The sequence below is a fragment of the Oncorhynchus keta genome, unplaced genomic scaffold (assembly GCF_023373465.1).
Source record: "Oncorhynchus keta strain PuntledgeMale-10-30-2019 unplaced genomic scaffold, Oket_V2 Un_scaffold_14384_pilon_pilon, whole genome shotgun sequence".
Taxonomy (NCBI): domain Eukaryota; kingdom Metazoa; phylum Chordata; class Actinopteri; order Salmoniformes; family Salmonidae; genus Oncorhynchus; species Oncorhynchus keta.
Window position 1 is genome coordinate 6,211 of NW_026290787.1, and position 144,179 is coordinate 150,389.

Below are 144,179 nucleotides of genomic sequence, written 5' to 3' on the forward strand. Positions count from 1 at the left end.
TCCTGTCCTGTCCTCTGCTTTGCTCTCTTTACTTCTCTTCTTTTCTCCTCCTCTCCTCCCCTCGGTCGGCCTCTATAAAATTCCCTGCAGCCTCCCGTGAGGCCTACTCAAAGTCATCGGGAGAAGTTTGACGACCAGACCATGCTTTAAAACCCAGCAGACGAAGGGAGGATGATGCTCCTGTTGCAATTGAGAAGTGAAATACCACCCTCTTCAGCGAACGTCCTGATAAACGATCTGTCGACACACTGGGATCCTGGAAGCGTGCGGTGGACTGCTTGCCCGGGGGACTATTCCTAAAAACAAACGCATCCTTCCAGTTCCCTCCACCGCCCTCGTAAAATAGGTCTCCTTCTTTCAGACACTCATTGATGGAGAGGTAGCTAGGCCAGTTGCCAGGTAACAGGAGGCCAGTTGCCAGGTAACAGGAAGCCAGTTGCCAGGTAACAGGAAGCCAGTTTCCTGGTAAAGAGTACAAGTGTAACCCAAGAGCCATTGGGACCCCTGGCATAAAAAATAAGATAATATAGGCCCTATTCAAATGTCTAGAAACGGAGAGGTAGAAATGGAACCCGCTCGTAAATCTCCTGAACAGCCTGGAAAATGGCGCAGAACCTCACAGAGAAAGACCTGGAGCAGCGGTGGGAGAGAGTGGTTGAATCAATCCAAACCACCTGTAAACAAGTTCTCCAACTCTCGAGTCACAACAATGGACCGATCCGCTGCCAAACCAGATCTTAAATGAGCCACACAGAAACAAGAGTTATTAGCAAGAGCCTTGGGGAGGTAGAAACAGTGATTCCAAACAGTACTGAAATCATTAAGACTACTCTTGTTCCAAAAGGGTTCATTGGCTGACCCCATAGAATAACCCTTTTTGGTTCCAGGTAGAACTCTTTACACAGAGGGTTCTCGATGGAACCCAAAAGTGTTCTACCTGGAACCAAAAAGGGTTCTTCAAAGGGCTCTCTATGGGGACAGCCGAATAATACTTTTCCCCCTAAGCGTGTATTTTAAACCTCTGAGACATGGTAGGGTCTGTAGTCCAAGTTCTGTAGTCCCAGGTCTGTAGACCTAGGTCTGTAGTCCAAGTTCTGTAGTCCCAGGTCTGTAGACCTAGGTCTGTAGTCCAAGTTCTGTAGTCCAAGTTCTGTAGACCTAGGTCTGTAGTCCAAGTTCTGTAGTCCCAGGTCTGTAGACCTAGGTCTGTAGTCCAAGTTCTGTAGTCCCAGGTCTGTAGACCTAGGTCTGTAGTCCAAGTTCTGTAGTCCCAGGTCTGTAGATCTAGGTCTGTAGTCCAAGTTCTGTAGTCCCAGGTCTGTAGTCCTAGGTCTGTAGTTCAAATTCTGTAGACCTAGGTCTGTAGACCTAGGTCTGTAGTCCCAGGTCTGTAGACCTAGGTCTGTAGTCCAAGTTCTGTAGTCCCAGGTCTGTAGACCTAGGTCTGTAGTCCAAGTTCTGTAGACCTAGGTCTGTAGTCCAAGAGAGGAATACATACAGTACATTCCAGGAACTCTACTTATAAAGTATATCTTAAAGGTTGAGTATATCCTGTGAATATGCCTCAAAGACCCTAAAGATCGATAAAGCTCAAGCTGTAAAACTTTAGAGACTCAATCGCTACTCTGCTCTGAGACTCCAATAAAAATGAATTTTGACATGACTTTCTTACACACTGATAAGAATATATATATATATATATATATATACACACATAATTGTGAGTTGAAGCAATTCCTTGTGAGAGCATAACTTGGCTGGGGTTGAGGCCCCCGGGGGACGCCAGGAAATTAATCACTTGTCAGAATGTTTCCTATTTCTTCGAGGAGAAGAAATCTGTTTCCACAGTCATGTGTGCTGAAGAGGGCTTAACTTCTTGGATATAGGGGGCGCTCTTTTAATTTATGGATAAAAAAAACGTTCCCGTTTTAAACAAGATATTTTGTCACGAAAAGATGCTTGACTATGCATATAATTGACAGCTTTGGAAAGAAAACACTGACGGTTCCAAAACTGCAAAGATATTATCTGTGAGTGCCACAGAACTGATGCTACAGGCAAAACCAAGATGAAATTTCAAACAGGAAATGCCCCAGATTTTGAAAGCGCTGTGTTCCAATGTCTCCTTATATGGCTGTGAATGCGCAAGGAATGAGCCTACACTTTGTCGTTTCCCCAATGTGTCTGCAGCATTTGTAGGCATATCACTGGAAGATTGACCATAAGAGACTACATTTACCAGGTGCTCGCTTGGTGTCCTCCGTTGCAATTATTGCATAATCTCCAGCTGCGTGTATTTTTCCATTTGCATCAGAGGAGAAACCCAACTGCCACAAATGACTTATCATCGAATAGATATGTGAAAAACACCTTGAGGATTGATTCTAAACAACGTTTGTCATGTTTGTCGATATTATGGAGTTCATTTGGAAAAAAGTTTGGCGTTGTAATGACTGAATTTTCAAGTTTTTTTTCTTAGCCAAACGTGATGAACAAAACAGAGCGATTTCTCCTACACAAATAATCTTTTTCGAAAAACTGAACATTTGCTATCTAACTGAGAGTCTCATTGAAAACATCCGAAGTTCTTCGAAGGTAAATTATTTTATTTGAATGCTTTTCTTGTTTTTGTGAAAATGTTGCCTGCTGAATGCTAGGCTTAATGCTATGCTAGCTATCAATACTCTTACACAAATGCTTGTGTAGCTATGGTTTAAAAGCATATTTTGAAAATCTGAGATGACAGTGTTGTTAACAAAAGGCTAAGCTTGTGAGCCAATATATTTATTTCATTTTATTTGCGATTTTCATGAATAGTTAACTTTGAGTTATGGTAATGAGCTTGAGGCTATGATTACGCTCCCGGATACGGGATTGCTCGACGCAAGAAGTTAAGCTCAATGTGATGGACAATCATGGGAATGGCGCATTTCAGGAAACAAACCCACTCAAAGGTTTAATTCACCCAGAGTGAGTAGCAATAGTAAACTACTTAGCAGACACAGGAAGTCACCTAAGTGGAGCAACTGAACAAAAAAAAGTTAACTTAATTACTGCACACTAAGTGCAAGGATCGTAGCAAATTCTTAAATCCATATTTTTTTTAATGTTTGTTCAACTTCAATGGCAGTGATAGAGAGTATAATTGAGTGCAACACCTTTCAGTCTATCTGCTGTTTGTTCGAAAAATGAGTGTGGAAAACCCTTATCTCCTCTCAGCTAGAATGTTCCTTCCGAGCCGGATATCATACAAATAACAGCCTTGTTCGAATTTGATCATTGAGACACTCTGGACCCCTCGTGTGTGTCTCGTCTGAACACAAGACCTAAACCAGTTCAGACAGAAAACCAAAGAGCAGAGCAGTAAAACAGAAACCAGACATAATCCAACCTGTGGTATAATTACAATGATTCTCTGAACGCATCAGAGAGAGACGTCTGTCTGCCGTCATCATGTCACGATGCAGTAACCCCTAAACTATTTCAACCATCGCAGCTGTGAGCAATTATGAAAATTATATTTGATGTTTAGATTATTTCTACAGACAGAGCACTGCTAATCCTCTCCTGGCTGTTCCAAGATCTGCTGCTCCAGTGGTCCGTCACAACCAAAACATGTTTGCTCCAAGAAAAGTCCCTCGACCTCTGACTCCCACGCTAAACAGGTGTATAAATGAACCTCTGCGGATGGAGTAACCTCCTGTTCAACCCAGCGGGCTGGTGCTGACCGCATCTCCAAGAGGAAAAACTGAAGAAAAGATAGTGGGTCTTAGGTTGATAGAGTAGTAAATGAACAACTTGATTCCCACTGTCAAAGAAGACTACCGCATCTGACATTTACAAGGCATCTGAAAGTCTTTACATGGTCTGAAAACAGAATTAGCAGCAGTAATTGCAGTGTTACAGTACCTCAAAACTAGTGTAATATCATTTTGCAGTTACCCCGATGTAACGGCTTTCTTCTGTGGACGAAGGAGAGGACCAAAGCGCAGCATGGTTAGTGTTCATCATGTTTAATATAGACGATAACCGTGAACACTACAAAATAGCAAATGTGGAAAAACCTAAACAGTTCTGTCTGGTGCAGACGCACGAAGACAGAAGACAACCACCCACAAAACCCAACACAAAACAGGCTACCTAAATTTGGTTCCCAATAAGAGACAATGACTAACACCTGCCTCTGATTGAGAACCATATCAGGCCAAACATAGAAACGGGAAAACTAGACTCACAACATAGAATGCCCACTCAGCTCACATCCTGACCAACACTAAAACAAAGAAAACACAAAAGAACTATGGTCAGAACGTGACACCCGGAATAATGTCTATGTAATATGGTTGCATATCTATATGGTTGCATACGGTTCTATGTAATATGGTTGCATACCTTTGCACCCTACTTGCACATTCATCTTCTGCACATCTATCACTCCAGTGTTTAATTGCTATATTGTCATCATTTCGCCACTATGGCCTATTTATTGCCGTACCTCCCTTATCTTACCTCATTTGCACACACTGTATATAGATTTTTCTATTGTGTTATTGACTGTATGTTTGTTTATTCTATGTGTAACTCGGTGTTGTTGTTTGTGTCGCACTGCTTTGCTTTATCTTGGCCAGGTCGCAAATTGTAAATGAGAACTTGTTCTCAACTGGCCTACCTGGTTAAATAAAGGTGAAATAAAAAATAACATTAAAATAAATCTATGAGCGCTTGGCGTCTACATCACAACTATTATAGAGATACTCTAAGACCACATCAGCAGTATAATGGCTATAAAACAAGTCTCAGTTCCAGGCACCATAAACATGGTTATTGGAACCACCAGTGAAGTGTGGCAGAGACCTTACATATGGCTCATGGCTATTAAAAACATTATGCTCTTGATCATGAGTTTAAGGCATTAGACACACAGAGGATAAATAACTAGCAAAAATGCCATAAAGAGTAATTCCACCTGTTGTCTGTCTTTTGGATGGTGGCCAACGACAGACGTTGTGCTTTCAGTGTACATGATCTAAAGCAACAGTTCTAAATGCCAGTCCTGAAGCGTCTGCAGGTTTTGTTGAAGAAATGCGTTCAAATCTGTAGTGCAACAACAATGCTTGTGACTTTGATGGCACCACCAGTAAACCTGGTTACTGTGCAACTGCATAGGCTTCCAGGTTGCATGGGTATTGTGTCAAGAAGCAGTGTGGCTTGGTTGGGCCTCTCCCGAGTCCGTACGGGAGTTGCAGCGATGAGACAAGACTGTAACTACCAATTGGATACCACGAAATTGGGTAGAAAAAATAGGGTAAACAAACATATTTAAAAAATCTGTATAGGACCCTAAAAAGTTGTCAACAGTATATGTTTGTGATGACTCGCACCCCTAAAGGCCTTATCAATGTGTGTGTTTGTGATGATGTCATAGAAATATAGAATTCTGAGAATCAAAGGCATGGATAGTCAGTTCACACTCCCCTAATCACACATGATCACTGCCTTTTCATTCCTCTTCTCACAGTGAAACATTCTAGAGACTCGACACATCCCCTGACATTCAGCTGTATTTAAGGAGAACAAAGCTGAGGGAACCTCCCGCCCCACTCTAAACAAACACCATATGTGTCTGTGGTGCTCACTGCTTTATCCAGCTCTGTAGCATAATGCAGTACCACCACCTCTAACTCACTCACTCACTCACTCACTCACTCACTCACTCACTCACTCACTCACTCACTCACTCACTCACTCACTCACTCACTCATGTTTTGACATCAACACTGTGGTGTAGGGCTATGGTGTATTTTAGAGTGATATTTTGGTGACAACTTAATTATGAGGAATCAATCATCAATGTTCTCCTTAAAATCACACACACAACATTCTGTAAATGTAATCGCTATTCCAGCTGTCTCACTTCAGAGATGATTTCTCTACTCTATTGAGGTGGCTGAAAAAGCTGTTGTGTGTCTGTCCCATGTTTGACTGACAGAAATCCTATACCAGGGGAGCATTCTCATAAAATCCTTTGAATACTAGAGTCCTATGAAACTTGATTACCTTAGACTCTGGAAAGAGAAACACTTCTATTTCAGTTTTATCAGAATGGAGAACACCCCCTTGTCCACTCAAGCAGTTCCAGCTCCTCCACATTCACTAGCTAACTTAAGATATCCTCACTATAGCCCATGCTCTGTTGTAGGAGTGGTTATGTTGTTAGATCACGCACATACTGTATAGTTCAGACCATATCCACCAGTTGAGTGTTTATATGGCTCTGAGGTCAGCATGGAGAGATGGTTGTAGCTGAAAAGGAAAGTCATTAAAGCACAAACCAGTTGTAGAGACCAGAAGTGGTTAACTAACTGAAATGAAGTGTGTCGACGAAACACAAAGATACTGTGTATAGTTTAATGCCGTAGTTCCCAGCCAGCTGATACAGAATGTATAGATCACAGGAGGCTGCTGAGGGGAGAACGGCTCATAATAATGACCGGAACAGAGCAAATGGAATGACATCAAACACATGGAAACCATGGAAACCATGTGTTTGATGTATTTCATACCATTCCACCTATTCCGCTCCCACCATTACCACAAGCCCGTTCTCCCAATTAAGGTGCCACTAACCTCCTGTGGTATAGATTATACTGCTATGTGACAATAGCCTCAGATACTCCCACGATCTACTATCGCTATGGCAACACACTGCTTGCCAGCCTCCCGAATCAAAGGGAAGTCTTTTGCATTGCTGCTTTTGTTGACACATGCCTGAAGTGAAAACACAGGCAAGGAAAAATCAGACTGGCCAGGCAGTCATCCATCTTTGTGATTTAACGCTAGCTGCTTGTTCGCCAAATACCCAGGAATTCCTCTCTTTAAAAGACACAGAGAAGAGAGGAGACCAAATTCACGGGGAGAGAGCTAATTTACGAGTTGAGTCATCATCCGCACAATATCAATCACTTCACAAGGGCTTTTTCTTAAACCCAGTTCAGCTCAGCTCAGCTCAGCATGAGTCCTGCAGGACAATAAAAGGGAGGCATCTTTTCAATTAGCCTTTTCACAGGTAGTTGATGTTGACTGCCGCCAGAGTGGTGACCTGGCATCACAGAGGGTGTGGATGAGAAGAGAACACCTTCCAGAAAGGTACTTGAGTCTGCAGCAGAGTCTAATATAATTTTAGTCATTCAGCATATGCTCTTCTCCAGAGCAACATACAGTAGTGAGTGCATACATTTTCATACTTTTCTGTGTACTGGTCCCCTATGGGAATCAAACCCACAAACCTGGCACTGAAAGCACCACACTCTACCAACTGAGCTACACAGGAGGGCAGAGTGAGACGCAGACCCTCACTGAGTGTTCCGATTCTTTACCAAGAGCCAGTGATGGGAGAGGAGGGGAGGTGGAGGGGGCATGTTTATGAGCTTCAGTTCCTCTGTGAGATTCCACAGGTCTGACTGCTGTTTCCGGGTCTCTCTCTCTCCCCTCAGCAGCATAGCGTGGTCGGGTAACAGGACAGGAGACAGCTTCAATATAGCAGTAAGGATCAGGGGCACATCATGGTCCTATTAGTCTGTGTCTGTGGGGAGCCCCGCACCACTTCCAACACAGCAGGGTCTTCATAGGGGAGAAATCTTATAGCACTCAGACGTATTACAATGACTATGACCACTTTGATGGTAAACCCCAGTTCAGACTGAAAACAGGACATGCTTCCATATGGTCCATAACACCACAGGAATATTCTATCAGCCATTCCGCTGTTCTTTCACATGCTAACTAACACTCAAGTTCTTCCATGTTCGCAAAGAACACACCAGACCAGACTATTCATGTGTCCTCTCCCTTCCCTTTTATTGCAAACTGGTGATGTTGTATGTTAATAAATGGTTGTAAATAGCTGTACACTTTAACCATAAAAGTGTGCACAGGTGCTTGATGAAATATCAATGTATCTCTTGGTACAAACGAGATTTCCAAACCACAACAACAGCAATTAATAATGGCTTAGCTAACACTTAGCATTTTATTTCTTAGCATTTCTTCTTTATTTCTTAAATTTCATGAAACCATGTGTGATGTCATTTCTACTGCTCCTTTCCCAGTCCTTGGCATCTTCAGGTATGAACTGGGAAATGATTACTAATGCAGCACCCATCAATCCTCCTCAATGGCTCACAATTAAACCCCACAATGGCTTTAAATAAAAGCTGACATATGAAAACAGGCAGAGGCCGGGATCCTCATCATCAGAAGCATTATTCTCTAATGTTTCCACCCTAGGCTGGTTTTAAATCATTACAGACCATTTTGTAATGGAGATGATTCTCTATATTGAGAAGGGCAAGAGCAGAACCCCTGTGGCTCTGTTCAGAGGAGTCACCTTTTCCATTAGAGAAAGAGATAGACGTTGCTGATGGGCAGTGGGTCTGGAGCTCAGTGAGATAGGAGGAGAGAGAAAGTGAGACGGGGAGAGAGACAGAGAGAGAAGCTACAAGCTCAGAACTACAATAAGAAACAAGTTGGCATGGTAGATATCACTAATTACATGATCTCTCTTTCTCTACCCTTAAAGCCAGTCATATTTCTTCCACAGATGCTATTCGTCACTGGTCTTGGGATATGTCCAATAGGAACAAATTGACAAAGGCCTGCAACCTGGACTGAGGGGGAGATATAACATAGTCAATGAAAATCCTGGACACTCAAATTAGTATGATATGTTATGTTTGGTATGATTTGTGGATGTCCATTATCCATTTTGTAGGATATGTTACAAATTACAATTTGTATGATATGTTACAAATTACAATTTTTATGCTGTTACAAATTGCAATTGGTTGTGGTTAACGTTAGCTAGGTGGCTAACGTTAGCTAGGCTAGGGGTTAGAATTAGGGGTTATATAATAGGGTTAAGGTTAAGAGTTAGGTTAAAGGGTTAAGGTTAGAGGAAGGGTTAGCTAACAAACTATATAGCTGCAAAGTAGCTAAAAAGTAATAATTAGTTGCAAAGTCGCTAATTAGCTAAAATAAAGTTGTCTGTGATGAGATTCGTACAGGTTTTTGCCATCCAGTCTTATGTAAACATGCCAAACATAACATATATTTCTAATTTGAGTGTCCCATATTTTTGTTTACTATGTTACGTCTAGTCTATGAGAACAGCCTGGACAACGGCATCCTCAGAACACAGGAGGGCATGTCCATCGAATCAGCCCTTAGGGAGTCCAATCTATCTATCTACCTTTAGACAAAATGTTGTTGTTCATGGTACTGCTGTTGATGTGTTATTAGTAGATGCCTGTGTGAATGTGAAAAACAAACTGTGATATAGAAAGCTACGTGACACAAGTTAAAGCCTGTTCACTACTCATTGCCAATATAATGTAAGATGTGCACATTGGCACGGAGTGATTCTGCTGTCAGGTAAAAATGTTGTTTGAGATATAAGATATCTACACTAATGTTACACACTACAGTAGATCACTCCACACATCCTGTTTCTCAGAGGAAGAGCAGACTGCAACCATCAGGAAGAGCCTTGGCCACTCCTTGCCTCCATGCTCACAACACCCATCTCACCGAATGACACTGAACAGATACTATGGAGGGAGAAGAAGCATGAAGGAGCAAGAGCTGTCAGAATGCCGGCATGGCCGGGGAATCACTCAACTACTTCCGGCGCCGACAGAGATGGCTGCCTCGCTTCGCGTTCCTCGGAAACTATGCAGTTTTTTGTTTTTTTACGTGTTATTTCTTACATTAGTACCCCAGGTCATCTTAGGTTTCATATGCCACTTTGTTTACTTTGTCTACATACTCATCTCATATGTATATACTGTACTCGATACCATCTACTGTATGCTGCTCTGTACCATCACTCATTCATATATCCTTATGTACATATTCTTTATCCCCTTACACTGTGTATAAGACAGTAGTTTTGGAATTGTTAGTTAGATTACTTGTTGGTTATCACTGCATTGTCGGAACTAGAAGCACAAGCATTTCGCTACACTCGCATTAACATCTGCTAACCATGTGTATGTGACAAATACAATTGGATTTGATTTGATTTGATTTGACCACTCTCTAATTTCCCTTTTTTTGTGCTCGGGTGTATCCCGTGAAACAGTAGGGGGTGTGGATCCCAAAACCTTCGCCACACATGCCTTAGATCGGCAGGCCCACGTGAGGTCACAGCCCCCGGCACATGGCGAGGTTCCTAGGCACGTCACGAAATGTGCTAAACTTTTGGGTCAGACTGACGAGCCCCCTGAATGAAAAAAAGGCTTATTTTATTTTCCTTTCCTTTGTTGTTTTTCTTCTTCTAATATTAGCTGAAGCTGATACATTCAAGGGCCGTAATGGAGACCAGAGCCAAGCGTTGACAGCACAGGAGAGGAGGGGAGGCGGAAGGGACAGGATTCAGGCTTCTCATCCAGAGGTAGATACAAACAATGTGGTCGATCCAAATCACACAGATTCCACAAACACGTGAAATATATCCTGACAGTTCTACTCATGTGTTCATAGTCAGAGTATAGTTAGTCTCATTGACTACCCTATAACTTGCTGAAAGGTTATTTGAGAAACAGCCGAGGAATCCATAACAGAGACTGAAGGGCAGAACGCCAGTCAACATTTATCTCAGTGGGAGACATTCATTGTTTTCCTTTCAAGGTCAAAATTGTCCTAGATTAATCACCTCACACACACACACATTGAATGGCCGAACGCCAGCCAACATTTATTTATCAACATTCACTCAAAAACACACTCTCTCTGGTTCTCCCAGCAGCTTTAGCAAATCCAACTTAAGGCTGGAAGCTGAGCTCCCACAAAGTTCAGCAAACTAGCTTTGGGATGATTCAGAGCTTGGATCAGGATAGGGGCTGGAGAATCTCGACATCCCCTGTCCACAATCTCTCACCCCCTGGTTGATGACCCTGGTTCCAGTCAGCTTCCAGCTGAGCCGTTGCTGTGGTAACAGACTGTTGCGTTTTCCTACATCCAGAGTATGTATTTTTTATGATTGTGATGTTGTGTTCTCCCGCATGCCTCCCCTGTTGTTTCTGTTTAAATCAGATGGAGGGGAGGCATCTATCTGGCTTGAATGTGTTGTCATGTAGACATGAATCTATAGAACAACTCACATGTGAAAACATGATTTTGATGTGAAAACAAGTGTTTGTGGAACACTTCACATGTGAAAACAAGTGTTTGTGGAACACTTCACATGTGAAATGAATGTGTTTGATTCAACGTTGTTTCCACATTTCAATTAACTTAAAACATAGAATGGTTTCTAGTTTCTAACCGACTCATGCTAAATAGAAGCATTCAGTCTGTCGCTATTTGCAGTCCAGCCAAGGTGCAGGTTCCTAATGAAGGCTCAAAGTCTGAACTGTTTTAAATAATTATAGTGGGCAAAATGTATAGCAGTTCTCTAAGAATGTACCCCTAAATTAGCCTTATGAAACGAATGAACCTTGAATTACTGAAATTAGACATAAATAAGGGAAAGTGAATATGCTAAAAGGCTTTTCATAAACATCTCTATTTATCTGCACATTAATGAGGAAGTTTAGATGGACTGTTCCACTGCCATAAGAGTTTGGCGCCACCGCATGGCAGTTGAAGGTAGACACAGAGGCTCCATCAAAACAAAAATATAATTGTATTTGTCACATGCTTCGTAAACAACAGGTGTAGACTAACAGTGAAATGCTTACTTATCAGTACCGGTACGTGGGTAAAATCACTGGTGAAGCCAAGCCCCCCCAGCAAAAGAAAGCCATATTTCAACATGTGTTGTGATAATTGCTAGTTTGCTCTATAACCTGTTAATTCATTGTCCTTGCGACCGTGATATATAAGCATAAAGGCCGAGACAATAAGAAGACAAAGTGGCAGAATAAATTCAACCACACCTTTGTTTTATCACAAAACCGTATAGCTCTGTCCAATGAAGTGCACAAAGCATATTGCATGTACCACTAGAGATTCTGGGGTTCGAGTCCAGGCTCTGTTGCAGCTGGCTGTGGCGGAGCACAATTTGGCCGGCAGGGATGTCCTTGTGTGGCTGGCCGGGCGCAGTGCACGCTGACACGGTCGCCAGATGTACAGTGTTTCCTCCGACACATTGGTGTGGCTGGCTTCCGGGTTAAGTGGGCATTGTGTCAAGAAGCAGTGCGGCCTGGCTGGGTTGTGTTTCGGAGGAGGCACCGGTCTCGACCTTCGCCTCTCCTAAGTCTGTACAGGAGTTGCAGCGATGAGATAAGACTGTGACTACCACGTAATTGGGGCAAAAAAAGGTCTAAAAATGTAAAACAGGAGCTGCCTCCACTATTCCAGCAAAACTTAAACATTTGAACATCATCAAATCACCTCTGCGGAGTCTAATACAGTGTCAACTAAAATATACCAAAACAATTTAATCCAATCAATGTAAGCTAAATATGTTGTGGCTGCCAATGGTTCTGATTTCTGTGTGAGTAAAAGTAGAAAAACATGTTGACTCACCCTAACTGTTACTTGTAGAGAAATGCCAATTCCATCCTCCTCTCTTTCATGTTGAGAAAACTATCTATCACTCTGTCATACAGTACATGCTTTAATTTTTTGTTGTCCTAGGCTACCTGGTTTCCATTCGTGGGCAACATTAGCGAGTTAAAACATTAGCCTTCTACATCTAACATTACTGTAGCTACATAGTGAACTTCCATCCTCTCAGGCCAGGGCCACAACAATGTATGTATTAATGGTTGGACCAGAATCGCCATTATAATCATTGACTAGTACGGAGAATTAAGTAAAAGCACAAGGCCAAATCCCTATCTCCAAACATGGCTAATTTAGGAAAGGGCATTTGTTTTGTTAGCTAGCCACCGGGGGACAACAACACAACGAGAAGCATCAATTCAAGTTTTTCGTCAATTATGTATGCTCTCAATGGTACTTGATAGGAGAGAACCAAAATCCAATCTGGCCTTGCTTAACACTTTGTTTTGGTGGGCCAGGACCACTCATAGTTGAGCTCGCTTAGCTCAACGCTAATTGTTTTAGACTTTTTTTGTCAAGGGAGGCCAGCGTGCTTCACTTGCCTTCAATGCTACGGGCAGCAACAATGTCGTACTCCTTTGGACCAGACAGAATGAGATAGATGGGCCTACACGTAGAGAGACAGAGGGCGCTCTTTTGCTAGCTAGGATGCTTTCTCCTTTGAGATAAATTATTTTTATTGTGGGGGAAGCCTGGCTTCCCTTGGCATCCATGAATACAAAATAGTGATAGAAGGAATAAATGCATAGTGTCATGCATACTTAAATGATTTGAGACTTACTAATGGTGTGAATGTGCTACATCCCGGGGTACCAGTAAGGAGATATCCTAACTGTCATATACAGTGACAATATCATCCATTGCCTGTTGACAATATCGTTAAATCCAGCCCAGATGCAAACCTTCGCAATGACCTATTCCAAAACAGACTATGGGAGGCGCACATTACTACATAGAGTCATGACTACACGGAACTCTATTCCACATCAGGTAACTGATTCAAGCAATAGAATAAGAAAACCAGATAAAAATAAACCTTATGGAACAGCTGGGACTGTACAGAGACACACACACACAGGTACAGACAAATGGACACACACACAAACTCTAGCTCACGCACTCTACACACACGTACATTGTAATCTTGTTGTACGGTGGTATTATACATTTTGCATTGTAGATATGTAGTGGTGCAATAATGTTAGATGATATACTGTTTTATATGTTGTTTTATGTGTAATGTAAGTGTCTTAATGTGTTAGGATCTCAGGAAGAGGATAATGGGGATCCTTAATAAATACAAAATATATTTATTTTTATCTTCTGGAGAAAAAAAACGACATGGAAATGACTCAAACCAAATCTAAACTGTGTTGAAATGATAATGGACCTACATTTATAGTCTCTTCACTCGGTCCAGCTTGATAAAAGTCAAACAAGAGCTAGACAGTCAGGGAGCCTGGAATATTCAAAAAGCACTGGACAGAGGACTATTTCTAGCAAATGTTGACTACGAGGAAGTATAATATCTAAAATACAATGTGTGTCATCGCTGTCAGCTCACCTGACAGGTACTTTCCACCCTGAGTCTTCTGTGAGCCGGATGGTACCGCAATTGCTACTCCTTCAAGGGACTCAGAATCACTTTTATTCACCAAATACTTGGAATTTGACTGAGTGACATGGTGTTAATAAAACTAACAGAATATACAGACGGACAATAAACAAACATAATACATACGGACAATTTATATACAGTCTTGAAGGAGTTCCCTGTCACAACGTGGCCCTTTGGGGTGTATATCGTGGCTCCCCCCCTCTCTCACTCTCATCACAAACTTCATGACTTTACAACAGGTCATCAATTTCTGTCAGAGATTCTCTTCCCCTATGGAACAAATAGCTTCTCTTTGTTCAGCTCCTAATCCCCAAAATTGGACAACTAAACATTATTTCGATTTTTGAGAATGTGGGAATGGTCCGTGGGTATTTAAAGAAAAATCCTGTCGAAGTTGTTTATTTTGTGACATCTGTCACGATCGTCGTATTGAGGAGACCAAAGCGCAGCGTGGTGTGAATGCATACTTTAATGAATGGACGAAAAACACGAAGTACACTAAAACAAACAAACAAACAAACAAACAAACAAACAAACAAACAAACAAACAAACAAACAAACAAACAAACAAACAAAAAACAAACAAACAAACAAACAAACAAACAAACAAACAAACAAACAAACAAAACAGTGACTGCTAAAGAAACACTGTGCTAACAAGCAACATAACATAGACAATAACCCACGAACCACAATACAAAACAGGCTACCTAAATATGGTTCCCAATCAGAGACAACGACAAACACCTGCCACTGATTGAGAACCATATCAGGCCAAAACACATAGAAACAGACTAACTAGACACACAACATAGAATGCCCACTCATATCACACCCTGACCAAGCAAAACATAGAAACAAACAACTCAAATAATGGTCAGAGTGTCACAACATCAGGAAGTACAGTAGCACAGAATAAAGGTGGCTTTGGAAGTGTACATTTCTCAGTTACTAGTTTTCTACCTGAATATTGTGTAAAATATATGATTGAATATGGAACTATTTGTGAGAAGATGTAATGTCATGTTGGCCTCCTAAACGAGATACTTGTCATTCCCACGGCTGGAAATGGTTCAACTCTGAGACTATCAAATAAGAATTTGAATAATACAGAATAAGAACAAATCTTCTGGTCTGCGGCTAGAAATTCTGTAAATCTAGTACGAGAATACAGACAACAACCGAAACATCTATTCTAAGAACAAGCCTGACGCATCCATTACAACAGACACTATCCAGAGCTACAGAGAAAGCTACAACCACAAAGGACATTGTGACTTCTGGGGAAGTTAACCAGAGACTCTCTGATGAACTGACTCACCAGCAGACAGACAAGCGATTCCAACAGAGAAGACAACAATGACATACGGGCATTAATATATACATTGCAATTATTCTGGAATGAGCGGCCATTCATGTGCAAAGGATTAGCATTTCAATGAATATAATTATCAACTGTGTGTAGTGAATCCATTTAGTCTTTCCCGCTCTTTCTCAGTCGGCTTTGTCCACTAGGGACATGTTCTTTGTATAATGTGGTAACCTAGGTATCTACTGTTTGTTTGTTATGTAATTCTGTGTGATTATTTAGTTAGTTAGTGAATAAATAATTAAGCCAATTTGAATATCGCTGATTCATGATTTAGGCTAAAGTTTGTGCAGATATCCAAGGGTTAGTGACATTCAGTAATGAGAACTGAGGAGGAAATAATAATGAATTTATAGACTGGAATTGATTAGATATTAAAATATAAAAATATCTGAAGAGTTGTATTCAGAAAATGATGACTATAAATCTCAACATTTTCCTTGGTGCCCCGACTTCCTAGTTAATTAATGTTTACATGATTAGTTTAATCACGTAATAAATCAAATCAAATGTTATTTGTCACATGCAGATGTTAATGCGAGTGTAGCGAAATGCTTGTGCTTCTAGTTCTGACAATGCAGTAATAACCAGCGAGCAATCTAACCTAACAATTTCACAACAACTACCTTATACACACAAGTGTAAAGGGATAAAGAATATTTACATAAAGATATATATGAAGTGATGGTACAGAACGGCATAGGCAAGATGCAGTAGATGGTATTGAGTACAGTATATATATATGAGATGAGTAATGTAGGGTATGTAAACATTATATTAAGTGGCATTGTTTAAAGTGGCTAGTGATACAGTTTTACATCAATTTTTCCATTATTAAAGTGGCTGGAGTTGAGTCAGTATGTTGGCAGCAGCCACTCAATGTTGGTGGTGGCGGTTAAACAGTCTGATGGCCTTGCGATAGAAGTTTTTCAGTCTCTCTGTCTCTGCTTTGATGCACCTGTACTGACCTCGCCTTCTGGATGATAGTGGGGTGAACAGGCAGTGGCTCGGGTGGTTGTTGTCCTTGATGATCTTTATGGACTTCCTGTGACATCAGGTGGTGTAGGTGTCTTGGAGGGCAGGTAGTTTGCCCCCGGTGATGCATTGTACAGATCTCACTACCCTCTGGAGAGCCTTATGGTTGTGGGCGGAGCAGTTGCCGTATCAGGCGGTGATACAGGGTTTCTAGCTTGATGACGAGTTTGGAGGGTACTATGGTGTTAAATGCTGAGCTATCGTCGATGAACAGCATTCTCACATAGGTATTCCTCTTGTCCAGATGGGTTAGGGCAGTGTGCAGTGTGGTTGCGATTGCGTTGTCTGTGAACCTATTGGGGCGGTAAGCAAATTGGAGTGGGTCTAGGGTGTCAGGTAGGGTGGAGGTGGTATGGTCCTTGAATAGTCTCTTAAAGCACTTCATGATGACGGAAGTGAGTAATACGGGGCGGTAGTCGTTTAGCTCAGTTACCTTAGCTTTCTTGGGAACAGGAACAATGGTGGCCCTCTTGAAGCATGTGCGGACAGCAGACTGGGATAAGGATTGATTGAATATGTCCATAAACACAACAGCCAGCTGGTCTGCGCATGCTCTGAGGACGCGGCTGGGGATGCTGTCTGGGCCTGCAGCCTTGCGAGGGTTAACACGTTTAAATGTTTTACTCACGCCGGCTGTAGTGAAGGAGAGTCCGCAGGTTTTGGTAGTGGGCCGTGTCAGTGGCACTGTATTGTCCTCAAAGCGAGCAAAGAAGTTGTTTAGTCTGTCTGGGATCAAGCCATCCTGGTCCGCGACGGGGCTGGTTTTCTTTTTGTAATCCGTGATTGACTGACGACCCTGCAACATACCTCTTGTGTCTGAGTCATTGAATTGCGACTCTACTTTGTCTCTATACTGACACTTAGCTTGTTTGATTGCCTTGCGGAGGGAATAGGTACACAGTTTGTATTCGGTCATGATTCAAGTCACCTTGCCCTGGTTAATTAAACCTAGAGAACTGATTTGATATAAATAATAGTTCAGACACGACATCCCACATATGCTGAGCACTTGTCGGTTGCTTTTCCTTCACTCTGTCGTCCAACTCATCCCAAATCATCTCAATCGGGTTGAGGTCGGGAGGCCAGATCATCTAATGCAGCACTCCATCACTCTCCTTAGTCAAATTGTTGTTTGAAAAACAAATGATAATCCCACTAAGCGGAAATCAGATGGGATGGCGTATCGCTGCAGAATGCTGTGGTAGCCATGATGGATAACTGTCTGATAGGTGAGAAGTGTCTGTTAATTGAATGATTAGAATATTCCACCCTGATACATTTAATTGTATGGAATTAATTAGAATGTATGAAATCATAATCAATAAATGTGTAGTCCGAGTCAGAATTAGGGTAAAACAATATGCCTTTATGGTATTTTAAACACAGACTGTCTGAGCTTGGTGACGACCTGACTGGAGATTTGGGAGAGAACGTCTTGGGGAGTACGTCTTAAGGACAAAGTCACTATCTCTGTCGGCTGGGAAGTGAGACAGACAGTGTGTGCGTAGCAGGACATGTGTGTGCGTATGTTTGTGTGTGTGTGCGTATGTTTGTGTGTATGTGTGGGCGTGAGAAGTCAGTATAAAATGAATTGATTTCTATTCTTCACTTCAGAACTTTTTGACCATTTAACTGGGCCTCCATCTGTTTCATTCGACCAGGATCTTACAAATTCTGGTTTGCAGACTGAGAGTAAAATAATTAAATTGGGTGAGGTACCTGGAGAACATAATTCTCTTATGAATTGAATAAGTAAATAACAGACAGTGTCACCAGCAAAGTACGCAAACACCATCACACCGTTCCCCCAACATGTCCAGCATGTCGTCCAGCATGTCCCCCAGCATGTCCAGGATGTCCCCCAGCATGTCCAGCATGTCCAGTATGTCCCCCAGCATGTCCCCCAGCATGTCCAGCATGTCCAACATGTCCCCCAGCATGTCCAGCATGTCCCCCAGCATGTCCCCCAGCATGTCCCTCAGCATGTCCAGCATGTCCAGCATGTCCCCCAGCATGTCCAGCATGTCCCCCAGCATGTCCCCCAGCATGTCCAGCATGTCCCCCAGCATGTCCAGCATGTCCCTCAGCATGTCCAGCATGTCCACCAGCATGACCCCCAGCATGTCCAGCATGTCCCCCAAAATGTCCAGCATATCCCCCAGCATGTCCAGCATGTCCCCGAGCATGTCCCCCAGCATGTCCCTCAGCATGTCCCCCAGCATATCCAGCATGTCCAGCATGTCCCCCAGCATGTCCAGCATGTCCCCGAGCATGTCCAGCATGTCCCTCAGCATGTCCCCCAGCATGTCCAGCATGTCCCTCAGCATGTCCCCCAGCATGTCCAGCATGTCCCTCAGCATGTCCCCCAGCATGTCCAGCATGTCCCTCAGCATGTCCCCCAGCATGTCCAGCATGTCCCTCAGCATGTCCCCGAGCATGTCCCCCAGCATGTCCAGCATGTCCCCCAACATGTCCAGCATGTCGTCCAGCATGTCCCCCAGCATGTCCAGGATGTCCCCCAGCATGTCCAGCATGTCCAGTATGTCCCCCAGCATGTCCCCCAGCATGTCCAACATGTCCCCCAGCATGTCCAGCATGTCCCCCAGCATGTCCCCCAGCATGTCCCTCAGCATGTCCAGCATGTCCAGCATGTCCCCCAGCATGTCCAGCATGTCCCCCAGCATGTCCCCCAGCATGTCCAGCATGTCCCCCAGCATGTCCAGCATGTCCCTCAGCATGTCCAGCATGTTCACCAGCATGACCCCAGCATGTCCAGCATGTCCCCCAAAATGTCCAGCATATCCCCCAGCATGTCCAGCATGTCCCCGAGCATGTCCCCCAGCATGTCCCTCAGCATGTCCCCCAGCATATCCAGCATGTCCAGCATGTCCCCCAGCATGTCCAGCATGTCCCCGAGCATGTCCAGCATGTCCCTCAGCATGTCCCCCAGCATGTCCAGCATGTCCCTCAGCATGTCCCCCAGCATGTCCAGCATGTCCCTCAGCATGTCCCCCAGCATGTCCAGCATGTCCCTCAGCATGTCCCCCAGCATGTCCAGCATGTCCCTCAGCATGTCCCCGAGCATGTCCCCCAGCATGTCCAGCATGTCCCCCAGCATGTCCAGCATGTCCCTCAGCATGTCCCCGAGCATGTCCCCCAGCATGTCCAGCATGTCCCTCAGCATGTCCCCCAGCATGTCCAGCATGTCCCTCAGCATGTCCCCCAGCATGTCCAGCATGTCCCTCAGCATGTCCCCCAGCATGTCCAGCATGTCCCTCAGCATGTCCCCGAGCATGTCCCTCAGCATGTCCAGCATGTCCCCCAGCATGTCCAGCATGTCCCTCAGCATGTCCCCCAGCATGTCCAGCATGTCCCTCAGCATGTCCCCCAGCATGTCCAGCTGCTGTGTTTTTTCACGACTCTGACATGCCTGCTTTCTTCCTCAGTGTTTCATACCTCCCTGTTTTCTTCCTCAGTATTTCATATATCCCTCTTCACCACATCACTCCTTTGGATCTGCTTTCTTCCAGCTTGACCAGGTTGTGCATCCCAGAACCAGTCTATATTGGTTTGCTGTTCCTCCGCCTCCCTGAGTGCTCCGCTGGTTTATCACTTGCGACCACCGACCACAATCTCTGCCTGTCGAACCCTCTCATCCTTGCTGTCCCACAGCATCATAGGCTGACGTGCTTTTGTTGCCTTGTAGTCCTCTACCACAGATGTAACTGGCAGCTGCAGCTTGCTTCCTGTGCTGTACAGGCCGATGGAGTAGAAGCTTCTTAATCAATTTTAAGTGCGTCCCATCTGACCTCGGTAATGACCAAATGTGGCCTGAGGGGAACATTTGTTTGACACCCCTGGGCTACACTGTCTAAATCTATTTTCGGAGATATTGTGTAAAATAGTGTTTTTTCTCACTATGAATAACTACAAACATCCGCTTAAAAGAGAATGATTCAAGATTTAATTAAAACAGTAACATTTTATAAAGAACAAATGTTCAGGATATACGGTATTTATGCAAAAAATATTTGGACAACACAACTTCTGAGGGAATTCGCAGTGAATATACGTTGATACAAAATGTTGTGTGTATTATACTGTATATTATAGGAAAATAGTGGAGGTATATGAGATATTTTACAACAGAGGTTGAACTTACAGCCCATCAGCTAGATGTCTGTGAGGACCAAGGTGGAAATGACAGATCAGTGTCCAGATGTGTGTATGATTCTACTTTATCACTGTGCTCGCCTCGCCATAGACTGAACTTCCTAGTGTGAAGAGGGATCCCAGCACTAGAGACAGATTTCAAAGCACTTGACATCTTTTTCTTGAAAATTGCTGTTCTCGCTGTGAACAGAATGAAAATCTGCAATCCCTGTGGAGACAAAGCAAAAACACAAAGACGTTATCAAGTAATTTCAGAAACACACAAGGACAAACAAAAGGTAGTGTTTCCATAAGGAGCAGCTCCATTTATTTATGTTTAGTTTGTGTCTAATTGTAAATAATGCCTGAATTCGGTGGTACAATAGACACTAGTATTTCTAGTTTACATTTGAGTCATTTAGCAGACGCTCTTATCCAGAGTGACTTACAGTAGTGAGTGCATACATTTACTACCTGAGTGGTGGTGAGAACACAGAAGGAGATGTTGAGTATGGTGTACATGGTCTGGTTCTGTGGAATGAGCAACAGATAGCCCAGGATCCAGGAGAGACCGAGCACCACAGCCAGAGAGAAGCTACTGAGGAACTTCTTCTTCATCGATGTGTGTCTTGTACTGGGAAACATAACCAACATACTTAGACTGCTGTAATAGACTGTTGTAATAGACTGCTGTAATAGACTGCTGTAATGCTGTGGTAGAAGAACATTTTACTTCGAGTGGGTTAGAGCACAGTGCTAATTCAATTTGATGATTTGATTACTAATAACTAATAATAAATAAATCATTTATAATAGGCTTTTCATTGAATTACAATTTAAACTTAACAAGCTTGTTAGTAGGCATTTAAATCAAGACGGATCTTTGTGACTCCAACTTTCTACCTTATGCCCCCATTAATGTTACCTGGTTAAATGTGGGTTGGTCTTGCACGTTGTAACTACAAAACATACCAACACCACTGTGTTGAAGATAAGCATGAATGCCACAGGTATCAGGAACCCCCAAAACATTGGCAGCTTGAAATCAAAGTTCCCCTTTGGATCGAGGGCTGCAAGCCAGCAACTGAGAGGTCAAATGAATGAGTTAGACAGACAAAACATAATGAATGTTATTTGAAGAACGTGGTTTTAATCAAACGTAGCATAAGTAAACAAGAAACTATGAAGAAAAATTGATCATTCATAATATACCCTATCTATATTTTTTACTTTTAATATTGCCAATTATTCACATGCATAATAAACATGTATACAAAAACTGACAGGGATAATCAATTACCCCACTTTAATTCAAAATGAACCTATTATGTAATAACCACAGAGAAAGAAATTTGCTGTACAGCACAAAGCAGTAGTCAGGTGTAGTTGTGGTAGTATAGTACAGTGAAGTAATACAGAAGTAGTATAGTACAGTTCAGTATAGTATAAAACAGTATAGTATAGTACAATCCAGTACAAAGAAGTAGTACAGTAGTATTGTAGTACACTATTGACTCACAATTCCTCCTGCCTGTAACCCAGTGGATCATCCACTCTGTAACTAATTCCTAAGGTGAGAGACACCACAACTGCAGGCAGTCCTAAAAGACAGAATGATGTTGTTATTTCCTGGTAGATTTGCATGCAGCCATATACAGAGTATAGACACTACACATACATCCTCTAAAGACATTACATCACTATACAAGTTGCTTTTAAGTACTATTCCAGGCATATTAGAGCCTGAAAATATCACCTAGCATTAGTTTTGGTTCAAGGAGCCCAGGTCTAATGTCAGCCATAGCTTCTGAAACAACAAAATATTGTATTTTTCTCCATGATGTCCTACCCCATCCGATGGCCACGGTATAGGCTGTGAAGTGTGATGGGCTGGTGGCCAGGCTGTTTCTGATCACCAGGAAGACATGTGTGGCGAACATCGTGTTCCAGGTGAACGTCCCCAACAGGAAGTACTGCAGCAGGACTGCCACTGCAGTACAGGGCCCTCTGTCCTGCTCCGTGTGTGTGTCGGACGGGGGGAGAACGTTGTCCTCAAGTATTTCAGGTTTGTCCAGCTGTTTATGAGGGTTGTCCACTCCCAACATGAAGAGGAGGGTGAAGATCAGGAGACACACACAGACGCTCACTAAGAGGACCGTTGGGTTGGTTTTGCGTGATTTCCTGGGGACAGGTGATAGACAACACTATGTTAGGGAAGTTAGATGTGTAGCTATGGGTGTGTTGGTTCATTAATAGTGAGTTTTATAATGGTTTCACATATCAAGTCCTGTTGGATCAGACAAAGGGCTTCTTTACACTGTTGAGAAGCACCCAATATTTTGAATTGGTTCTGGAACCCTGTAGGATCTTACCGGGTCACGATCTGGAATGTTACTGTATATTTTGAATTGGTTCTGGAACCCTGTAGGATCTTACCTGGTTGCGATCTGGAATGTTACTGTATATTTTGAATTGGTTCTGGAACCCTGTAGGATCTTACCTGGTTGTGATCTGGAATGTTATTGTTAAACTCAACCCTATGATGGACATGGAGCATCCCAATATGGTGATCCAGTTTAGCACTTCAGCATATTTAAAATCCCTCCTGTACGACTGTAGAAAGAACAGAAAAATGCTAATGATGCTAATGATGTATAAGATATGTCAGAGTGTGGTCAGTAAAAGGGAGATGAAGGCAGCTAGCTACTCACCATCAGCACAGCAAAGTTAGTGGTGTGATTACAGAAACATCGCAGGCCGTCTTCTGAGTGGTTGACTTTGGAGCAGCCAAAGGTGCTCCAGTCTTTCAACGTGTAGTTCCATGACACACAGGCAAAGTCATAGAGGGAGGTGTTGGGAACAGTCTGAGAAGTAAGAACAGAAACAAACTCACTGAAAATCCTTCAGCAAAAAACATGCATTCACAGTACTCTTAATTTAAAAAATAATAATCATAAAGGAAATTGTAAAAAAAAATAATAATATATGCCATTTAGCAGACGCTTTTAACCAAAGCGACTTACAGTCATGTGTGCATACATTCTACGTATGGGTGGTCCCGGGAATCGAACCCACTACCCTGGCGTTACAAGCGCCATGCTCTACCAACTGAGCTACAGAAGGACCACAATCTTTGGAGGGAGTTGAAAGTCCATGTTGCCCAGCAACAGCCCCAAAACATCACTGCTGTAGAGGAGATCTGCATGGAGGAATGGGCCAAAATACCAGCAACAGTGGGTGAAAACCTTGTGAAGACTTAGAGAAAATGTTTGACCTCTGTCATTGCCAACAAAGGGTATATAACAAAGTATTGAGATAAACTTTTGTTATTGACCAAATACTTATTTTCCACCATAATTTGCAAATTAATTAATTAAAAATCCTACAATGTGATTTTCTGGATTTTTTTTCTCATTTTGTCTGTCATAGTTGATGTGTACCTATGATGACAATTACAGGCCTCTCTCATCTTTTTAAGTGGGAGAACTTTCACAATTGGTGGCTGACTAAATGCTTTTTTGCCCCACTGTACATGAGTAGCTTGACCTTGCCTTGTAGGCTTATCGTGAAAGCCAAATTACTTATAATTAGTTTACTTATCCATATCTCATCTGACACTGCTTACCTGATTTCGACGACCACAAAGAGCAGTTAAGTTCTCTCAGTGAAACCTAAACAAGGAAATTGAAGCTTGAGTTTATGCACTGTTTGTATACCAACATTGGTTCACCTGGAGGGAATTTGATAACAATCTGGACATCGGTAGAACCTCCTTTGTCAGCTATCAGTTCAGAGGTATTGATGTTGAGATGAATTCTTTTGGCCACAAAATTGCCAGAACTTCCTGGAGAAGGAGATTACTTTGATTTAGCAATTTAAAGCAGAGCAATATATAGTGTTACTTCTGTATTTGTCTGTAATCCATACCAAACCTTACTGACCAACAGAGGAGAAACATTTGAATTGTTGTTTTGTTTGAACCAGTCTGGTATTTTAACACAGATACAAATTATCACTTTAAATTACAGTGTGCAGGTTCACTAGCAGTCTCACTCACCAGTTAGAGCAGTAAACTTGATCCCTACTGAGTCACTTGGTACTTGGACAGACTGGACTGCCAGGTTGGGCTGAACCACCAAGGACACATTATTGTGCTGTTCCAGGGAAAACTTCTCCAGGGTCTCTGTGAGGCTGGGAGAGAAACATAAAAACATTTGTTTACATGCACATGCAGACACGCAGAGGCAAACGTATACACATACAGTGCCTTGCGAAAGTATTCGGCCCCCTTGAACTTTGCGACCTTTTGCCACATTTCAGGCTTCAAACATAAAGATATAAAACTGTATTTTTTTGTGAAGAATCAACAACAAGTGGGACACAATCATGAAGTGGAACGACATTTATTGGATATTTCAAACTTTTTTAACAAATCAAAAACTGAAAAATTGGGCGTGCAAAATTATTCAGCCCCCTTAAGTTAATACTTTGTAGCGCCACCTTTTCAAATCAAATCAAATCAAATTTATTTATATAGCCCTTCGTACATCAGCTGATATCTCAAAGTGCTGTACAGAAACCCAGCCTAAAACCCCAAACAGCAAACAATGCAGGTGTAAAAGCACGGTGGCTAGGAAAAACTCCTAGAAAGGCCAAAACCTAGGAAGAAACCTAGAGAGGAACCGGGCTATGTGGGGTGGCCAGTCCTCTTTTGCTGCGATTACAGCTGTAAGTCACTTGGGGTATGTCTCTATCAGTTTTGCACATCGAGAGACTGAATTTTTTTCCCATTCCTCCTTGCAAAACAGCTCGAGCTCAGTGAGGTTGGATGGAGAGCATTTGTGAACAGCAGTTTTCAGTTCTTTCCACAGATTCTCGAATAGATTCAGGTCTGGACTTTGACTTGGCCATTCTAAGACCTGGATATGTTTATTTTTGAACCATTCCATTGTAGATTTTGCTTTATGTTTTGGATCATTGTCTTGTTGGAAGACAAATCTCCGTCCCAGTCTCAGGTCTTTTGCAGACTCCATCAGGTTTTCTTCCAGAATGGTCCTGTATTTGGCTCCATCCATCTTCCCATCAATTTTAACCATCTTCCCTGTCCCTGCTGAAGAAAAGCAGGCCCAAACCATGATGCTGCCACCACCATGTTTGACAGTGGGGATGGTGTGTTCAGGTGATGAGCTGTGTTGCTTTTACGCCAAACATAACGTTTTGCATTGTTGCCAAAAAGTTCAATTTTGGTTTCATCTGACCAGAGCACCTTCTTCCACATGTTTGGTGTGTCTCCCAGGTGGCTTGTGGCAAACTTTAAACAACACTTTTTATGGATATCTTTAAGAAATGGCTTTCTTCTTGCCACTCTTCCATAAAGGCCAGATTTGTGCAATATACGACTGATTGTTGTCCTATGGACAGAGTCTCCCACCTCAGCTGTAGATCTCTGCAGTTCATCCAGAGTGATCATGGGCCTCTTGGCTGCATCTCTGATCAGTCTTCTCCTTGTATGAGCTGAAAGTTTAGAGGGACGGCCAGGTCTTGGTAGATTTGCAGTGGTCTGATACTCCTTCCATTTCAATATTATCGCTTGCACAGTGCTCCTTGGGATGTTTAAAGCTTGGGAAATCTTTTTGTATCCAAATCCGCCTTTAAACTTCTTCACAACAGTATCTTGGACCTGCCTGGTGTGTTCCTTATTCTTCATGATGCTCTCTGCGCTTTTAATGGACCTCTGAGACTATCACAGTGCAGGTGCATTGATACGGAGACTTGATTACACACAGGTGGATTGTATTTATCATCATTAGTCATTTAGATCCTCACTGAACTTCTGGAGAGTTTGCTGCACTGAAAGTAAAGGGGTTGAATAATTTTGCACGCCCAATTTTTCAGTTTTTGATTTGTTAAAAAAGTTTGAAATATCCAATAAATGTCGTTCCACTTCATGATTGTGTCCCACTTGTTGTTGATTCTTCACAAAAAAATACAGTTTTATATCTTTATGTTTGAAGCCTGAAATGTGTCAAAAGGTCGCAAAGTTCAAGGGGGCCGAATACTTTCGCAAGGCACTGTAAAATCAAACGTATGCAGAAACACAAACACACATACTGTACCTCTGGACAGCGTCTCTCTCCTGTGTACTCTCCTTATTGGCATTCAGCAGCTGACTGATGGTAGTTATAGCTGCCACTGCGATGTCCTGCAACATAATCAAAACCAGGGGATGACCCTCAAGTGTTCAAATCACTGCAGTAACAACCTCACGTTTCTCTCCAGAACATGTCATGGTTCACGACTTGATTTCAAAACATGTTATACCTCTGTGATATTTGCAGACAGAAGCAGTGTGTTAGTGATCTGAGCTGCTATGGTGATGTTGTCAGCTGACAGCTGATGTTTTTGGTTGGTCAGGATCTGAGTACTGAAGGCTAACTGTAGTAAATCACCTGAACTGCTAGAGATCTGAATAGGAACAGAGAAGCATTTTTATTCATTTGATTTTACTAGAGCAAGGCACTTGCAATGCCAGGGTTAAGGGTTCAATTCCAAACAGGGGACAGTACAAAAAAAGTTAAAAAATATATGCAAATGCATGCAAATTCAATGTAATGTAAAACACAGGAAATAAAACAATTATGTTCATCATCAACTGTTAAGCAGAGTAAAAGAACAGAATACATGAGTTGAAGGTGAAAGCCAGGTGTTCAAACTGTAAGATGTACTCCTCATGATAATAACTGTAAATCAAATTGGATTTGTCTGTGAAATGCTCACTTACGACCCAATAATGCAGAGGTAAAAAGTATCAAAATTAGCACCTGAGGAAATAGTAAAACAATACAATAACAAAAACGAAGCTATATACAGGGAGTACCAGTATCGAGTCAATGCATTGAGGTATGAGGTAGTTGAGTTGGTTTAGGTAATTGATCCAAAGAAAGAAGAACACTAAATCAAGACTGGTCATAAATCAGGATCATAAAAAAATATGCCTATTGACGTACATTTCCTTGAATGTCACTGAGGGTAAATTCACACTGCAGAATGTGAGGAGGACCAAACATTGGAGAGCCGGTGTCATTCAAACATCTTGCTGAGGCTTCTGGTAAACCGGCTGGAGGAAACAAGACAAAAAGAGAGTCATGGTTTTGTTTTGCCTAATACAACATTAATTAGGATTGTAACAAAATAATAAAATGGTTTCATTTTAGGTGAATAAAAGTTACATACCACTGGTTGTCTTCTCATCACATGACTCTTCTGAATAAGCAGACCAGCCAACCGGTGTTCTTGGGAAGGAGAATCCATCCTTGCTGGTGGAATTGCAGAAATTCCCTATTGACATAAAATGCATCTCAACATGCAAACATGAAATATACATTCTGAATGTGAGATCCAGGGTTAGGTATAGTAGTGTAGTGGTGTAGTGGTGTGTACTGTGAATGTACCATCTGAACAGGTCTCTCCAGTCCACTCATCAGGACAGATACAAACTTGACTCTTTAGCTTACCACCGTTGATACAGACCAGAGGAGGGGTGGTGGTCGAGGTGGTGGTGGGAGAGGTGGTGGTGGGAGAGATGGTGGTCGGGATTGTAGGAAAGGTTGTGGTGGGAGAGGTGGTGGTGGGGATTGTAGGAGAGGTGGTGGTGGGGATTGTAGGAGAGATGGTGGTCGGGATTGTAGGAAAGGTTGTGGTGGGAGAGGTGGTGGTGGGGATTGTAGGAGAGGTGGTGGTCGGGATTGTAGGAAAGGTTGTGGTGGGAGAGGTGGTGGTGGGGATTGTAGGAGAGGTGGTGGTGGGGATTGTAGGAGAGATGGTGGTGGGGATTGTGGGAAAGGTTGTGGTGGGAGAGGTGGTGGTGGGGATTGTGGGAAAGGTTGTGGTGGGAGAGGTGGTGGTGGTGATTGTAGGAGAGATGGTGGTGGGGATTGTAGGAGAGGTGGTGGTGGTGATTGTAGGAGAGGTGGTGGTCGGGATTGTAGGAAAGGTTGTGGTGGGAGAGGTGGTGGTGGGGATTGTAGGAGAGGTGGTGGTCGGGATTGTAGGAAAGGTTGTGGTGGGAGAGGTGGTGGTGGGGATTGTAGGAGAGGTGGTGGTGGGGATTGTAGGAGAGATGGTGGTCGGGATTGTAGGAAAGGTTGTGGTGGGAGAGGTGGTGGTGGGGATTGTAGGAGAGGTGGTGGTCGGGATTGTAGGAAAGGTTGTGGTGGGAGAGGTGGTGGTGGGGATTGTAGGAGAGGTGGTGGTGGGGATTGTAGGAGAGATGGTGGTGGGGATTGTGGGAAAGGTTGTGGTGGGAGAGGTGGTGGTGGGGATTGTGGGAAAGGTTGTGGTGGGAGAGGTGGTGGTGGTGATTGTAGGAGAGATGGTGGTGGGGATTGTAGGAGAGGTGGTGGTGGTGATTGTAGGAGAGGTGGTGGTGGGGATTGTGGGAAAGGTTGTGGTGGGAGAGGTGGTGGTGGGGATTGTAGGAGAGATGGTGGTGGGGATTGTGGGAAAGGTTGTGGTGGGAGAGATGGTGGTGGGGATTGTAGGAGAGATGGTGGTGGGAGAGGTGATGGTGGTGGGAGAGATGGTGGTGGGAGAGATGGTGGTGGGGATTGTGGGAAAGGTTGTGGTGGGAGAGATGGTGGTGGGGATTGTAGGAGAGATGGTGGTGGGAGAGGTGATGGTGGGGATTGTAGGAGAGATGGTGGTGGGGATTGTGGGAAAGGTTGTGGTGGGAGAGGTGGTGGTGGGGATTGTGGGAAAGGTTGTGGTGGGAGAGGTGGTGGTGGGGATTGTGGGAAAGGTTGTGGTGGGAGAGATGGTGGTGGGAGAGATTGTAGGAGAGATGGTGGTGGGAGAGATGGTGGTGGGGATTGTAGGAGAGATGGTGGTGGGGATTGTGGGAAAGGTTGTGGTGGGAGAGGTGGTGGTGGGGATTGTAGGAGAGGTGGTGGTGGGGATTGTGGGAAAGGTTGTGGTGGGAGAGGTGGTGGTGGGGATTGTAGGAAAGGTTGTGGTGGGAGAGGTGGTGGTGGGGATTGTAGGAGAGGTGGTGGTGGGGATTGTGGGAAAGGTTGTGGTGGGAGAGGTGGTGGTGGGGATTGTAGGAGAGGTGGTGGTGGGGATTGTGGGAAAGGTTGTGGTGGGAGAGGTGGTGGTGGTGATTGTAGGAGAGGTGGTGGTGGGGATTGTAGGAGAGGTGGTGGTGGGGATTGTGGGAAAGGTTGTGGTGGGAGAGGTGGTGGTGGGGATTGTGGGAAAGGTTGTGGTGGGAGAGGTGGTGGTGGGGATTGTAGGAGAGGTGGTGGTGGGGATTGTAGGAGAGGTGGTGGTGGGGATTGTGGGAAAGGTTGTGGTGGGAGAGGTGGTGGTGGGGATTGTAGGAGAGGTGGTGGTGGGGATTGTGGGAAAGGTTGTGGTGGGAGAGGTGGTGGTGGGGATTGTAGGAGAGATGGTGGTGGGGATTGTGGGAAAGGTTGTGGTGGGAGAGGTGGTGGTGGGGATTGTAGGAGAGATGGTGGTGGGGATTGTGGGAAAGGTTGTGGTGGGAGAGGTGGTGGTGGGGATTGTAGGAGAGGTGGTGGTGGGGATTGTGGGAAAGGTTGTGGTGGGAGAGGTGGTGGTGGTGATTGTAGGAGAGGTGGTGGTGGGGATTGTAGGAGAGGTGGTGGTGGGGATTGTGGGAAAGGTTGTGGTGGGAGAGGTGGTGGTGGGGATTGTGGGAAAGGTTGTGGTGGGAGAGGTGGTGGTTGGGATTGTGGGAAAGGTTGTGGTGGGAGAGGTGGTGGTGGTGATTGTAGGAGAGGTGGTGGTGGGGATTGTAGGAGAGATGGTGGTGGGGATTGTAGGAGAGATGGTGGTGGGGATTGTAGGAGAGATGGTGGTGGGGATTGTAGGAGAGATGGTGGTGGGGATTGTAGGAGAGGTGGTGGTGGGGATTGTAGGAGAGATGGTGGTGGGGATTGTAGGAGAGGTGGTGGTGGGGATTGTAGGAGAGGTGGTGGTGGGGATTGTAGGAGAGATGGTGGTGGGGATTGTAGGAGAGGTGGTGGTGGGGATTGTAGGAGAGATGGTGGTGGGGATTGTAGGAGAGATGGTGGTGGGGATTGTGGGAAAGGTTGTGGTGGGAGAGATGGTGGTGGGGATTGTGGGAAAGGTTGTGGTGGGAGAGGTGGTGGTGGTGATTGTAGGAGAGGTGGTGGTGGGGATTGTAGGAGAGATGGTGGTGGGGATTGTGGGAAAGGTTGTGGTGGGAGAGATGGTGGTGGGGATTGTAGGAGAGATGGTGGTGGGGATTGTAGGAGAGATGGTGGTGGGGATTGTGGGAAAGGTTGTGGTGGGAGAGATGGTGGTGGGGATTGTAGGAGAGGTGGTGGTGGGGATTGTAGGAGAGATGGTGGTGGGGATTGTGGGAAAGGTTGTGGTGGGAGAGATGGTGGTGGGGATTGTAGGAGAAGTGGTGGTGGGGATTGTAGGAGAGATGGTGGTGGGGATTGTGGGAAAGGTTGTGGTGGGAGAGATGGTGGTGGGGATTGTAGGAGAGGTGGTGGTGGGGATTGTAGGAGAGATGGTGGTGGGGATTGTGGGAAAGGTTGTGGTGGGAGAGGTGGTGGTGGGGATTGTGGGAAAGGTTGTGGTGGGAGAGGTGGTGGTGGTGATTGTAGGAGAGGTGGTGGTGGGGATTGTAGGAGAGGTGGTGGTGGGGATTGTGGGAAAGGTTGTGGTGGGAGAGGTGGTGGTGGGGATTGTAGGAGAGGTGGTGGTGGGGATTGTAGGAGAGATGGTGGTGGGGATTGTGGGAAAGGTTATGGTGGGAGAGGTGGTGGTGGTGATTGTGGGAAAGGTTGTGGTGGGAGAGGTGGTGGTGGGGATTGTGGGAAAGGTTGTGGTGGGAGAGGTGGTGGTGGTGATTGTAGGAGAGGTGGTGGTGGGGATTGTGGGAAAGGTTGTGGTGGGAGAGGTGGTGGTGGGGATTGTAGGAGAGGTGGTGGTGGGGATTGTGGGAAAGGTTGTGGTGGGAGAGATGGTGGTGGGGATTGTGGGAGAGGTGGTGGTGGGAGAGATGATGTTGGGGGTGGTGGTAGAGGTGGTGGGAGAGTTGGTGGTGGGAATTGTGGGAGAGGTGGAGGTGGGAGAGATGATGTTGGGGGTGGTGGTAGAGGTGGTGGGAGAGTTGGTGGTGGGAATTGTGGGAGAGGTGGTGGTGGGAGAGGTTGTGGGAGAGTGTGTGGTAGAGGTGGTGGTGGGAGAGCTGGTGGTGGGGGTGGTGGGAGAGCTGGTGGTGGGAGAGGGTCTGGTGGGAGAGGTGATGGTGGGGGTGGTGGTAGAGGTTGTGGTGGGGGTGGTGGTGGTGATGGTGGGGGTGGTGGTAGAAGTTGTGGGAGAGTTGGTGGTGGGAAAGGTGGTGGTGGGAGAGGTGATTGGTCCACACACTATTGTGTATGGAAGTGAATTATGTTCAGTAGTTGAAATGTCGGTAGTTGGAATGTCAGTTGTTGGCGTCTCGGTTGTTGGCATGTCGGTTATTAGCGTGTCAGATGTCGGTGTGCCGGTTGATAGCGTGCCGGTATTTGGAGTGTCGGTAGTTGTGAAGTCGGTAGTTGGACAGCCAGTCGATGGAGTGTCAGTAGTTGGAACGTCGGTAGTTGGAATGCCCGTTGCTGGAGTGTTGGTTGCTGGAGTGTTGGTAGCTGTAGTGTCAGATGTTGACGTGTCGGTTGTTGGCGTGCCGGTTGATAGCGTGCCTGTTGTTGGAATGTCGGTAATTGGAGTGTCTGTAGTTGGAGTGTTGGTAGTTGGACAGTCGGTAGTTGGACAGTTGATAGTTTTAGTGACTGTAGTTGGAGTGTCGGTAGTTGGCGTGTCGGTAGTTGCAGTGTCGGTAGTTGCAGTGTCGGTAGTTGCAGTGTCGGTAGTTGGACCATCGGTAGTTGGACAGTCGGTAGATGGACAGTCGGTAGTTGGAGAGTTGATAGTTTTAGTGACTGTAGTTGGACTGTCAGTAGTTGGAGCGTCGGTAGTTGGAGTGTCCGTTGCTGGAGTGTTGGTAGCTGTAGTGTCAGATGTTGATGTGTCGTTTGTTGGCGTGCTGGTTGATAGCGTGCTGGTTGTTGGAGTGTCGGTTGTTGGAGAGTCGGTAGTTGGAGAGTCGGTAGTTGGAGTATCGATAGTTGGAGTGTTGGTAGTTGGAAAGTCGGTAATTGGAGTGTCAGTAGTTGGACATTCCGTAGTTGGAGTGTTGGCAGTTGGCGTTTTGGTAGTTGGAGTGTCGGTTGCTTGTGTGTCGGTTGCTGGAGTGTCAGTTGTTGGAAAGTTGGTAGTTGGACAATCGGTAGTTGGACAGTTGGTAGTTTTAGTGACTGTAGCTGGAGTGTCGGTGGTTGGAGAGTCGGTAATTGGAGTGTCAGTAGGTGGACATTCAGTAGTTGGAGTGTCGGTAGTTGGCGTGTCGGTAGTTGCAGTGTCGGTAGTTGCAGTGTCGGTAGTTGCAGTGTCGGTAGTTGGACCATCGGTAGTTGGACAGTCGGTAGATGGACAGTCGGTAGTTGGAGAGTTGATAGTTTTAGTGACTGTAGTTGGACTGTCAGTAGTTGGAGCGTCGGTAGTTGGAGTGTCCGTTGCTGGAGTGTTGGTAGCTGTAGTGTCAGATGTTGATGTGTCGTTTGTTGGCGTGCTGGTTGATAGCGTGCTGGTTGTTGGAGTGTCGGTTGTTGGAGAGTCGGTAGTTGGAGAGTCGGTAGTTGGAGTATCGATAGTTGGAGTGTTGGTAGTTGGAAAGTCGGTAATTGGAGTGTCAGTAGTTGGACATTCCGTAGTTGGAGTGTTGGCAGTTGGCGTTTTGGTAGTTGGAGTGTCGGTTGCTTGTGTGTCGGTTGCTGGAGTGTCAGTTGTTGGAAAGTTGGTAGTTGGACAATCGGTAGTTGGACAGTTGGTAGTTTTAGTGACTGTAGCTGGAGTGTCGGTGGTTGGAGAGTCGGTAATTGGAGTGTCAGTAGGTGGACATTCAGTAGTTGGAGTGTCGATAGTGGCCGTTTCGGTAGTTGGAGTGTCGGTTGCTGGAGTGTCGGTTGCTGGAGTGTCGGCTGCTGGAGTGTTGGTAGCTGTAGTATCGGAAGTTGGAAAGTCTGTTGCTGGAAGGTCGGTTGCTTGTAGGTCGGTTGCTGGAGTGTCGGTTTCTGGAGTGTCCGTTGTTGGAAAGTCGGTAGTTGGGTAGTGGGTAGTTGGTAAGTTGGTATTTGGAGTGTAGTTCAATGATATTTCAGTAGCGTGAAGGTCGGTAGTTGGAAGGTTGGTAGTTGGAGGATCAGTAGTTTTAGTGTCGGTTGCTGGAGTTTCAGTAGCTGTAGTGTCAGATGTTGATGTGTAGGTTGTTGGACAGTCAGTAGTTGGACAGTCGGTAGTTTTAGTGACTGTAGCTTGAGTGTTGGTCGTTGGTGTGCCGGTAGTTGGTGTGTCGGTTGTTGGAGAGTCGGTAGTTGGAAAGTCGGAAGTTGGAGTATCAGTAGTTGGACATTCGGTAGTTGAAGAGTCTGTAGTTGGAAGATCAGTAGTTTTACGGTCGGTTGGTGGAGTGTCGGTTGCTGGAGTGTCAGTAGTTGGATTCTCGGTAGTTGGAGGGTATGTAATTGGAGTGCCGGTTGCTGTACTGTCGGTTGCTGGATTGTCGGCTGCTGGAGTGTCGGTAGCTGGAGAGTCAGTAGTTGGAGGGTCAGGTGTTAAAGGGGCAGCAGTAGTTGGAGTGTAAGTAGTTGGCGTGTCGGAAGTTGGAGTGTAGGTAGTTCGTGGGGGACTAGCTGGAGGGTCAGGGTTTAAAAGGACATCAGTAGTTGAGGTAGTTATGTCAATGGTGGTTAGAATGGCAGATGATGTGGTGAGATTCCCCTGTGATAAAGAGACTTTAAAAAAGAGAATTAACTCAGTTAACCACATAAACAAGGGAACATAGTGTCAGTTCCTATAATCATAGGAGATGATCCATGCTGTTCCAGTTTCATTGTGTCTGCATCAGTGTAGAAATGTTTCCTACTGTACTTTATGAGAGAAAGAAGTCATTATCACTGCCAATAAACGGTTGATAGCAAAGGCTACTCTGTTATCAACTGTATCTGAGACCTGACAGTAGTCTATCCACAGTCTGTAAACAATGGCATAGCGATACATCTAAATAGTGTTTGGATAAAAATAAAGTCTGAAACAATGTCTTTATTGATGCTATTGTATCCCTCGCATAAAACAGGCAAAACATCAATCAATCATTGATTACAAAACAAACTTTAACATTCATTAACCACCACGTAAAAACAGTAAGGTCATATATTGGTAATAATCCATTGACAAGTTAAATTAATCATACATTTTTGAACATCTGAACAGTGACAGCAATTTTGTTACGCAATTCTCAATCATACAACAAACTTAACAGCATCATACATCTGAACATCTTAAACCACCCTGAATAAATCAAATATAGAGCAAGTCTTACCTGTAGCAAAGACAACCATAACCCATAGCTCCTTCATCTCTGCTGTTTCCAGTCATCCAGTGTCAGCAGACTGCACATTATTAGGACGTCTGTTGGTTTTATGCTGCGCTCCACCTATTACAGAGTCCGTATTGACGTACAGGTACCAGTTAATGATTTATTGTTGAAATTAAGGGAAAAATACTGTACATTGGCTCCAACACAATCAATGTTGTCAACAGGATCAGTAAAGACAATGACACAAATTCTTTGAAAATAGATCAGACATGACTGGATGAATAAATTAGATACACATGGATGAATACTGTGAGGACCAGTCAACCAATAGCATAACCCTTCTCTGCAAAACATTATTTGTTGCAGCAGGGAAGGTACAGTTCATGTTTTGGTAAACAGAACAACTTTTTTTCCACTAGAGCAGGTGTAATTAGATCTCCTGATTAGAGGGGAAGAATAAAACAAAGTAATGGAAGTGTCATGGAGGTCTGGATTATAATGTGAGGACATTAGAAGTTATACTTCTTTAGAACACGGTTTCCCAAACTCAGTCCTGCCCCTCAGTTCTGGATGGCTCCTCTCATTAGGCCACATCATGCCCTGACCTAGTCATGGGTATGTCCCAAAAATATCTCCTTCGTCCTGAAGTGTACACTCGTTCACAATTTCATCCACAAATCTAAAAACAGAGATGGGCAACTGCTGGCCCAGTGTAGACCCGCGGATACATTTAAAAAATGAAAGAAAAAAATGTGGGTTTCAACTTACTTTTGAGAGTTAGAATAGTAGAAAACACAAGGTGCAATTTCAATATTTGGTTGGTTTTTCTCTTGTTATGTTAGTCTCTGATAGTCACTCACTTAGCTAACACTTGTTGTCAGCTAACACTTGTTTAGATTGGTAAGATAGTCTAGCCAGCGATCTAAACTTGTAGTAATCGTGGTCGCCACTCTCACTCAGATATCATTTAAAAAACTGCAAACATTTCTCTCCATCCAATAGTAAAGCATAAAATTTCAGGAAATTAGCTGGAAAACTGTAAATTTCTCTCCGCCCCATGTCAAAATGTGTAGAACATCAGGGACACACACACAAACTTCCACTTAGGGCCCCAAAAGGCTCGGGCCGGCTCTGACTGCATGTGTGGGTATGGATGAGGTTACGTAGACCCGCGAGGCACTGCAGCCCCCTCATGATGAGTTCAGATGTTTTGTGGTCCCCACCCCATCAATGCTGCATGTCCCTGGTCTAGTGGGAGTTTCTACCATATTTATTATTCCTTTCAAATCACTGAACAAGTGTGTTCAGTAATTTTGTAATCAATGTTCATAAATTCCAATGATCTTTATCTGAGGTTGTTCTTAGTAACGTGGCGGTACAGCTGCTGGACCACCGGGAACATCTCCATGCCCACGTAGATGAGCGGTGCTATGCAGAGGAGGCCAGCACTGATCATGGAGATCACCAGGTAGATTATGTTGTTTTTGGGCAGGGTCATGAAGCTGAAGAGGGAGGGGGTGATACTGAGCAGGTAGGGGTACTCCCACTGGTAGGGAGCAGCCACCACACTGTGGGACACTAGGTTCAGCTGGTTCACCGTCACCTGGGCAGCTAAGAGGAGCCAGATCATGTGCACATAAAAAATGGCTGATGCGCCATGCCACTGTTACCAGTCAGTGTACATCCTAAGAACCCTCCGCTAATGCCAAACATGAGGGATGGTTTGCACACAGCAGCTCACTGAGATGTGATGGCTTACTCTGACTCTAACCGACATGCAAAATAGAAGTATACAGTCTGTTGCTGTTTGCATTCCAACCAACGGTGCATGGCCCTAATGAAGGCTCAAAGGCTGAACTCATTGTTTTTAATAATAAAGAAACACTTTTTATTGAACTGTCACATTTTTCCCTAAAATAGTGGGCAAAATGTATAGTAGTTCTTATAGCCGTTCTACCTCTGGGTAGAATGTACCCCTAAATGAACCTTGTGAAACAAATGAACCTTGAATTATTGAAATTAGACATAAATAAGTGACAGTGAATATGCTCAAAGTGTTTTCATAAACATCTCTATTTATCTGCAAAATAATGAGAAGACTGGTGAACAGTTTGGATGGAACGTTCCACAGCCATTATAAATCCCCCTTTAGAGGAAGAGTTTGGCGCCGCCACATGGCAGTTGAAGGTAGAAACAGAGATGTTGGTGTCAAAATCAAATATAATGTTCAATTACCACATGCTTTGTAAACAACAGGTGACTAACAGTGAAATGCTTACTTATGGGTCCTTCTCCAACAATGCAGAGTTAAAGATCAATAATATAAATAACGACAGATTGAATAAATACACAGTGACATGCATACTTCAATGCATTGAGACTTACTAACGGTGTGAATGTGCTACACCACTGGGTACCTAAGGAGTAGGGATGCAAAATTCTGGGAACTTTCAATAAATTCCCTGTTTTTCCAGATATCCTGGTTTGAGGATTCTGGATTTCCTGCTTATTCCTTCCTCATTCCTCCAACCAGGATTTCGAGAAAACAATGTCATTTATTGAAAGTTCCTGGGATTTTGCAACGCTACCAAGGAGATATCCTAACTGTCATATATAGTGACAATATCAGTGCCTGTTGAGGTAGAGAAAAACCAAATCATATGTAAATAAGAATTACTGTAAACTGCACATCAGACTTTGTTGGAGGAGCACAACACAGATATACAGTACAGTTTGAGCATCATAATTCCTGGTGACATCAACATCATCCCTTTAGCTCACAGCTACATTACCATCAGCATCAACTCTCCATTATATAATACCACAGTCATCCTTTATGCAAAATATATTGAAATACATCTATTGTAATCTTATTTTTCCCTTGTCTAGTTTAGGCCAATATCGATTGGATACATCACGACCCAGTGAGCCCATTCAATCTGGCCCAGATGCATACTCCCCAATGCCACCAAAGGTCTCTTCATAATCACCTATTCCAAAACAGTCTATGGGAGGGATGCGCACAGTACTACATAGAGCCACGACTATGGAACTCGATTCCACAACAGGTAACTGATTGCCAGCTGTAGGGACCGATGCTGGAGGCGAGAAGCAGGAACGGGAGTTGACATTTAATTATGAACAGACAAAGAGCAAGACAAAAATACATTTAAAAAAATCATCAGCACACGGATACACAATGACAAACAACAATCAATGCAGCAGTGGGGAACATCGATAGGGAACTGACAAAAATAGGGGAGGTAATAAACAGGTGATCGAGTCACGGTGAGTCCAATAATACGCTGATGTGCTGATGGTGGCAGGAGTGGGTATTGCTGGGGAGCCTGGTGCCTTCGAGCGCCAGTGAAGGGGAGCGGGAGCAGGCGTGACAGCAAGCAATAGAATACGATTTTAAAAAACACATACAAATAAACCTTATGGAACAGCTGGGACTGTGCAGAGACACACACACACAGGTACAGGCAAACGGGCACACACAAACTCTAGCTCACGCACTCTACACACACAAGTATATTGTAATATTGTTGTATGGTGGTATTATACATTTTGCATTGTAGATATGTAGTGGTATAATAATGTTATATGATGTACTGTTTTATGTTGTTTTATGCGTACTGTAAGTGTCTTAATGTGTTAGGATCTCAGGAAGAGGATAATGGGGATCCCTAATAAATACAAATATATTTATTTTTATCTTCTGGAGAAAAACAACAACATTGAAATGACTCAAACCAAATCTAAACTGCGTTGAAATGATAATGGACATACGTTTATAGTCTCTTCACTCTGTCCAGCTTGATAAAAGTCAAACAAGAGCTAGACATTGAAAATTCCAAAAGTGCTGAACAGAAGGCCATTTTTAGCAAATTTTGACTGCAAGGAAGTATAATATCTAAAATACAATGGGGGTCATCACTGTTGGCTCACCTGACAGGTACTTTCCACCCTGAGTCTTCTGTGAGCCAGATGGCTCCGCAATCGCTACTCCTTCTTCCTCCTTCAAGGAACTCAGAACCATGTCAGGAACCTCAGAGTTTAAACGTATTTGGCCAAGGTGTATGTAAACTTCCGACCTCAACTGTATACAGACAATATATTTTAATCCTAGTAAAAATTCCCTGTCTTAGGTCAGTTAGGATCACCACTTAATTTTAAGAATGTGAAATTTCAGAATAATATTAGAGCAAACTTTTTATTTCAGCTTTTATTTCTTTCATCACCTTCCCAGTGTGCATACACCCAATAAGTATTTGGTAGCATTGCCTTTAAATTGTTTAACTTGGGTCAAACATTTCTGGTATCCTTCCACAAGGTTCTCACAATAAGTTGGGTGAATTTTGGTCCATTCCTCTTGACAGAGCTGGTGTAACTGAATCAGTTTTGTAGGCCTCCTTGCTTGCACACGCTTTTTCAGTTCTGCCCACAAATGTTCTATAGGATTGAGGTCAGGGCTTTGTGATGGCCACTCAAATCCGTTGACTTTGTTGTCCTTAAGCCATTTTGCCACAAATTTGGAAGTATGCTTGGGGTCATTGTCCTTTTGGAAGACCCATTTGTGACCAAGCTTTAACTTCCTGACTGATGTCTTGAGATGTTGCTTCAATATATCCAAATCATTTTCCTGCCTCATTATGCCATTCATTTTGGGAAGTGCACCAGTCCCTCCTGCAGCAAAGCACACCCACAACATGATGCTGCCACCCCCGTGCTTCACGGTTGGAATGGTGTTCTTCGGCTTGCAAGCCTCCCCCTTTTTCCTCTAAACATAACGATGGTCATTAGGGCCAAACAGTTCTATTTTTGTTTCATCAGACCAGAGGACATTTCTCCAAAAAGTACAATATTTGTCCCCATGTGCAGTTGCAAACCGTAGTCTTGCTTTTTTTATGTAAGGTTTGGAGCAGTGGATTCTTCCTTGCTGAGCGGCCTTTCAGGTTGTATCGTTATAGGACTCGTTTTACTGTAGATAAAGATACTTTTGTACCGGTTTCTTCCAGCATCTTCACAAGGTCCATTGCAGTTGTTCTGGGATTGATTTGCCCCTTTCGCACCAAAGTACGTTCATCTCTTGGAGACAGAATGCTTCTCCTTCCTGAGGGGATGTTTGTTTGTAGTTTGTAGTTTGTACAGATGGCGTGGTACCTTCAGGCGTTTGGAAATTGCTCCCAAGGATGAACCAGACTTGTGGAGGTCTCCATTTTTTTTCTCTGAGGTCTTGGCCTATTTCTTTTGATTTTCCCATGATGTCAAGCAAAGAGGTACTGAGTTTGAAGGTAGGCCTTGAATTGCACCCACAGGTACATCTCAAATAGACTAAAATTATGTCAATTAGCCTATCATAAGCATCTAAAGTTGTGACATAACAACTTAGTGTATGTAAAATATGTGAAATATGAGTGAAATAATCTGTCTGAAAACAATTGTTGGAAAAATTACTTGTGTCAAGCACAAAGTAGATGTCCTAACAGACTTGCCAAAACTATAGTTTGTTAAAACTTCTTAAGGCTAGGGGGCAGTATTTTGACGTCCGGATGAAAAGCGTGCCCAAAGTAAACTGCCTGTTACTTAGGCCCAGAAGCTAAGATATGCATATAATTAGTTGATTTCAATAGAAAACACTCTAAAGTGTGTTGGGGAATAATCATAATTAGTTGGTAACATAGGTAAGATGTTTTATATTCATCATATGTTTGTAAGTTACTTCTCATCAGAATGTTTATACTGTGGCCGGGGTTGCAGTTATCTGTTCTATGTCAAGACTAAGTTACTTGGGCCGGAGAGAGGGGAGAGGTCAAGCGTGTATCTCTTGGCTCCACAATGTCTGTGTGCCAGTCAATGTGTCTCTGTGATCTTGTCAAGATAGGATGGATTTGATATATGCCTGTTGATATGGAGGATTGGTTTATGCTTCTGAGTTTGAGAAAAGAACATAGTTTAGGAGACAAAGCTGAACGATAAATTATGCCGATGATGTCTGGCTATGTGTGTCTTTGCTATAAAGGATCTCAGTTGCAATGTGTAAGGGACTCTCAGAGAATTCATTTATAGACACTGAATTGATCTGAAAGTCACAGGGTTGTGATGGAGCTCATATAATTAAAGATGGACTTTGTGATAACTAACTCTGACTTGTGTGTGGTTTGCTCTCATGATTTGGTAAATACAGTACATTTCCATAACAAGTTTCTAAAACTGTTAAAATAAGTAGAATAAGTATAACAAAACTGATTTGGCAGGCGAAACCCAGAGGACAAACCATCCAGGGGAAAAAATGAGTTCATAGGATTTTCCAATGGATTTCTATGAGAAACCCTATTTATGGGAAACCCTATTTATTAGTAACCTGGTTGCAGTTCATATGGCTTCCACTAGATGTCAACAGACTTTAGAAATTGGTAGATGTTTTTCTTTTGAGAAATTAAGAAGTAGTGCTGTTCTTTGTACGTGTCACTCTGAAGGTCCCTAGTCTTTTGTTGCACGTGAACAGGAGCGCGCTCCATGTTATTTTTCTTCGGTATTGGAAACAGATTATCCCGTCTTAAATTTGATCAATTATTTACATTTTAGGAACGTTGTTTGAAATGTTTGGACCAAGTTTACAGGTAACTTATTAGATACTTTGTAGTTATGTTGGGCGAGTTGGAACCGGTGTATTTCTGAATCAAACGCGCCAAATAAATTGACATTTTGGGGATATAAAGACGGAATTTATCGAACAAAACGATCATTCATTGTGTCACTGAGACATTTTGGATTGCAAAAAATAGAAGATCTTCAAAGGTAAGGCATTTATTATATTGTTATTTCTGACCTTTGTGTCGCACCTGCCTGGTTGTTTGTATGCGGGGTGCTGTCCTCAGATAATCGTATGGTGTGCTTTCGCCGTAAAGCCTTTTTGAAATCTGACACAGTGGCTGGATTAACAAGAAGTTAAGCTTTGTTTTGATGTATTACACCTATATTTTCGTGAATGTTGAATATTGATATTTCTGTAGTTTCAATTTGGAGCTCTGCAATTTCATCGGATGTTGTCAAATCTATGCCGTTAACGGGATTGGCGCGTTAAGGAATCACTAAGAGTTTATTAACAAGAAATTTGTGGAGTGTTTGAAAAATTTGTTTTAATGACTCCAACCTAAGTGTATTTAAACTTCTGATTTCAACTGTATATACAGTACTCATTAACTATTGTAACGTAACTCCTGATTTGAAATATATTATATACAGCATCAGTGAAAGGTTTTCTACATTGTAGAATAATTGTGAAGACATCAGAATTATGAAACATATATTGGATCATGTAGTAACCAAAAAAAGTGTTAAACAAATATAAAATAGATTTTAGATTTTAGATTCTTCAAAGTAGCCACCCTTTGCTTTGTTGACAGCTTTGCACACTCTTGGTCTTCTCTCAACCAGCTTCACCTGGAGTGCTTTTCCAACAGTCTTGAAGGAGTTCCCTGTCACAACGTGGCCCTTTGGGGTGTATATCATGGCTCTCCCTCTCTCTCACTCTCATCACAAATTGTATGACTTTACAACAGGCCATACATTCCTGGCAGAGACGCTCTCCCCCTGGTCACGCAGAAATAGATGGGAAATAAACCTATGGAACAAAGAGCTTCTCCCAAAATTGGATGATTAAACAATATTTCTATATTTGAGAATGTGGGAATGGTCCATGGGTATTTAAAGAACATTCCTGTCAAAGTTGTTTTATTTTGTGACATCAGGAAGGACGGTAGCACAGAATAACAGTAGCTTTGGAAGTGTACATTTTTCAGTTATATGTTTTCTACCTGAACGTTGTATAAAATATTTGATTGAATATGAAACTATTTGTGATAAGATGTAACATCATGTTGTCCTTCTAAACGAGATACTTGTTTAGTTATAACTGTTTAACTCGTCAGTGACCACACACAAGTGAGCCCAGACATTACGTAGGCGTCATCAAATCAAATCAAATGTATTTATATAGCCCTTCGTACATCAGCTGATATCTCAAAGTGCTGTACAGAAACCCAGCCTAAAACCCCAAACAGCAAGCAATGCAGGTGTAGAAGCACGGTGGCTAGGAAAAACTCCCTAGAAAGGCCAAAACCTAGGAAGAAACCTAGAGAGCAACCAGGCTATGTGGGGTGGCCAGTCCTCTTCTGGCTGTGCCGGGTGGAGATTATAACAGAACATGCCCAAGATGTTGAAATGTTCATAAATGACCAGCATGGTCGTATAATAATAAGGCAGAACAGTTGAAACTGGAGCAGCAGCACGGTCAGATGGACTGGGGACAGCAAGGAGTCATCATGTCAGGTAGTCCTGGGGCGTGGTCCTAGGGCTCAGGTCAGTTGAAACTGGAGCAGCAGCACAGCCAGGTGGACTGGGGACAGCAAGGAGTCATCATGTCAGGTAGTCCTGGGGCATGGTCCTAGGGCTCAGGTCCTCCGAGAGAGAGAAAGAAAGAGAGGAGAGAATTAGAGAACGCACACTTAGATTCACACAGGACACCGAATAGGACTGGAGAAGTACTCCAGATATAACAAACTGACCCTAGCCCCCCGACACAAACTACTGCAGCATAAATACTGGAGGCTGAGACAGGAGGGGTCAGGAGACACTGTGGCCCCATCCGAGGACAACCCCGGACAGGGCCAAACAGGAAGGATATAACCCCACCCACTTTGCCAAATCACAGCCCCCACACCACCCCACACCACCATCATAGAACCGCATCTTCTTCCACAGACTATAAATCCCACTTCCTACAAAATATACATTAAGTCAGAGAACGCCGGGACATAGTCCCCATGTTGGAATTGCTACAGTTCTATAGGCAATGGGACCATACAGCTGAGGTTTGGCTACACGGCTGGAAATGGTTAAACTCTGAAACTATTGATCACTACAGAATAAGAGCAAATCATAGACGTATAATTACTAGTCCGTAGCTAGAAATTCTGTAAATCTAGTATGAGAATACCGACAACAACCGAAACATCTATTCTAAGAACAAGCCTGACGCATCCATTACAACAGACACTATCCAGAGCTACAGAGAAAGCTACAACCACAAAGGACATTGTGACTTCTGGGGAAGTTAACCAGAGACTCTCTGATGAACTGACTCACCAGCAGACAGACAGGCAATTCCAACAGAGAATATAACAACGACATAAGGGCATTAAAATATACATTGCAATTATTCTCGAATGAGCGGCCATTCATGTGCAAAGGATTAGCATTTCAATGAATATAATTATCAACTGTGTGTAGTGAATCCATTTTTTCTTTCCTGCTCTCTCAGTCCCTACCCCTTTCCTTTGTCTTTGAAGGCGTCATATTGGCTTCGTCCACTAGGGACATTTTCTTTGTATCATATAATAACCCAAATATCTACTGGTTGTTATGTAATTCTGTGATTTTTTTTTGTTAGTTAAAAAATAATTTAGGCTAGGGTTCGTGCAGACGTTCAGTAATGAGAACTGATGAGGTAATAATAATTCTTTAACTTCTTAAGGTATAGGGGGCCGCATTTTCACTTTTGGATAAATAGCATGCCCAATTTCAACTTCCTGTTACTCATGCCAAGAATATAAGATATGCATATTATTAGTATATTTGGATAGAAAACACTCTGAAGTTTCTAAAACTGTTTGAATCATGTCTGTAGGTGTATCCGAACTTATGTAGCAGGCAAAACCCCAAGACTAACATTTCAGATTTATTTTCTTTTTTTACGTCTCTGTCTGTTCAGTGGGTTCTCATTGGGAAACAATATTTCTTAGGAACTTGTTTTCAGTTCCTTCCGTTTCCACTGGATGTCACCAGTCTTTGGAATTTGGTTGAGGTTATTAATTTGTGCAATGAAGAAGTACGGCCATCTAGGAACTGCGTAACACTGTTGAGAGTTGCGCAAGACGTGAAATGTACCTTGGTTTGTTGTGTTCCTGTACTGAACACAGATAGACCCGTCTTCAATTTGATCAATTATTAACGTTTAAAAATACCTAAAGTTGTATTACAAAAGAAGTTTGAAATATTTTGGCGAAGTTTATAGGCAACTTTTGAAATATTTTGTAGTGACGTTGCGCATTTTGGAAGCTGTTTTGTTTTCTGGATCAAATGCGCCAAACTAAAGAAGCTTGTCAAAGGTAAGGCATGTTTTATATTTTATTTCTGCGTTTTGTGTAGCGCCTGCAGGGTTGAAATATGCTACCCTCTTTGTTTACTGTTGTGCTATCATCAGATAATAGCTTCTTATGCTTTCGCCGAAAAATCCTTTTGAAAATCTGACATGTTGGCTGGACGAGTGTAGCTTTAATTGAGTATCTTACATGTGTGATTTAATAAAAGTTAGATTTTTATATAATTGTTTTGAATTTGCCGCACTGCATTTACCCTGTTTTTTTTTGCCCAAGAGGGACGCAACCGTCTCCTATACCATAAGAAGTTAAGAAGCCCTCCTGTTCTCCACTCATTACCTGTATTAACTGCACCTGTTTGAACTCGTTACCTGTATAAAAGACACCTGTCCACACACTCAATGAAACAGACTCCAACCTCTCCACAATGGCCAAGACCAGATAACTGTGTAAGGACATCAGGGATAAAATTGTAGACCTGCACAAGGCTGGGATGGGCTACAGGACAATAGGCAAGCAGCTTGGTGAGAAGGCAACAACTGTTGGCGCAATTATTAGATAATGGAAAAAGTTCAAGATGACGGTCAATCACCCTTGGTCTGGGGCTCCATGCAAGATCTCACCTCGTGGGGCATCAATGATCATGAGGAAGGTGAGGGATCAGCCCAGAACTACACGGCAGGACCTGGTCAATGACCTGAAGAGAGCTGGAACCACAGTCTCAAAGAAAACCATTCGTAACACATTAGACCGTCATGGATTAAAATCCTGCAGTGCACACAAGGTCCCCCTGCTCAAGCCAGCGCATGTCCAGGCCCGTTTTAAGTTTGCCATTGACCATCTGGATGATCCAGAGGAGGAATGGGAGAAGGTCATGTGGTCTGATGAGACGAAAATAGAGCTTTTTGGTCTAAACTCCACTTGCCGTGTTTGGAGAAAGAAGAAGGATGAGTACAACCCCAAGAACACCATCCCAACCGTGAAGCATGGAGGTGGAAACATCATTCTTTGGGGATGCTTTTCTGCAAAGGGGACAGGACGACTGCACCGTATTGAGGGGAGGATGGATGGGGCCATGTATCGCGAGACCTTGGCCAACAACCTCCTTCACTCAGTAAGAGCATTGAAGATGGGTCGTGGCTGGGTCTTCCAGCATGACAACGACCCGAAACACACAGCCAGGGCAACTAAGGAGTGGCTCTGTAAGAAGCATCTCAAGGTCCTAGAGTGGCCTAGCCAGTCTCCAGACCTAAACCCAATAGAAAATCTTTAGAGGGAGTTGAAAGTCCGTATTGCCAAGCGATAGCCCCGAAACCTGAAGGATCTGGAGAAGGTCTGTATGGAGGATTGGGCCAAAATCCCTGGAAACGTACGATCTCTGTAATTGCAAACAAAGGTTTCTGTACCAAATATTAAGTTCTGCTTTTCTGATGTATCAAATACTTATGTCATGCAATAAAATGCAAATTAATTACTTAAAAACCATACAATGTGATTTTCTGGATTTTTGTTTTACATTCCGTCTCTCACAGTTGAAGTGTACCTATGATAAAATGACAGACCTCTACATGCTTTGTAAGTAGGAAAACCTGCAAAATTGGCAGTGTATGAAATACTTGTTCTCCCCACTGTACAATACAACATGTGCTTCCTTGTTCACTGGACAAATATGCTACCTTGTTCCCTATGGCTGATAAGAGTCAATGAATAACTTTGATCAGGGTCAGTCAACCCTGGTCTTGGAGGGCCACAGGCACATCATGTTTTTGATTTAACCGACCAGGAAGTGACCAATTAGCAGATGAAGTGCCTAGTTGGAACAAAATCCTGTAATACCTGCGGCACTCCAGGAACTGTGCTGCCTACCCCTAACTAGATAATGGATAACCTCACATTGTGTTTCCAAGAGAATTTGGACCACTATGTGATTACTGATTCCAAGATAAATCTTACTGTGGGCTTGAAGAGCATCTCAACATGTAACCCAGACACTTGTCCCAGGTTAGCAGAGATGACCCTTCTGCTGGTCCCTGAAGAAGCTCTGAAAGGACCTGAAGAACGCGTCGTTTTGGTAGAGCACAAAACCAAGTGTTTTTACTACGTAAAACTGAGTGTAGTGAAAGAGAAAGAGAGAAAGGAGAGGAAGAGAGAGAGACACATCGTTATAACACTGTACATAGCCATAATATGACATATGAAATGCCTCTATTCCTTTGAAACTTTGTGGGAGTAATGTTTACTGTTCATTTTTGGACAATCAATCAATTTTTGTCACTGCTGACCACGGAGACCACAAACAGCAGTTAAGCTCTCTCAGTGAAAGCAGAACAGGGGATTTGAAGCTTGAGTTTATACACTATGTTTGCATACCAACATTGACTCACCTGGAGGGAATTTCATGACAATCTGGACATCGGTATAACCTCCTTTGTCAGCTATCAGTTCAGAGGTACTGGTGTTGAGATTAATTCCGTTTGCCACAAAATTACCAGAAGGAGATTCATTTGATTTAGCCATTTAAAGCAGAGCAGTGAGGCTGGGAGAGAAACAGATTTGCTTACATTCACCCATGAAAACATGCACAAAGACGCAATTACACACATAAACGCAAACGTATGCAGAAACACAAACACACACACCTCGGGACAGCATCTCTCGCCTGTGTACTCTCCTCACTGGCATTCAGCAGCTGACTGATGGTAGTTACAGCTGCCACTGCGATGTCCTGCATCATGATCAAAACCAGGGGATGAACCTCAAGTGTTCAAATCACTGCAGTAACAACTTCTAACAGAACTAGGGGAACAGAGGACAGTTCCTGTATGGGAGAAGAAACCTGTACCGGAGGAGCCACTCTGTGGATGGACGCGTCATATAACAAAGGGAGAAGCTGTTTGGGACCCCAAAGGATGTGACCTGACATTAACCAAATATGTGGAAGGCTGGGAGTTTATCATGAACAAGATAACACCAGCAGAAGGTGAAGAATTTGAAAATGAAATAGCAAGAACAGGACTGAGTGAAGGAAACAGTTACAAATATGTTGAATTGGGTCCTATGCCAGCACCTGAACAAGAACAGCTGGTGACAACCAAAGTAATGACAACAATGGTGGCGGCTGCTGTAACGACCACAGCAACTACCACTGAGATGACACCAACTGCTCTTACCAAGTAGACCACGGCAATCACAAAGACACCTGACACATCAGAGCCAAAAGGATTCTTTAATGAGATTTGGAATTCTTTTTCAAACTCAAATGATCTACCTCATGACAAGAATATTGCCAAGATGACAGATATAGATGTATCAGACTCAGAATCGTTCAAAGACACCACACAGGAAGAAGAGGTGAAAAACAAATGGTACAGATGGGCTGAGTATACACCAAACAAGCACAGAATGGACAATTGTATATTGTGTAGTAAATCACCTTTGTCGGATCTTATAATAGTTCCTGAACCAGCATCATTTAAAGACGGTACAATGATCATTTTTCCAATTTGCACAAACAGAAAGTATTCTATTCCCTTGTGTGACATAGAATGTAGGATTTCTCGAGGGAGCACTAGAGGAAGTACTGTGTTGAACAACATTGGTTTGGGTGACAAGGATTGTGCTGTCTATAACATTTGAACTGAATTAAATGGACCTTTGTTAGATGGAAACACTATGATTAAAGGAATATATGAATGTTTTACAGCCATAACACCGAAGGTATTATTTTCCATAGTAAATACAGAGGTACTATGTATGATTTTAATATTTCTATTTTTGCTTATGGTCTCGTGTTTGTAGTATGTTTTGTTGAATGTTTTTGATAGGTATATCAATGACTGTTTCTTTTAATTAAAAGTTAGTTTTGCCTTCTGAATATGAGGTTAAATTAAAAAACTTGAAGGTAACAGTGGGATATCCTGGTTATAAGTGTCTATGGACCATGTCCTTAATCTTTTAACAGAGGTTGGTATCATGTTTGTTGGAGAGGTGTCTGAGAGGGAGGATCATGTTGATAGCTTAAATTTAGAATGATGTTGTGTCAATTTTATTTTGTAACTACATGACGGCCTAGTGTGTTCTCTTATTCATTTTTATACTTATTGCTTTATTATGTATTTTTCCTTTTTACACATGACTGAGATAACCTCAGGTGAGGCTTTGTACCTACATGCTCATGCTTCAACAAAATGTTATGTATTTCTTTTATTGTTTCTAACTAGATCTTTTACTCTTATGAAATATTAGAGATGTTTGGTCTAGTTAATTAGGAAGCTTTATTTTTGTTAATCAACTGTTGATATTATGTTCCGTATATGTCCTTAATTTTTTTGGTGCTTATTAAAGCACCAGAGGGAGGTTATGTGGGAGAGATTATATACATGATTTGATAACAAAAGAGAAAGGTACACTTATGGGTTCATTCCTGTTCTGGTAAAATGCATTTTCTATTGTATAGGGCAGGAAGCAGTTAAAGGCCATGGGGGTAGGGGACACTAAAAATGCAGACACACAGACGCCTAGTCCAGCTGGACATACAAAGGTCAGAGGTTGTCTAAGGACGGGGTCAGCCAAATGACCAACTGATGGATTGCAGGCATCAATCACATCACAGGGGAAACATAAGTCTGTTTGATCTTAGACAACCATATGAAAAGAAGGCGGCCAGAACAGCTGGGCACCCTAAAGCTAAAGGAGATGAAGACACACAAAAGGGACACAGAGTTAATTACAGAGCCAAAGCATAGGGCTGTAAAATAGAGGAATGTAAACTATTTTTAGTATAGCTGGACACGCTAGAAACTGAGGAGACACAGTCTGCTGATCCTAGATAATACACAAACAAAAGAATGCATTTAGCTAAGGGTCTTGTCATCATATAATCTGGCCGAAAGCAGATGTGGGCATTACTGGGCTGAACAAGCAGGACGAACAGATTGGGATGTAACTGTATTTGCATTGGGGGATGAACTATGGATGGAGATAAAAGGGAGAGCGAGAGCTCTGGAGGTCGTGGGTCCCGCGGGGCTCTCCGGCTTATGATACGGGTGTATTAAAAGTCTATCATTGAATTCAAAGTTCTTGGTCGTGTCATGTTTGAACCGATTGGCCACTACAAGACTCTTGTATAATCAGAGTTATGGTAATGTCGCTCCATTGTCTCATGAGTTTCACAAAATTATACAAAATGGATTCTGGATTCTTCCCAGACCGTGTACACATTCTCCAAAACATGGACATTGTCAAGCTCTTTGGTGTGGAAGGGGTTCCTTTGTTCTCCTGTGAAACTCACTCCCTCTCTACTCTGGCCATGAGGAGAAACTCCTCTAGGAAGTTATGACCTGCCTAACAGAGCCTGGGTGTAGGGGGAAGAGAGAGAGGTGGTAAGAGAGAGAGAGTGGGATGGTGCTCGCTATACCCAAAGAGGTCCATGTCATGACACTGCCAATCCCTACGTGTGAAGGTTTGTTGAAGTGGAAAAAACATTGCTCTGTAAACAATGCAGAAGCTTAATCCGCTGCCCTTCCATGACGCAGATGTCTTGCCAGGTGAGTGCCCTCGCTCTCAAGCTGCCCCAGAATATCCAGATGCCCTGTTTTTTCATGGTTATGACATGCCCGTTTTCTTCCTCATTCTATCATAACTGTAATTGTCAGCTGCAGCCTGTGCTGTACAGGCAGTTGGAGCAGAAGCTTCTTAATCAATTTTAAGTGCGTCCCATCTGACCTCGCTAATGACCAAATGTGGCCCGAGGGGAAAATTTGTTTGACACCCCTGGGCTAAACTGTCTTAAGCTATTTTCTGAGATTGTGTAAAATAGTGTTTTTTCTCACTATAAAAAAACTTAAAAGACAATCACATAATTATTGAACACTTTTATTCAAAAAATAAATCATTGGACAACAACTTCTGAGGGACTAGTCTTCACAGTAAATATACTCTACGTGGATACAAAATTGTGTGCAGTATATTATATATTGTAGTACAAGAGAAGTTTTACAAACTAGGTTTGAACTTGCAGCCCATCAGTTAGATGTCTGTGAGGAACAAGTTGGAAATAACACAGTGTCCTGCTGTGTGTATGATTCTACTTTATCACTGTGCTCGCCTCGCCATAGACTGAACTTCCTAGTGTGAAGAGGGATCCCAGCACTAGAGACAGAATTCAAAGTACTTGACATCTTTTTCTTGACAATTGCTGTTCTTGCTGTGAACAGAATGAAAATCTGCAAGCCCTGTGGAGCAAAAACAAGGACATTAAGTATTTTCAGGAACACACAAGGACAAAGAAAAGGTAGTGTTTCGATAAAGAGCAGCTCCATTTATTTATGTTTAGTAGGTGTCTAATTTTCAAATCATGTCTGGATTCTGTCGAATAATAGTATTCATAGTTTACATTTGAGTCATTTAGCAGACGCTCTTATCCAGAGGGACTTACAGTAGTGAGTGCATACATTTACTACCTGAGTGGTGGTGAGAACACAGAAGGAGATGTTGAGTATGGTGTACATGGTCTGGTTCTGTGGAATGAGCAACAGATAGCCCAGGATCCAGGAGAGACCGAGCACCACAGCCAGAGAGAAGCTACTGAGGAACTTCTTCTTCATCGATGTGTGTCTTGTACTGGGAAACATAACCAACATACTTAGACTGCTGTAATAGACCGCTGTAATAGACTGCTGTAATAGACTGCTGTAAATAGACTGCTGTAAATAGACTGCTGTAATAGACTGCTGTAATAGACTGCTGTAATAGACTGCTGTAATAGACTGCTGTAATAGACTGCTGTAATGCTGTGGTAGAAGAACATGTGACTTCCAGTGGGTGAGAGCACAGTGCTAATTCAATTTGATGATTTGCTTACTAATGACTGAATTAATAATAATAAAATACATTGGATTTATAACAAGCTTTTCATTGAAAGACAATTAACAATTAAGCTTGTTAGTAAGCATTTAAAATCAAGACTGATTAATGTTACCTAGTTAAATGTGGGTTGGTCTTGCACGTTGTAACTGCAAAATATACCAACATCACTGTGTTGAACATAAGCATGAATGCCACAGGGACCAGGAACCCCCAAAACATTGGCAGCTTGAAGTCAAAGTTCCCCTTTGGATCGAGGGCAGCAAGCCAGCAACTGAGAGGTCAAATTAATGAGTTTGAGAGTGGGACTAAGTGACAGACAAAACAGGCAGTGATTTGTATAACGTGGTATAAAGTAAACATGGTGGGTGGCATAAGTTAACAAGAAACCTTTCAACACAATGGATCGTTCTTTTAGTTTTTTTACAACTTTTAAAATTGCTCTTTACCATCGTTAAAAGCATGTAATACGATCATTGATAGGGAAAAGCGTTTACAGTATTAGTTATATTGATAGTACAGTACAATACAGTTCACATGAGAACTTCAGCCAATCACTGTCCCCATGCACCCTACACTCTGCCAATACTCTGACCATGCATCCTGTGACTGGTCAGATGCTCCTAGCTAGCCCGTCAGGTCCATTGCATGCTCTCTCAAGTGTGTCGGTATTAGCAGGTCCTGAACTGTGTTGTTTCCAGTGTCAGAGCCTGGGTAAACATATACGTATGGGATGAGTGACTACAAAAAAAATCATCCCCATGTACATCCCTATGTGAAACTTCTCCTGTGTGTGAATAAAGTTCCTGTGTGTGTTAACTCTTGGACTCCCTAACCGGGGGCGGTGTCAGTGGGTCATAGACCAGTAAATATGTTGAGGCCGGTCGCTCTCAGTACAGTATAGAGAAGTAGTATAGTACAATTCAGTACAGTAGTAGTAGTAGTAGTATAGTACAGTAATAACTCACAATTCTTCCTGCCTGTAACCCAGTGGATCATCCACTCTGTAACTAATTCCTAAGGTGAGGGCCACCACAACCGCAGGCAGTCCTAAAGGACAGAGAATGATGTTATTTCCTGGTAGTTTTGCATGCAGCCATATATAGATTATTCTAAAAAGTATTCAGACCCCTTGACTTTTTCCACATTTTGTTACAGCCTTATTCTGAAATAGATTAAATAAATGTTGTTTTCCTCATCACTCTACACACAGTACCCCATAATGACATACCGAAAACAGATTGAGAAATTGTTGCAAATTTATTGAAAACAAAAAACAGAAATACCTTATACATTAGCAAAAACCAAGCCATGAGGTCGAAATAATTGTCCGTAGCGCTCCGAGACAGGATTGTGTCGAGGCACAGCTCTTCGGAAGGGTACAAAAACAATGCAGCATTGAATGTCCAAGAACACAGTGGCTTCCACCATTCTTAAACGGAATAAGTTCGGAGCCACCAAGACTCTTCCTAGAGCTGGCCTCCTGGCCAAATTGAGCAATCGGTGGAGAAGGGCCTTGGTCAGGGAGGTGACCAAGAACCCGATGGTCACTCTGACAGAGCTCCAGAGTTCCTCTTTGGAGATGGGAGAACCTTCTAGAAGGACAACGGTCTCTGCAGCACTCCAACAATCAGGCCTTTATAGTTGAGTGGCCAGACGTAAGTCACTCTTCAGTAAAAGGCACATTACAGCCCGCTTAGAGTTTGCCAAAATTAAACCAAAATTGAACTATTTGGCCTGAATGCCAAGTGTCACGTCTGGAGGAAACCTGGCACAATCTCTACGGTGAAGCATGGTGGTGGCAGCATCATGCTGTGGAGATGTTTTTCAGCGTCAGAGATTGGGAGACTAGTCAGTAACAAGGGAGAGAGGAACGGAGCAAAGTACAGAGAGATGTTTGATGAAAACCTGCTCCAGAGTGCTCAGGATCCCTCCAACAGGACAACAACCCTAAGCACAGAAGTGGCTTGGGAACAATCTCTGAATGTCCTTGAGTAGCCCAGCCGGACTTGGAGAATAAACTGGACGAGCTCCGTTCAAGACTATCCTACCAATGAGACATTAAACTGTATTATTTTATGCTTCACCGCGTCGTGGCTGAACAACGACATGGATAATATACAGTTGGCCGGTTTTTCCGTGCATCGGCAAGACAGAACAGCTGTCTACAGTAAGACAAGGGTGGTAGTCTATCTAACAGCTGGTGTGAGAAATCAAATATTAAGGAAGTCTTGAGGTTTTGCCCCCCCCTGACATTGAGTATCTCATGATAAGCTGCAGACCACACTATTTACCTAGAGAATTTATCTATACTTTTCGTAGCTGTCTATTTACACCACAAACCGATGCTGGCACTTAAGACCGCACTCAATGAGCTGTATAAAGCCATAAGTAAACAAGAAATTGCCCTCCTAGTGGCCAGAGACCTTAATGCTGGGAAATTTCAAACCCGTTTACCTATTTTCTACCAGCATGCTACATGTGCAACCAGAGGAATGGGGGAAAAAAATAAAAGACAACCTTTACTCCACACACAGAGATGCGTACAAAGCTCTCCCTCACCCTCCATTTGGCAAATCTGACCATAATTCTAATCAAATTTGTCACATACACATGGTTAGCAGATGTTAATGCGAGTGTAGCGAAATGCTTGTGCTTCTAGTTCCGACAATGCAGTAATAAACCAACGAATAATCTAACCTAACAATTCCACAACTACTACCTTATACACACACACAAGTGTAAAGGGATAAAGAATATGTACATAAAGATATATGAACGAGTGATGGTACAGAACGGCATAGGCAAGATGCAGTAGATGGTATCGAGTACAGTATATACACATATGAGATGAGTAATGTAGGATATGTAACAAGTATATTAAGTGGCATTGTTTAAAGTGGCTAGTGATACATGTTTTACATCAATTTCCATTATTAAAGTGGCTGGAGTTGAGTCAGTATGTTGGCAGCAGCCACTCAATGTTAGTGGTGGCTGTTTAACCTGTTAGTCCACTAGGGGCATTATTTCATTTTTGGATAAAAAGACATGCCCGTTTTAAGCGCAATATTTTGTCACGAAAAGATGCTCGACTATGCTTGGAATTGATAGTTTTGGAAAGAAGACACTCTGACGTTTCCAGAACTGCAAAGATTTTCACTGTGAGTGCCATTGAACAAAAGCTTCAGGCAAAACCAAGATGTTTGAGCGCCCAGGAAATGAACAGGATTTCTGAAGCTACGTTTTCCATGATCGCCTTATATGGCTGTGAATGCGACAGGAATGAACGGACACTTTCTATCGTTTCCCCAAGGTGTCTGCAGCATTGTGACGTATTTGTAGGCATATCATTGGAAGATTGACCATAAGAGACTACAATTGCCAAGTGTCCCGCACGGTGTCTGCGTGGAAATTGGTGCGCAAAAGTCAGCTACCAGTATTTTTCCATCCGAATCAGAGAAGAATGCAGGCTTCCAGGGACGGCATTTCAATGAAGAGATATATGACAAAACACCTTGAGGATTGATTCAAACAACGTTTTCCATGTTTCAGTCGATATTATGGAGTTAATTCGGAAAAAAGTTCTACGTGTAGGTGACTGAATTTTCGGTTAGTTTCGGTAGCCAAATGCATAGTAACAAAACGGAACGTTGTGTCCTACACAATAATCTTTCAGGAAAAACTGGACATCTGCTATGTAACTGAGAGTCTCCTCATTGAAACATCTGAAGTTCTTCAAAGGTAAATTATTTTATTTGATCCCTTTGCTGGTTTTTGTGAATATGTTGCGTGCTAAATGCTAACGCTAAATGCTAAGCTAGCTATCACCACTCTTACACAAATTATTGATTTTCTCTGGTTCTAAAGCATATTTTGAAAATCTGAGACAGGATTGTTAAGAAAAGGATAAGCTTGAGAGCAGGCATATTTATTTCATTTCATTTGCGATTTTTAGAAATCGCTAACGTTGCGTTATGGTAATGAGCTTGAGGCTGTAGTAACGCGACCGCATGCGGGATGGGGCGGACTATGAGGTTAACAGTCTGATGGCCTTGAGATAGAAGCTGTTTTTCAGTATCTCGGTCCCTGCTTTGATGCACCTGTACTGACCTCGCCTTCTGGATGATAGCGGGGTGAACAGGCAGTGGCTCGGGTGGTTGTTGTCCTTGATGATCTTTATGGCCGTCCTGTGACGTCGGGTGGTGTAGGTGTCCTGGAGGGCAGATAGTTTGCCCCCGGTGATGTGTTGTGCAGACCTTACTACCCTCTGGAGAGCCTTACGGTTGTGGGTGGAGCAATTGCTGTACCAGGTGGCGATACAGCCCGACAGGATGCTCTCGATTGTGCGTCTGTAAAAGTTTATATGAGTGCTTTTGGTGACAAGCTGAAGATCTTCAGCCTCCTGAGGTTGAAGAGGCGCTGCTGCGCCTTCTTCACGATGCTGTCTGTGTGGGTGGACCAATTCAGTTTGTCCGTGATGTGTACTTACTACCCTCTCCACTACTGTCCCGTCGATGTGGACAGGAGGGTGCTCCCTCTGCTGTTTCCTGAAGTCCACGATCATCTCCTTTGTTTTGTTGACATTGAGCGTGAGGTTATTTTCCTGACACCACACTCCAAGGGCCCTCACCTCCTCCCCGTAGGCCGTCTCATCGTTGTTGGTAATCAAGCCTACCACTGTAGTGTCGTCCTCAAACTTGATGATTGAGTTGGAGGTGTGCATGGCCACGCAGTCGTGGGTGAACAGGGAGTACAGGAGAGGGCTCAGAACGCACCCTTGTGGGGCCCCAGTGTTGAGGATAAGCGGGGTGGAGATGTTGTTACCTACCCTCACCACCTGGGGGCGGCCCGTCAGGAAGTCCAGTACCCAGTTGCATAGGGCGGGGTCGAGACCCTAGGGTCTCGAGCTTGATAACGAGTTTGGAGGGTACTATGGTGAGCTGTAGTCGATGAACAGCATTCTCACATAGGTATTCCTCTTGTCCAGATGGTTTAGGGCAGTGTGGTTGTGTCCTCTGTGGACCTATTGGGGCGGTAAGCAAATTGGAGTGAGTCTAGGGTGTCAGGTAGGGTGGTGATATGGTCCTTGACGAGTCTCTCAAAGCACTTCATGATGACGAAAGTGAGTGCTACGGGGCGGTAGTCGTTTAGCTCAGTTACCTTAGCTTCCTTGGGAACAGGAACAATGGTGGCCCTATTGAAGCATGTGGGGATAGCAGACTGGGATAAGGATTGATTTAATATGTCCGTAAACACACCAGCCAGCTGATCTGCGCATGCTCTGAGGACGCGGCTGGGGATGCTGTCTGGGCCTGCAGCCTTGCGAAGGTTAACACGTTTAAATGTTTTACTCACGTCAGCTGTAGTGAAGGAGAGTCCACAGGTTTTGGTAGTGGGCCGTGTCAGTGGCACTGTATTGTCCTCAAAGCGAGCAAAGAAGTTATTTAGTCTGTCTGGGAGCAAGACATCCTGGTCCGCGATGGGGCTGTATGTTGTTATGATCACACCACGCCTTGTTAATTATAAGACATACCCCCCCCGCCCCTCTTCTTACCAGAAAGATGCTTGTTTCTGTTGGCACGATGTGTGAAGAAACCAGCTGGCTGCACCGACTCCGATAGCGTGTCTCGAGTGAGCCATGTTTCCGTGAAGCAAAGAACGTTACAGTCTCTGACGTCTCTCTGGAATGCTACCCATGCTCGGATTTCATCAACCTTGTTGTCAAGAGACTGGACATTAGCGAGTAGTATGCTAAGGAGTGGTGCGCGATGTGCCCGTCTCCAGAGCCTGACCAGAAGACCGCTTCGTTTGCCCCTTTTACGGCGACGTTATTTAGGTTCACCGGCTGGGATCCGATCCATTGTATAGGGTGGTGGGCAAAACACAGGATCTGCTTCAGGAAAGTCGTATTCCTGGTCGTAATAATGGTGAGTTGACGTTGCTCTTATATTCAGTAGTTCCTCCCGACTGTATGTAATGAAACCTAAGATTACCTGGGCAATGTAAGAAATAAAAACAAAATACTGCATAGTTTCCTAGGAACGCGAAGCGAGTCATTCTATTCTCCTGATTCCTACTTACAAACATAAACTAAAGCAGGAAGTACCAGTGACTCACTCATATGGAAGTGGTCAGATGACGCATATGCTAAGCTACAGGACTGTTTTGCTAGCACAGACTGGAATATGTTACGAGACTCATCCGATGGCATTAAGGAGTACACCACATCAGTCAACAGTTTTATCAATAAGTGCAACGAGGACGTTGTCCCCACAGTGACCGTTTGTACATACCCCAACCAGAAGCCATGGATTACAGGCAACATCCGCACTGAGCTAAAGGCTAGAGCTGCCGCTTTCAAGGAGCGGGACACTAACCAGGACGTAAGAAATCCCGCTATAACCTCAGACGAACCATCACACAGGCAAAGAGTAAATACAGGTCTAAGATTGAATCCTGCTACACCGGCTTCGACGCTTGTCGGATGTGGCAGGGCTTGCAAACTATTACGGAATACAAAAGGAAACCCAGCCAGGAACAGCCCAGTGACAGATATATTACCAGGACATACACTCCAAGCATGCGCTGACCAACTGGCAAGTGCCTTCACTGACATTTTCAACCTGTGTAAATGTGATAACTTTTATTTTTAATAAATGTTCCAAATAAAAATGGAAAAACTGTTTTTGCCTTGTCATTTTGGGGTAGTGTGTGTAGATTGAGGGGGAACAATTGAATCCATTTTAGAATAAGGCTGTAACGTAACAAAACGTTGAAAGGTCAAGGGGTCTGAATACTTTCCGAATACACTGTACAGAGTAATATACTACACATACATAATCTAAAGACATAACATCACATACAAGTAGCTTTTATGTTATAGTTCAGGCTTATTAGAGCCTGAAAATATCACCTAGCATTAGTTTTGGTTCAAGAGCCTAGGTATAATGCAAGCCAAAGCCTCTGAAACAACAAAATAGTTTATTTTTCTCCATGCTGTCCTACCCCATCCGATGGCCACGGTATAGGCTGTGAAGTGTGATGGGCTGGTGGCCAGGCTGTTTCTGATCATCAGGAAGACATTTGTGGCGTACAGCGTGTTCCAGGTGAACGTCCCCAACAGGAAGTACTGCAGCAGGACTGCCACTGCAGTACAGAGCCCTCTGTCCTGCGCCGTGTGTGTGTCGGACGGGGGGAGAACGTTGTCCTCAAGTATTTCAGGTTTGTCCAGCTGTTTATGAGGGTTGTCCACTCCCAACATGAAGAGGAGGGTGAAGATCAGGAGACACACACAGACGCTCACTAAGAGGACCGTTGGGTTGGTTTTGCGTGATTTCCTAGGGACAGGTGATAGACAACACTATGTTAGGGAAGTTATATGTGTAGCTATGGGTGTGTTGGTTCATTAATAGTGGGTTTTATAATGGTTTCACATATCAAGTCCTGTTGGATCAGACAAAGGGCTTCTTTACACTGTTGAGAAGCACCCAATATTTTGAATTGGTTCTGGAACCCTGTAGGATCTTACCTGGTTGCGATCTGAAATGTTACTGTATATTTTGAATTGGTTCTGGAACCCTGTAGGATCTTACCTGGTTGTGATCTGGAATGTTATTGTTAAACTCAACCCTATGATGGACATGGAGCATCCCAATATGGTGATCCAGTTTAGTGCTTCAGCGTATTTAAAATCCCTCCTGAACGACTGTAGAAAGAAAAGAAAAAGACATTTCAACACTAAGTTTCTGTCACAGTCATACTGTATAAAGTCATCACCCTCATCTGACATGGATATGCTGTGGTAAACCATAGGTTCCCAAAATAGTGGTCACGACCCAATGTGCGGTCGACTGATATGAAAATGGAATCGCAGGAGAATTTCCTAAATCCTGCTAAAGATTTAAATAGTTTTATTATTAAGTTGTATAAAATATTATATTATAGTCTTTGTATCTCAAAATCATTGTAATGTGGTTAACCTTAAAAAAGCTAAATTAAAATGATTCAAATATAAAATTCAACCAGAAAGCGCCCTTAGACAGTGGGAAACGGTCGCACTTGACCGTTGCACTTGAATAATTTCCACTTAAATGCGGTACAACAGAAGGATTTACGGGACAGTGTTACCTACCCTGTACCTAACTTCAAAATAGGCCAATGCATCATCACTGTCAATTTGTGAACGATAATTGACATTTTATTTTGCTGAATTTTATTTTTTTGTGCCTGTGCTACAAACGGCTATATCAGTCTGCTAATACAGGACTAGTAAAAGCCCAAGGCACTACTTTTGTGAAAATATGAATTAATATTATTTTGTATTTTACATTTTTCAGGGGGTGCAGCACCCTACTTCCCACTGCTATGCTTATATCTTTCAGTCTAATATGGCTATTTACTTACTTTTCTAGCTCTTCATCAGAAGCATGTTTTTTGTAAGTAGTAAGGAGGCCTGACGATCCTCTCCAAGTTTAGCAGAAATTTAGGCAAATTTAAGGATTTGAGAAGTATTTGTTGACGAAAGGCCTATGTCTCGTCTTGAGCTGCAAAAATATCAGATATCAATAACGATAGTCTCAATAGTCTCAATGTCAACAGTGAATAAGTGACTCCAGGATGCTGGCCTTCTAGGCAGAGTTGCAAAGAAAAAGCTGTATCTCTGTCCATTGTGTGTTCTTTTGTCAATCTTAATCTTCTCTTTTTATTGGCCAGTCTGACATATGGCCTTCTCTTTGCAGCATCCCGGAGTCACCTCTTCACTGTTGATATTGAGACTGGTGTTTTGCGGGTATCATTTAATGAAGCTGCCAGTTGAGGACGGGTGAGGCGTCTGTTTCTCAAACTAGACACTAATGTACTTGTCCTCTTGCTCAGTTGTCCAGTTTGCGCTGTTCAGTTTTCAGCTGTGCTAACATAATTGCAAAAGGGTTTTCTAATGATCAATTAGCCTTTTATAATGATTAGCTAACTCAATGTGCCATTGGAACACAGGAGTGATGGTTGCTGATAATGGGCCTCTGTATGCCTATGATCAATTTGATGATGTATTCATTGACAATAAAAGGTGCTTTTCTTTCAAAAACAAGGAAATTGGAAGTGACCCCAAACTTCTGAATGGTAGTGTATATTCTTACATAAGTGCAACATGACTGCAAGAGACAGGTTGGAATGCAGGACATGACTGGTTGGTTAAGGAGTAAAGGGCCAAAAATCAGGATTGTCCAGATAACATCCGGGACTTATGGTCACTCTATTCTCAGGTGAATGGCAAGGCCCACTACTGCATGAAACCACACACTATTTCAGATATATTACCGCAACAATAGATATGGTGAAAACAAGGTGTGGGGAGGCTGAGGCACAGAAACTCACATTAATACCTTTGTCAGGTAACACAGCAAAAATAAGAATTAATTGGCCTCCCGAGTGGCGTAGCGGTTAAAGACCCGGGTTCGATCCCAGGCTGTGTCGCAGTGGCCAGAGGCGGGAGACCCATGAGGCGGCGCACAATTGGCCCAGCGTCGTCTATGGGTTAGGGGAGGGTTTGGCCGGCTGGGATGTCCTTGTCCCATCGTGCCCGGCCCTCCTTATGGTGGGCCGGGTGCACGCACGCTGACTTTGGTCGCCAGCTGTACAGTGTTTCCTCCGACACATTGGTGCGGCTGGCTTCGGGTTAAGCAAGCAGTGTGTCAAGAAGCAGTAAGCAGTGCGGCTTGGCGGGGTCGTGTTTCAGGGGAGGTATGGCTCTTGACCTTCTCCTCTCCCGAGTCCGTACGGAAGTTGCAGCGATGGGACAAGACAGTAACTACCAATTGGGGAGAAAAAGGGGTAAAAAAATACACAAAATAATAACAAAATCAAATTAAGCATTTATGCTATAGCTAGTGATCAATAGGAAACTGACTGAAACTCTCAAACTCCCCAGCTTTCAAAATGGGCGTTAGCAGTGAGGTCCAAGATGCCCATTAATTTACTTTTTTTGTTCGCTACATGTCGGGGATGTTATTCACAAAGACAAATTGTTCTGTCTCACAATTCTCGAGCATGAAACTGCACAAAGGATGCGCTGCGTGACTAGATTGACCAAAAACAGAATCCATGGGATCGAATAGCGTGCAAAAAACAAAAACTTTGTTGACTTTCTTTGTAATGAAAAGAAAATACGTCTCGTTGCCTATGTAAATTATATATTTGGGAAACTGAATGAACTGAACGCAAGCATGCAGGGGAAATACAAAAACATTCTACAGATGAGTGACCGATTCAGTGGATTCAGAGACAATATTTATTACTGGAGAGAAATCTGTTTGACTGTGATCCTGCCTCTGTTGACATGCCGGTAAGTGAAATCGAAAACAGATTGTGCCGTCATATGACCGAATGCTGCAGACAACGCATTTTGGTTCCTGACCCAAAGGGAATAAATACCCTGCCGTCTCCCTAGGAGTATTAAAACCCATGGTAACTCTTGACAGCTCATCTCTGTGTGAGGCTGGATTTTGTGGATTTACTGCATTAAAACCAAATATAGATCCAGGTTGGAAGTGACAGCAGAGATGAGGTGCGCATTGTCAACCACACCCCCTGACTTTGAGAACCACCGACACAACATGAATCCTGTCTCCTATCTCACTATCTCAGTAGTGGTGGTGAGATAGTAGCAAATTGGTCAGACATAATGTCCCCTGACTATCATAGCCCCACATTAAAATTATGTGATGGTGAGTTGAGAAGACAATCAAAAATACTGTTAGAATGTTTTGCAACTGACTGCCATAGCCCATCTTAATTACTACTCTACATGTTTGGGGTCACGAGAATGATCAGATATCAAAATGGGGTCATGGGCCAGAAAAGTTTGGGAACCCCTCCATAGGTCAGAGTGTGGTCAGTAAAAGGGAGATGAAGGCAGCTAGCTACTCACCATCAGCACAGCAAAGTTAGTGGTGTGATTACAGAAACATTGCAGGCCGTCTTCTGAGTGGTTGACTTTGGAGCAGCCAAAGGTGCTCCAGTCTTTCAACGTGTAGTTCCACCACACGCAGGCAAAGTCATGGAGGGAGGCGTTGGGGACAGTCTGAGAAGTAAGAACAGAAACAAACTCACTGAAAATCCTTCAGCAAAAAACATGCATTCACAGTATGCAAGTCAAATATGAAGCATAACAGGTCATTAAGTACATGTGGGAAAGAAGTAGTTACAATTATACAGTGGGGCAAAAAAGTATTTAGTCAGCCACCAATTGTGCAAGATCTCCCACTTAAAAAGATGAGAGGCCTGTAATTTCCATCATAGGTACACTTCAACTATGACAGACAAAATTAGAAAAAAAAAAGAAAGAAAAGAAAGAGAAAATCACATTGTAGGATTTATGGATTTATTTGCTAATTATGGTGGAAAATAAGTATTTGGTCACCTACAAACAAGCAAGATTTCTGGCTCTCACAGGCCTGTAACTTCTTTAAGAGGCTCCTCTGTCCTCCACTCGTTACCTGTATTAATGGCACCTGTTTGAACTTGTTATTAGTATAAAAGACACCCGTCCACAACCTCAAACAGTCACACTCCAAACTCCACTATGGCCAAGACCAAAGAGCTGTCAAAGGACACCAGAAACAAAATTGTAGACCTGCACCCGGCTGGTGCTAAATACTTTTTTGCCCCACTGTATATCATATTATATACCAAATACAACATATGCTTTCTTGTTCCTTGTGGCACATAAGCGTCAATGGATAACTTAGATTAGGAGTGTCAAACTCATTCCACGCAGGGCCTAGTGTCTGCTGGTTTTAGTTTTTTCCTTTCAAGACAATCAGATGAGGGGAGTTCCATACTAATCAGTGACCTTAATTATCAATCACATACATGGGAGAAACAAAAACCCACAGCCACTCGACCCTCCATGGAATGAGTTTGACACATGCGACTTAGATAATGAATAACTTCCCAACACGTTTCCCAGAGAATTTGGACCACTTTGTGTTTATTGATTCCAAGAGAAATCTTACTGTGGGCTTGAAGAGCATCTCAACATGTAACCCAGACACTTGTCCCAGGTTAGCAGAGATGACCGTTCTGCTGGTCCCTGAAGAAGCACTGAAAGCACTGGACCTGAAGAACCGGTCGTTTTGGTAGAGCACAAAACCAATGGAGTGGTTTGTGTTTTTACTACGTAAAACTGAGTGGAGTAAAATTGAAAGAGAGAGGAGAGGGAGAGCGAAGGGGTGAAGAGAAAGAGAGCGGGAGGGAGAGAAAGCAAGAGAGAGATTGTTGTTCATATACGTGAGTAGCTTGACATTACCTTGTAGGCTTATCGTGGAAGCCAAATTACTTCTCATTAGTTTACTTATCCATATTGAATGGAATTTATTTTGGGTAACAGACGTACACCAAAATGTACAATGTGGACCCAGAGGATATTAATTGTATTAATTAAAAGGTTTGTTTCCAAAGTGGTCCTCGATGGTAAAAACAATAACATGGGGCGGCAGGTAGCCTAGTGGTTAGAGCGTTGGGTCAGTAACCGAAAGGTTGGTGGATCGAATCCCCGAGCTGTCGTTCTGCCCCTGAACAAGGCAGTTAACCCACTGTTCCGAGGCCATCATTGTAAATAAGAATGTTCTTAACTGACTTGCCTAGTTAAATAAAATAAATATAATGATTAAAAAGGCAAAACTAAATTACAAACAACCATGTAACTCAACTTAATTGAAAGATCTACATTTAGTCACTGCTGACCTGATTTCTGAGACCACAAAGAGCAGGTAAGCTCTCTGTGATATCAATTTAAGGAAATTGAAGCTTGAGTTCATACATTATGTTTGCATAAAACATTGGCTCACCTGGTGGGAATTTGATAACAATCTGGACATCGGTAGAACCTCCTTTGTCAGCTATCAGTTCAGAGGTATTGATGTTGAGATTTATTCCGTTTGCCACAAAATTGCCAGAACTTCCTGGAGAAGGAGATTCATTTGATTTAGCAATTTAAAGCAGAGCAATATAGTGTTACTTCTGTATTTGTCTGTAATCCATACCAAACCTTACTGACCAACATTGAGAAGTTTTACCCAGTCTGTCAATACAGATATAAACCATCACTTTAAATGCCAGTGTGTAGGTTCACTAGCAGTCCTACCCACCAGTCAGAGCAGTAAACTGGATCCCTACTGAGTCACTTGGTACTTGGACAGACTGGACTGCCAGGTTGGGCTGAACCACCAATGACACATTATTGTACTGGTCCAGGGAAAACATCTCCAGGGTCTCTGTGAGGCTGGGAGAGAAACACAGAAAAACATTAGTGTACATGCACCCCTACAGACACACACTGAGGCACACTGAGGCACACGTACACACATAAACTCAAATATATGCAGAAACACACACCACCACACGCTCACACACACACACACACACACACACACACACACACACGCTCACACACACACACACACACACACACACACACACACACACACTCCAGTACTTTTGGACAGCGTCTCTCTCCTGTGTACTCTCCTCACTGGCATTCAGCAGCTGACTGATGGTAGTTACAGCTGCCACTGCAATGTCCTGCAACATGATCAAATCCAGGGGATGAACCTCAAGTGTTCAAATCACTGCAGTGACAACCTCACGTTTCTCTCCAGAACATGTCATAGTTCACGACTTGATTTCAAAACATGTTATACCTCTGTGATATTTGCAGACAGAAGCAGTGTGTTAGCGATCTGAGCTGCTGTGGTGATGTTGTCAGCTGACAGCTGCTCTGGTTGAGAGGTCAGGATCTGAGTACTGAAGGCCAACTGTAGTAAATCACCTGAACTGCTGGAGATCTGAATAGAGACAGAATTATTTTTATTAATTTTTCAACAGAACATTGTATAAGTGACAGCAACATGCTGAACTGGGAGTGCATTTGGATATTAAATTCCCAGTATTAACTACGTGATTCAGTTGGTAGAGAACGGCTCTTGCAACATCAGGGTTGTGGGTTTGATTCCCACAGGGCAACAGTATGAAAATGTATGCACTCACTGTGGATAAGAGCATCTGCTGAATGACTCAATAAAAAGTCATGTAAAACACCAATAAAAAAAGAATGTTCCTCATCAACTGTTAAGCAGAATAAAGGAACAGAATACATGATCTGAAGGTAAAAGCCAGTTGTTACTGATCTTCAAACTGTAAGATCCACTCCTCATAATGATGACCTAAGTAACTGACCTGAAGAAAGAAGAAAGCTAAGTTGAGACTGGTCATAAATCAAGATATTTAAAAAATATACCTATTGACGTACATTTCCTTGAATGTCACTGAGGGTAAATTCACACTGCAGAATGTGAGGAGGACCAAACATTGGAGAGCCGGTGTCATTCAAACATCTTGCTGAGGCTTCTGGTAAACCGGCTGGAGGAAACAAGACAAAAAGAGAGTCAGGGCCTCCAGAGTGGTGCAGTGGTCTAAGGCACTGCATCGCAGTGCTAGCTGTGCCACTAGTGATCCTGGTTTGAGTCCAGGCTCTGTCACTGCGACCGGGAGACCCATGGGGCAGCGCACAATTGGCCCAGTGTCGCCTGGGTTAGGGGAGGGTGTGCCCGGCAGGGAGGTTCTTGTCCAATCGCATACTGGCGGCCCGGGCACAGTCCGCGCTGGCACGGTGTTTCCTCCGACACATTGGTGTGGCTGGCTTCCGGGTTAAGAGGGCATTGTGTCAAGAAGCAGTGCAGCTTGGCTGAGTTGTGTTTCGGAGGACGCACGGCTCTCGAACTTCGCATCTCCCATATGGGAGTTGCAGCGGTATCCAACTACCAATTGGATAACACAAAATTGGATGAGAAAATAAATATGATTAAATAAAAAATATAATCAAGATTTGTGTTACCTAATACAGCATTCATTAGGATTGTAACAAATAAAAAAATGGTTTCATTTTAGGTGAATAAAAGTAACATACTACTGGTTGTCTTCTCATCACACAACTCTTCTGAATAAGCAGACCAGCCAACCGTTGTTCTTGGGAAGGAGAATCCATCCTTGCTGGTGGAATTGCAGAAATTCTCTATCGAAATAAAATATATTTCAACATGGACCAAATGTGTGACTGCAAACATGAAATATACATTCTGAATGTGAGATCCAAGGAATAATGTTAGATCAGTGAACGTGAGACCCAGGGTTATGTAAAGTCGTGGCCAAAAGTTGAGAATGACACAAATATTCATTTTCACAAAGTCTGCTGCCTCAGTTTGTATGATGGCAATTTGCATATACTCCAGAATGTTATGAAGAGTGATCAGATGAATTGCAAAGTCCCTCTTTGCCATACAAATTAACGGAATTCCCCAAAAAACATTTCCACTGCATTTCAGCCCTGCCACAAAAGGACAAGCTGACATGTCAGTGATTCTCTCGTTAACACAGGTGTGAGTGTTGACGAGGACAAGGCTGGAGATCACTCTGTCATGCTGATAGAGTTTGAATAACAGACTGGAAGCTTCAAAAGGAGGGTGGTGCTTGGAATGATTGTTCTTCCTCTGTCAACCATGGATACTTGTAAGGAAACACGTTCCGTTATCATTGCTTTGCACAAAAAGGGCTTCACAGGCAAGGATATTGCTGCCAGTAAGATTGCACCTAAATCAACCATTTATCGGATCATCAAGAACTTCAAGGAGAGCGGTTCAATTGTTGTGAAGAAGGCTTCAGGGCGCCAAAGAAAGTCCAGCAAGAGCCAGGACCGCCTCCTAAAGTTGATTCAGCTGAGGGATCGGGGCACCACCAGTACAGAGCTTGCTCAGAAATGGCAGCAGGCAGGTGTGAGTGCATCTGCACGCACAGTGAGGCTAAGACTTTTGGAAGATGGCCTGGTGTCAAGGGCAGCAAAGAAGCCACTTCTCTCCAGGAAAAACATCAGGGACAGACTGATATTCTGCAAAAGGTACAGGGATTGGACTGCTGAGGACTGGGGTAAAGTCATTTTCTCTGATGAATCCCCTTTCCGATTGTTTGGGGCATCCGGAAAAAAGCTTGTCCGGAGAAGACAAGGTGAGCGCTACCATCAGTCCTGTGTTATGCCAACAGTAAAGCATCCTGAGACCATTCATGTGTGGGGTTGCTTCTCAGCCAAGGGAGTGGGCTCACTCACAATTTTACCTAAGAACACAGCGATGAATAAAGAATGGTACCAACAAATCCTCCAAGAGCAACTCCACCCAACCATCCAGGAACAGTTTGGTGACGAACAATGCATTTTCCAGCTTGCCATAAGGCAAAAATGATAACTAAGAGGCTCGGGGAACAAAACATTGATATTTTGGGTCCATGGCCAGGAAACTTCCCAGACCTTAATCCCATTGAGAACTTGTGGTCAACCCTCAAGAGGCTGGTGGACAAACAAAACCCCACAAATTCTGACAAACTCCAAGCATTGATTATGCAAGAATGGGATGCCATCAGTCAGGATGTGGCCCAGAAGTTAATTGACAGCATGCCAGGGCAGATTGCAGAAGTCTTGAAAAAGAAGGGTCCACACTGCAAATATTGACTCTTTGCATCAACTGACACTTATGAAATTCTTGTAATTATACTTCAGTATTCTATAGTAACATCTGACAAAAATATCTAAAGACAATGAAGCAGCAAACTTTGTGGAAATTAATATTTGTGTCATTCTCAAAACTTTTAGCCATGACTGTATAGTATAGTAGTGTTGTGGTGTTGAGTGGAGTCAATGGTAGATCCAGGGTTAGGTATTAGAGGTCGTCCGATTATGATTTTTCAACGCCGATACCGATTATTGGAGGGGGAAAGCAGGTAACGATTAATTGGCCGATTTTTTAAATATATATATTTGGAATAATGACAATTATAACAATACTGAATGAACACATATTTTAACTTAATATAATACATAAATCAATTTAGTCTCAAATAAATCATGAAACATGTTCAATTTGGTTTAAATAATGCAAAAACAAAGTGTTGGAGAAGAAAGTAAAAGTGCAATATTTGCTATGTAAGAAAGCTAACGTTTCAGTTCCTTGCTCAGAACATGAGAACATATGAAAGCTGGTGGTTCCTTTTAACAGGAGTCAATATTCCCAAGTAAGACGTTTTAGATTGTAGTTACTATAGGAATTATAGGACTATTTCTCTCTATACCATTTGTATTTCATATACCTTTGACTATTGGATGTTCTTATAGGCACTTTAGTATTGCCAGCCTAATCTCGGGAGTTGATAGGCTTGAAGTCATAAACAGCGCAGTGCTTGAAGCACAGTGAAGACCTGCTGGCAAATGCAGGAAAGTGCTGTTTGAATGAATGCTAACAAACCTGCTGCTGCCTGCCACCGCCCAGTCAGACTGCTCTATCAAATAATAGACTTAATTATAATATAATAAACACACAGGAATACGAGCCTTACGTCATTAATATGGTCAAATCCGTAAACTATCATTTCGAAAACAAAACATATATTTTTTTCAGTGAAATACGGAACTGTTCCGTATTTTATCTAATGGGTGGCATCCCTAAGTCTAAAGATTGCTGTTACATTGCACAACCTTCAATGTTATGTCATAATTATGTACAATTCTGGCAAATTAATTACGGTCTTTGTTAGGAAGAAATGGTCTTCACACAGTTCGCAACGAGCCAGGCGGCCCAAACTGCTGCATATACCCTGACTCTGCTTGCACGGAACGCAAGAGGAGTGACAAAATTACCATAGTTAAAAGAAATTCATGTTAGCAGGCAATATTAACTAAATATTCAGGTTAAAAAAGATATACTTGTGTTTTGATTTTAAGAAAGGCATTGGTGTTTATGGTTAGGTACATTGGTGCAACGACAGTGCTTTTTTTGCGAATGCGCTTGTTAAATCATCACCTGTTTGGTGAAGTAGGCTGTGATTCAATGATGAATTAACAGGCACTGCATTGATTATATGCAACGCAGGACAAGCTAGATAGACTAGTAATATCATTAACCATGTGTAGTTAACTAGTGATTATGTTGATTGATTGTCTTTTATAAGATAAGTTTAATGCTAGCTAGCAACTTACCTTGGCTCCTTGCTGCACTTGCGTAACAGGTAGTCAGCCTGCCACGCAGTCTCCTTGTGGAATGCAATGTAATCGGCCATGATCGGAGTCCAAAAATGCCGGTTACTGATTGTTATGAAAACTTGAAATCGGCCCTAATTAATTGGCCATTACGATTAATTGGTAGACCTCTATTAGGTATAGTAGTGTAGTATTGTGGAGGAGTCTGAATGGTAGATCCAGGGTTAGGTATAGTAGTGTAGTATTGTGGAGGAGTCTGAATGGTAGATCCAGGGTTAGGTATAGTAGTGTAGTATTGTGGAGGAGTCTGAATGGTAGATCCAGGGTTAGGTATAGTAGTGTAGTATTGTGGAGGAGTCTGAATGGTAGACCCAGGGTTAGGTATAGTAGTGTAGTATTGTGGAGGAGTCTGAATGGTAGACCCAGGGTTAGGTATAGTAGTGTAATATTGTGGAGGAGTCTGAATGGTAGATCCAGGGTTAGGTATAGTAGTGTAGTATTGTGGAGGAGTCTGAATGGTAGACCCAGGGTTAGGTATAGTAGTGTAGTATTGTGGAGGAGTCTGAATGGTAGATCCAGGGTTAGGTATAGTAGTGTAGTATTGTGGAGGAGTCTGAATGGTAGACCCAGGGTTAGGTATAGTAGTGTAGTATTGTGGAGGAGTCTGAATGGTAGATCCAGGGTTAGGTATGGTAGTGTAGTATTGTGGAGGAGTCTGAATGGTAGATCCAGGGTTAGGTATAGTAGTGTAGTATTGTGGAGGAGTCTGAATGGTAGATCGAGGGTTAGGTATAGTGTACGTGTGTGGATGTACCCTCTGAACAGGTGTCTCCAGTCCACTCATCAGGACAGATACAGACTCCACTCTGCAGCTCACCACCGTTGATACAGTCCAGAGGGGTTGTGGTGGGAGAGGAGAGACTGATACTGGTAACAGGGATAGAGGTAGGGTAACCAGTAGTTGGAAGACCAGTAGTATTTAGGTAGCCAGTAATTGGAGTGTCAGTAGTTGGAGTGTCAGGGGTTATAGGAGCAGTAGTAGTTGGAGGGTCAGGGGTTATAGGAGCAGTAGTAGTTGAGGTAGTTATGTCAATGGTGGTTAGAATGGCAGATGATGTGGTGAGATTCCCCTGTGGAAAAGAGACTTTAAAAAAGAGAATTAACTCAGTTAACCACATAAACAAGGGAACATAGTGTCAGTTCCTATAATCAGAGCAGATGATTCATGCTGTTCCAGTTTCATTGTGTCTGCATCAGTGTAGAAATGTTTCCTACTGTACTTTATGAGAGAAAGAAGTCATTATCACTGCCAATAAACGGTTGACAGCAAAGGCTACTCTGTTATCAACTGAATCTAAGACCTGCCAGTAGTCGATTTACAGTCAGTGTCTGCATTAAAAAATACATCTGAAACAATTTCTTCATAGACACTAATACATTTGAAGTCGGAAGTTTACATACACTTAGGTTGGAGTCATTAAAAAACTAATTTTTCAACCACTCCACAAATTTCTTGTTAACAAACTATAGATTTGGCAAGTCGGTTAGGACATCTACTTTGTGCAATACACAGGTAATTTTTCCAACAATTATTTACAGGCAGATTATTTCACTGTATCACAATTCCAGTGGGCCGGAAGTTTACATACACTAAGTTGACTGTGCCTTTAAACAGCTTAGAAAATTCCAGAAAATTATGTCATGGCTTCAGAAGCTTCTGATAGGCTAAATCACATAATTTCAGTTAATTTGGAGGTGTTTCTGTGGATGAATTTCAAGGCCTACCTTCAAACGCAGTGCCTCTTTGCTTGACATCATGAGAAAATCAAAAGAAATCAGCCAAGACTGCAGCAAAAAATGGTAGACCACAAGTCTGGTTTATCCTTGGGAGCAATTTCCAAACGCCTGAAGGTACCACGTTCATCTGTACAAACAATAGGACGCAAGTTTAAACACCATGGAAACACGCAGCCGTCTTACCGCTCAGGAAGGAGACGCATTCTGTCTCCTAGAAATGAACATACTTTTTTTGCAAAAAGTACAAATCAATCCCAGAACAACAGCACAGGACCTGAAGATGCTGGAGGAAATGTGTACAAAAGTATCTATATCCACAGTAAAACGAGTCCTATAACGACATAACATGAAAGGCCGCTCAGCAAGGAAAAAGCCACCGCTCCAAAACCGCCATTAAAAAGCCAGACTACGGTTTGCAACTGCACATGGGGGCAAAGATTGTACTTTTTGGAGAAATGTCCTCTGGTCTGATGAAACAAAAATAGAACTGTTTGGCCTTCCTCCCGGGAAGGATTGCCCGTTCCATGATCTCGCCATCACGGTTGACAACTCCATTGTGTCCTCCTCCCAGAGCGCTAAGAACCTTGGCGTGATCCTGGACAACACCCTGTCGTTCTCAACTAACATCAAGGCGGTGTCCCGTTCCTGTAGGTTCATGCTCTACAACATCCGCAGAGTATGACCCTGCCTCACACAGGAAGCGGCGCAGGTCCTAATCCAGGCACTTGTCATCTCCCGTCTTGATTACTGCAACTCGCTGTTGGATGGGCTCCCTGCCTGTGCCATTAAACCCCTACAACTCATCCAGAACGCCGCAGCCCGTCTGGTGTTCAACCTTCCCAAGTTCTCTCACGTCACCCCGCTCCTCCGCTCTCTCCACTGGCTTCCAGTTGAAGCTCGCATCCGCTACAAGACCATGGTGCTTGCCTACGGAGCTGTGAGGGGAACGGCACCTCAGTACCTCCAGGCTCTGATCAGGCCCTACACCCAAACAAGGGCACTGCGTTCATCCACCTCTGGCCTGCTCGCCTCCCTACCACTGAGGAAGTACAGTTCCCGCTCAGCCCAGTCAAAACTGTTCGCTGCTCTGGCCCCCAATGGTGGAACAAACTCCCTCACGACGCCAGGACAGCGGAGTCAATCACCACCTTCCGGAGACACCTGAAACCCCACCTCTTCAAGGAATACCTAGGATAGGGTAAGTAATCCTTCTCACCCCCCTAAAAGATTTAGATGCACTATTGTAAGTGGCTGTTCCACTGGATGTCATAAGGTGTATGCACCAATTTGTAAGTCGCTCTGGATAAGAGCGTCTGCTAAATGACTTAAATGTAAATGTAAATAATGACCATCGTTATGCTAGGAGGAAAAAGGGGGACGCTTGCAAGCCGAAGAACAACATCCCAACTGTGAAGCACGGGAGTAGAAGCATCATGTTGTGGGGGCGCTTTGCTGCAGGAGGGACTGGTGCACTTCACAAAATAGATGGCACCATTAGGAAGGAAAATTATGTGGATATATTGAAGCAACATCTCAAGACATCAATCAGGAAGTTAAAGGTTGGTCGCAAATGGGTCTTCCAATGGACAATGACCCCAAGCATACTTCCAAAGTTGTGGCAAAATGGCTTAAGAACAACAAAGTCAAGGTATTGTAGTGGCCATCACAAAGCCCTGACCTCAATCCCATAGAACATTTGTGGGCAGAACTGAAAAAGCGTGTGCGAGCAAGGAGGCCCACAAACCTGACTCAGTTACACCAGCTCTGTCAGGAGGAATGGGCTAAAATTCACCTAACTTATTGTAGGAAGCTTGTGGAAGGCTACCCGAAACGTTTGACCCAAGTTAAACAATGTAAAGGCAATGCTACCAAATACTAATTGAGTGTATATAAACTTCTAACCCACTGGGAATGTGATGAAAGAAATAAAATAAATAATTATCTCTACTATTATTCTAACATTTCACATTCTTAAAATAAAGTGGTGATACTAACTGACCTAAGACAGGAAATATTTTCTAGGATTAAATGTCAGGAATTGTGAAAAACTGAGTTTAAATGTATTTGGCCAAGGTGTATGTAAACTGCCGACTTCAACTGTATATCCTTCGGTTATAATCAATTGATAAGTTAAATGTATCATACATCTTTGCACATCAGAAGGGAAAGCAACTTTCCAATACAGCTCTGCATCATACAAGAAACTTAACAACATCATCATACACTGAGTATACCAAACATTAGGAACCCCCCCCCCCCACCCCCTCTTAGCCCTCAGAATAGCCTCAGCTCATCAGGGCATGGACAATACAAGGTGTCAAAAGTATTCCACAAGAATGCTGGCCCATGTTGACTCCAATGCTTCCCACAGTTGTGTCAAGTTGGCTGGACGTCCTTTGAGTGGTGGATCATTTCTGATACACACAGAAATAGTTGAGCGTGAAAAACACAGCAGCGTTGCAGTTCTTGACACAAACTGGTGCGCTTGGCACCTACTACCATACCCTGTTCAAAGGCACTTACATCTTTTGTCTTGCCCATTCACCCTCTAAACAGCACACAAACACAACCCATGTCTCAATTGTCTCAAGGCTTAAAAATCCTTCGTTAACCTGTCTCCTCCTCTTCATCTACACTGATTGGAGTGGAGTTAACAAGAGACATCAATAAGGGAAAAAAGAGCAGGTGTTCTTCATGTTTTGTACAGTCAGTGTATGTCTGAACATCTTAAACCACCCTGAATGAATCAAATATATAGCAAGTCTTACCTGTAGCAAAGACAACCATAATCCATAGCTCCTTCATCTCTGCTGTTTCCAGTCATCCAGTGTAAGCAGACTGCACATTATTAGGACGTCTGTTGGTCTTATGCTGCGCTCCACCTATTACAGAGTCTGCATTGACGTACAGGTACCAGTTAATGATTTAGTGTTGAAATTAAGGGAAAAGTACTGTACATTGGCTCCAACACAATCAATGTTGTCAACAGGATCAGTAAAGACAATGACACAAATTCTTTGAAAATAGATCAGACATGACTGGATAAATAAATTAGATACACATGGATGAATACTGTGAGGACCAGTCAACCAATAGCATAACCCTTCTCTATGCAAAACATCCTTAGTGGCAGCTGGGAAGGTACAGCACATGTTTTGGTAAACAGACCTTTTTTGAACTAGAGCATGTCTATAAGAAATGATGAAACTGTCTTGGAGGTCTGGATTAGAATGTCAGGACACTAGAGGGTGTACTTCTCTAGAACAGGGTTTCCCAAACTCGTTCCAGAAGAAAGTAGTGAGTTTCCCAAACTGGGTGGGGGTAGAAAATTCCACTTAAGGCCCCCAAAAGGTTAGGGCTGGCTCTGACTGCATGTGTGTGGGCCACTTCCCTCCTGATTCAGATTTTTTGTTGTGGTCCCCACCCCCATCAAAGTTGTCCATCACTGTTTTAGTGTGAATTTCTACCATATTTATTATTCCAGTCATTTCCTTTCAAATCAGTGAACAAGTGCAAACTTGTGGAGGAAGGACCGGTAATTAGAATGTATGTCTAAGACTGGAGGTACAGTAACTAGCGTACTATCCCTTGCCGGACAGATTATGGCAGCCAGCTCCATAGATCAGGATGAGATATAAGAGGATGGGTTTCTAAAGGCAGCAGGACAGGTCAGCATTAAACCCTGGAGTCTCAGATAGACAACTCAAGTCTTAATCTGTCCACAGGCTCCAGAGCCAGGAGATGAGATAATGGAGGTGAGGGTTTACCAGGTAGATGACAGGACAACCTATTGATCCTAATGGAGGCTCAAAGGCTGAACTCATTGTTTTTTTTGTAAACAACACTTTATTGAACTGTCACTTTGTTCCCTAAAATAGTGGGCAAAATGTATAGCAGTTCTCTAAGAATGTACCCCTAAATGAACCTTATGAAACAAATTAACCTTGAAATTAGACATAAATAAGTGACAGTGAGTATGCTCAAAGTGTTTTCATAAACATCTCTATTTATCTGCAAAATAATGAGAAGACTGGTGAACAGTTTGGATGGAACGTTCCACAGCCATTATAAATCCCCCTTTAGAGGAAGAGTTTGGCGCCGCCACATGGCAGTTGAAGGTAGAAACAGAGGCTGCGTCAAAATCAAATTAAATTGTCCTTTGTCACATTTTTCGTAATCAACAGGTGTGGACTATCAGCAGCAGTGCCTGGGTAAAGCCAAGCCCCCCAACAACAACAAAGCCATATTACAACCTGTGTTGTGATAATTGTGCTATAACCTAATCCATATGCTTTACGACCGTGATATATAGGTCGAAAGGCCGAGACAATAAGAATAAATTCAACCACACCTTTGTTTTATCACAAAACCAGATAGCTCTGTCCAATGAAGTCCACAAAGCATATTGCGTGTACAGTAACAGACAGTTAGTTACATGACCTACAGCGTTGTCAAGTAAGTTAATGTTAAAGTGTTAAGTTAAAGTTCTTTTCGACATTTTATGACCACTAAACGACTATTGAATTAGAACCAGTGTTACCGCAAGTCGCAAAGAAAACAGGAGCTGCTTCCACTAATTCCAGCACCATTTCAACTTCAACATGTGATCATTAAATCACATCTGCTTTGTCTAATACAGTCAAAACAAAAAGATACCAAAAACAATAATGGCTAATCAATGTACGCTAAATATGAGGTGGCTGTCCTGGTTCTGATTTCTGTGTGCAAGTAGAAAAACATGTTGACTCACCCTACTTGTAGAGAAACGCCAATGCCATCCTCCTCTCTTTCATGTTGAGGACACGGTCTTATCACTCTGTCATACAGCAGTCCACGCTTTTTATTTGTTTGTTGTCCTAGGCTACCTGGCTAAATGCTTGTTCGCTACCCTAACTTCAATTCGAGGCAACATTAGCGAGTTAAAACAGTAGCCTTCTACATCTAACGTTACTGTAGCTACATATTGGACTTCCATCCTCAGGCAAGAGGCACAGCAATGTAAGAATTAGTGGTTGGATCAGAATCGCCATTATCATTGGCCATTACGGAGGATAAATAAAATCACAAGTCCAAATCACTATCTCCAAACATGGCTAATTTAGGAAAGGGCATTTGTTTTGTTAGCTAGCCACCGGGGGACAACAACACAACGAGAAGCAACAATTCAAGTTAATCTGTCAATTATGTATGCTCTCAATGAATTTTGAAAGGAGTGACGCCAAAATCCAAGTTTACTTTCCTTGACACTTTTTTTTGTGTGAGCCAGCATGGAGACAGATAGCTGCCAAAAGGTTTAACGTACACATCGTTACGCTTCGAACACACCGACTGTGTCAATGCGTTTCGAAACACCAGAAGTACATTCATTTCCAATGGAACGCTGCATCAAGTTGTATGCGTAGACTTGACAGAAAGTAGCAAAATATGAATGTAGATTTTTTTTTGCACACATATTCAGTAAAAAAAAGTGGGATTACATAATAAAAACAGTTTGACTGGAGAATTTCTTTACATTTGTTTATTAATTAATTTGCCAAGTATATTATTTATTCGATGACATCCACAAATTAATTGTGAGAGCCTATAATATAATTTCCCTCAAATGCAGTTTTGGAAAGAAATGCAATAATAAATAGTCAAGATAGCAGAGTAGGCTCTTTCAACAATGAGACCAACGTTGAGGAAGGTGGTCTTGGTCGCACTGTTGGGCCGGGACCAGCCCACCCGAAAGCGCACGTCTGTGTGGTTCCAGAGATGGTTAAAGTCCCGAAAACAGGCAGGGGAGTTCCACCGTCTAATTCAACAGCTTTGAATGTTTGGAGAGGAATTCCGAAGTTACTTTCGTCTGGACCGAAGCCAGTTCGATCACCTGCTCCAGATGGTTGGAGCCAGGATCACACGGATGTATACCAACTACCTGGAGTCCATCAGCTCAGTTGAACGCCTGGCGATTTGTAGCCGGTAAACTACATTATAGTAAATTTTTAAAGCCTTTGATACCATAATTGATTGATACATTGTTTTTATGTGCAACCTAGCGAGCTAAAGGGCTCTCTGGTTAATAGTCCCTATTTGATATCAGATGTATTTTTACAGAATGTTCATTGGGACTATAACTTTTCCCAAATTTGGTTTATAATCCTTTTTTAATTATGCAATGTTACCAAATGAAAAGAAAGTTGAGGTTGCCTTCTGCCCTGATGAAGGTAGGCTCGTCTTCTCCAGGACCCATTGTTGTTCAAGACAGTTACATTCATTCATTACATTCTTATTGGACTCACATACACTCTTAGAGAAAAAGGTTCCAAAAGTGTCCTGCTTTCCCCATAGGATAACCATTTTTGGTTCCAGGTATAACCCTTTGGGGAAAATGTTATACATGGAACCCAATAGGGTTCTACTTGGAACCAAAAGGGGTACTACCTGGAACCAAAAAGGGATCTCCTATGGGGATAGCCGGAGAACCGTTTTAAGTAGACAGTACTATTCTTTCTAAGAGTACAGTTGGCCTGGCCTACAGTTTATTGATATAGTCATAGACTGAATTGTACTGTTTCAAGGCATTGTTAATGATGGTTGATGAGTATTACAATATAATTAGTAAAGCATAATAAACAGTAATGAGGTAGCTATATTAGTAGATATAATATGTGGGTGGAATTCAAGTTATACACAATATTGATCATTATTTTTAATTATATTTTAGATTCTTGGCGACAGGGGACTCCTACAGGACCATTGGATTTAGCTTCCGAGTTGGACGGTCCATGATAGCAGGCATTGTCCCCTCTGTGGCACAAGCCATTTGGGACTGTGTGGTTGGTGAATACATGCCTGTCCCCAAGGAGGAAGACTGGAGGGCCATCGTTGCCGAGTTCCTGGAGAGGTGGAATTTCCCCAACTGTCTTGGCTCCATTGACGGGAAACATGTAGTAATCTATTCCTGGCTACCGGGAGGCATCTAAAAGATCTCTCTTTACCTATTGACAGAAATGATTTTGCAGAGGGTTACACATTCTATGCGTTCAATTTATCACCGGATGATGACACCTCAGGAAATCTGTCTGTGGTGACCCAAGGTCACCTCAGGCAAGAAATGCATTTCCATACACCTTTAGCTTGTTCAGTAAGTATGATTGTTTATGCATTCTCTGATTCAATCTTGGAAGTGAATGCGCAAAGACAAGTCTTAGTGGATTATTATTAAGATATTAAGGACCGTTGAGCAAAACATGAATTCCCAATAGCTAGAAGGTCAAATGAGCCGCTTGATTGTAAAAAAAAAAGTGGAGTATGGGCTTGTGATAACTACCTATTGAGAAATGGAAGGAGCGACCGGCCATGTTTATTGTCAATACCCATCCTAAACACATGCCGGGTGAACATTGGTTAGCTGTGACATTAGAAGATGAAGGAGGATTTGATTTTTTATTGTAAAATAAACTTTTTTTTTTTGAAAGAAGATGGAGGATGTTTTTTTTTTTTTTACTTTTTTTGATTCCTACGGCTTTACCCCCGGATTTTCATATTTCCCCCCATCTATTAAAACGTTTTGACCAAAAATGGATCAAAGATCTACTACAGCATCAAACAAGTACAAGATAACCTTTCCACTACATGTGGTCAACACTGTGTATTGTACCTATGCCAAAGAGCTCGTGGAGTTTCTTTTGAAGATGTTATTTCTCTTTATAATGATGATTTAAGAAGTAATGATAGAACTGTAGAGTGTTTTGTTAAAAAATATCAAGTGTTCAAGTCTGTGTCCTTTAAGACCCTGTAATCAAGCCGTATGCTCACGTCAAATGTTTAAAGAATGTCACAAATGTTAAATTGTATCATTTTTTCAAATAAAATTGATTTCATTCAAAAGTCAAACCACCTTGAGAGATCAGGATTAGAAAAAGGTGCAGAGGCGTTCAGGGTTGAGGACTGAACCATAAATTAGTTATCATCAGCACGTTCAAAAGGGGGAGGGGTTGCTAGAACATCTTTAGGGGTCCTGTAGCTCTTTGAAGGGTTTTGTTTTAAAGTTTGAATCTGTTGACAAAGCTTATAGTTTGGTAGACCCGAGAGTGGAATGTTGAGGACTGCCAGGGATTTAAGAAACTGACGCCACCCAGGAGTGTAAGGATTTTCCTCGGATCGGACCAAGATGTGGAGTGTTAAGTGTCTATGGTTGTTTATTTAAAAACATTAACTGAACATTCAATGAATACAAAACAATAAACAAAACAATAAACGTGAACAAAACAGTGCCGTGTGGCGAACAGACACGGACACAATCACCCACAAAACAACAGTGAAACCCAGGCTACCTAAGTATGATTCTCAATCAGAGACAACTAACAACACCTGCCTCTGATTGAGAACCATACTAGGCCGAACACAGAAAACCAACCTAGAAACACAAAACATAGAATGCCCACCCAACTCACGTCCTGACCAACTAAAACAAACAAATAACACAAGAACTAGGGTCAGAGTGTGACAAGGAGGTTTTCTGTCATCAGCAATCTTGTGGGCTGCTGTGGTACTTTTAAGCAAGTCCATCACATGAGAACCCTTGACAACATCCCCCTGAAAGATACACTCTCCTTTGTCATTCCAAGTAGCGGCCCCCTTTGAGTCTTTTATCTTGTTCATAATGTATCTAACATTTCCTGTTATGTTCCGGAACATGTGTCAACATGTCATGCATAATATTTTTTTAATCGGGTCAGCGTCAGTGGAATGTGTCCTTAAAGTAGGATTTCCTTCCAGGGTACATCTGCTGAGCTAGTGTTTATTTGTAGTTTGTCTCTGGGGTTTTTGAACAATACTATGTAATTGGCGTTCAAACTAATGGTACGGCTATTTTTACCTTGGTGACACACATTTTGTACCAAGTAAAGCATGAACAGGTTTCGATGATGAGTATATTGTGTAAAAGTTTGTGCAATTTCAGGATGTTCGCTACCGGCAAATAGCATATCGTCCAAAACCAGCAGATTGTTTTAATGAGGTAAAAGTTCATCATCAGACAGGGATGCGGGTATTCCTTCAACTAACCTGATTTTTATTTTCTTCAACTTATACAAAGGTTGATAACATGAATAACACCACACAATGTTGTCAGGTTTCTGAGATAATACATGTTCAGAATTCTCTAAAATACTTTTTACAAAACAAGTTTTACCGCTATTGGATGGGCCTGCGATTAAGGCCGATAATGGTAGTTGCGACCTGGGATCAAAACCTTCTACAGCAGCCATTATATCTTAAGCTTTAAGACACACGGGGCTTGTAACATAAGTCAGTAGCCGAAGGGCAAGGTGGTCCCGGGTAGTCTCTTGTCATAGACTACCCGGAATATTTTAGTAAGTGGGGCATTACGTAGATGGAACCCCTTTTTATCCCTAACAATCTTTTTTTGAGTTAAACATTTCCAATTCACTATTACGGTCGTTTATGAACCCCTCGACCAAGCGTGTGATTGATTCCAAGTTTACACGCAGGGCATTTTCATAGTTTTGAGTCATGCCTTTGGCTTTCAACACCACGTGATTGTCTTTAGTCCTAAAATCATAGCTTTTGGGACCACAGGATGACCACTCTATGATATGGTCACCATCTTCGAGTTCACTCGTTAAACCACCCAGATAGTTGCTAAGAGGGGGATTCCAATCACTTGGTTTGCTTACAGAGTCTGTGTCATGATACATAACTTGCCTCTGCAACTGTTCCATGAGTGTGTACAGTTCAAGTCGACCATAGGCCATGGTAAATGCTGCAAGATTGTTTGTAAACTTGTGTAGTCAAATTAATCTATGATCGTATGCTATCCATTTGTTGTTTGTATGCTGTTGTTTGTATGACATTTTAATATTTGATAATTAACCAATGATATTAGGCCACTCTTGGCCATGATTACAGACACCTATGTTTTGACACTATATAAATAAGTCATCCCTCAGTGTTTGTGATTGTACCCTGATGAACGTTGGTATTACATTTTTGCATCTGAGCTCCTCGAGTGTGCGGCTCTCTTTTATTTTCAAGTTTCTATTCCGCTAGCCAGCACCTCGTCTTAATAGGTGTGAGTTTCTTGTTCTTATAGATCGTTCTGTTACCCAGTAAACATCACCCTACCGACAAAAAACCTCTTAAACGATGCCGAATGATAATTATTTTCCTGACACTGGTCATAGACCCATACAAGATTACTTTGAATATAGCCAAAGGGAGCGTGATAAGATCATTATTTCGGAGTCCCTTTTTGACATACCGGGAGGTAATTCTGACCTCTCGAAATAACTGTTACATTTATCTAAGCGCCAGACGAGAACGCATCTACATATAGTCACTCTTAGTGATTATGTGCGTCAAGGCATTATTCCACGGGGACCATCATTGGGACAGCGCACAGATGATTACTGTGAGCGCTGGTGTGCCATCCTGAATAAATGCTCTATTGATTTAATGACATGAATTGTTGACCAGTTGAAGAAGGATCTTATTGAAATGGATAGCACGGTTAAAGACAAACGCACAGATCTACGAACAGTTGTTAATGATGATGGCATATTCAATGAACTGATGAAAACTAACCAAGCGCTCCAGGACAAGTTGTCTACAGAAATAAAGGAATTTAAAATCAAGAAATTCAACCAAGACACAAAAGACAAGGCTGATGGTAAAGTCTACTTCTGGAGAAACCCTGACAAAAGAGGTCCCGCTCCCCTTCTCCATGACATACGCAGGAGGGATGCCGCGTCTGACCAACGCTCTACAACCAGCGCCTCATCGGCTTCCAGTGGTAGTTTTTTTTATTCAACGAGAGACTGGATGGACGGAAGGGCGGAGGGGGCCGCGGGCACGCGCATCGACGAGATGTCGCACCCGACGGGGTAAGAAGAAACGACTATCAGAGGCAGAGGAGACCGTTCACACGGTACCAGAACCCACGGGACTGAGTGTCTTTAATGTATCAAGCAAGATATTGAGCCCTGCCCATGTCTCTTTGCTTAATAAAGGGTTATCTTTTGTGCCTACAACCCAGTGCAACGATTTTGATGTTAAGGTAGACATGTTTAAGTTTTTTAGAAACATCCGTTTAAGGGAATCATTTATCTCTCCTAATTCTGACACTTCTATTGAACCAGTAGGTTGCTCTCCTGCACATACTCCGACTCCTTTTAAAAGCAAGAGTTATTTTATACCTCCAACCAATCGCAATCACTCTATCGAGACATACTGCAGACTTGTGGGAAATGATGTTGGACTTCTCCTTAAGAATAAACAGTGATCCAAATCTTTCCATAATTTACCCAAGACTGAAAAACAAGCTTTGCTTGATTTACAATCTGATACGTCAGTCCTTATTCGTCCCGCTGATAAGGGTGGGTCGGTTATACTCATGGATAGGACAGCTTATGTACATGAGTGTCATAGCTGCTTGACAACACCTTTTACAAGAAACTCAGAAGTGACCCCACTTCCCAATTTCAGAATATTATCTTGACTGTCCTAGATGGGTATTTAAGTTCTGGTCAGATGTATGTGGATGGGCTATTCAACACCCTAAAATTGACACTTTCTATACTTTGCTGAAATTACACAAGAATGTTACACAGCCTCGAGGGCGCCCTATTGTAGCGGGCATTGATGCAGTAACGGCCCCTCTATCTACTTTTGTTGACTTTTTTATTAGACCACTCACAGAACAGCTCCTTTGTAAAGGACACCAGCAGTATGATCTCTATCATTGAATCTCTTGATCTTTTCCCTGAAAATACCATGTTAGTTACTTTTGATGTTGAGTCATTATACACTAATATTCCACACGAGGGCGGTATTGAAGCTAATGGAACATTTTCTTCTGCAACGTGACCTTAATGAACTACCTTCCAGTGCCTGCATTGTAACATTGGCTGAAATAGTACTCACACATAACTATTTCATGTTTTTGAATGATTTCTTTATTCAGACGAAAGGTACTGCGATGGGATCTCTCATGGCTCCAAACTATGCTAATTTGTATGTGGGTTACATGGAGAAACCGTCTATTTTCAATCCTCTCAAAAATGTTTTCTTGCCTCACATCATTATGTGGAAACGGTATATTGATGATATTTTTGTTCTGTGGAGGGGTGATGAAAAACAGCTCCAGGTGTTCCATGCTTTTCTTAACTCCTGTTCTGAGCATCTGAGATTTACTATGCAATCTGATACACGTCTAATCAGTTTTCTTGATCATCTGATCTTGTGTGAAGATAATGTTCTATACACTCTTCTTCTTTACAGGAAGCCTACTGATCATAACAGTTTGTTGAGGGCTGATAGTTGTCACCCACTTCCCTTGAAAAATAGTTTGCCCTACAGCCAATTCTGTCAATCAAAAGAATTTGCAAAAAACAATCCGATTTCGACAGAAATATGGCTGAGACACTAAGAAAGTTCAAGGAGAGGGGCTACAAGAATGATCAGATTAATATTGCCATTGAGAAAATTCAAAACAAAACGAGACATGACCTTTTTCAATGTCAGTCTTGCAAAAAGATGCATTCTAACTACCCGCTATTCAAAGTGCTCTGAACAAATTATATATATGCCATTTAGCATACGCTTTTATCCAAAGCGACTTACAGTCATGTGTGCATACATTCTACGTACGGGTGGTCCCGGGAATCGAACCCACTACCCTGGCGTTACAAGCGCCATGCTCTACCAACTGAGCTACAGAAGGACCATAAATTAAGGGAATTGTTCACAAACATTGGCACATCCGCAGAAATCTCAGAGACCAATTGGTAAACTCTGATTTACCACCCCAAGATATTCCTGAACAACGTCTATTTGCACCCCTACTGGATGGAAATGACAAATGTAATGGCTGTGCTCAATGCAATGGCACTTAGAAATGTAGATCCTTCAAACACCCACAAACAGGGAAGTCGATCCCAATAAAAGGTGTTATTACATGCTCCACTAAGGCAGTTATTTATCTTATAATTTTTACCACAAGGACAAGTTATGTAGGTAAAACAAAGCGCAAAGTAAAAGTACGTATTGTTAGTGTTTCATACTAGAGAGGGAATGCAGATCAACGACGCTGGACAGAGTGGAATCAGGTGTATCAAAAGGCGGTTTATTGAGTCAAAGATATCTTGTTCTACATCGTGCACGGATCTAGTTCATATAACCCGATAAGGAGTCAGGTGAAAAAGAGAACTTATACAAAGGTTACATTCCTTTTTATACATAGAATAAAGTAGGTAGAGAGAGTCTTGTCGTGACGCCTTCTGAATGGTCCCGTAGGGTTGGAGGCGGACCCGCTCTAGCCAGAGTGGTGCACAGCAGTCTTCTGTTCTGGGCACCCGACCAGTAGAAGGGGCGAAGAGTGTTTATTCTAGGAGATGTTTGTGTCAGGGGTTCGTGAGGTAGAGGGGCAGTTTTTATGGCTGGGTGTATGTGTTCATGCAATGGAATGTCTTTGTTTCCTGGGGTCGGGAGACAACAAAGCTGAGGAGATAGTGTTAGGGGGGTAGTTTTATTGCTGGCTGTGTGAGCTAGTTCCTGTTTTAACAGGGGTACATAAGATGACTTGAGTCAGGCGGATTAGCTTAGCGCTGTATAATATATGAGCTATGTGTATGAATATTTATATAACAGTACCTCAGAGCATCATAGCACCATTAGGTGTAAAAACTTTACTTATCCAGTTGCGGCCCACTTCTTTGAGGCAGGCCACTCGATTTCGTCTCTGCGTTATATTGGCATCGAACATGTCACCCTCCCTAGGAGAGGGGGTGACCTTGATCATTTATTGTTAAAACGAGAGGCTGCCTGGATCTTTAGTTTATAGACCCTTGCGCCCTTCGGTCTAAACGTAGACTTTGATCTTAAGCCATTCTTGTGATTATGGTGACTTTGCCATTGTAGTGTTTTGTAAACTTGTGTAGTCAAATTAATCTATGATCGTATGCTATCCATTTGTTGTTTGTATGCTGTTCTTTGTATGACATTTTCATATTTGATTATTAACCAATGATATTAGGCCACTCTTGGCCATGATTACAGACACCTGTGTCTTTTGACACTATATAAATAAGTCATCACTCAGTGTTCGTGATTGTACCCTGATGAACGTTGGTATTACATTTTTGCATCTGAGCTCCTAGAGTGTGCGGCTCTCTTTTATTTTCAAAATGCTGCAAGAAACACATTTACATTACCCGGGGGTAGAACCCAGTTCTTGTTACGTCTCCATTGCACCAGGGCAATGTCTTGACTCAAGAATGAAAAATGTGAAATTTCGTATTGGTCTAAAAAAACAAATTCCATAAATTCTTCAGGATCTTTAATGATCGATGTTTTTAGCATATTGCTTCTCTGGGATAGTTTACCCCAAAGCGAGTTTAAATACAATTTCAACAGATTACGACAGGTTTTGTTGACCTCTATTCTGTCAGGGTCAAGACCTTGTCTGTCGTGATAGTCCTGTATGTACTTGTCTTTGCTCTCTTGATCTGTGACAGATGCAGGATACCCTAAAGCCATTTGCTTGCATCTCAAGAAGGTCTTGATGTACTCTTTAAAAAGAGTGTCTGATTTCCTGGAAATGTTCCACACTTCAAAGATTTTGGCCACCCCTTCTCTTGAGCCTTCGAGAATTCAATGGTGACCCATATACCTGTCAGGGCTCTTTTTTGATCACAAGGTTTTTCCTGGTTGTTGTTTTCACTGCAGGTGCGAGAAAGGGGAAGGAAAAGTTTTCCTTGAGGTCCCTTGTAAAGCAACACTGGCAGAAACAAACCCCGGGGAGGGTAAACAGTTGCTTTGATCAGACCAAACTAGTTTTGTGGTAAGTCAAAGTTACAGTGAATAATTTCAGGATGACCCATAGGATAACAAGAGGAACTTCATTGCATGAGGATAAAGGGATGTAAAATCTACATATCCAATTGTCTCATCGGGTTGCGCTACATACCGTAATGTCAAAGCATTGGTACAACCTCCATGCTAGGCCTGTCGGGGTTTCAAGGGTTCTGGTATGTCAAAGCATTGGTACAACCTCCATGCTAGGCCTGTCGGGGTTTCAAGGGTTCTGGTATGTCAAAGGTGGAAAGAAGAGCTCGAACATGAGCATCAGACTTTTTGAGTTCAGTCCACTCGTGCTCCCACATCACATTCACTTTCAACCCATAAGTAGCCTGTAAAGATTCCAATTTGTCTTGGAACTCCTGGTACATATTCCCAGAAGTCCTTTGGGTTAAGACACACATGGCCTGGGGCACAAACAAAGATTTACAACCGTGGAAGAAACAACCGTTGTGCTCAAACACTGTCTCAACACCGTCAATCTCTGTGTAGCCATCTCCGTGAAACGGCCCAATAGCCATCTCCCCTCTACTCAAAGCATGTTGAATAAAAATGTTTTTATCCTGGGCCAAGTACTTCAACCATTGAATGGACCCCCTAGAGTATAACGTGAATTGTCAGCGGTAGTTGTCATGCGATGGAATGGCTATAGAGATGGGGGTAAAAAGTGTGTACGATAGGTTTTCATGCATGCTGATGCAATAGTTGTACAACTCCAGGGGTCAATGCCGGCATCTTTGATTACCTCTTCTCTGAATCTGAGGCTTCCGTCACGCAGTATAACCACATCATTGTCACAGTATGACTCCATCTCTTTATAGAAATCCAAGGTAATATGACGTACTGTCTCATACCATGTCATAAATCTCTCTCGCTCTTTGGGAGACATTTTATCACACCTGTACATTTCGGGGCTGGGATAAGATCCAATATAATGTAGATTCACAGAGTTTTCAAAACCAAGGCCTCAGGCATTTGAGCCAATCTCATGGGTAAGAAACTTGAACTGTCAATGTATCTCTGGTTGGAGGCGGGGTCTACAAAACACAACATTTTACTACCTTGCGCTATGACCCTGGGTGCAACGCCTTGTTGTATCAAGGGGTTCAACAGAAGATAGGAATCATAGGCTCTAGAAGTGTGAGCTACAAACGTGAAGTTTCTGTACTGGGGTTTTCTGAAGTGTTTTAGAACGAGTAGTGCACAATTGGTTCCCTCTGCCGACCACTTTTCGACCTTGAAAGTCATGGTAGATACAAAAATAGGCAAATGAACCCCGGATTGCTGATTAGTCTCAAAGTCATAAAACACATATTTCTCTGAATGTTCATCTTCAGCCAAGGGCTGAATATAGCACTCGTGTGGCACTTCTTGAACCACTTCAAGAGGCCCTTTACAGATTGGGCAATGTATGATCGCACACACGTGAGGTTTGGTGTTGACTATTTTAAGGTTGTAATTGCAATGGCATTTAGGATATTTTTTGTTAATGTCACAACTGCTTACAGATTAACATGCCTTGTAGTGCCATGTTTCAATTTTGTGTTTTTCGTAGCAGTGGGCCGAACGACATGTGCATTGACAATCCGCACAGGGTGTTAGGGTTAAGGGTTGTATCGGACATTTTTCATCCTGACATACTGAACAGTTATAAAGACAAGAGTCCCCCCTTTCGGGTGTAGCCTATATGACATGATGGACACACATATGGTGCTCCTAAAAAAGCTCTGATGTTGGTAATAGCATAATAATTGGCATTTTGCACATAAAAGTACAGAATCTGAGGATGAGGTTGTGGGTTGTTCTGGAATTTCAAAAGAGCTGAATTAGCGAATGCACACACACACACAAAACACATACTAACACACCTTTTGAGGTACACAGACAGAGAGAGAGCCTGATATTAAACGTCCTCGAAGGTAAATGAGATGCTCGGGAAAAATGTTTTGTTTTAAGAACCCTATGTGCAAATGACCCCCTAATGTCGAATTGCTTCAAACACAATTGCACACACACACACACACACACACACACACACACACACACACACACACACACACACACACACACACACACACACACACACACACACACACACACACACCTCTTTCCCAGAAGGCTTTCTCTGAGACACACACACACCTCTTTCCCAGAAGGCTTTCTCTGAGGCACACACACATACCTTTTAACACGTACAGACCTTTTAAACATGTTATAATTAGTTAAACAATTTGACTATCCTTTCTTACAGAAAAAGGTGAGGCTCTATGGTCAACCAACACATCAGGGAGGATCAGGGGTTATAGGGTCTGTAGTGGTTGGAGTGTCAGGGGTTATAGGAGCAGTAGTGGTTGGAGTGTCAGGGGTTATAGGGGCAGTAGTGGTTGGAGTGTCAGGGGTTATAGGGGCAGTAGTGGTTGGAGGGTCAGGGGTTATAGGAGCAGTAGTGGTTGGAGTGTCAGGGGTTATAGGGGCAGTAGTGGTTGGAGTGTCAGGGGTTATAGGGGCAGTAGTGGTTGGAGTGTCAGGGGTTATAGGGGCAGTAGTGGTTGGAGGGTCAGGGGTTGGAGGGTCAGGGGTTATAGGGGCAGTAGTGGTTGGAGGGTCAGGGGTTATAGGGGCAGTAGTGGTTGGAGTGTCAGGGGTTATAGGAGCAGTAGTGGTTGGAGTGTCAGGGGTTATAGGGGCAGTAGTGGTTGGAGTGTCAGGGGTTATAGGGGCAGTAGTGGTTGGAGGGTCAGGGGTTATAGGAGCAGTAGTGGTTGGAGTGTCAGGGGTTATAGGGGCAGTAGTGGTTGGAGTGTCAGGGGTTATAGGGGCAGTAGTGGTTGGAGTGTCAGGGGTTATAGGGGCAGTAGTGGTTGGAGGGTCAGGGGTTATAGGAGCAGTAGTAGTTGGAGTGTCAGGGGTTATAGGAGCAGTAGTGGTTGGAGTGTCAGGGGTTATAGGGGCAGTAGTGGTTGGAGTATCAGGGGTTAAAGGGGCAGTAGTAGTTGGAGTGTCAGGGGTTATAGGGGCAGTAGTGGTTGGAGTGTCAGGGGTTATAGGGGCAGTAGTGGTTGGAGTGTCAGGGGTTATAGGGGCAGTAGTGGTTGGAGTGTCAGGGGTTAAAGGGGCAGTAGTAGTTGGAGTGTCAGGGTTAAAGGGGCAGTAGTAGTTGGAGTGTCAGGGGTTAAAGGGGCAGTAGTGGTTGGAGGGTCAGAGGTTATAGGGGCAGTAGTGGTTGGAGGGTCAGGGGTTATAGGGGCAGTAGTGGTTGGAGTGTCAGGGGTTAAAGGGGCAGTAGTAGTTGGAGTGTCAGGGGTTATAGGGGCAGTAGTGGTTGGAGGGTGAGGGGTTATAGGGGCAGTAGTGGTTGGAGGGTGAGGGGTTATAGGGGCAGTAGTGGTTGGAGTGTCAGGGGTTATAGGGGCAGTAGTGGTTGGAGTGTCAGGGGTTATAGGGGCAGTAGTGGTTGGAGGGTCAGAGGTTATAGGGGCAGTAGTGGTTGGAGGGTCAGGGGTTATAGGGGCAGTAGTGGTTGGAGTGTCAGGGGTTATAGGGGCAGTAGTGGTTGGAGTGTCAGGGGTTATAGGGGCAGTAGTGGTTGGAGTGTCAGGGGTTATAGGGGCAGTAGTGGTTGGAGTGTCAGGGGTTATAGGGGCAGTAGTGGTTGGAGTGTCAGGGGTTATAGGGGCAGTAGTGGTTGGAGGGTCAGGGGTTATAGGAGCAGTAGTAGTTGGAGTGTCAGGGGTTATAGGAGCAGTAGTGGTTGGAGTGTCAGGGGTTATAGGGGCAGTAGTGGTTGGAGTATCAGGGGTTAAAGGGGCAGTAGTAGTTGGAGTGTCAGGGGTTATAGGGGCAGTAGTGGTTGGAGTGTCAGGGGTTATAGGGGCAGTAGTGGTTGGAGTGTCAGGGGTTATAGGGGCAGTAGTGGTTGGAGTGTCAGGGGTTAAAGGGGCAGTAGTAGTTGGAGTGTCAGGGGTTAAAGGGGCAGTAGTAGTTGGAGTGTCAGGGGTTAAAGGGGCAGTAGTGGTTGGAGGGTCAGAGGTTATAGGGGCAGTAGTGGTTGGAGGGTCAGGGGTTATAGGGGCAGTAGTGGTTGGAGTGTCAGGGGTTAAAGGGGCAGTAGTAGTTGGAGTGTCAGGGGTTATAGGGGCAGTAGTGGTTGGAGGGTGAGGGGTTATAGGGGCAGTAGTGGTTGGAGGGTGAGGGGTTATAGGGGCAGTAGTGGTTGGAGGGTCAGGGGTTATAGGGGCAGTAGTGGTTGGAGTGTCAGGGGTTATAGGGGCAGTAGTGGTTGGAGGGTCAGAGGTTATAGGGGCAGTAGTGGTTGGAGGGTCAGGGGTTATAGGGGCAGTAGTGGTTGGAGGGTCAGGGGTTATAGGAGCAGTAGTAGTTGGGGTAGTTATGTCAATGGTGGTTGGAATGGCAGAGGATGTGGTGAGATTCCCCTGTGATAAAGAGACTTTAAAAAAGAGAATTAACTCAGTTAACCACATAAACAAGGGAACATAGGAGATGATTCATGCTGTTCCAGTTTCATGGTGTCTGCATCAGTGTAGAAATGTTTTCTACTGTAGTTTATGAGAGAAAGAAGTCATTATCACTGCCAATAAACGGTTGATAGCAAAGGCTACTCTGTTATCAACTGTATCTGAGACCTGACAGTAGTCTCTTCACAGTATGTAAACAATGGCTTAACAGTAAATCGAACGTGTTTGGATAAAAGTCTGAAACAATGTCTTCATTGATGCTATTTTATCCCTCGCAGCAAAAATAGAAAACATCAGTCAATCATTGACTATAAACCAAACTAAAAAAGTAAGGTCATATATTGGTAATAATCATTTGATAAGTTAAATGCATCATACATTTTTGCACATCTTCATTGAAAGCAATTTTCCAACATAATTCTCAATCACAGAAGACTCTTAACAACAGCATCATACACTGAGTTTACCAAACAGTAGGAACACCTTCCTGATGTTGAGTTGCACCTCCACACACTTCTGCCCTCAGAACAGCCTCAACTCGTCAGGGCATGGACTCTACAAGGTGTCGAAAGGGATGCTGGCCCATGTTGACTCCAATGCTGTGTGGTGAACCATTCTTTACCCACAGGAAACCGTTGAGCATGAAAACCCAGCAGCATTGCAGTTCTCGCCTGGCACCTATAACCATACCCCGTTCAAATGTACAGTGGGGCATAAAAGTATTTAGTCAGCCACCAATTATGCAAGGTCTCCCACTTAAAAAGATGAGAGAATGTAATTTTCATCATAGGTACACTTCAACTATGACAGACAAAATGAAAAAAAAAATCCAGAAAATCACGTTGTAGGATTTTTAATTAATTTATTTGCAAATTATGGTGGAAAATATGTATTTGGTCAATAGCAAAAGTTTATCTCAATACTTTTTTATATACCCTTTGTTGGCAATGACAGAGGTCAAACATTTTCTGTAAGTCTTCACAAGGTTTTCACACACTGTTGCTGGTATTTTGGCCCATTCCTCCATGCAGATCTCCTCTAGAGCAGTGATGTTTTGGGGCTGTTGCTGGGCAACACAGACTTTCAACTCCCTCCAAAGATTGTCTATGGGATTGAGATCTGGAGACTGGCTCGGCCACTCCAGGACCGTGAAATGCTTCTTACGAAGCCACTCCTTCATTGCCCGGGCGGTGTGTTTGGGATCATTGTCATGCCAGCCACGTTTCATCTTCAATGCCCTTGCTGATGGAAGGTTTTCACTCAAAATCTCACGATACATGGCCCCATTCATTCTTTCCTTTACACGGATCAGACGTCCTGGTCCCTTTGCAGAAAAACAGCCCCAAAGCATGATTTTTCCACCCCCATGCTTCACAGTAGGTATGGTGTTCTTTGGATGCAACTCAGCATTCTTTGTCCTCCAAACACGACGAGGAGACCTGGGTCAGATGTTTCAGCTTTCTCCTTGCTTGCTTCAGTCCCGTGGCCAGTTGTCAGTATTTGGTCATGCCGCCACCTGCATATGCTTCAGATCGGCTGGTTGTCCACATATCGTGCAGCTGTCTGGGCTGTCTGCCAACCCCCACGTGTGAAGGTTTGTTGGTGTGGGAAAAACATTGTACACAGAGCAAAGCAGAAACTTAATCTGCTGCCCTTCCATGTTCCAGGTGAGTGACCACTCTCTCACGCTCCCCCAGCATGTTCAGCTGCTGTGTTTTTTTTATGGCTATAACCTTGACATGCCTGCTTTCTTCCTCAGCCTTTCATACATCCCTCTGACATGCCTGCTTTCTTCCTCAGCCTTTCATACCTCCCTCTGACATGCCTGCTTTCTTCCTCAGCCTTTCATACCTCCCTCTGACATGCCTGCTTTCTTCCTCAGCCTTTCATACCTCCCTCTGACATGCCTGCTTTCTTCCTCAGCCTTTCATACCTCCCTCTGACAAGCTTGCTTTCCTCCTCAGTGTTTCATACCTCCCTCTGACACGCTTGCTTTCCTCCTCAGTGTTTCATACCTCCCTCCGACACGCTTGCTTTCCTCCTCAGTGTTTCATACCTCCCTGCTTTCTTCCTCAGCCTTTCATCCCTCCCTCTGACATGCCTGCTTTCCTCCTTAGCCTCAGTGTTTCATACCTCCCTCTGACACGCTTGCTTTCTTCAGTGTTTCATACCTCCCTGCTTTCTTCCTCAGCCATTCATATCTCCCTCTGACACGCTTGCTTTCTTCCTCAGTGTTTCATACCTCCCTGCTTTCTTCCTCAGCCATTCATACCTCCCTCTGACACGCTTGCTTTCTTCTTCAGTGTTTCATACCTCCCTGTTTTCTTCCTCAGTGTTTCATACCTTCCTGTTTTCTTCCTCAGTGTTTCATACCTTCCTGTTTTCTTCCTCAGTATTTCATATCTCCCTCTGCACCACATCACTCCTTTGGATCTGCTTTCTTCCAGCTTGACCTGGTTGTGCATCCCAGACTCAGCCTGTCTTGGTTTACCAACCCAACAATGTCAATTTACCAACATGGACATAGCCAAAACATTATTGGGCAATAACACTTTTGATATATATAAATGGTGTGTGTATTACTATAGGCAATAATGGAAGTCTATGAGACATTGACAAAGGTTGAACTTGCTGCCAATCAATCTGTGAGTAACAAGTTGGAAATGAACCCTTTAAGCGGCCGCTCAACTGAGTGGCTGACAACCAACTGTAAATTCAAATAAATATAACTTTTGTTTACCATATTTTGTCATGCCATTTAGTAAAATGATCATGTGGTTTTCATTATTGGACTCCTCTATATTTTTACACAAACATTCAAAGATGGTTAAAAGACATGAACGTGAGCAAAACTGAACCTGATTAATCACACATTTCCAGTACTAATTGTGTATAAAATGGTATATATTGTCACGACTTCCGCCGAGGTCGGTCCCTCTCCTTGTTCGGGCGGCGTTCGGCGGTCGACGTCACTGGTCTTCTAGCCATCGCCGATCCACCTTTCATTTTCCATTTGTTTTGTCTTGTTTTCCCGCACACCTGGTTTGCATTCCCTCATCACTCATATTGCATATAACCCTCTGTTTCCCCCCATGTCTGTGTGTGGAGTTGTTATATGTACATTTATGTGTACTCCAGGCTGGTTTGCGCCGGGTTATTGTAAACCGTGTGTGTATAGTTTTCTGAGTCCCGTGTTTTGTTTGCCTCAATAAAGGGCTCCGTTTGCTAACCATCTGCTCTCCTGCGCCTGACTTCCCTGCAGCCAGTTACACACTCCTTTACATATTACATGACTGTACAATGTTGTTGAACTCAAAAATATCATTTTTAGTATCATAAAATTACTAATATTTGATGTTATTTATTAGAGGAACTCTTGAAAAATATGCTCTACCAGGAGGTTGAGTTGCCCATTAAAGGAATGCTATTTAGACAACGCTAGCTATTATGGAGAAATATTGTTGTGGGATTTTTTTGTCTGTGCAAATATAAATATATTTTCATATTCATATCAGTATTTACAATCTGCCTGTTCAATTTGTTTCACAAATGTTTTCAGGACATGTAATTTTACAGGTATTATGAACATATAAACAGTAAATATGAATGTATATATATATTTGAATACTCATATTGACACATATATCATATTGTATTCATATTTGATATCAGTCATCATTTATCTTGGCCTGTCTTCCATTATAAGTAACTGAAGCAGACATGACGTTAATTAATGTACCATTTTTCAGATGATTTAAAAAGCATATGTAAAATCCAATACATAACTAGTTTAACATAATTGGGCAACTGAACAGGCTGGTTGAGATGTTAGCAATCAAAAACAAATGATTTATGGCCTATATTAAGGATAAATACACATATTTTTCAGAAAAATTATGTGGCAATTAAAGGGTTAATGTGTTGACAGATCAGTGTCCAGCTGTGTGTATGATTCTACCTTTTCTCTGCGCTCGTCTCGCCATAGACTGAACCTCTTGGTGTGAAGTTGGATCTCAACACTAGAGGCAGATTTCAAAGCATCTGCCATCATTTTCTTGACAATTGATGTTCTTGCTGTGAACAGAATGAAAATCTGCAAGCCCTGTGAAGCGAAAGCACAAACACAAAGACATTAACAAGTATTTTCAGGAACACACAAGGACAAACAAAAGGTAGTGTTTCCATAAGGAGCAGCTCAATTTATTTATGTTTAGTTTGTGTCTAATTTTCAAATCACGCCTGGATTCTGTGGTACAATAGACACTAGTATTTCTAGTTTACATTTGAGTCATTTAGTAGACGCTCTTATCCAGAGGGACTTACAGTAGTGAGTGCATACATTTACTACCTGAGTGGTGGTGAGAACACAGAAGGAGATGTTGAGTATGGTGTACATGGTCTGGTTCTGTGGAATGAGCAACAGATAGCCCAGGATCCAGGAGAGACCGAGCACCACAGCCAGAGAGAAGCTACTGAGGAACTTCTTCTTCATCGATGTGTGTCTTGTACTGGGAAACATAACCAACATACTTAGACTGCTGTAATGCTGTGGTATAATAACAGTATGCTTCCATTGACTGAGTGGGTTAGAGCCGTGGTGACCACTACAATTAATGATTTGCTTACTAACGACAATTAATAATAAAGAATAATAATACATTTGATTTATTACAAGCTTTTAATGGAAAGACAAAAAAACATCAATAGGCTCATTAGTAGGCATTTAAATCAAGACATCTTAATGAATACAACGTTGTACTTTGTACTTTAATGTTACCTGGTTAAATGTGGGTTGGTCTTGGTTGTTGTAACTGCAAAACATATCAACACCACTGTGTTGAACATAAGCATGAATGCCACAGGGACCAGGAACCCCCAAAACATTGGCAGCTTGAAGTCAAAGTTCCCCTTTGGATCGAGGGCAGCAAGCCAGCAACTGAGAGGTCAAATGAATGAGTTAGAGAGTGGGACTGTGGGACAGGCAAAACAGAATGCCTGTTATTTGAGTAACATGGTATAAAGTAAACACGAAACCTTTGAACGAAATAGAACATTCTTTTAATAACTTATGTTTGAACTTTTTATATTGCTATTGGCCAATTATTAGCATGCATTACAAACATGCATACGAACATTGAATGGGATAACCTTTTACAGCATGAGTTATAAAATGTTATAAAGCAATTGCCCCACTTTAATTTAAATTGAACCTATTATACAATAACCACTGAAGAGGAAGTAAATTGCAGTACAGCACAGCACAGTACTCAGGTGTAATACTGGTAGTATAGTACAGTAAGGTATAGTATAGAACAGTACAGCACAGTACACAACAGTGCAGTATAATATAGTACAGCATAGTATAGTACAATACAGTACAGAGAAGTAGTACAGTAGTAGTATTGACTCACAATTCCTCCTGCCTGTATCCCAGTGGATCATCCACTCTGTAACTAATTCCTAAGGTGAGGGCCACCACAACTGCAGGCAGTCCTAAAGGAGAGAATGATGTTGTTATTTCCTGGTAGATTTGCATGCAGCCATATACATAGTATATATATACATATATATATACCACACATACATCCTCTAAAGACATTACATCACTATACAAGTTGCTTTTAAGTACTATTCCAGGCATATTAGAGCCTGAAAATATCACCTAGTATTAGTTTTGGTTCAAGGAGCCCAGGGCTAATGTCAGCCAAAGCTTCTGAAACAACAAAATATTGTATTTTTCTCCATGCTGTCCTACCCCATCCAATGGCCACGGTATAGGCTGTGAAGTGTGACGGGCTGGTGGCCAGGCTGTTTCTGATCATCAGGAAGACGTGTGTGGCGAACAGCGTGTTCCAGGTGAACGTCCCCAACAGGAAGTACTGCAGCAGGACTGCCACTGCAGTACAAGGCCCCCTGTCCCGCTCTGTGTGTTTGTCGGACGGGGGGAGAATGTTGTCCTTATGTATTTCAGGTTTGTCCAGCTGTTTATGGGGGTTGTCCACTCCCAACATGAAGAGCAGGGTGAAGATCAGAAGACACATGCAGATGCTCACTAAGAGAACCGTTGGGTTGGTTTTGCGTGTTTTCCTGGGGACAGGAGACAGACAACAATATGTTAGGTAAGTTACAGTATATGTGGATGTGTTGGTTCATTAATAGTGGGTTTTATAATGGTTTCACCTATCAAGTCCTGTTGGATCAGACAAAGGGCTTCTTTACACTGTTGAGAAGCACCGAATATTTTGAATTGGTTCTGGAACCCTGTAGGATCTTACCTGGTTGCGATCTGGAATGTTATTGTTAAACTCAACCCTATGATGGACATGGAGCATCCCAATATGGTGATCCAGTTTAGCGCTTCAGCGTATTTAAAATCCCTCCTGAACGACTGTAGAAAGAAAAGAAAAATACATTTCAACACTAAGTTTCTGTCACAGTCATACTGTATAAAGTCATCACCCTCATCTGACCTGGATATGCTGTGGTAAACCATAGGTCAGCAGTTCCAACACTAGGGGTCACAACCCCATGTGGGGTCGCCTAATGAAAATGGGGTCACAGGAGAATATCCTGCAAAAAATATATATATATATTTAAAAATGAGTGTCTTTGTTTCTCAAAATCACTGTCATGTGGATAACCTTACAAATCAAAATGAAAATTATTCAAATCTAAAACATAAAATTCAACCAGAAAGCGCCCTTAGATCGCCCTTAGATCGCTGCACTTGAATCATTCCCACTTAAGGTGACCACATTTAAAATACAAAAATGCAGGCCAACAGAAGGATTTGCGGGACAGTGTTACCTACCCTGTAACTAACTTCAAAATGATAATTCTTCATGTTTTGCCAGTGAAATGTCCAAACTGTGTCTGATTGCCAATCGTTTGATCTCAATCAGATTCATGAGAATATGCATTTAGATCTTATTGAGTTACTGTTTCATGCACAAATTAGAGCAGATGGTGTTAAACTATATAGCCTTCCTGAATTTTGTGTGCTGTTGAGGTTTGGCTGCATGATCATTTTGGGGGACTATTCAGCTAACTATCCTAAATCTCATGAGGTGGTGTTATAGTAACGTTATAGTAACGTTATAGTAACGTTATACTATGCTATTATATTTGATTCTGTTATGTAGAACACAAAATAATATGTGATCTTCCAAGACATTGATTCAGCTTTTTTATACAATGGATGCTGATTGGTTAAAATTGCCTTCCAGTCGGTGTCTATTCCACAAGTTATCACCAACTAAATCTATGACGTTAAAATGCCTATTTACTCTGTTCCATCTGACTGCGCAATCAACTATCTCATCAGCCCAGCCAGTCAATGTATTAACTTGATCTCCACTATAAAAAGCATCTAGATTTTATCTCACATTTCTTTTATGGTAACATTTTGTTTTCTACATTGTAGATTAAACAGGGAGGCGACGTTTCTCAGCCAGTTGAAATCATGAATCAGCTGACATCATTTTTATGGATATATACCAAGAAATGTCAATTGGTAAAAGGTCAAACAAAACAAAGGGCAGCTAATTTGAAGTCTTTCCAGCTTCAGTTTGAAGTGATTGTGTTAGCTGTGTTGTTGTTGGCTAGCTCCTCTAAACAACAGTGTCCTGACTAGTGAGCACATTTTCTATCCCAGGTGAAATTGCATCCAAATAAATATCACTAGAAAACAGCTTAAACAAATGCAAATGCAGCTACTTTTCTGTTGTTTTGGCTGCAATTTTTGACGTGACTGTAAGTTACTAATACAAGACTAGTAAAGGCCCAATGCACTATTGTTGTGAAAATATGTATTATTATTCTCAAATTTTTCAGCGGGTGCTGCACCCTCAGCACCCTACTTCCCACTGCTATGCTTATATCTTTCAGTCTAATATGGCTATTTACTTACTTTTATAGCTCTTCATCAGAAACTTGTTGAAGTTGTTAAGAGGCCTAAATGTCCTCTCCAAGTTTGCTGGAATTTAGTCCAAAAGATTTTGAGAAATATTGTTTGATGATAGGCTAGGTCTCATCTTGTGCTGAGCAGATTATCAGATCTCAACACTGATTGGAGAAAAGTCTTTGACATCACCATGGCTGTAGGCTAGCACATCCTTATGATATACAGGTATATCATAGCACAACGGGACTGCAAGAGACAGGTTGGAATGTCTGACTGAAATACGGGACAAAGACGGGGGTTTTTCTAAATTGGTGGTGGTGTTTGAATTTGTTGATAAAATGTGGGACGTGATAGTTTGGTTGGTCCAAAATGCAGGACTGTCCCGCACAATCTGGGACATGTGGTCAACCTATTCCCATGGTGAATGGCAAGGCCCACTACTGTATGAAACCATACACTATTTCAGATATATTACCGCAACAATAGATATGGTGAAAACAAGGTGTGGGGAGGCACAGAAACTCACATCAATACCTTTGTCAGATAACACTGTAAAACTAGGAATTGATGCTATAGCTCACAATCAATAGGAAACTGACTGAACCACTAAAAAACTCCTCAGCATTCCTAATGGACATTTGTTGGGAGGGCCAAGGTGCCCATTCATTTACTTTTGTTTGCTACATGTCGGGGATGCTATTCACAAGGACATATTGTTCTGTCTTACAATTCTCGAGCATGAAACAGCACAAAGGATGCTCAGCGTGCTGCGTGACTATACTGACGAAAACAGATTCCATTGGATTGAATGGTGGGCAGAAAAACAGACTTAGTTGACTTTCTGTGTAATGAAAATAAATGTGTCTCACTGCCTATGTAACTGTCATATTAGGGAAACTGAACGAACTGAACGCAAGCATGCAGGAGAAATACAAAAACATTTGAACATTCTGCAGATGAGTGACCGGATCTGTAGATTCAGAGGAAACAATGTCTTACTGGAGAGAAATCCATTTGAGTGTGATTCTGACTTAGTTGACATGCCTGGAAGTGACATTGAAAAGCTGATCGAGCCGCCATATGACCGAATGCTGCAGAAAACACATTTTGGTTCCTGACCCAAAGGGAATAAATACCCAGCCGTCTCCCTCTGAGTACTAAAACTCATGGTACCCCTTGACAGCTCATATTGTGTGAGGCTGGATTTAGTGCACTCCTCTGCATTAAAACCAAATATCGATCCAGGTTGGAAGTGACAGCAGAGATGAGGTGAACACTGGCAACCACACCACCTGATTTTGAGTAGCTCCAAAGCAACACGCATCAAGTATAGTATGTCTCTGATCTCATAGCCCCACATCAAATGAATGTGATGGTGAGTTGAGAAGACAAGCAGAAAGACTGTTAGAATGTTTTGCAATTGACTGCCATAGCTCCAAATAAAAAAGTCAACATTGGCTCTTACTTTTACTAAAAAACATTAATGTGTTATGTTCTGCTAATTACTGATGTCCCCTTTAAGAACGGAGCACCCTTGGTCATGCGCAGTGTTGCTCTATGTTATTCTTGTAAATAAACGTCAGTTATTGCTAAACACGGCTGCTAGAATCTTGACTAGAACCAAAAAATGTGCTTATATTACGGCAGCGCTAGCCTCTATACTGGCTTCTTTTTAATGCTCGGGCTGATTTCAAGGTTTTACTGCTAACCTACAAAGCATTACATGGGCTTGTTTGTCACGTCTGCTGATGTAAAAAGGGCTTTATATATAAATGTGATTGATACTTGTACTAACTAGCTTTAGTAAATGTGAAGCTCCAGTTCACTTCCATGTTTTCAGTCTTTCTTATTATATTCATTAGTAATAAGAGCTAAGACACTACAATGGCCCGCAGAGCCGGAGGTAAAGGGAATAAATAGCATCGAGTTTGATGACACGCAAGAAAAGGAGGCAACTTACATTGAACGTCTGGAACAGTACTTCATTGCAAACAACATTGTACCAGTGCTGTTGAGTTTTATTGGCCCCAAAACATACAGTTTGCTAAGAGATCTGACTGCCTCTCTGAAGCCCTCCAAAAAAACAATCACAGAGATTGTGGAGATATAGCAAAATCACTCCTGATCGCAGAACGTTTTCATTTCCTCAAGAGACACCCCAGAATGAGGGGAGTGTGTTAGTACATATGTTAGCAGAGTTGAAGAAACTGTCTGAGCATTGCCAGTTTGGAGAGAACCTAAATTACACATTAAGGGAAAGATTTGTTTATGGACTGAAACAAGAAACGCATTCAGAAACATTTGCTCACAGAATCAGATCTCACTTTTGCAAAGGCTGTTGAAATTGCTGTAGCTATGGAAATCGCGACCAAAGATGCAATTGAGTTGCATAAATACTGACCTCCTCTGTTGAACAATTCATTGGTAAAATTGCAGTAGCGCAATATCGGTGACACCAGAAATCGAAGGCAAACCCCTCAAAATGGAACTGGATACAGGATCTGCAGTGTCTATAATTTCCACAACTGGCTACAATGAACACTTAAAGGATATCAAGCTGTAGAAAACAAATGTGTTGTTGAAACCCTACTCAGGAGAGACATTGAGCCCAATGGGGGTGTTGCAGGACAGAGTGAATTATGGGGAGCAAACATAGCAGTTACAGCTGTATGTGGAGCCTGGAACTGACCCCCTATTTGTTCGCAGGGAACGGCTGTCTAAAATAAAGCTGAACTGGTGTGACTTGAATATGCTCCACACATACCAGCCTAAAAATAAAGGCACAGACCAAACACTGGAACACTTGCTGAAGAAATACGTCACCATTTTCAGTGATCAGATGGGAACAGTAAAAGGCTTCACAGCCAAACTCGTACTGAGGGATGACGCAACCCAAAATTCTGCAAAGCCAGATCTGTTCCATACTCCCTGAGACCAAAGGTGGAAGCGGAAATGGAAAGCTTGAAAGATACAGGAATCCTGACGAAAGTGGACAGAAGCGAATGGGCCACACCCATTGTTCCTGTATTGTAGCAGGACGCACAGACTACGAGCACCTGGCTAAACTGGAAGAGGTCCTGAGAAGACAAACTTACAGAGGTGTGAGTTCTTCAAAGACAAGATTGTCTTCTGTCGACATGAAATTGACCGGAATGGATTGCACAACACACAGGACAAATATCAATGCAGTGGTACAGGCACCACGACCGCAAAATGTGACTGAAGTGACATCTTTCACTGGACTGATCAATTACTACAGAAGATTCCTCACAAACCTTTCAGCAGTACTCCAGACCCTCTCAATCAGCTCCTGGAAAATAATAGGACATGTCAGTGGACAGCAGTGTGAAACTGTGTTTAAAACGGCTCATCACAGCTGAACATGTCCAGATGCATTGCGACCCCAAACTGCCAGTGAAGTTGGTTTGTGATGCGTCCCCTTATGGCTTAGTGGCCATCCTTCACACACACTGAAAGATGGGTCAGAGAGGCTAGTGGCTTTTGCGTCATGAATGTTGAATGATGCAGAGAAAAACTACTCAAAAATCGACAAAGAAGCACTGTCGATAGTGTGGGGCATCAAGAAATTCCACTCCTATATGGCAAGCGTTTCACAATGGTTACGGATCACCAGCCGTTGATTTTCAGTCAAAAGAAAGGCATTCCGGCAATGACAGCATCCAGATTAGAGCGATCTGCCTTGTTCCTTGCTGGTCATATGTAATGTCACTGAGTTTATGCAGTCATCCCTCCACACAAATGTAGATGGATTACACAGACCGTGCTGTACAAGAGAAAGACACAGGAGTGTGGATGCAGTGAACATTTTTCATACCTCTCAGCTTGAGGCAGTACCTGTCAAATCAAATCAAATTGTATTTGTTGCATGCGGCAAATACAACAGCTTGGGGGTAGAAGCTGTTAAGGAGCCTTTTGGTCCTAGACGTGGCGCTCCGGTACCGCTTGCCATGCGGTAGCAGAGAGAATAGTCTATGACTTGGTGACTGGAGGCTTTGACATTTTTTAGGGCCTTCCTCTAACACAGCCTAGTATATAGGTCCTGGATATCAGGAAGCTTGGCCCCAGTGATGTACCCGGGCCGGATTGACAGATTTACCTCCGTGAACAACTGTGTCATGGCTGGGGTCCGCCCCTATATATAGACCCCAAGGCTGTGACACACGTTCTCTTTCATTTTTTCGGCGGATGTCCGTATGGTTTGAGGTACAACCTTTATGAAGTTCACTTGGTAAGTCACTGGTTAGTGTACTGTAATATCTTGCGTTGAAGTGTACTCATTGGCTGTTTGCAGCCTGGAGCAGCTGTGGCCAGCCTCTCCTCATAAGTGCTCCACTTGCTGCGCGCGGTTGATCAGTATCTTCCGCCCATGGTTTGTTGTACTTGCTTGTGTTTCGTTAGCGTTACACTACGACTCCGTATGCATCCATTAGTGTGGTGGCTCTTGCCAAAAACTGTAATTTACCTTACACAACTTGTCGACTGGCTTGTTCTATGTGTGTGTTGTGAATTGCTTTAACACGCTGCTCCAATACCTGCAGTCTCGCTTAGATGAGGGCTTGGCAGCCTCTACACTGAGAGGATATTTGGCTTCCATATCTGCCTGCCATGTTGGGTGGATGGACAGGCCAGTGGGGCGCCATCCCTTGGTCTCCAGGTTTATGAAGAAGGTTTGTCGCCTGCGTCTAGCTAGGACCCACTCAATGGCGAGCTGGGATCTGGATGTAGTCTTGGCAGCTTTGGCAAAGCCACCATTCAAACTGTTGGAGTTTTCCTCCCTGAAACACCTCTCTATGAAGGTGGCTTTCTTGGTAGCTATTACTTCCATGAAGAGGGTGGGTGAGCACCATGCTCTTTCGGTAAGATCTAAGTGCTACTGGATGGACCTCGGTGGGGTCCCCCCCAACCCTTCATTCCTCCCGAAGGTTCTGTCAGACAGGCATGCGAACATCCCTTTTATCCTGACTGCTTACAACCCCCCGGCAGTGAGGGGAAGTCTGGGCCTCCCTCTGGGCATGCTGTACCCTGTGAGGGCACTGGCTGCCTATGTGGAGCAGACACAGTCAGTGAGAACAACAGACCAGCTCTTTTTCTGCTATGGTGAGAGAGTCCTGAGTGCTGGGCTATCAAAGCAAAGGCTCTCTCATTGGATCATGGACACGACTAAGACAGCATACCTGCCTGGCTGGCAGGCCAGTGCTGGGATCTGTGGGGGCACATTCAACACGAGGTGTGGCTGCGCCCTGGGCTCTACTGAGAGCCGACTGGCACGGCCCCTCACTGATATCTGTGCTGCGGCTAGCTAGGCTTCCTCTTGCTCCTTTGCTAGATACTATCGGATAAATGTGGCACTTCCCTCTGCGGTTGGTTCAGCGGCCTTTGGCATCGCTGGGACCCCTTCCTCATTGACGGACCCAGCATCTCGGTCCCGCGCTGGGACTTCGCCGCTGGCTGACCAGGTCCCTCTAGCACCGACTAAATCTGGTACGGGTAAACCAAAATATTGGAGTGATCCAATATAGTGAAACACAACAAAGGTTACGTATGTGAGCTATATGGATCACTACAATTCTCTACGGTGCTAGAGGCTCCTCAAAAATGATGTAGAGAACGACAGGTGTACACGGGAGTAAATCTGTAAATCCTCACCTCAGATGTGTCCCTCTGCCACGGAGTGACACCAATATATTGGAGTGAACCATATAGCTCACATAACTGTGGTTTCGTATGTAACTTTCAATGTTTGATGTGGGGATTGAGAGTCATCATACCCCAGAAATACAAATATCAGCTTTTGCAGCAACTACATGAAAGGCATGTTGTAATTGTCCAAATAAATCTGCTCACGAGGAGCCACTTCTGGTGGCCCAGGCTGGATCGACAGATAGAAAACATGGCAAAGAACTGTAGCGGATGTTTGGAAACCTTTCACATGCCTGCTCCTACCCCAGTCCACTTATGGGAATGGCCCATTGCAGAGAATTCATGTGGATGCCGTCCCCTTTGAAAAGCACATGTTTCTGGTTATAGTTGATGCCAATTCAAATGGACGGAGATGTTTTGCACTGACTCCTCCACCTCAGCTCAGACTATAGTGTCTCAGAACAACTTTTACACCCTTCGGATTGACTCTTCAGCTAGTAAACTACAAAGCGCAAGCTTTTGTAAGTGATGAGTTTTGAAGATTCATGTCGGCTGGGAGCGCCATCTCCGAATAGTACAGGAAGTGATGGTGCGAGATTACAGGAGAAGGAAATGTACACGCACAAATGGGATCCAGAACTTACCAGGTTCAAGTGAGCCCAGACATAATTTGGCGGCATCACATTAACCAAATGCATTCCACAGAAAACAGCACAACAATCGAGAGAGAACTGGCACATAGAGCACCTGGGAGAGACACACAGGAAACTGTAGAGGACGGTGGGACAGTACAGACACCCCAGGCTGAAAGAAGGGAACGTGTGGATGAAGTTGCTGCTATAGCAGAAACTATTATGGACCAAGCACACACTGCAGATGTGCAGGAGCCTCCAGACAATCCAAGGCGCTACCCAGAACGAAGGCACCAGACAATCCAAGGCGCTACCCAGAACGAAGGCACCAGACAATCCAAGGCGCTACCCAGAACGAAGACACCAGACAATCCAAGGCGCTACCCAGAACGAAGGCACCAGACAATCCAAGGCGCTACCCAGAACGAAGGCACCAGACAATCCAAGGCGCTACCCAGAACGAAGGCACCAGACAATCCAAGGCGCTACCCAGAACGAAGGCACCAGACAATCCAAGGCGCTACCCAGAACGAAGGCACCAGACAATCCAAGGCGCTACCCAGAACGAAGGCACCAGACAATCCAAGGCACTACCCAGAACGAAGGCACCAGACAATCCAAGGCGCTACCCAGAACGAAGGCACCAGACAATCCAAGGCGCTACCCAGAACGAAGGCACCAGACAATCCAAGGCGCTACCCAGAACGAAGGCACCAGACAATCCAAGGCCCTACCCAGAACGAAGGCACCAGACAATCCAAGGCGCTACCCAGAACGAAGACACCAGACAATCCAAGGCGCTACCCAGAACGAAGGCACCAGACAATCCAAGGCGCTACCCAGAACGAAGACACCAGACAGACTGGACTTATAAACAAACAAACACAAACACAAATGAACTGTTCAAGTTCAAATGAAAAGACTACAACAAGTTCTGGGAAATGTATCAGTTGTGGTTTGGTAGAAGTAACTCTGATTGTATAAGAGAAGGAATGTCATGTTCTGTTAATTACTGATGTCTCCTTTAAGAACGGAGCACCGTACTTGTACTAACTAGCTTTAGCAAATGTGAAGCTCCAGTTCACTTCCTTGTATTGGAGACTTTCTTATTATATCCATTAGTAATAAGAGGTAAGACACTACAAAATGGTTGGGTCACAAGAATCTTCAGTTATCAAAATGGGGTCATGTTTCAAAAAAGTCTAGGAACCCCTCCATAGGTCAGAGTGTGGTCAGTAAAAGGGAGATGAAGGCAGCTAGCTTACTCACCATCAGCACAGCAAAGTTAGTGGTGTGATTACAGAAACATCGCAGGCCGTCTTCTGAGTGGTTGACTTTGGAGCAGCCAAAGGTGCTCCAGTCTTTCAACGTGTAGTTCCATGACACACAGGCAAAGTCATAGAGGGAGGTGTTGGGAACAGCCTGAGAAGTAAGAACAGAAACAAACTCACTGAAAATCCTTCAGCAAAAGACATGCATTCACAGTACTCATCTTTTATTTATGTTTTATCTAAGTCAATTGTGAAGACTAACAGGTTTAAGTAAATGTGGTAAAGAAGAAATACCAATTATAATAGATTGTATTATGTACAAGACAACATATGTTCCCTGTAGCGGATAAGCATCAATGGAGAACTTCGATCAGGGGTGTAAAAACATGTGACTTAGATCATGAATAACTTCCCAATACGTTTCCCAGAGAATTTGGACCACTTTGTGTCTATTGATTCCAAGATAAATCTTACTGTGGGCTTGAAGAGCATCTCAACATGTAACCCAGACACTTGTCCCAGGTTAGCAGAGATGACCCTTCTTCTGGTTCCTGAAGAAGCTCTGAAAGCCCTGGACCTGAAGAACCGGTCGTTTTGGTAGAGCACAAAACCAATGGAGTAGTTTGTGTTTTTACTACGTAAAACTGAGTGGAGTGGGAAAGAGGGGAGATTGTTGTTCATATCAGGACTTCATATACATGAGTAGCTTGACCTTGCCTTGAGGGCTTATCTCGATAGTGACTCTAAATCTAAACATTTGGAGACCACAAACAGCAGTTAAGTTCTCTCAGTGAAAGCAGTACAAGGAAATTGAAGCTTGAGTTTATACACTATGTTTGCATACCAACATTGGCTCACCTGGTGGGAATTTCATGACAATCTGGACATCGGTAGAACCTCCTTTGTCAGCTATCAGTTCAGAGGTATTGGTGTTGAGATGAATTCTGTTGGCCACAAAATTACCAGATCTTCCTGGAGAAGGATATTACATTTAAAGCAGAACAATATGGTGTTACTTCTGTACCACAGTAGGTGGGTGGCACATTCATTTGGGAGGACGGGCTCATGGTAACGGCTGAAGCAGAATAAGTGGAATTGTATCAAATACATCCATGTGTTTTATGCCATTCCATTCGCTCCGTTCCAGCCATTAATACAACAAATCAAATCCATACCAAACCTTATTGACCATCAGAGGAAAAACATTTGAAAATTGAGAAGTTTTACCCAGTCAACAGAGATTTAAACTATCACTTTAAATGCCAGTGTGTAGGTTCACTAGCAGTCCTACCCACCAGTCAGAGCAGTAAACTGGATCCCTACTGAGTCACTTGGTACTTGGACAGACTGGACTGCCAGGTTGGGCTGAACCACCAAGGACACATTATTGTGCTGGTCCAGGGAAAACATCTCCAGGGTCTCTGTGAGGCTGGGAGAGAAACACAGAAAAACATTAGTTTACATGCACATGCAGACACACACAGAGGCACACACACACATTCAGTGGGGCAAAAAAAAGTATTTAGTCAGCCACCAATTGTGCAAGTTCACCCACTTAAAAAGATGAGAGAGGCCTGTAAATCTAATTTTGTCTGTCATAGTTGAAGTGTACCTATGATGAAAATTACAGGCCTCTCTCATCTTTTTAAGTGGGAGAACTTGCACAATTGGTGGCTGACTAAATACTTTTTTGCCCCACTGTATACTCCAACATATGTAGAAATACACACCGTTCACGCTCACACACACACACAGACAAACACACACACTCCAGTACTTTTGGACAGCGTCTCTCTCCTGTGTACTCTCCTCACTGGCATTGAGCAGCTGACTGATGGTAGTTACAGCTGCCACTGCGATGTCCTGCAACATAATCAAAACCAGGGGATGACCCTCAAGTGTTCAAATCACTGCAGTAACAACCTCACGTTTCTCTCCAGAACATGTCATGGTTCACGACTTGATTTCAAAACATGTTATACCTCTGTGATATTTGCAGACAGAAGCAGTGTGTTAGCGATCTGAGCTGCTGTGGTGATGTTGTCAGCTGACAGCCGCTCTGGTTGAGAGGTCAGGATCTGAGTACTGAAGGCCAACTGTAGTAAATCACCTGAACTGCTGGAGATCTGAACAGGGAGAGACAAGGATTTTTATTTATTATATTTTAGTAATGTTTTTCAACAGAACATTGTATAAGTTGCAGCAACATGCTGAACTGTGAGTACATTTGGATATTAAATTGCCAGTACTAAATAAACTCAGCAAAAAAAGAAACATCCTCTCACTGTCAACTGCGTTTATTTTCAGTAAACTTAACATGTGTAAATATTTGTATGAACATAACAAGATTCATCAACTGAGACATGTGACTAACAGAAATTGAATAATGTGTCCCTAGACAAAGGGGATGTCAAAATCAAAAGCAACAGTCAGTATCTGGTGTGGCAACCAGCTGCATTAAGTACTGAAGTGCATCTCCTCCTCATGGACTTGCTGTGAGATGTTACCCCAGTCTTCCACCAAGGCACCTGCAATTTCCCGAACATTTCTGGGGGGAATGGCCCTAGCCCTCACCCTCCAATCTAATAGGCCCCAGACGTGCTCAATGGGATTGAGATCCGAGCTCTTCGCTGGTCATGGCAGAACACTGACATTCCTTTCTTGCAGGAAATCCCTCACAGAACGAGCAGTATGGCTGGTGGCATTGTCATGCTGGAGAGTCATGTCAGGATGAGCCTGCAGGAAGGGTACCACATGTGGGAGGAGGATGTCTTCCCTGTAACGCACAGCATTGAGATTGCCTGCAATGACAACAAGCTCTGTCCGATGATGCTGTGACACACCGCCCCAGACCATGATGGACCCTCCACCTCCAAATCGATCCCACTCCAGAGTACAGGCCTCGGTGTAACGCTCATTCCTTCGACGATAAACGCAAATCCCACCATCACCCCTGGTGAGACAAAACCGCGACTCGTCAGTGAAGAACACTTTTTGCCAGTCCTGTATGGTCCAGCGACGGTGGGTTTGTGCCTATAGGCGACGTTGTTGCCGGTGATGCCTTACAACAGGCCTACAAGCCCTCAGTCCAGCCTCTCTCAGCCTATTGCGGACAGTCTGAGCACTGTTGGAGGGATTGTGCATTCCTGGTGTAACTCGGGCAGTTGTTGTTGACATCCTGTACCTGTCCCGCAGGTGTGATGTTCGGATATACCGATCCTGTGCAGGTGTTGTTACACGTGGTCTGCCATTGCGAGGACGATCAGCTGTCCGTCCTGTCTCCCTGTAGCGCTGTCTTAGGTGTCTCACAGTACAGACATTGCAATTTATTGCCCTGGCCACATCTGCAGGTCTCATGCCTCCTTGCAGCATGCCTAAGGCACGTTCACGCAGATGAGCAGGGACCCTGGGCATCTTTCTTTTGTTTTTTTTCAGAATCAGTAGAAAGGCCTCTTTAGTGTCCTAAGTTTTTATAACTGTGACCTTAATTTCCTACTGTCTGTAAGCTGTTAGTGTCTTAACGACCATTCCACAGGTGCTGTTCATTAATTGTTTATGGTTCACTGAACAAGCATGGAAACAGTGTTTTAAACCCTTTACAATGAAGATCTGTGAAGTTATTTGGATTTTCACGAATTATCTTTGGAAGACAGGATCCTGAAAAAGGGACGTTTCTTTTTTTGCTGAGTTCATGTGGCTCAGTTGGTAGAGAATGGCACTTGCAATGACAGGGTTGTGGGTTCGATTCCCACAGGGGACAAGTATGAAAATGTAAGCACTCACTCTGGATAAGAGCGTCTACTAAATGTAAAAATAAAATGTTACGTAAAACACAAGAAATAAAAAAATGGAATGTTCCTCATCAACTGTTAAGCAGAATAAAGGAACAGAATACATGATCTGAAGGTAAAAGCCAGTTGTTACTGATCTTCAAACTGTAAGATCCACTCCTCATAATGATGACTGTAACTGATACAAAGAAAGAATAACGCTAAATCAAGACTTCAATCAGGATAATAAAAAATATGCATATTGACTTACATTTCCTTGAATGTCACTGAGGGTTAATTCACACTGCAGTTCATGAGGAGGACCAAACATCAGAGAGCCAGTGTCATTCAAACATCTTGCTGAGGCTTTTGGTAAACCAGCTGGAGGAACCAAGATGAACAGATACTCAAGGCTTTGTGTTACCTAATACAACATTAATTAGGACTGTAACAGACAAATACATTTTTCTCATTTTAGGTGAATAAAGGTAATACCACTGGTTGTATTCTCATCACACAACTCTTCTGAATAAGCAGACCAGCCAACCGTTGTTCTTGGGTAGGAGAAATCACCAATGATGGTGGAATTGCAGAAATACCCTATAGAAGTAAAATGCATTTCAACATGGAGCAAATGTAAACATGAAATATACATTGTAGTGGTGTGTACTGTGAATGTGAGATCCAGGGTTAGGTATAGTAGTGTAGTGGTGTGTACTGTGAATGTGAGATCCAGGGTTAGGTATAGTAGTGTAGTGGTGTGTACTGTGAATGTGAGATCCAGGGTTAGGTATAGTAGTGTAGTGGTGTGTACTGTGAATGTGAGATCCAGGGTTAGGTATAGTAGTGTAGTGGTGTGTACTGTGAATGTGAGATCCAGGGTTAGGTATAGTAGTGTAGTGGTGTGTACTGTGAATGTGATATCCAGGGTTAGGTATAGTAGTGTAGTGGTGTGTACTGTGAATGTGAGATCCAGGGTTAGGTATAGTAGTGTAGTGGTGTGTACTGTGAATTTGAAATCCAGGGTAAGCTATAGTATTGTAATGGAGTGTACTGTGAATGTGAGATCCAGGGTTAGGTATAGTAGTGTAGTGGTGTGTACTGTGAATGTGAGATCCAGGGTTAGGTATAGTAGTGTAGTGGTGTGTACTGTGAATGTGATATCCAGGGTTAGGTATAGTAGTGTAGTGGTGTGTACTGTGAATGTGATATCCAGGGTTAGGTATAGTATTGTAATGGTGTGTACTGTAAATAGTAGATCCAGGGTTAGGTATAGTAGTGTAGTATTGTGGAGGAGTCTGAATGGTAGACCCAGGGTTAGGTATAGTAGTGTAGTATTATGGAGTGGAGTCTGAATGGTAGACCCAGGGTTAGGTATAGTAGTGTAGTATTGTGGAGGAGTCTGAATTGTAGATCCAGGGTTAGGTATAGTAGTGTAGTATTGTGGAGTGGAGTCTGAACGGTAGATCCAGGGTTAGGTATAGTAGTGTAGTATTGTGGAGGAGTCTGAATGGTAGATCCAGGGATAGGTATAGTAGTGTAGTATTGTGGAGGAGTCTGAATGGTAGATCCAGGGTTAGGTATAGTAGTGTAGTATTGTGGAGGAGTCTGAATGGTAGATCCAGGGTTAGGTATAGTAGTGTAGTATTGTGGAGGAGTCTGAATGGTAGACCCAGGGTTAGGTATAGTAGTGTAGTATTATGGAGTGGAGTCTGAATGGTAGACCCAGGGTTAGGTATAGTAGTGTAGTATTGTGGAGGAGTCTGAATTGTAGATCCAGGGTTAGGTATAGTAGTGTAGTATTGTGGAGTGGAGTCTGAACGGTAGATCCAGGGTTAGGTATAGTAGTGTAGTATTGTGGAGGAGTCTGAATGGTAGATCCAGGGATAGGTATAGTAGTGTAGTATTGTGGAGGAGTCTGAATGGTAGATCCAGGGTTAGGTATAGTAGTGTAGTATTGTGGAGGAGTCTGAATGGTAGATCGAGGGTTAGGTATAGTGTGCGTGTGTGGATGTACCCTCTGAACAGGTCTCTCCAGTCCACTCATCAGGACAGATACAGACTCCACTCTGCAGCTCACCACCGTTGAAACAGTCCAGATGAGGGATTGTGGTGGTAGAGGTGGTGGTGGAGACGGTAGTGGTAGAGGTGGTGTTAGACATGGTGGTGGAGTTGGTGGTGGAAGTGGTGTTAGACGTGGTGGGAGAGGTGGTGTTAGACATGGTGGGAGAGGTGGTGGTGGAGGTGGTGTTAGACGTGGTGGGAGAGGTGGTAGGAGAGGTGGTGGTGGTGTTAGAGATGGTAGGATAGGTGTTGGTAAAGGTTGTGGAAAAGGTGTTGGTGGTGTTGGTAGAGATGGTGGGGAGACTGATACTGGTGATAGGGATAGAGGTAGGGTAACCAGTAGTTGGAAGACCAGTAGTATTTATGTAACCAGTAGCTGGAGGATCAGTAGTAGTTAGGTAACCAGTAGTTGGATGACCAGTAGTAGCTGCAGAGTATTCAGTAGTTGGAGTGTCGGTAGTTGGAGTGTCAGTAGTTAGATTATCAGTATTTGGCGTGTCGGTAGTTGAACTGTTAGTAGTTAGATTATCAGTAGTTGGCGTGTCGGTAGTTGGACTGTCGGTAGTTGGAGTGTCAGTAGTTGGAATGTCATTAGTTGGAGGGGCACTAGTTGGAGTGTCAGGGGTTATAGGGGCAGTAGTGGTTGGAGGGTCAGGGGTTATAGGAGCAGTAGTAGTTGGAGTGTCAGGGGTTATAGGGGCAGTAGTGGTTGGAGGGTCAGGGGTTATAGGAGCAGTAGTAGTTGGAGTGTCAGGGGTTATAGGGGCAGTAGTGGTTGGAGGGTCAGGGGTTATAGGAGCAGTAGTAGTTGGAGGGTCAGGGGTTATAGGAGCAGTAGTGGTTGGAGGGTCAGGGGTTATAGGAGCAGTAGTAGTTGGAGGGTCAGAGGTTATAGGAGCAGTAGTAGTTGGAGGGTCAGGGGTTATAGGAGCAGTAGTAGTTGGAGGGTCAGGGGTTATAGGAGCAGTAGTAGTTGGAGGGTCAGAGGTTATAGGAGCAGTAGTAGTTGGAGGGTCAGGGGTTATAGGAGCAGTAGTAGTTGGAGGGTCAGGGGTTATAGGGGCAGTAGTAGTTGGAGGGTCAGGGGTTATAGGAGCAGTAGTAGTTGGAGGGTCAGAGGTTATAGGAGCAGTAGTAGTTGGAGGGTCAGGGGTTATAGGAGCAGTAGTAGTTGGAGGGTCAGGGGTTATAGGAGCAGTAGTAGTTGGAGGGTCAGGGGTTATAGGAGCAGTAGTAGTTGGAGGGTCAGAGGTTATAGGAGCAGTAGTAGTTGGAGGGTCAGGGGTTATAGGGGCAGTAGTGGTTGGAGGGTCAGGGGTTATAGGAGCAGTAGTAGTTGGAGGGTCAGAGGTTATAGGAGCAGTAGTAGTTGGAGGGTCAGGGGTTATAGGAGCAGTAGTAGTTGGAGGGTCAGAGGTTATAGGAGCAGTAGTAGTTGGAGTGTCAGGGGTTATAGGAGCAGTAGTAGTTGGAGGGTCAGAGGTTATAGGAGCAGTAGTAGTTGGAGGGTCAGGGGTTATAGGAGCAGTAGTAGTTGGAGGGTCAGAGGTTATAGGAGCAGTAGTAGTTGGAGTGTCAGGGGTTATAGGGGCAGTAGTGGTTGGAGGGTCAGGGGTTATAGGGGCAGTAGTAGTTGGAGGGTCAGGGGTTATAGGAGCAGTAGTAGTTGAGGTAGTTGTGTCAATGGTGGTTGGAATGTCAGATGATGTGGTGAGATTCCCCTGTGATAAAGAGACTTTAAAAAAGAGAATTAACTCAGTTAACCACATAAACAAGGGAACATAGTGTCAGTTGCTATAAATATAGGAGATGATTCATGCTGTTCCAGTTTCATTGTGTCTGCATCAGTGTAGAAATGTTTTCTACTGTAGTTTAAGATAGAAAGAAGTCATTATCAGTGCCAATAAACGGCTGATAGCAAAGGCTACTCTGTTATCAACTGTATCTGAGACCTGACAGTAGTCTATTCACAGTATGTAAACAATGTCTTAACAGTAAAATCTGAAACAATGTCTTCACTGATGTTACTGTATCCCTTGCAGCAAACAGAGAAAACATCAATCAATCATTGCCTATAAATCAAACTTTAAAATGAAATAAACCACACTGTAAAAACAGTGAGGTTATATATGGGTAATAATCAATTGATAAGTTAAATGCATCATACATTTTTGCACATCTTCATTGAAAGCAATTTTCCAACATAATTCTCAATCACAGAAGACTCTTAACAACAGCATCATACACTGAGTTTACCAAACAGTAGGAACACCTTCCTGATGTTGAATTGCACCTCCACACACTTCTGCCCTCAGAACAGCCTCAACTCGTCAGGGCATGGACTCTACAAGGTGTCGAAAGAGATGCTGTCCCATTTTGACTCCAATGCTTCCCACAGCTATGTTAAGTTGGCTGGATGTCCTTTGGGTGGTGAACCATTCTTGATACACACAAGAAACTGTTGAGCATGAAAAACCCAGCAGCGTTGCAGTTCTTGAACAAAAACGGTGGGCCTGGCACCTATTCCCATACCTGTTCAAAGGCACTTAAATCTTTTGTCTTGCCCATTCACCCACTGAATGGAACACATACACAATCCATTTCTCAATTATCTCAAGGCTTAAAAATCCTTCTTTAAACTGTCCCCCCTTCATCTAAATTGATTAAAATAAATTTAACAAGTGACATTAATAAAGCATCATAGCTTTCACCTGGAATAACCTGGCCAGTCTATGTCATGGAAAGAGCAGGTGATCTTAATGTTTTGTACAGTCAGTGTAGTCTGAACATCTTAAATCACCCTGAATGAATCAAATATATAGCAAGTCTTACCTGTAGCAAAGACAGCTATAACCCATAGCTCCTTCATCTCTGCTGTTTCCAGTCATCCAGTGTCAGCAGACTGCACATTATTAGGACGTCTGTTGGTCTTATGCTGCGGGCTCTCCACCTGTCACAGAGACTGTAGTAACGTTCAGGTACCAATTAATGATTTACTATTGAAATTAAGGGGGCAGTACTGTACAGGATCAGTAAAGACACACACAAATAAGTCAGCTATGTTACAGGATGAATAAAATGGACCAGTCAACCAATAGCATAACCCTTTTCTATGCAAAACATTCTTGGTTGCAGCAGGGAAGGTACAGTTCATGTTTTGGTAAACAGAACAACTTTTTTTCCACTAGAGCAGGTGTAATTAGATCTCCAGATTAGAGTTGAAGAATTAAACAGAGTAATGGAAGTGTCTTGGAGGTCTGGATTAGAATGTGAGGACACTAGAAGGTATACTTCTTTAGAACAGGGTTTCCCAAACTCAGTCCTGGGGCCCTCCTGGGTGCAGGTTTTGTTTTTCGCCCTAGCACTACACAGTTGTCACGCCTTGGTCATAGTATTTTGTGTTTTCGTTATATTTTTGGTCAGGCCAGGGTGTGACATGGGTTTATTTTGTTGTTTTCGTATTGGGGTTATGTAGGCATTGGGATTGCTGCTGAGTAGGGGTGTAGCATAGGTTTGGCTGCCTGAGGCGGTTCTCAATCAGAGTCAGGTGATTCTCGTTGTCTCTGATTGGGAACCATATTTAGGTAGCCGGGGTTTCACTGTGTATTTTGTGGGTGATTGTTCCTGTCTCTGTGTAGTTGTTCACCAGACAGGCTGTATAGGTTTTCACGTTCCGTTTGTTGTTTTTTGTTTATTTAAGTTATTTCATGTATCGCGATCCTTCATTAAAGAACATGAGTAACCACCACGCTGCATTTTGGTCCGACTCTCCTTCAACAGACGAACGCCGTTACAGAATCACCCACCACACACGGACCAAGCGGCGTGGTAACAGGCAGCGACAGCAGGAGCAGCGAAGGGAGGACGTTATGGACAGCAGAAGTATGGAGTATACGACGTGGGAGGAAATAGACAGGTGGGCGGTCGACCCAGAGAGAGTGCCAGAGCCCGCCTGGGATTCGCTGGAGCAGTGCGAAGAGGGCTATAGGAGAATGGAGTCGAAGAGAAAGACACGGCGGCGCAGATAGAAACCCGAAAGTCAGCCCCAAAAATGTATTGGGGGAGGGCTCAGGGAGAGAGTGGCAGAGTCAGGAGTCAGACCTGAGCCAACTCTCCCTGTTAATCGTGAGGAGCAGCGTTCAAAGGACTTCTGGACTTGGGAGGAGATATTGGACGGAAAAGGACCCTGGGCTCAGCCTGGAGAATATCGCCGTCCCAAGGAAGAACTGGAGGCGGAAAAAAGTGGAGAGGCGCTGGTATGAGGAGGCAGCACGGCGACGCGGATGGAAGCCTGAGAGTCAGCCCCAAAAATGTATTGGGGGGGGGGGCCTTACAAGGAGTATGGCTATGCCAGGTAGGAGACCTGCGCAAACTCCCTGTGCTTACCGGGGGTCTAGAGAGACCGGGCAGGCACCATGTTATGCTATGGAGCGCACAGTGTTTCCAGTGAGGGTGCATAGCCCGGTGCGGTTTATACCAGCTCTTCCTATTGGCCGGGCAAGAGTGGGCATCGAGCCAGGTAAGGTTGGGCAGGCTCGGTGCTCAAGAGCTCCAGTGTGCCTGCACGGTCCGGTCCATCCAGAGCCACCTCCACACACCAGTCCTCCGGTAGCAGCTCCCCGCACCAGGCTTCCTGTGCGTGTCCTCGATCCAGTACCACCAGTTCCAGCACCACGCACCAGGCCTTCAGTGCGCCTCGCCTGTTCAGCGCAGCCAGCGTTTTCCTCCTCTCCTGCGCTGTCGGAGTCTCACGCCTGTTCAGCGCTTCCAGAGCCTTCCTCCTCTACAGCGCTGCCGGAGCCTCCTGCCTGTTCAACGCAGCCAGAGATGCCAGTCTGCATGAAGCAGCCAGAGCTGCCAGTCTACATGGAGCAGCCAGAGCTGCCAGCCTGCATGGAGCAGCCAGAGCTGCCAGACTGCATGGAGCAGCCAGAGCTGTCAGTCTGTATGGAGCAGCCAGAGCTGTCAGTCTGCATGAAGCAGCCAGAGCTGTCAGTCTGCATGGAGCAGCCTGAGCTGTCAGTCTGCATGGAGCAGCCAGAGCTGCCAGTCTGCATGGAGCAGCCAGGGCTGTCAGTCTGCATGGAGCAGCCAGAGCTGTCAGTCTGCATGGAGCAGCCAGAGCTGCCAATCTGCATGGAGCAGCCAGAGCTGCCAATCTGCATGGAGCAGCCAGAGCTGCCAGTCTACATGGAGCAGCCAGAGCAGCTAGATCAGTCAGCCAGCCAGGATCTACCGGAGCCAACTACCTGCCTGAGCTTCATCTCAGTACTGGGCTTCCTCTCAGTCCCGGGCTTCCCCTCAGTCCCGAGCTTCCCCTCAGTCCCAAGCTTCCCCTCAGTCACGAGCTGCCCCTCTGTCCAGTGGGGTTCTGGGTGAGGACTATTAGGCCATGGTCGGCGGCGAAGGTGGATTATCCCAGGACGCGAAGGGGAGGAACTATGACATTAATGGAGTGGTGTCCACGTCCCGAGCCGGGGCCGCCACCATGGACAGACGCCCACCCGGACCCTCCCTATGGTTTTGAGGTGCGTCCGGGAGTCCGCACCTTAGGGGGTGGGGGGGGTTCTGTCACGCCTTGGTCATAGTATTTTGTGTTTTCGTTATATATTTGGTCAGGCCAGGGTGTGACATGGGTTTATTTTGTTGTGTTTCGTATTGGGGTTTTGTAGGCATTGGGATTGTGGCTGAGTAGGGTTGTAGCATAGGTTTGGCTGCCTGAGGAGGTTCTCAATCAGAGTCAGGTGATTCTCGTTGTCTCTGATTGGGAACCATATTTAGGTAGCCGGGGTTTCACTGTGTATTTTGTGGGTGATTGTTCCTGTCTCTGTGTAGTTGTTCACCAGACAGGCTGTATAGGTTTTCACGTTCCGTTTGTTGTTTTTTGTTTATTTAAGTTATTTCATGTATCGCGATCCTTCATTAAAGAACATGAGTGACCACCACGCTGCATTTTGGTCCGACTCTCCTTCAACAGACGAACGCCGTTACAGAATCACCCAAATACTTATTTTCCACCATAATTTGCAAATAAATTCATTAAAAATCCTACAATGTGATTTTCTGGATTTTTTTTTTCATTTTGTCTGTCATAGTTGAAGTGTACCTATGATCAAAATTATAGGCCTCTCTCATCTTTTTAAGTGGGAGAACTTGCACAATTAGTGGTTGACTAAATACTTTTTTGCCTCACTGTATATACATATACACACAGTACCAGTCAAATAAACATATATACTGTATATAGACAGATAATTAATTTAGCCTATAGACCAGGCTAAAAAACTACAAACTACACTATAAACACCAGGCTAAAAACTACAGACTACACTATAAACACCAAGCAAAAAACTACAGACTGCACTATAAAGACCAGGCTAAAAACTACAGACTACACAATAACCACCAGACTAAAAAACTACAGACTACACTATAAACACCAGGCTAAAAACTACAGACTACACTATAAACACTAGGCTAAAAACTATAGACGGCACTATAAACACCAGGCTAAAAACTACAGACTACACTATAAACACCAAGATAAAAAGTACAGACTGCACTATAAACTAAGACTAAGGAGATGATTGTGGACTACAGGAAAAGGAGGACCTGAGCATGCCCCCATTTTCATCGACAGGGCTGTAATGGAGCAGGTTGAGAGCTTAAAGTTCCTTGGTGTCCACATCACCAACAAACTAACATGGTCCAAACACACCAAGACAGTCGTGAAGAGGGCACGACAAAGCCTATTCCCCCTCAGGAAGCTAAAAAGATTTGGCATGGGTCCTCAGATCCTCAAAAGGTTCTACAGCTGCAACATTGAGAGTATCCTGACTGGTTGCATCACTGCCTGGTACGGCAATTGCTCGGCCTCCGACCACAAGGCACTACAGAGTGGAATGCGTACGGCCCAGTACATCACTGGGGAATAAGCTGCCTGCCATCCTGGACTTCTACAACAGGCGGTGTCAGAAGAAGGCCCTAAAAATTGTCAAAGGCCCCAGCCACCCCAGTCATAGACTGTTCTCTCTACTACCGCATGGCAAGCGGTACCGGAGTGCCAAGTCTAGGACAAAAAGACTTCTCAACAGTTTTACCCCCAAGCCATAAGACTCCAGAACAGGTTAACAAATGGCTACCCGGACTATTTGCATTGTGTGTCCCCCTCTTTTACGCTGCTGCTACTCTCTGTTTATCATATATGCATAGTCACTTTAACTATACATTCATGTACATACTACCTAAATTGGCCCGACCAACCAGTGCTCCTACACATTGGCTAACCGGGCTACCTGCATTGTGTCCCACCACCCACCAACCCCTCTTTTACGCTACTGCTACTCTCTGTTCATCATATCTGCATAGTCACTTCAACCATATCTACATGTATATACTACCTCAATCAGCCCCACTAACTGTCTGCATGTAGCCTTGCTATTTTTATAGCCTTGCTACCGTATATAGCCTTGCTACCGTATATAGCCTTGCTACCGTATATAGCCTTGCTACCGTATATAGCCTCGCTACCGTATATAGCCTCGCTACCGTATATAGCCTTGCTACCGTATATAGCCTTGCTACAGTATATAGCCTTGCTACCGTATATAGCCTTGCTACCATATATAGCCTTGCTACCGTATATAGCCTTGCCACCGTATATAGCCTTGCTACCGTATATAGCCTTGCCACCGTATATAGCCTTGCTACCGTATATAGCCTTGCTACCGTATATAGCCTCGCTACCGTATATAGCCTTGCTACCGTATATAGCCTCGCTACCGTATATAGCCTCGCTACCGTATATAGCCTTGCTACCGTATATAGCCTCGCTACCGTATATAGCCTTGCTACCGTATATAGCCTCGCTACCGTATATAGCCTCGCTACCGTATATAGCCTCGCTACCGTATATAGCCTTGCTACCGTATATAGCCTCGCTACCGTATATAGCCTCGCTACCGTATATAGCCTTGCTACCGTATATAGCCTCGCTACCGTATATAGCCTTGCTACCGTATATAGCCTTGCTACCGTATATAGCCTCGATACTGTTATTTTTCACTGTTTTTTTCCTGTTGTTTTATTTCTTTACTTACCTATTGTTCACCTAATACCTTTTTTGCACTATTGGATAGAGCCCGTAAGTAAGTGTTTCACTGTAAAGTACACCTGTTGTATTTGGCACACATGACAAATAAACTTTGATTTGATTTGAAAAACCAGGCTGGCAGCAAGCACGCAACTGAGAGGTCAAATGAATGAGTTAGAGAGTGGGACTATGTGACAGACAAAACAGGCAGTGATTTGTATAACGTGGTATAAAGTAAACATGGTGGGTGGCATAAGTAAACAAGAAACCTTTCAACACAATGGATCATTCTTTTCGTTTTTTACAACTTTTAAAATTGCTCTTTGCCATCTTTAAAAGCATGCAATACAAATAGATAGGGAAAAGCTTTTACAGTATTAGTTATAACGTGAGGGGAACGGCACCTCAGTACCTCCAGGCTCTGATCAGGCCCTACACCCAAACAAGGGCACTGCGTTCATCCACCTCTGGCCTGCTCGCCTCCCTACCACTGAGGAAGTACAGTTCCCGCTCAGCCCAGTCAAAACTGTTCGCTGCTCTGGCCCCCCAATGGTGGAACAAACTCCCTCACGACGCCAGGACAGCGGAGTCAATCACCACCTTCCGGAGACACCTGAAACCCCACCTCTTTAAGGAATACCTAGGATAGGATAAAGTAATCTTTCTCACCCCCTTAAAAGATTTAGATGCACTATTGTAAAGTGGCTGTTCCACTGGATGTCATAAGGTGAATGCACCAACTTGTAAGTCGCTCTGGATAAGAGCGTCTGCTAAATGACTTAAATGTAAATATAAATTTCATACAGCAATTGCCACACATTGATACTGGTAACACAGTACAGTTCATGTGAGAGATATCATCAGCTCCAGCTCGTGGCTTCAGCCAATCAGATTGTCCACATGCACCCCACACTCTGCCCATGCACTGACCATGCATCCTGTGATTGGTCAGATGCTCCTAGCTAGCCCCAACACTGGCCAGTCAGTTCCGTTGCATGCTCTCTCAAGTGTATCAGTATTAACTGTAAGATAACACACACAGACTTGAAAAAAGCAAATTAGATGTTTATGCAAATATGTTTCTAGTACAAGAGGGTTCTAATATAAAACATAGGAAGTGGAATAAGAATATATAATTTACTTAAATATTGTTCATCCGTCGTGCTGTCCTAATGAAGCGGGTGTGTTCTGTCCTGATGGGGCGGGTGTGTCCTGTCCTGATGGGGCGGGTGTGTTCTGTCCTGATGGGGCGGGTGTGTTCTGTCCTGATGGGGCGGGTGTGTTCTGTCCTGATGGTGCAGGTGTATTCTGTCCTGATGGGGCAGGTGTATTCTGTCCTGATGGGGCGGGTGTGTTCTGTCCTGATGGGGCGGGTGTGTCCTGTCCTGATGGGACGGGTGTGTCCTGTCCTGATGGTCCTTCTGTAGCTCAGTTGGTAGAGCATTGCGCTTGTAACGCCAGGGTAGTGGGTTCGATTCCCGGGACCACCCATACGTAGAATGTATGCACACATGACTGTAAGTCGGGCAGGTGTGTTCTGTCCTGATGGGGCAGGTGTGTTCTGTCCTGATGGGGCAGGTGTGTTCTGTCCTGATGGGGCGGGTGTGTTCTGTCCTGATGGGGCGGGTGTGTTCTGTCCTGAGGGTGCAGGTGTGTTCTGTCCTGATGGGGCGGGTGTGTTCTGTCCTGATGGGGCGGGTGTGTTCTGTCCTGATGGGGCGGGTGTGTTCTGTCCTGATGGGGCGGGTGTGTTCTGTCCTGATGGGGCGGGTGTGTTCTGTCCTGATGGGGCGGGTGTGTTCTGTCCTGATGGGGCGGGTGTGTTCTGTCCTGATGGGGCGGGTGTGTTCTGTCCTGATGGGGCGGGTGTGTTCTGTCCTGATGGGGCGGGTGTGTTCTGTGCTGATGGGGCGGGTGTGTTCTGTCCTGATGGGGCGGGTGTGTTCTGTCCTGATGGGGCGGGTGTGTTCTGTCCTGATGGGGCGGGTGTGTTCTGTCCTGATGGGGCGGGTGTGTTCTGTGCTGATGGGGCGGGTGTGTTCTGTCCTGATGGGGCGGGTGTGTTCTGTCCTGATGGGGCGGGTGTGTTCTGTCCTGATGGGGCGGGTGTGTTCTGTCCTGATGGGGCGGGTGTGTTCTGTCCTGATGGGGCGGGTGTGTTCTGTCCTGATGGGGCGGGTGTGTTCTGTCCTGATGGGGCGGGTGTGTTCTGTCCTGATGGGGCGGGTGTGTTCTGTCCTGATGGGGAGGGTGTGTTCTGTCCTGATGGGGCGGGTGTGTTCTGTCCTGATGGGGCGGGTGTGTTCTGTCCTGATGGGGCGGGTGTGTTCTGTCCTGATGGGGCGGGTGTGTTCTGTCCTGATGGGACGGGTGTGTTCTGTCCTGATGGGGCGGGTGTGTTCTGTCCTGATGGGGCGGGTGTGTTCTGTCCTGATGGGGCGGGTGTGTTCTGTCCTGATGGGGCGGGTGTGTTCTGTCCTGATGGGGCCGGTGGGTTCTGTCCTGATGGTGCAGGTGTGTTCTGTCCTGATGGGACAGGTGTATTCTGTCCTGATGGGGCGGGTGTGTTCTGTCCTGATGGGGCGGGTGTGTTCTGTCCTGATGGGGCAGGTGTATTCTGTCCTGATGGGGCGGGTGTGTTCTGTCCTGATGGGGCGGGTGTGTTCTGTCCTGATGGGGCCGGTGGGTTCTGTCCTGATGGTGCAGGTGTATTCTGTCCTGATGGGGCAGGTGTATTCTGTACTGATGGTGCAGGTGGTGCGTTGATCCATCCTGACAGGGTGCTTGCATTCCATTCATGCGGGTGTCTGCTATTCTAAAATATGGCTGCGCAATGCCACGCCACTCACCAAATGTGTAGTCCGTCTTGGTCGTTTAAGTGGCCCAGAATTTTCTTTATTCATCTTTCTTCTCCATCTGCTTCCAGGCTCTGGTCTTGTCATTTTGAGTCTCCAATATTATTCAAATGAGATACAATTAATTATGGCTAGCTCAGTGCCACAACTCACAAAATATCATCAAGATACGTAGGTCTCATACATCTTATAAAGATTCAAGATGCAACACTAATATGCATTACCAAATAAAATTGTTAGGAATTTTGTCCCTTATATACAGTACACACATATGCTGAAATGCTAAGGCTACCAGCTAGGCAAACATTATATTGTAATTCAATATGCATGGGGGTCTCGACTGAAGTATATTATGTGATAAACTTGCATTACTAATACAAAAAGATAACTATATTTTAGCTCTTGCAAACCCTGACACAACTTTTCCCTGTGAGTTTGTACAAGCTCCCTGGCAAAACCATATAACAATATTTCATATTTCAATGAAACATGGTGAAGCCCCAAAATTGCCCTCGCTCGAAGCCTGTGTTTCAGACATAAGGAAGTGGATGGCTGCAAACTTTCTACTTTTAAACTCGGACAAAACAGAGATGCTTGTCCTAGGTCCCAAGAAACAAAGATCTTCTGTTGAATCTGACAATTCATTTTGATGGTTGTACAGTTGTCTCAAATAAAACTGTGAAGGACCTCGGCATTACACTGGACCCTGATCTCTCTTTTGACGAACATATCAAGACTGTTTCAAGGACAGCTTTTTTCCATCTACGTAACATTGCAAAAATCAGAAACTTTCTGTCCCAAAATTATGCAGAAAAATTAATCCATGCTTTTGTTACTTCTAGGTTAGACTACTGCAATGCTCTACTTTCCGGCTACCCGGATAAAGCACTAAATAAACTTCAGTTAGTGCTAAATACGGCTGCTAGAATCCTGACTAGAACCAAAAAATGTGATCATATTACTCCAGTGCTAGCCTCCCCACACTGGCTTCCTGTTAAGGCAAGGGCTGATTTCAAGGTTTTACTGCTAACCTACAAAGCATTACATGGGCTTGCTCCTACCTATTTTTCCAATTTGGTCCTGCCGTACATACCTACACGTACGCTACTGTCACAAGACGCAGGCCTACTTATTGTCCCTAGAATTTCTAAGCAAACAGCTGGAGGCAGGGCTTTCTCCTATAGAGCTCCACTTTAATGGAATGGTCTGCCTACCCATGTGAGAGACGCAGACTCATCGCTTCAGTGGGTCATATGATTGAGTGTAGGCCCAGGAGTGTGAAGGTGAACGGAAAGTCTCTGGAGCAACGAACCGCCCTTGCTGTCTCTGCCTGGCCGGTTCCCCTCTCTCCACTGGGCTTCTCTGCCTCTAACCCTATTACAGGGGCTGAGTCACTGGCTTACTGGTGCTCTTCCATGCCATCCCTGGGAGGGGTGCGTCACTTGAGTGGGTTGAGTCACTGACGTGATCTTCCTGTCTGGGTTGGCGCCCCCCCTTGGGTTGTGCCGTGGCGGAGATCTTTGAGGGCTATACTCGGCCTTGTCTCAGGATGGTAAATTGGTGGTTGAAGATATCCCTCTAGTGGTGTGGGGGCTGTGGCAAAGTGGGTGGGGTTATATCCTTCTTGTTTGGCCATGTCCGGGTAGTATCATCGGTGTCCTGACCCCTCCTGTCTCAGCCTCCAGTATTTATGCTGCAGTAGTTTATGTGTCGGGGGGCTAGGGTCAGTTTGATATATCTGGAGTACTTCTCCTGTCTTATCCGGAGTCCTGTGTGAATTTAAGTTTGCTCTCTCTAATTCTCTCTTTCTTTCTCTCTCTCGGAAGACCTGAGCCCTAGGACCATGCCTCAGGACTACCTGGCATGATGACTCCTTGCTATCCCCAGTTCACCTGGCAGTGCTGCTGCTCCAGTTTCAACTGTTCTGCCTGCGGCTATGGAACCCTGACCTTTTTCACCGGACGTGCTACCTCTCCAAGACCTGCTGTTTTCAACTCTCTAGACAGCAGGAGCGGTAGAGATACTCTTAACGATCGGCTTTGAAAAGCCAACTGACATTTTCTCCTGACGTGCCGACTTGCTGCACCCTCAACAACTACTGTGATTATTATTATTTGACCATGCTGGTCATTTATGAATATTTGAACATCTTGGCCATGTTCTGTTATAATCTCCACCCGGCACAGCCAGAAGAGGACTGGCCACCCCTCATAGCCTGGTTCCTCTCTAGGTTTCTTCCTAGGTTTTGGCCTTTCTAGGGAGATTTTCCTAGCCACCATGCTTCTACACCTGCATTGCTTGCTGTTTTTTTTGTTTTTTTTGATATAACGTGTATTTGCTCCCTGGCAACTACCTAATCAACCCTGTTTCGCGTTTATTTCAAAGAACATAACTCATTGGATGACTTTACTTGAAATGTGATTGGACGCCAGTCAAAGAACCACGTGAAAGACGGTTGGAATTAAGATTGAGGTCATTGTTTTGCTGATGCTGACGATGATTGATCCACGGATCCACGCAGATCCTTGCCACAGATAGTTTGAATTTGCTAAGTAAAGAAGGTAAGAATCATAATCAACTGAATACACTGTGCACGATTAAATGTTCGTACCCCAAGGTGAAATAATAACATATGTAATATATCATTTTCAGGGCTATATCAAAATGGAAAATGATAACGTGCTGTTGTATTTCTGAGCAGCCAGCTGCATGTAGCTACAGTAATATAGCTACAACCGGGTTAGCAGCTAAGAAGAATTTTCCTCCATAGAGACAAAGGTTTTCCACAAAGAAAGTGCAGGATATGTCTCCAGAATTGGACCCAAATGAGCATTCTGGTACGTACTGCACTAATCTGAAATCATATGAATGTCTGCTACCTGTAGGATAAGCTCCAGGAGAATATGATGTGCAATTATGTGTCTCTTTTCACGTGATCTTTTGAGTAACATAGGGCTTTAACCTTTTCTCTCCTATTTAATTTCTCTTTCAGGACATTTTGCTTTTGTGAGGTGTAAGAATGGATGCACTGCAAAAATCTTCCAAACATTTGATATTCTACATGAAGAGGCAGTTCCTATCAGACAGCTGCAAGATCTTAGGTCAGGAGTAACCATTCTAGCCAAGTGGTCAGACGGCACATTCTATAAGGCCACTGTTGAATACACTGGGCAGCCAGACCAGATTGAAAAAAAGGTTTGAAAGAAAAACAATGACATATTCTTAGATATGGACAAGCAAGAGAAGGGCTTCCCACCTAAACCAACAGTACATCAGTCACCCACATCTGAACATTTAAGCTCAGTGTTCAAGTGACACTGTAATAATTGAGGAGCCCACTGTCTGAACACGGTGAAGATGTCAGATCAATACCTACTCTCTGCAGACAAAACACAGCCTGTCCATCTCTATGGTGGCAATGCACTCGCCCTGGTGAGACAGCATCAACCAGCCCCAATTGAACAACATGCACCAACCCCAGTTGGACAGCATTCCCCAACCCCTATGGGACAGGACACACCCACCCTGGTGAGACAGCATCCACCAGTAGAGCAGGGACATCTTCCCCTAGCCCCAGTGGGACAGCACTCACCAGCCCCCAATGGATGGAATTCACCAGCCCCTGTGGGACAGCACGCACCAGCCCTCACTGGATGGAAAGCACCAGCCTCAGTGGGACAGCACGCACCAGCCCCTGTGGGACAGCACGCACCAGCCCTCACTGGATGGAAAGCACCAGCCTCAGTGAGACAGCACGCACCAGCCCCTGTGGGACAGCACGCACCAGCCCTCACTGGATGGAAAGCACCAGCCTCAGTGGGACAACACGCACCAGCTCCAGTGTGACAGCACGCACCAGCCGCACAGCAGCTATGTGATGGTTGCAGGGATGAGGAGGAAGTCATTTTGAGAATAGGTAAGTAATTAATATCATGTCACCTATCAAACTTTATTTTGTGAAGTTGAATTGTAAATGAAAAAAAATGATCCAACCCCATTTCTGGTGTTTTTTTTTTTTTACATTTGGAAGAGTGATTGGGCCTTGAACACATAATAATGAATGTACTGTATGTGCTATTGTCTCATCTCAGACCCAGTCCAGATCCGAGAGCTGCACGCTCTCATTGACATCGTTGGAGAGCAACACTGTGAGCTACAGGAGAGAAAGCCATCGGTGCCGTCCGGCGAGCAAGAGTTGTTTCCTGACAGTGGCATGTTCCTCTCATCATTCCACCTTGAGTTGTTTCCTGACAGTGGCATGTTCCTCTCATCATTCCACCTTGAGCTGTTTCCTGGCAGTGGCATGTTCCTCTCATCATTCCACCTTGAGCTGTTTCCTGGCAGTGGCATGTTCCTCTCATCATTCCACCTTGAGCTGTTTCCTGGCAGTGGCATGTTCCTCTCATCCTTCCACCTTGAGCTGTTTCCTGACAGTGGCATGTTCCTCTCATCCTTCCACCTTGAGCTGTTTCCTGACAGTGGCATGTTCCTCTCATCATTCCACCTTGAGCTGTTTCCTGGCAGTGGCATGTTCCTCTCATCATTCCACCTTGAGTTGTTTCCTGACAATGGCATGTTCCTCTCATCCTTCCACCTTGAGTTGTTTCCTGACAGTGGCATGTTCCTCTCATCATTCCACCTTGAGCTGTTTCCTGACAGTGGCATGTTCCTCTCATCCTTCCACCTTGAGCTGTTTCCTGACAGTGGCATGTTCCTCTCATCATTCCACCTTGAGCTGTTTCCTGACAGTGGCATGTTCCTCTCATCATTCCACCTTGAGCTGTTTCCTGACAGTGGCATGTTCCTCTCATCCTTCCACCTTGAGCTGTTTCCTGACAGTGGCATGTTCCTCTCATCATTCCACCTTGAGCTGTTTCCTGACAGTGGCATGTTCCTCTCATCCTTCCACCTTGAGCTGTTTCCTGACAGTGGCATGTTCCTCTCATCATTCCACCTTGAGCTGTTTCCTGACAGTGGCATGTTCCTCTCATCATTCCACCTTGAGCTGTTTCCTGACAGTGGCATGTTCCTCTCATCATTCCACCTTGAGTTGTTTCCTGACAGTGGCATGTTCCTCTCATCATTCCACCTTGAGTTGTTTCCTGACAGTGGCATGTTCCTCTCATCCTTCCACCTTGAGTTGTTTCCTGACAGTGGCATGTTCCTCTCATCATTCCACCTTGAGTTGTTTCCTGGCAGTGGCATGTTCCTCTCATCCTTCCACCTTGAGCTGTTTCCTGACAGTGGCATGTTCCTCTCATCCTTCCACCTTGAGTTGTTTCCTGACAGTGGCATGTTCCTCTCATCATTCCACCTTGAGCTGTTTCCTGACAGTGGCATGTTCCTCTCATCCTTCCACCTTGAGCTGTTTCCTGACAGTGGCATGTTCCTCTCATCCTTCCACCTTGAGTTGTTTCCTGACAGTGGCATGTTCCTCTCATCATTCCACCTTGAGCTGTTTCCTGACAGTGGCATGTTCCTCTCATCCTTCCACCTTGCTGCCATCCATCAGGCATCTAGGCAACATTTCTTACATCTGTTTCATATCCTTTTTGACCGATTCTTTCTCAGTGGAAGAATGTGTCAATTAATTTGCCTTTGGACGCCATGGTAAGATCCCAGAGAGGAAGCGAGTCCTCGACCGGAAGAAGGTCAGCGGAATTCTAAGTATTTTCTCAAAGCTGGGTTACTTTGTTACTTAACTGCCTACAGCAAATTAGGATTGATGGGAATGAAAAGTGAGATGCTTTGTTAATATAATAAGCACTGTTGAATTCATTTGTTGAACTGTATCAGTTTTCATTCTTGTTTTGAACAGCTAATCATTAATACTGCAAATGAATGCTAACAAATTAAATTCTCAATTGTCTCATCTCATTAATCAAGCTGATGTATAGCTTCTGTAGTAATTTTAAGAGAAATAAATGAGACGAGGATGATACGTTGCACATTCAATGTAGAGATCTCCTTTATGGCTCATACTGCTTAGACATTTCTGAAATGATCCCCTCAGACAAAGATCATTAGACTAATACAAGTCTCACACTTGTCTCAGGACCTTATCATTATTGCTCCTTTAAAATAACAGAGGCAAGGATGAGCTCAACGGTTTACAATGATGAGACCTCTGCTGATCATACTTCTCAAATACTGCTAAAACGATAATCTCAATTCAATTCATGTGTCCTATATATGTATCATAGAAGTCTCTAACATCTCAATATTTATCCTAAGGGGACTTTAGGAGCAATAACCCAGACACAAATGGTCACAGAATGATTCCAAATTGAGAAGTTCTAGGTAGTCACAAAAGATCTGGAGGATATCCGAGTGAACAACAGATTGTTTTCCTATGGGCAGTACAGTATAATACAGAGAAGTAGTATAGTATAGTACAGTATTGACTCAATTCCTCCTGCCTGTAACCCAGTGGATCATCCACTCTGTAACTAATTCCTAAGGTGAGGGCCACCACAACTGCAGGCAGTCCTAAAGGAGAGAATGTTGTTATTGCCTGGTAGTTTTGCATTTTATTTAACTAGGCAAGTGAGTTAAGAATGAATTCTTATTTCTAACGACGGTCTACCCCGGCCAATCCCGGACGACACTGTACGCTGGCGTATGTGACTCCCAATCACAGCCCGATGTGAGACAGCCTGGAATCGAACCAGGGTCTGTAGTGATGCCTCTAGACCTGAGATGCAGTGCCTTAGACCTCTGTGCCACTCAGGAGCCCATGCATGCAGCCATATTCAGAGTATTCCAACCCCTGACCTTTTACACATTTTGTTACCTTACAGTCTTATTCTAAAATGGAATAAATACAATTGTTTCCTCATCAATGTAAAAACAATACCCCATAATGACAAAGTGAAAAGGTTTTTAGACATTTTTGCAAATGTATTTATTAGCTTCTAAATGAGAGAATTGGTTTTCATGAGTGAACTATGCTCAAGTCCGTGGCCCCGCCCATGTGAACAGACATCGGTTGTAAACTATGAAACACGGCCCTCTCTCCGAACCCTATATAAGCCCCTTTACGAAAATGTAACTTTCTGTTCCAAGGACGTGCGGACTTGAGGTCCCCATGTTGAAATGACAAAGACCACCTACAGAACTAAGCCAACATCAGCAAGACCCTAACGAAATTAGCATCGAATTTCAATGTGAAGGTGACGACCTATACGCTGGAAGGATGAATTTCGACTATACCAGCCAGAATATAGCATGAGCTTAAAGTATGGCAACTTGGTATGAACTTTGAACTCTTATTCACTAAAGAAGTGATACCTCCTAGCCATTGCGTTAGCGCAGAAACTGTTGACGTGGTCTAGGAGAGGACGGACAAAGTATCACTCCTACCACACAACGACGGTACTACCAAGTATCCGTTCTACCACCAGACACCAACCGATCGAAGCGGAGCTCAGAGTAAATATTTATTGCATTTACCTTTTCCAAATGGGCGGTTATTTAGAATGCATAAGATTCTGTATTTACGATAGAGTAGCTGCCTACAGCCCGATAGACAAAATATTTTTGTTCCTCAGTCTTCCCGCTCTTTCATTCAAAACCCAACCCCCTTTCTTTGTGTAACCAGCCGTCATATCTGTTCCGTCCGCTAGGGACGTTTTCCTTTATGATATAATTTGTAATATGATCCATTCTGTGTAGATGTAATTCTGTGAGATGATTTAGGTATTTAGTAAATAAATAAACCAAATGTTGTATTGCTGATTCAGCTTGTTAGCCTGGGTTTGTGAAGATACCCAAGAATTTACAACTTTCAGATGAGACTGAATAAGGCGACGATTAAATATTGACTGCTATTGATATAAATGATTACCAGGTCTTTAAGAGTTTATTCGGAAGATAACAGCTCTATAAACATTATGTCGTGGTGCCCCGACTTTCTAGGTAATTATTTACCTGATTATCTTAAATCAGGTAATATTCATTACAGAGAAATGATTTTATAGAACAGCATGTCATGTCACCTAATCCGGCATAGCCAAAGACACGACAACTGTATCCGTCACAGCACAGACAAAACATTAATCAATCATTCTATAAACCAAACTTTAAAATTCAGAAACCAAATTGTAAAATCAGTAAGGTCATATATTATTATTACAGAGTCTGCATTAACATGCAGGTACCATATAATGATTTAGTATTGAAATTAAGGGGAAAGTACTATACATTGGTTTCAACACAACGCACGTTCTCAACAGGATCAGTAAAGACAACAAAGTACATTTTTTGGAAAATAGATCAGACATGACTGGATGAATAAATTAGATACACATGGATGAATACTGTGAGGACCAGTCAACCAATAGCATTACCCTTCTCTGCAAAACATTATTTGTTGCAGCTGGAAAGGTACAGTACATGTTTTGGTAAACAGAAAAACATTTTTCCACTGGAGCGGGTGTAATTAGATCTCCAGATTTGAGGGTTATTTTTTAAAGTGATAATAGTCTTGGAGGTCTGGATTAGAATTTGAGGCCACTAGAAGGTGTACTTCTCTAGGACATGGGTTCGATGCTGAAGTACATGTAACACAAAACTAATCATATACTAAGAGAAAACTGTTCCAAGGAAAGGAAGTTGTTCCTTAAGTAACCATGGTAATAAGACAGATGAACCCAACTACAGAGATGACAAATGATGCCTTTACATTGACATTATTAATTCATGTAATTCATTCAATAATCTCCAATATGCAAAACTGCTACAGCATAGCCATTTATTGGTATTTAACAATGTACATCTCATTTAGAAACAATTGAATTGTTGAGTACTGTCAACATGAAAATGTGCATTTGACAGCAGCACACAACCATATGGATGCAATCTGAACACTGCTCTCGCCTTTCTCTTAACCCTTTCCGTTCAGCTCTGGATGGCTCCTCTCTTTAAGGCTACATCATGCCCTGATCTAGTCTTGGGTATGTCCCAATTATAACGCCTGCCTCCTGAAGTGTACACTCATTCACTATTTCACCCACAAATCTAAAAACATTGGATTCGCAGAGGCACTGTCCATAGCAGGGATGGTGAACTGCTGGTCTGGTGTAGGCCTGCAAATACATTTCCAAAAATGAAAGGAAAAGAATGAGGAACTCAGTCGGGTTCTCTAAGTTGTTGAAAGTTAGAATAGTAGAAAACACAAGGTGCAATTTCAATGTTTGGTTGTGCATCAGCAGTTTCTCTCTTGTTATGTCAGTCACCTGAGAGTCACTCAATTAGCCCATGTCAGCAAACATTTGTTTAGACTGGTAAAATAGTCTAGCCAGCAATCTAAACTTGTAGTAATCATGGTCGAATTACCAACTGGGGAGGGTCATTCTCACTCAGATATCATAATAAAAACTGCAAACAATTCTCTCCATCCTATAGTTGGGTGAAAAATGTCAAGAAATTAGCTGAAAAACTGCACATTTCTCTCCACCCAATTGCAAATTATTAGAATTCCATGAAATGAGTTAAATTACAAAATCTCTCCTCGCCATGGCAAATTGTGTAGAATATCAGGAAATTAATTCTAAAACTAAAACTTTGTGCTCGCAAGGTTTCACTTGGGGCACCCAAAAGGCTAGGGCCGGCTCTGACTGTATGTGTGGGTATGGATGAGTTTATTTATTTAACCTTTATTTAACTAGGCAAGTCAGTTAAGAACAAATTCTTATTTTCAATGACGGCGTAGGCACAGTGCCCCTGAACAACTGCCTTGTTCAGGAGCAGGACAACAGATTTTTACCTTGTTAGCTCGGGGATTTGATCTTGCAACCTTTCGGTTACTTATCCAACGCTCTAACCACTAGGCTACCTGCCGCCCCAAGGTTAGGTAGACCCGCGAGCTACTGCGGCATGATGAGTTGAGATGTTTTGTGGTCCCCACCCCATCAAAGGTGCCATCAAAGGTGCCTATCCCTGGTCTAGTGGGAGTTTCTACCATATTTATTATTCCAGTCATTCCCTTTCAAATCAGTGAACAAGTGCAAACTTGTGGAGAAAGGAGAGATAATTGGAACATATGGCTAATACTGGCGTACTATCCCTTGCAGGACAGATTATGGCAGCCAGCGCCATAGATCAGGATGAGATATAAGAGGATGGGTTTCTAAAGGCAGCAGGACAGGTCAACATTAAACCCTGGAGTCACAGATAGACAACTCAAGTCTTAATCTGTCCACAGGCTCCAGAGCCAGGAGATGAGATAATGGAGGTTAGAGGGTTTACCAGGAAGACGACAGGACAGCCTGCTGAGTATTCCAATTAGTCCTACAACTATCAATTAGGGATGGTGAGATGGGGATGTAGAATTCAAATATAGATGGAAGATGGGCCTAGAAGTGGTGTCAGACAGTGGCAGGCAGCAATAGTCATTCCTTGTCAGTTGTTTAAATAATTTAATCCTCTGTCCTCATTTCTTCTTCTTGTCTTGTGTGGAGGTAAACCAGGCGTCCAGCAGCTTCTTGCTGTAGTAGATCTGCCAGCCGTGCACCTGCACCGCGATCACCATCACTAGGTACATGACGGACACGGCAGAGAAGCCGAAGATGAAGCGGTAGGCCTTGCCGTGGCGGTACAGCTGCTGGGCCACCGGGAACATCTCCATGCCCCCGTAGATGAGCGGTGCTATGCAGAAGAGGCCGGCACTGATCATGGAGATCACCAGGTAGCTGATGTTGTTTTTGGGCAGGGCCATGAAGCTGAAGAGGGAGGGGATGATACTGAGCAGGTAGGGGTACTCCCACTGGTAGGGAGCAGCCACCACACTGTGGGACACTAGGTTCAGCTGGCTCACTGTCACCTGGGCAGCTAAGAGGAGCCAGATCAGAACATGGACGATGTTCAGCTTACGGATCTCGGACTTGAGGGCGACACTGATGAGAAAGACAGAAGAGAAGCACAAGAATATGTGATGTTTCAAATGGGTCACTGTGAACAAAACCTGTCATCTTGTTTTTATGTAGGCACTTAACCCTAATCGCTCCTGTAAGCCGGTCTGGATAAGAGTGTCTGCTAAATGACTAAAATGCAAAAACATTCAAATGTTATTTTTTATTTCACCTTTATTTAACCAGGTAGGTTAGTTGAGAACAAGTTCTCATGTGCAACTGCGACCTGGCCAAGATAAAGCATAGCAGTGTGAGGAGGTAGATAATAAATAGGCCATAGGAGTGAATAATTACAATTTAGCAGATTAACACTGGAGTGATAAATGATCAGATGGTCATGTGCAGGTAGAGATACTGGTGTGCAAAAGAGCACAAAAGTAAATAAAATAAAAACAGTATGGGGATGAGGTAGGTAAATTGGGTGGGCTATATACCGATGGACTATGTACAGCTGCAGCGATCGGTTAGCTGCTCAGATAGCAGATGTTTAAAGTTGGTGAGGGAGATAAAAGTCATCAACTTCAGAGATTTTTGCAATGAGAGCAAACCTCATCTGGTAGTGTGAGGCCACTCTCTCGCGGTGCTGAAAGTCACTTCCATCTGTGCCAGTAGCTCGAGGTCCAGCTCGGGAAGCCATGGTTACTGCCTGTCCAAAAAACTCAAAGTAAAACATGTCATTCATTGTGTTGGAGCTTTCTAAGGTGCTCATTAGTGCTCATTAGTTATTTCACAACTGCAGATAAGTATACAGCATAAGCTATCACTCTCGAAGACATTGAAACCTAATGGCAGTCTAATTACATTAGACAACTAGCCTTAAAAATAACAAAACTAATACAATTTGTATGAAATTAGCAATACCAATGAAAAAACCTACACTCGATCCCTCCGATGTCAACAACTACAGACCAGTATCCCTTCTTTCTTTTCTCTCCAAAACTCTTGAACGTGCCGTCCTTGGCCAGCTCTCCCGCTATCTCTCTCAGAATGACCTTCTTGATCCAAATCAGTCAGGTTTCAAGACTAGTCATTCAACTGAGACTGCTCTTCTCTGTATCACGGAGGCGCTCCGCACCGCTAAAGCTAACTCTCTCTCCTCTGCTCTCATCCTTCTAGACCCATCTGCTGCCTTCGATACTGTGAACCATCAGATCCTCCTCTCCACCCTCTCCGAGTTGGGCATCTCCGGCGCGGCCCACGCTTGGATTGCGTCCTACCTGACAGGTCGCTCCTACCAGGTGGCGTGGCGAGAATCTGTCTCCTCACCACGCGCTCTCACCACTGGTGTCCCCCAGGGCTCTGTTCTAGGCCCTCTCCTATTCTCGCTATACACCAAGTCACTTGGCTCTGTCATAACCTCACATGGTCTCTCCTATCATTGCTATGCAGACAACACACAATTAATCTTCTCCTTTCCCCCTTCTGATGACCAGGTGGCGAATCGCATCTCTGCATGTCTGGCAGACACATCAGTGTGGATGACGGATCACCACCTCAAGCTGAACCTCGGCAAGACGGAGCTGCTCTTCCTCCCGGGGAAGGACTGCCCGTTCCATGATCTCGCCATCATGGTTGACAACTCCACTGTGTCCTCCTCCCAGAGCGCTAAGAACCTTGGCGTGATCCTGGACAACACCCTGTCGTTCTCAACTAACATCAAGGCGGTGGCCCGTTCCTGTAGGTTCATGCTCTACAACATCCGCAGAGTACGACCCTGCCTCACACAGGAAGCGGCGCAGGTCCTAATCCAGGCACTTGTCATCTCCCGTCTGGACTACTGCAACTCGCTGTTGGCTGGGCTCCCTGCCTGTGCCATTAAACCCCTACAACTCATCCAGAACGCTGCAGCCCGTCTGGTGTTCAACCTTCCCAAGTTCTCTCACATCACCCCGCTCCTTCGCTCTCTCCACTGGCTTCCAGTTGAAGCTCGCATCCGCTACAAGACCATGGTGCTTGCCTACGGAGCTGTGAGGGGAACGGCACCTCAGTACCTCCAGGCTCTGATCAGGCCCTACACCCAAACAAGGGCACTGCGTTCATCCACCTCTGGCCTGCTCGCCTCCCTACCACTGAGGAAGTACAGTTCCCGCTCAGCCCAGTCAAAACTGTTCGCTGCTCTGGCCCCCCCAATGGTGGAACAAACTCCCTCACGACGCCAGGACAGCGGAGTCAATCACCACCTTCCGGAGACACCTGAAACCCCACCTCTTTAAGGAATACCTAGGATAGGATAAGTAATCCTTCTCACCCCCCCCCCCTTTTAAGATCTAGATGCACTATTGTAAAGTGACTGTTCCACTGGATGTCATAAGGTGAATGCACCAATTTGTAAGTCGCTCTGGATAAGAGCGTCTGCTAAATGACTTAAATGTAATGTAAATGTTAATAATTGCATTAGTCACATGCACTGTAAACAGGTGTAGACTAACAGTGAAATGCTTACTTACGGGCCCTTCCCACAATGCAGAGAGAAAAATAGAACAATAATAGAAAGATGATAACAAAGAATAAATACACAATGAGTAACGATACTTAGCTATATGTACCAGTATACATTTTGTCGGTCCCCTCTACCCGGGCTCGAACCAGGAACCCTCTGCACACATCAACAACTGACACCCACAAAGCATCATTACCCATCGCTCCACAAAAGCCTCGGCCCTTGCAGAGCAAGGGGAACAACTACTTCAAGGTCTGAGAGTGACGTCACCGATTGAAACACTATTAGCGCGCACCACCACTAACTATCTAGCCATTTCACATCGGTTACATATATACACAGAGTACCAGTACTGAGTCAATGATAACATGACTATATACACGGGGTACCAGTAATGAGTCAATGATACCATGACTATATACACGGGGTACCAGTACCAAGTCAATGATAACATGACTATATACACGGGGTACCAGTAATGAGTCAATGATACCATGACTATATACACGGGGTACCAGTACTGAGTCAATGATAACATGACTATATACACAGGGTACCAATACCAAGTCAATGATAACATGACCATATACACGGGGTACCAGTACCAAGTCTATGATAACATGACTATATACACGGGGTACCAGTACCAAGTCAATGATAACATGGCTATATACACGGGGTACCAGTACCAAGTCAATGATAACATGACCATATACACGGGGTACCAGTACCAAGTCTATGATAACATGACCATATACACGGGGTACCAGTACCAAGTCTATGATAACATGACCATATACACGGGGTACCAGTACCAAGTCAATGATAACATGACCATATACACGGGGTACCAGTACCAAGTCTATGATAACATGACCATATACACGGGGTACCAGTACCAAGTCTATAATAACATGACCATATACACGGGGTACCAGTAAAAAGTCTATGATAACATGACCATATACACAGGGTACCAGTACTGAGGCAATGATAACATGACCATATACACGGGGTACCAGTACCAAGTCAATGATAACATGACCATATACACGGGGTACCAGTACCAAGTCAATGATACCATGACTATATACACGGGGTACCAGTAATGAGTCAATGATACCATGACTATATACACGGGGTACCAGTACCGAGTCAATGATAACATGACCATATACACGGGGTACCAGTACCAAGTCTATGATAACATGACCATATACACGGGGTACCAGTACTGAGTCAATGATACCATGACTATATACACGGGGTACCAGTACTGAGTTAATGATAACATGACCATATACACGGGGTACCAGTACCAAGTCTATGATAACATGACCATGTACATGGGGTACCAGTACCAAGTCTATAATAACATGACCATATACACGGGGTACCAGTACCAAGTCTATGATAACATGACCATATACACAGGGTACCAGTACTGAGTCAATGATACCATGACTATATACACGGGGTACCAGTACTGAGTTAATGATAACATGACCATATACACGGGGTACCAGTACTGAGTCAATGATAACATGACCATATACACGGGGTACCAGTACTGAGTTAATGATAACATGACCATATACACGGGGTACCAGTACTGAGTCAATGATAACATGACCATATACACGGGGTACCAGTACTGAGTTAATGATAACATGACCATATACACGGGGTACCAGTACTGAGTTAATGATAACATGACCATATACACGGGGTACCAGTACTGAGTCAATGATACCATGACTATATACACGGGGTACCAGTACTGAGTTAATGATAACATGGCTATATACACGGGGTACCAGTACTGAGTCAATGATAACATGACCATATACACGGGGTACCAGTACTGAGTCTATGATAACATGGCTATATACACGGGGTACCAGTACCAAGTCAATTACAACCTGACAAAATACATGGGGTACCAGTACTGAGTAACGATGACTTGGCTATATAAACTGAGTACCAGTACCAAGTCAATGTAATTGAGGTTGATATTTACATATAGGTAGGGGTAAAGTGATTAGGCAACAGGATAGATAATAAGCAGTATCAGCAGCGTATGTGATGACTCAAAAGGTAGCTATTTGGTTACTATTTAACAGTCTTATGGCTAAGGGGTAGATGCTATTCAGGGTCCTGTTGGCAGTAGGTACCGCCTGCCGTGCGGTAGTACAGATAACAGTCTTATGGCTAAGGGGTAGATGCTGTTCAGGGTCCTGTTGGCAGTAGGTACCTCCTGCCGTGCGGTAGTACAGATAACAGTCTTATGGCTAAGGGGTAGATGCTGTTCAGGGTCCTGTTGGCAGTAGGTACCGCCTGCCGTGCGGTAGTACAGATAACAGTCTATGACTTGGGTGAATAAGGTCTATGCATTAGGCTAATAGATTAGTTGAGGCATAAATACACAAATGACTTGTACAAAGCATAGCTGATCCTCCTAGTTTTCCTAAAGGTTACCCAGTGAACTTGACAGTGGACACATGAGGATCATTGGCATGTGGATTAACACTAGCTTGGCTACCCTCTGCTTTCCTGTCCCCTTCTACTGGCTTATCAGATAACGCCAGGCCAGGCGAGGATGATTTCTAGTTAGCCAGTAAAATATTTAATTCCCCCCTGTGCGCTATTTAGAAAGAACCCAGAGGCGCTTGTGTTAAGACATTCATCAACCGGCCTGATTCCAATACAGTTTTTTTAAGACAGACTTAGTTAGCTAGCAAGCATCATCAGCTATTAGTATTATGTAGTTTTTAAAACGACCAGCTGCTTGTAAACTAAACAAGCATATGCTCACAGTTCATCCCGGACTGTGAGTGGGGAAATGCATGACAATGCAACGTTACAAGTCAAAATGTAAAAAGTCACCCAGACAATTTTAAAGTTACCAAGCTAGCTAGCATCATCAGCTATTAGTATGCAGTTTCTAAATCGACCAGCTGTTTGTACTAAACTAGCCAGCTTGCCAACTTAGTGGTACTGCTAGCTTAAATCTCATTGGCGTAGACACCTGGCAAGAACAAACTGCAGCTAAAGTTTAGTTTGCTAGACATACGTTAATGTAATACTTACTGTATGATCAGTACAACAGTAGTTGTTACACGTTCAATGACGAAACTCGGTGGACATTTCTCCTTTCTCCCGTAGACATGTGCAATACGGAAGTGTTGACTATTCAGTCTGTGATTGGACAGATGACTGAACGGAGGGTAGTGGGGGACAATCCAAAAAGTTATACTACAGCTGGAAACAGAAACGCTCATTGCGACAGGCTATGATCTTCTTCGTGAGGTTCGAAATACGTTTGTTAATTGAACTTTTATAAATCCATTGAACAATATTAGAAATCCATTACACTTTGTGATACAAAATAGGAAAAGGGGAAACGGGAAAAATAAAACATATTTTTTAATTACCCTACCAACTAACCTTATTAAACTCATTAAAACTCATTAACACTCATTAAAACCCACCACCTTATTCCACTACTTTAACCGTAAATGGTTCTACCCCAGGCCAATGACCTGAGAGGACGGGACACTACCACTCAACACACCCTGTAACTCTTCTGAAGTTAAATCTTGTACCCCCAAGTACTTTTCTGCAGCTGCCACCACAACATATATTTTCTGTGACTTTACATTCCATCACCATGGTACAGTTGATAACCATTGCTAAGGAGCCAACCTTACTGAAACATACAGTATATCACTCATTGGCCTATCCCTCTGTTCTGGCACAGATCTACTATTCACAGGGATCCTCTCAGAATCCCTTACCCTTAATCCACCCTCCTCTACTTTCTTTACTGCCTCATAATAGGACATCTTCTGCACTACTCTGACCCTGGCCACCTCAACCCTCCTCTCTCGCACCGGACACCTCCAATTCTCCGCAACATGGGCACAGTTGACACACATTTTTTTCCCATCGAAACTACACATTGCTCTGTCCCATGTCCTCCTTCACACTTCCCACATCATCTTGAATTATCCCTCCTACACACTGCTGCAACCTGCCCATAAATGTGACACTTATAACACCGCAGTGTATTCTATGAAATATGAGAGATGCATAATTAGTGGTCTGTCAAACATAAATTATTCTTTATGTAAACATTTGCAACAAATGCATTATATTGAATTTTGTGAGTGTATGCAGTGTTGTACAGGTATTGACAAAAATTATGATGATGATCTTCTTTAAAACAGTGAGTAACCAACAATAGCATGTGTTGGACCCTCGTTCACACTGCAGGCCTTAATGCTCGAATCAGTTTTGCTTTTGAAATCTGTTTTGGAATACTGGCTGTACAAACAGCAAGTTACAAGTGACCAAATGGGATATGTGTATGTTCAGACAGCAGTCATTTGCTGACATGGCTATTGCAGTTGTCATAGTAACGACAGGTGTGTGCGCAGTGGTGTAGGCTGATTGGTGGTGGTGCTCTGGTTCCTATCGCTCAAAAGTTATGTAACAGGCTAAGGTGACAACAATGCCTGCCATGGATGTTTACTAGTTGCTTTAAATGTTCAAAATCATAGTGTAAGAACTCAAAGGATAAGATGATTCAACTTTAAAAAACAAGTCCTTTTTGGATAGCCATAGCAGTCAACTAGCTCGCTAGGTAGCACATTCACTAATTTGCTTGTAAACAATTAACAAGCAAGTTGGCTACCGCATGTTCTTGTCAAACTGTCAGAGTGGCCAGCAAGCAACAAGATATGCCAAATAAGTTTAAAAATAAGTTAGATTAGACAGTTCAGACTCAAGTCGCATGGCCAGGACTCAGATTTGTATCTGATTTCATACCACCTACGAAGATGATTTGAAATGTGGCTTGAAATATCTGATTCCATGTGCAGTTCAGATGGCAGGAAAAATAATACATTTAAATCTGATATACAAATACATAGTATTTGAGTCACTTCAAACTGCCAATGTGAACACAGCTTGTGTGCAGGCCCAATGTGAACACAGCTTGTGTGCAGGCCCAATGTGAACACAGCTTGTGTGCCGGCCCAATGTGAACACAGCTTGTGTGCAGGCCCAATGTGAACACAGCTTGTGTGCAGGCCCAATGTGAACACAGCTTGTGTGCAGGCCCAATGTGAACACAGCTTGTGTGCAGGCCCAATGTGAACACAGCTTGTGTGCAGGCCCAATGTGAACACAGCTTGTGTGCAGGCCCAATGTGAACACAGCTTGTGTGCAGGCCCAATGTGAACACAGCTTGTGTGCAGGCCCAATGTGAACACAGCTTGTGTGCAGGCCCAATGTGAACACAGCTTGTGTGCAGGCCCAATGTGAACACAGCTTGTGTGCAGGCCCAATGTGAACACAGCTTGTGTGCAGGCCCAATGTGAACACAGCTTGTGTGCAGGCCCAATGTGAACACAGCTTGTGTGCAGGCCCAATGTGAACACAGCTTGTGTGCAGACCCAATGTGAACACAGCTTGTGTGCAGGCCCAATGTGAACACAGCTTGTGTGCAGGCCCAATGTGAACACAGCTTGTGTGCAGGCCCAATGTGAACACAGCTTGTGTGCAGGCCCAATGTGAACACAGCTTGTGTGCAGGCCCAATGTGAACACAGCTTGTGTGCAGACCCAATGTGAACACAGCTTGTGTGCAGGCCCAATGTGAACACAGCTTGTGTGCAGGCCCAATGTGAACACAGCTTGTGTGCAGGCCCAATGTGAACACAGCTTGTGTGCAGGCCCAATGTGAATACAGCTTGTGTGCAGACCCAATGTGAACACAGCTTGTGTGCAGGCCCAATGTGAACACAGCTTGTGTGCAGGCCCAATGTGAACACAGCTTGTGTGCAGGCCCAATGTGAACACAGCTTGTGTGCAGGCCCAATGTGAACACAGCTTGTGTGCAGGCCCAATGTGAACACAGCTTGTGTGCAGGCCCAATGTGAACACAGCTTGTGTGCAGGCCCAATGTGAACACAGCTTGTGTGCAGGCCCAATGTGAACACAGCTTGTGTGCAGGCCCAATGTGAACACAGCTTGTGTGCAGGCCCAATGTGAACACAGCTTGTGTGCAGGCCCAATGCAACAAGTAGCAATCAAAGAAGACAACACATTGTTTTAATCACTTCATCTTTATTTAGAAAAACAACAATAGTGCCAAAAACATTATACTAAGTTCTTCATTTGGTTATATGTTTAGCACCATTGTCAGGTAACATTTATTTTTTCCTTCAAGATAGTCTCAACAGGTATACATACACATTTACAATTTCAGACAAAATCAGTAGTTAAACAAATAAATGACAGAGAGGAATACTGCCACATACCTTAGAGAAGTGTGGTTGACTTTTTAACTTAATGTGCATATTGAAATGGGCAGCTTACAACCAAATGTCTTCACTATGTTGCATATCAATTGAATTTTATTTTCGGTTCCAAACCATGAAACAATCTCATTTCCAAATATGATATCAATAAATAAAAATGGTAGACACTTCTGTATAATCTGGAAGAACGTGAATAAGTGGATGATAAAAAAGAAATCAATCTGTCGTGGAGGAACTATGGGATCGGGAAAATCATGTTGTTAAAGGGGAACAATGTATGGTAATACATACTGTGAATGTAACAGTGTTACTTATATGCCAAAGGTATAATCTGGCATGAAATAAAGACATTAGAATGTCTTCTGAAAAGTCCACACATGGAAGAATGACCTCTGAAGAATAATTGTGTACTAACATTAGGTATGCATGACAGATAAAGCGGATGCGTTGATGCTTGCTTATGAAAGCTGCGGTAGACGGCTTGCCCTTCAGTGGCGTCATAATGGCTGTGACTGTTGGAATGCAAAGAACGGATATACTGAGTGCACATAACAAAAATCTGATATGGAAATATAAAATACAAACAAATGCTATATATTCACATAAGGAGAAGAACATGTTGGGCAAATGTAATAACTACATCCTAAAATAGTTCTCTTTAATAAAAAAATAACACATTGTTTCCATTGTAATATGCTGCTATCCACAGTAGCGCCATAGCATGTCAGCAACCATGTTTTCTCCATAAACACTGTCAATCACGTGAGGTGGATGACACTGCTACAACTGGGATAGTCAGTATTCT

General features: G+C 43.6%; 5 protein-coding genes and 2 long non-coding RNA genes across 13 annotated transcripts in view; 1 reads left to right on the forward strand and 6 right to left on the reverse strand.

Annotated features, from left to right (window-relative positions):
* Positions 1-20,539: 20,539 nt before the first annotated feature.
* On the reverse strand, positions 20,540-77,424 carry LOC118370302 (adhesion G-protein coupled receptor G7-like). The gene is made up of 17 exons (XM_052513949.1): positions 76,865-77,424; positions 74,883-75,008; positions 71,132-71,244; positions 67,207-67,311; positions 66,550-66,659; positions 65,942-66,085; positions 65,737-65,822; positions 65,390-65,523; positions 65,090-65,203; positions 64,256-64,425; positions 63,169-63,321; positions 59,837-59,949; positions 59,250-59,581; positions 53,213-53,294; positions 52,360-52,518; positions 21,216-21,375; positions 20,540-20,970 (listed from the first exon to the last, which is right to left on the reverse strand). Exons 2-17 carry the CDS (start codon positions 74,936-74,938, stop codon positions 20,758-20,760), a joined length of 2,244 nt encoding a protein of 747 aa, XP_052369909.1. The 5' UTR covers positions 74,939-75,008; positions 76,865-77,424; the 3' UTR covers positions 20,540-20,757.
* Positions 22,963-47,399, reverse strand: LOC118383682 (adhesion G-protein coupled receptor G7-like). The gene is made up of 3 exons (XM_052513961.1): positions 47,334-47,399; positions 23,453-23,605; positions 22,963-23,354 (listed from the first exon to the last, which is right to left on the reverse strand). Exons 1-3 carry the CDS (start codon positions 47,349-47,351, stop codon positions 23,238-23,240), a joined length of 288 nt encoding a protein of 95 aa, XP_052369921.1. The 5' UTR covers positions 47,352-47,399; the 3' UTR covers positions 22,963-23,237.
* LOC118370026 (uncharacterized) lies at positions 27,067-28,299 on the reverse strand. Its single transcript, XR_004822725.2, has 3 exons — positions 27,975-28,299; positions 27,749-27,858; positions 27,067-27,206 (listed from the first exon to the last, which is right to left on the reverse strand). It is a non-coding gene; the product is annotated as an uncharacterized LOC118370026 (long non-coding RNA).
* LOC127927484 (uncharacterized) lies at positions 70,615-71,122 on the forward strand. The gene is made up of 3 exons (XR_008127737.1): positions 70,615-70,749; positions 70,801-70,851; positions 70,903-71,122. It is a non-coding gene; the product is annotated as an uncharacterized LOC127927484 (long non-coding RNA).
* A 14,277-nt stretch (positions 77,425-91,701) lies between the features above and the next one.
* On the reverse strand, positions 91,702-113,995 carry LOC118370018 (adhesion G-protein coupled receptor G7-like). 3 transcript variants are annotated; one of them, XR_008127735.1, is made up of 17 exons: positions 112,706-113,995; positions 111,184-111,288; positions 110,960-111,069; positions 108,901-109,044; positions 108,696-108,781; positions 108,214-108,347; positions 107,777-107,890; positions 107,393-107,562; positions 106,917-107,069; positions 97,727-97,839; positions 97,207-97,538; positions 96,863-96,944; positions 96,229-96,387; positions 95,800-95,959; positions 93,825-95,553; positions 93,585-93,794; positions 91,702-93,466 (listed from the first exon to the last, which is right to left on the reverse strand). XR_008127735.1 is itself a non-coding variant. In XM_052513948.1 (16 exons), exons 1-16 carry the CDS (start codon positions 112,908-112,910, stop codon positions 92,070-92,072), a joined length of 2,271 nt encoding a protein of 756 aa, XP_052369908.1. In that variant the 5' UTR covers positions 112,911-113,995; the 3' UTR covers positions 91,702-92,069. The 3 variants fall into 3 exon arrangements, 1 of the variants encoding a protein (XP_052369908.1); XR_008127736.1 differs by having other exon boundaries at positions 91,702-93,507; XM_052513948.1 differs by lacking the exon at positions 93,585-93,794 and having other exon boundaries at positions 91,702-92,129; positions 95,410-95,553.
* Positions 113,996-132,437: 18,442 nt separating this feature from the next.
* Positions 132,438-140,282, reverse strand: LOC118370301 (protein jagunal homolog 1-B). Its single transcript, XM_052513960.1, has 3 exons — positions 140,140-140,282; positions 135,158-135,267; positions 132,438-134,594 (listed from the first exon to the last, which is right to left on the reverse strand). The coding sequence occupies exons 2-3, from the start codon at positions 135,244-135,246 to the stop codon at positions 134,132-134,134; spliced, it is 552 nt and encodes a 183-aa protein (XP_052369920.1). The 5' UTR covers positions 135,247-135,267; positions 140,140-140,282; the 3' UTR covers positions 132,438-134,131.
* Positions 140,283-143,166: 2,884 nt separating this feature from the next.
* LOC118370300 (collagen alpha-1(VIII) chain-like) overlaps positions 143,167-144,179 on the reverse strand; it is a 41,300-nt gene continuing 40,287 nt past the window's right edge. For all 5 annotated transcript variants that reach the window (XM_052513950.1, XM_052513952.1, XM_052513953.1 and 2 more), the window contains one exon: positions 143,167-144,179. This exon is cut by the window's right edge and continues 2,324 nt beyond it. The gene's annotated coding sequence lies outside the window, so the exon portion shown is untranslated.

Bases quoted from the DNA above. Each gene is read 5' to 3' on its own strand.
- LOC118383682 (XM_052513961.1), bottom strand. The intron at 23,355-23,452 runs GTGAGTAGCTAG...TTCTTTCTACAG, and splicing joins CTAACTTTGCTGTGCTGATG to TCGTACAGGAGGGATTTTAA.
- LOC118370302 (XM_052513949.1), bottom strand. From the start codon at position 74,938: ATGACTGGAAACAGCAGAGATGAAGGAGCTATGGATTATGGTTGTCTT. The intron at 67,312-71,131 runs GTACATCCACAC...TTATTTCGATAG, and splicing joins TGGAGACACCTGTTCAGAGG to AGAATTTCTGCAATTCCACC. The intron at 59,582-59,836 runs GTAAGATCCTAC...ACCTGTCCCTAG, and splicing joins ACATTCCAGATCACAACCAG to GAAATCACGCAAAACCAACC.
- LOC118370018 (XM_052513948.1), bottom strand. From the start codon at position 112,910: ATGTCTAACACCACCTCTCCCACCACGTCTAACACCACTTCCACCACC. The intron at 107,070-107,392 runs GTAAGATTTATC...CTTACTTCTCAG, and splicing joins AGATGCTCTTCAAGCCCACA to GCTGTTCCCAACACCTCCCT. The intron at 95,554-95,799 runs GTAGTAAATGTA...TTCGCTTCACAG, and splicing joins GTGTTCTCACCACCACTCAG to GGCTTGCAGATTTTCATTCT.
- LOC118370301 (XM_052513960.1), bottom strand. From the start codon at position 135,246: ATGGCTTCCCGAGCTGGACCTCGAGCTACTGGCACAGATGGAAGTGAC. The intron at 134,595-135,157 runs GTTTGCTCTCAT...CTTTCTCATCAG, and splicing joins GCCTCACACTACCAGATGAG to TGTCGCCCTCAAGTCCGAGA.